Genomic DNA, 144,179 nt, shown 5'->3' with positions numbered 1-144,179 from the left:
AGTCCACCACTTAGAATTGTTCACTAGAGAAGAGGCACTAACTCCACGCGTTAGAAGATCGGCTGGATTGTCCTTGGTTGAACAATAAAACCACGAATCTGGATTAGTCAACTTCTGAATCTCGTCAACGCGATTTTGAACGAAAGACTTCCATCTTCTGCTTGATCCTTTAATCCAATACAGTGTAACTTTAGAATCACTCCAAAAAAAGATATTAGATGAACCTTATGAACCTTTACGATCTAAAACTTTTTTAACTTCCGTTCCCAATCTTGCAACAATCAGTGCACCCAGCAATTCAAGTCGAGGCAAGGAAACCTTTTTGACAGGTGAAACTCTGCTCTTGGAAGCCAGCAAATTCACAGAAATGTTTACTTCATTCTGTACCTTTACGTAAACGGCTGCACCATACATCTTTTGACTTGCGTCAGAAAAAACATGGATCTCTATATTTTCATCACATGAATCCAAAGCAAATCTTAGAACACTAATGTTACTAAGTTCTGAAAGCTCGCTACACTACTGAGACCACTCGTTGTTCAAATCAGAAGGAAGCTCTTCAGCCCATGGTAATTTACGTAACCACAGCTTTTGTACTAAAAGTTTTATTCTAACAGTGAATGGTGTGATGAGTCCAAGAGGATCATATATTTTTCCAGCTGTTTGGAGGATGAAGCGTTTGGTACTTTTTATTCTCCTCGAAATTTCCGTCAAACAAGAAGTCTCTATACTCAAACTATCTTCCTGAATGTTCCATTGAATTCCTAATACCTTCAGTATCCTTTCATTTGAGCTTAGGGGATGAATGTCGAAATTTTCTTCTTCCCATTTTTTAGCTAAACGATAATCATTCGTCACCCATTTGCGTAAATTCATCCCAGCTCCACGCATAATTTCCTTTGCTTCCCTTGAAGTTTTTAAGGCTTCCGATACATCATCTACTCCTGTAACAAGATCATCAACATACATGCATGTATCAAGAATTTGAAAGGTATCGGGATACACATTTCTGTACTTTTGGATATGCAGCTTTATAGTTGCCGCTAACAAAAAAGGACTGGAATTAACACCAAAGAGCACACGCTTAAATCTATACACTTCTAGCTGATCCTCGGTATTCTGCAAAGGTGTATCAATATTCTTAAGAAATAAAAATCTAACTGCATCTCGATCTTTCTCAGCTAACACGATCTGTAAAAATGCCTTTTCGATATCTCCTAAGATTGCAACTCTATTAAGTCTAAAATATATCAGCAAGTGAAATATATTTTGATTCAGATTAATACCTGGCCACAAACAATTATTCAGGGACAGACTACCTATTTCATGTGAGCTCGTATCAAATACAATACGCATTTTTGTCGTAATGCTTTCTTCTATATAAACTGCCTGATGCGGCATATAAAAATCTGGCTTGTTTACTGGTTTCGTAGAATCTAATACTCTTTCTATTATCCCTTGATTTAGGTACTCTTCTAAAGTTTCTCTATATTTTAAGTATAATGCATTATCATGCTGCATTTTCCTCATCAGGATCTTTATTCTTTTTTCTGCGACACCAAAATTGTCGCCTAGATGTTCCCAACTTTTCTTCCAAGGCAGTCTAACAATATACCGACTATCTTTGAAACTAACAGTTTTGTTGAATATTTCTAATGCTTTATCTTCATCGTAAGAATTGGGATCATCTCTAATACCAATTGATTCCAAATCAAAAAACTTCTTCAACTGTGCTTCGACATTGTCATAAATTAACCCACAATGCATTAATTGTTTCTCATGTGGTAAATCTTCAATGCTACCGCTTACCAAATACCCAAATGCTGAGTTTTGTAACACTAAATTTGTATATGGTACATAAATTTGCCCGGATCTTAACAAATCGAAAAATATTTCAGATCCTAAAAGTAACTGAATTTTACCCGGTTTGTGAAAGTCTGGATCAGCTAACGTAACTCCTTGTGGAATCGCAATATTACAGACATCAATTTGTCTAGAAGGCATCAAATGAGTAATTTTCGGAATTACGAAAAAATCTAGTTTACGATTGTATGTGTTTCCTCTATTTAAAATAACCGCACTTATTTTTGATTTCACCATTGTTGAAATCCCAGATAAACATCCTACTGATACGTTTACATTTTCTCTTTGCAAGGCTCAGGTGCTGGGCACTTCAGCAGGCTCCTAGGCTGGGACAGCCACATCCTGTGCAGAATTCATTGTAAATAAGCATATCTTTCCTGGCATAACATGTTGGAGAATATAATTGAGGAAGAATGAATTTTTCCTCAAGAGAATTCAGTGGTCGTTGTATCATGGCATAGGTAAAGATAAGCAATTCCGAACGATAGTCAATTTATGAGCCTTGCGTATATACAAATCGTACCGTCAGAACGTCCATCAAGAGACATAAGCGTAACAGTTACTGCTTCGACATCCGGCGCTCAAATGAATGAGAAACAGGTAGCATGGCAGGTCCATGGCTGGATGGGAGGAGCTACTGGTCATGTCATCCAATCAGTGTCCTGGAAAGAGAGTGCATTTTCTTGCTCGAAAGGCATTGGTGGGAGCAAATTTTATAGTTTAAACTTGGTTGAAATAATGAGTACATTTATTTGCTATAACACAAAGAAAGTTATCAAGTTACAATACAATAATGAGAAGTAAAGGGATCCTGGACTGAAATAAGTTGGCCTAATTGTGATGCGTTCTGAAATAAGTATTAAAATAAGATATATTGTAACATACAAGGTGTTGGTGTAACGAATTAGTGATTCATATTCTGAAAGACAGATGGCGACAAATGAGTGTATGCTTTTAAGGGTTGCATATGAACGGTGAAGATTTGCAAACGTAAAACAAATATAGAAATACAGAAAAGCAGTACTTAAAACAGTTGATAAAATTAAATTAAGTGCCGGAGAACTGCTCCGAGTCTTTTTTTGTTTGCTTCGCTGGTATAATCATAATTTAGTCTTGGAATAGAGCTGTTGTTGATCTTTTCGATGTTGTTGAAGAATTTCCGTGCTATTTTTGCTATGTGTATACTAATGCTTTCAATATTTAACTCGTTCTGAATAGCCTCGTTTCTGAAGAACCAAGGACTATTGGATATAATCCTCAGCATAACATTTTGGCTTTGCTGAATTTTCAGCATGTGAGTTTTACACACATAACCCCAGACTGGGCAGGCATAGGTGATAATAGGTCGCAATGAAGCAAATGAAGCTTCTCAGCTAATTCCGATGAACAAAGATGAATCATACTTCCACTGTCAACCAAAGTTCTGGCTGGAAATATTTCTCCTTCATTTCCCTTAATATAAACAATCGCTGTCGATAGTAGGACTCTATTAACTGCATTAAAATTTTTATTTACATTAGCTGCCATAAAACACTTATTTATAAATGGCTTTGCGTGAGCTTTGAGTTTCGCTACCTCCGTAGACGAACTGGTGTCTGACTTTTGATCCGACAGAGGCGCGATTTCGCAACTGTCTCTATTTTGGGAAATCGAAACTTTTTCTCGCTCATAACACAGTAACGGATTGTGCTTTTTTCTGCATAGCCTACAAGAGTAATTTGAAGGGCAATTTCTCACTCCATGATTTCCAAAACAGCAGAAACATAAGTTGCGCTTTTTAACATACTCGACTCTATTTTTTAAGCTGAATTTTTGAAATTTAGGGCATTTAAATAATTTATGTTCCACATTACACAGTTTACAAATTAAAGCACGTTTCTCAGTCACACATGAAACCATTGAAGAAACCTTTGGTTGACTTACTGGAACTTTTGATTTAAACATTACTGGAATTCTAGAAGCGTTTAATGTCCTCGCGCAATCCTTTAGAAATTCTAATAACTCTGTAATGTTCGGTATTTTTTCTTTCTTTAAATTCCTTTCCCACTATAACTTAGTATTCTGATTAAGTTTCTGGCTAAGAATAAAGGCAAATATAGCGGATGAAACCTCATCTAACTTTTGTTCTAAACATTCTAACGATCTTACAACTTCACTTGTAACATCAATTAAATTTAGAATCGCAGAAGCTGACTCGTTTTGAATAACGGGAATACTCATAAATCTTTTAAGATGAGCATACACTTGTTCTCTAGGATTCGAGTATCTTTCTTCAAGGAGAGACCACGCTAACTTATAATTATTATCCATTATAGCTATCGTTTGGATAATTCTAAAGGCATCTCCTTTAAGCGCTGATTTCAAATATTGCAATTTTACAGCATCTGATAAATTTGGGTTTTGATCAATACTTGCTTTAAAAATATCCTTAAATGCAAGCCAAGAATGCATTTCTCCTGAAAATGTCGGTAACGAAATCTTAGGTAAACGCACAACAGCATTTTCAGAAATTACTACATTTTCTACTTTATTTTCTTTAACAACGTTCGACAAGCTATTATTTATTTCAAATTCTATATCAATAATACTACTATTGATTTCATCTTGCTCACTGAAGATTTTTTCGATATTTTCTTCACTACTTAAATTGATAATAGAATCAAAAACATTATCGAATTCATTTTGCAGATTGTTAAATTTAGTTTTTAACAATTCTAAATCACTAACACTTAAATCTGGCTCACAAAGTTTCTTTTGCAACTTCGATAAGATAGTTTTTTGTTTTCTCTTTTTAGTGAGAACATCTTTCAGTTTTGTAGCCATTTTCGCTACACTTATCAATAACAAATTATCACACAAACTTAATTCAGAATTTACTAAACAGTTAACAATGAATAGAGTTTCAAGGGTTTTTACTTACCTCTTTCTTTCAGCAACTAGTTATAATCCACAAACACAAATTCTATTGAAACTAAATGGCAAACTCACTGTTTTACACTAGATTATTTACTTAGCTGATATCCCTGCGGCTCTACTGGACCACTCAAATGGTCCGGCGATTTCTAAATGGCGATTCTAAATGGACTAACTCTTAATTAAACTAATTAACAAACTACTTTGTAACATATCTTTATCTTTATTATACTAATTTTTGAGAGACGCTCAGGCTCCCACAATCACTCTCTGCTTCGCCATTGAAGCCAACTCTAAAGTAAATCACATTCGTTTTGTAAACAGTAACGACGGCAGCGCCATCTGGCTTCAGAGGGACTTAACAAGGGGATGTGGCGGGTCAATGAAGTTTTTCGTCCCGCAGTGAAGAAATACTTTCACGTAAATATATTGCCACTCAAGGCTTTGCTCATCCTTGATAATGCTCCTGCACATCCTTCAGGGCTTGATGATTTTCTGGACGAATTTCAGTTCATAAAAGTAAAATTTCTTTTTCCCAGCACCACTTCACTTCTCCAGTCTATAGACCAGCAAGTTATTTCCAACTTTAAGAAGCTGTACACGAAGGCCTTGTTTCAAAGGTGCTTTCAAGTGACTGCAAATACAAGTCTGACCCTCAGAGAATTTTGAAAGGATCCCTTCGACATCCTAAATTGTTTAAACCTCATTGATAAGGTTTGGGAAGAAATCTCACTGAGTACCCTGAATTCAGCATGGAAAAAACTGTTGCCTCAGAGTATTCCTGACTTAGGTTTCGATCCTCAACTTGTGGACAACATAGTGCAGCTAGTCGAAGAAATTGTATCTCTGGGGAAAAGTATGAGTCTGAATGTATATGGTGCTGATGAGTTAGTGGAGGAGCTTAGTGAAGAACTTACAACGGATGAACTTAAAGAACTGCAGAAGGAGCAGCAGCAAGAAGTGGTAGAAGAGATTTCGTTAGGGAAAGGAGAGAGCAAGAGATAAGGCCCTCTTTTCCAGTAAGGTTAAAGAAGTTTGGCAAAGTTGGAAGAAGTGTGCAGGGGCGTAGTTAGAGGGGGCATCTGTCCCCGGGCGCAGAAACCAAGGGGCGCCAAACTGATGTTACGACATTTTAGAATTAAACGTTTTCCATCCTTGGCAAGCAGTAGGGGGCGCTAAATCTTCAGTTGTCCCTGGGCGCTGAAAACCCTAGCTACGACTCTGGAAGTGTGAAGTGATTGTTGTGCATAATACATTAAATGTTCTCACTGAATTAATCTAGAACTTTCAGCAGACATATTACCGAGTAAAAATTGATCTTTATTGCAAGATTTCAAATATGCATGCTCCTTCTCGAACAGCTTACTGTTGTTCTCGTCTCTCCTCGGCCTATACCTAGGGTTGTCGTATTTTTTTGGCACACACTCGAGGGCGCAAGGCGCGCTTCTTATCACTACAAGTGAAAACTTTTTGAAGAAAATTATCCTAATAAAGCAGTGTAACTAGTGTAATGACAATGTAGTGTCTGTTAACTTCCTTTTGTAGTTAAATTAATCACTCGTAAAATGGTTGTAAAAGACAAACATTTATTTGAAGATAAATCTTAATAACCTATACGTAACGTATTCGTAAACGTACATAACATAACAAACGTACTTACTGCATCGTACCGTTAAACATTTGAAGCGTACATCATCTGAAAGTATATTTTTAAAATTATAAATAGAACGACATCCAGAAATTAGCTGTTGCCATTTTCTCAATAAATATTTTGTCTAATAACAATTAAATAATTTTCAATCGCTCTTACATTCGACCATCCTGACTTTTCAATTGTCCTCAATTGAACCAAATCTTGTCATACATTAAAGAAACAAATAAACAACAACAAAATATAATAAGTAGGTAGGAAAAAAATAAAATCAAATATAATTTTTAAAAAATTCTATAAGTCCTACACAAAGTCTCTATAGCGCAATGGTTTGCGCACTATTCGCTTGGGCCTTTTAAGTTCGCCGTCAACCTCGTCATTATCATCATCTTCTGTATTTCTGGAAATGATGGCCTCCGAAGATCTGTTTTTAGCACGTGAATCAGCTTGGTGGGGCTTTCGACAACCCATTTTTGATCTGTAAAGTGGACAAGATCTATATCCTAGACCGCGTGGCTGCTGTTCTTCGTCATTTGCTTCAGTATCTTTACTAGTTGCTTCTCCTTCCATTCTACTTTGACTGCATTGAGTGTCATTCCTATGATAGTGGGTTTTGCTATTAAAGCACCTTTGATAAAATCGTCTGGGATTCCAGTGATTGTCTCTTCCACCTCCTGAAACTCTTTGTTCGTTTTTTTTTTCATTTTGTTCATCTTCACTTCCATCACGTTCAACGTTTTGTGGAAGTCCTATGGATATATAACTACAATATTGCCTGAAGTAAGGATGACGTAATTGCCTTCGCAAAGGCCTTTGAGGTTGTAGTTGCTGCTTATCATCTACATTCTTTTGGCTCTGACTACCACCACTTTCGTCATTCTGTCTTTGCCTTGGCATGAAGTGGTGTTTAGAGAACAGTTGGCCACAGTGTCGATTTCGATTTGCAGCATAAGGACTACTTTTCACCGAAGTACGATTCAGTCCAATCAGATTTGCAGCTTCATTCCTCTTCTCTCGAACAACTTCAAATTCACCATATCCTACACTTCGAACGGCACTTTTTGTGTTGTTTTTCTTTACTGGAGTTTGGTGAACGAATGTATCTTCTTTAGTGTCCATTTTTATGAAATCAGTGCACCTGAGTTCTGAAATAGTTAGTGTGAAGCTATCTCTGTATTCATTCGAAAGACGCAATAGCACTTGCTGGTGATCAACTTCGAGATCCGAGCCAATTTTAACTTGGCTTAAATTTATAGGAACTTTTATGTTGTCAATATTTTCCGTTTTTGCTAAGTTCGAGCTCAATTCAGAAATTTCAGTATTTAAACATAGTTCAACTTCTTCTGCTCTCCCAACGCATTGATCTTTTTCGAGCTTAACACTTCTATCGCTAACGTTAATCACTTGTATACAAGTTTCGCCATTTTTAATTTCTAATAAACAACTTATACCTTCGGAAGGATTTTCTATCATAATTAATCCATTATCTACAGAATCTGTTTGAGAACTGACAAGACTGATCGTATTTTTCTCTAATTCATTTTTCTCAAGAGCTTTAAGGAAGACTCGATTTATTTTTTCATCAATTTAGAGGTTACTAAATAGTTCATCTTCCCTATACCCGAAGTGAAATCTTTTTCCTATTCTGACCTAAGCGATGTGAGGTAGATCAAGCCATGTCCGTCCGATGATTAGATCAACTGGCTGTGCATTATCAGGTACAAGGTATATATTTATGCCTTGGCCTTTTACATTATCAACTTCAATATCGGCTTTAATCATTCCTATGGAGGTCACTGCAGGCACCCTTTGATTTCCAAAACCGTACAATTCATTCATAGCAGGTTCTGGTTTCACTTTAAGTTTCTGAGCTACTGAAGTCCTTAAGAGACAACAAGAACTCCCCGTATCAATTAAAGCCTGTACTTCTTCAGAATTATTCAGTTTTCCTTTCTTCAAATATGAATTGCTCTCTTCTATATTTTCGCCAACTTGCTCAACAGAATAATTTTTATCATTAATGATTATTTTCAGCTTTAGTAACACAATTTTTAGCTTTATGACCTGTTTTATTACATTTTCGGCATGTTACTACTGGTTTGGTTAGCGGACAGCCCCTTGAGATGTGTCCAAAATTATCACAGCTGAAGCATTTTGGTTCACCTTTTTTTATTATGTGTGATAGCGTAGAGTTTTTTCTTTTCGTTAATTTTTCGTTCATTAGCAACTGGACCATCTTTAAAAGAGTTTCGTTTGTCGTAAGACACTTCTTTACGCGGTTGTTTATTGCTGAAAGTTGACTTCAAGGTATCATAATCATCTAGTTTTTCAACTAAATCAATTGATGAAATCAGACTATATGTCAATAAAATGTTCTTTTACTTCTGGAGACACTTTACGTTTTATCTGATCCGCTACAATAAGGTCGCTAAGTTTCTCAAAAGTATTTACTTTAATTCCGCTTATCCATTCATTAAAAAAATTTCTTAACTCATACGCAAAATTTTTCTATGTGTTTCCTACACTCTTATTGTGCGTAAAAAATTTTTGGCGAAATTTTTCAGGTGTCATCTTGTACCGTTTTAATAAGATCCTTTTAACTTCTTTATAACCGTTTGCAATCTCATCGGTTTCTCTGGCGATTAACTGAGCAATATCATACGGCAATAAGCCAAACAAATGAGTAACCCATGTATTTTCTGGTATTTCAACTTGTTTAGCCAAACGTTCAAACATGATTAAATATAAACTGATATCATTCTCGTCAGGTTTAAATTTTTGCATCAAACGATGAAGCTCTAACTTTGGATTTATGTACGTACCACTAGCATTTTCATTGGTGTCAGAATTTGTAGATCTACTTTCTGCTTCAATACGTAGTTTTTGCAGTTTAAATTCCATTTCATACTTTCGTTTTCGTTCCTCATATTCTTCTTTTCGTCTACGTTCTTCAATTTCTTCTTGGCGTTTTCGTTCTTCAATTTTTTCTTTTTCTTTTCTTTCATTTATTATAATGTTTAACCATTCTTTGGCGCATTCTTCATCGTACTCTTTGCTAGCCAAAATTATCTTTTTCAAATCGCTCATTTTATGACTCTCATTTACATCTTCTCCCAATTCTTCAGCTAATATTCTTAAATCGCATTTCTTTGCCTTACCGAAAATAGACATTTTCGTACTCATTAAAATTCAAATTATATATATATGCTATTATTATTAACTTCCAATTAGACAACTTAGTAGAACACAATTATTGGTATTTTATAAGTTTGTTTGACGTTCTAAATATATTTAAAAATTTAAAGAAATGAAAATAATAAACTCTCTTTCCAAAATGATAAAAAAATAACAAAATTAAATTCTATAATGATTATGTTACATCAATTAATGCACATACCTTGAAATTCAAATTCTTTTCAATTTATTTACGTAATAGCAAATTCTTGTAGCTTTAGGCTTAGGTTTCAGAATAATCCCGCTTCTGATTTATGCTAACTTCCTTTTGTAGTTAAATTAATCACTCGTAAAATGGTTGTAAAAGACAAACATTTATTTGAAGATAAATCTTAATAACCTATACGTAACGTATTCGTAAACGTACATAACATAACAAACGTACTTACTGCGTCGTACCGTTAAACATTTGAAGCGTACATCATCTGAAAGTATATTTTTAAAATTATAAATAGAACGACATCCAGAAATTAGCTGTTGCCATTTTCTCAATAGATATTTTGTCTAATAACAATTAAATAATTTACAATCGTTCTTACATGTCACATTTTAGAATCATCTTAAAAAGGAGACAGAAGCAAGTGTTATTAGAACAGTTTTTGGTGCAACTAAAAGAAAGTTAAGGGATTCTTAAAAAAGTATTTCTTAAAAATACATAACCTAAAAAGGTATTTCTAAAAATAGAGAAAACAAACAGCAGAGCAAAAATACGATGCTTTTATTGGAATTACAAACTATAGCTTTTCTTTCGAACGACAGTATCCCGAAGCACGATCTCCTGATGACGACAACACTCACTGTTGCCAGAACTTATCTAAACTATATATTATATTATTATTAAGATTTATTAACATACTTTAATAATTCTGACCTAGAACCTACTTACAGTGTGGTAAATTCCTAAGAAGAGAGAGCCTTCCTGAATCAGAGGGGAACTCTCTATCCCCATAGTAACCCGTTTCGTCTTCCCCACATTGCTATCGCCCAGGACTTAAAAGAGAAGGGCTTTTCCCTCTGAAACAGGCAGTGAAAAGTGATGACGTAGCCATGATGACACTGAGCGCGGAGATGCAACTGACAACATAGAAATTAGCGTTTTAAATCTGAAGAACCAGCGTTTAAAATGAGCTGCGTGTGAAAGATAGCTATAATTTAGAAGAGACAACGTTGCTGCAGTATGCATTTTACACTGAACATTAAAAAATTTAATAGTACTTACTCAATTTTAAAATAACAGATAAAATGCGCTACTCTTAGCATAAAATTCCTTTTTTTTTAATTTGCAGGGATTTTTTTTTCTTTAAATGCCTGTTTATTTCTAATCATTTCTTTACCTGCACGTTAAAACTGTACTATTGCTTCTAAGATAACTACAATAACAGCTCTTTAAAATTAATCAAAAAACAAGCCTAAATTGGCATAGTTTTCAAAATTTCTGATAATCTAAGTTTCAGTTTCAGCCTAATTGTTAATTTTACATTGGCATATTTTTCTCCCGATTCAATATAAAAACATATTATTTTTTTAATAATTTTGTAACTTAGGCTTACATCAATATTACATTTAAATAAATGCATTAAGATTGTTATCTTAATTTAGACAAAACAACTTTACTCACAGTACCTAAAAAAATTATTTAATTTTTCAAAAAGTTGGGATTAAGGAGGCGGGTTTTCTTATACCAAGTATTTTAATGTTATACTATTATATTTTATCAGAGTCGTAACTAGGGTTTTCAGCGCCCAGGGACAACTGAAGATTTCGCGCTTCCTACTGCTTGCCAAGGATGGAAAACATTTAATTCTAAAATGTCATAACATCAGTTTCGCGCCCCTTGGATTCTGCGCCCGGGGACAGATGCTCCCCTCTAGCTACGCCCCTGTATTTCATCTAGAATGTTACGCTAGCACAAAATCGAATCAATAATAACACAGGATACAGTAAAAATAACTTAACAAAATTAGTTCTCATTTGAAATATGCTTTAAGCTATTAACTTCTAAAATGTCATCTAGAAATATTTCAAATCAAAACATATTACATATGCTTACTTGTACAGTCACAATGCAACTACAAGTTTTTGAAATATTATTTATTGGCTACCACATTCGAAGCAATCTACTTTTTTGCCTTTTGGGTTGCTTTTCTTTGGGAAAAATATGCATTTCTATTTAAGAAACGTACTCTACAGAGCTCTTATGACAATGCAACGTGAAATATCTTCACTAGTCCACCTGATTTTTCCTTTTTTTCTAGCAATGCGTTAATCTTCGTCTTTGTAAAAATATACTTTAGACGTTTTTCCAAATTCTCCGATCTGCAGTGCTTTTTCCTAAATTTCGTTGTTTGGGATTTTAATTTCCGATACAAATTTTATTCTAGATATCGTCCACCTTCTTTGTCGCTGAGAAAACATTCTAAAATTTTTCTTTTCTTTATTTTTCAATATTTTATTACAATTGTCTAAGGATATTATTCTGTTCTTCAAATTATCAATACATTCTTGTTTATCTTTACACTTAGGGCATTGTCACTTGTGAGTTTTATTTCAAAATCATTCACATTTGATTTATTATTGTCAGCTTCAATTTCGCTCTCGGCCTCAAAATAAATATTCTTTGGGCTTAATTCGTGTAGTATTTCAAAAGCACTCTGCATTAGTTTTCTTTTCAAATGTCACCACCGATTTCTTGGTGTTATTTCGTGTACTGAACACGATAAATTTGCTTTCGGCACAGTATTGCATTTCAACAGTTTCTTTTGCGGCAATTCAAGTAAGTGATTTCTCATGTCATCTTCATAATCACTACACAGAAAATGTTCGCCGCAAAATCTTGCGTTTTTCACATTAATAGAATCCTGTCTTCGACATTTATGTATCCATTCTTTCGACAAAAGCAAATTGTCCTTTGGGAAAGCATGAAATACAATGCCTCTTCCTTTCGTATTTCTATAAGTGTTACGGCACGTTGCACAAGAAGCCATATTACGTAAAGGATACTTTAAATATATAATTTAAAAGGAAAACTGACTAAAACTATATATATATATATACACGAATTATTCAATATTTGCGTTATTAGAAAACAAGTAAGTATGATTAAAATTAATTTGGAATATACGACCTCCAGAAAATCGTCTCGCAACTGAATGAAACTACAGTTTTAAATGCGCGAAATGAGAGCAGGTGCAACACAGACACGTCAGATTACTTCCAGTTAATCCCCTCCATGAGGCTCGCGTCGGCGAGGAGTCGAACAAAGGAATGACCTAGCCCTTCTATTTATCCCTGGCTATCGCCAGTAAGGGCTCTTCATAGAGGTAAACTACGGTTATATTATTTACTAGTGTTATTTATTAGAAAAATTTATTTTTATATTGATTTTGGGAGTGCGGAACGGATTTCCATTATTTCCTGTGGAGAAGTTTGTTTCTAGATACGAGAAATTCGCTATACGAGGTCAATGCTGGAACGAATTAAACTCGTATCTCGAGGTTCCACTGCATAACATAAGATTTATTAGACGTAAGTAAATGTAATAAGGGTATTGGTATAAAATCCTTTATGAAAACATCTGTTTCCTAAAGAAGCAAGCATCCTGTGGATATTTTCTTGTGATAAACTAGAAGCTTAATTTAAAAAAAAAGATATTACGTTTTTGATATAATTTTCTTTTCCAATTGATATCTCTTATAGTACATTATTATTAAACCACAAGCCACCGTTTGGTGTATATTTACAGTTAAAAAACATCACATCCTTCATAATTTCATTTTTCATTAAAATAACTAATGAAAAATTTTTCATTAGAAGTGTCGACTTTTGAAAACAAAAGTACTTATTATTATTAATTTTGTATCTTTTTATTTATTAATTTATGATTTGTTCGCACATGGTGTTTAACATTTCCACTCTAAATATCTGTGCATTACTGTGTCATCTGATTGATTATAATTTCATCAAGGAAGAAAATAAAAATTCTTGAATGTGTTACTATTTTAAATCTCTACCTAGGTTTAAAAATATAACATAGTTTCTAAAAGTTAAAAATTGGTAATAGGAAAAGCCACAATAATACTTGTATCAGAAATCAAAGATACAATCATTTATAATTCGTAAGTATTGTTACGAATTTGGTATTTAAAAAGCTAATGTTAGTTCAATTATAAATTAAATGGTTTTATTTCTCGCGCAGTGCAGCGCGTGACGAATATTAAAAGAAAGCTAAGCAAGAAAATTGAAAATACAAGAGCGCGTGCATTAAATAAATAAATATCTCTTTTTGATTTCGAGAAAGTACTGGAAAATTCTAGCGCGTGATTTTAAAATCTTATAAAAGGAGGAAAACATCTCAGTTTGCGGTAGTTGCTTAGTTTGTTGTTGTTTAGAAAACTGCTCTTGTTGATTGTAGCGAATTCGCGGATTAGCATTCTTTAGCTGTTTTGAATTACGTTCTATTGGACATTTGAGTAGTTAAAAGATAACTACTGTGAGATATTGTAATACTGCATGATAATTTGAGAAAATTTAAGCATTTTTGTTGTGATAATAATAAATTTTTGTTCATTTTTCATCGGACTTGTGCATTCATTTCATAACGAACCCGTACGCACGCAACAATTTTTGGTGTCAGAAATGGGATTTGAATGCCAATAACAAGAGCGATGGAAGAGCAATTAAGGCAGTTGATCTCAGCCTTTGCCTTGTTGAAAGAAGATATGAAATCTAATCAGGAAAGGATTGAAGCGGGACAATAATCCGTTAAAGAAGAGATGAAGGCCATTCAAGCTGGTCAATTCACTTTTAAAGACGAAATAAAAGCCGTACAAGTAAAGATTGAAGAAAGTCAATACGAAATGAAAAGAGAAATTGCCTGCATAATAGAAACCAAATTCGATGCTATGGAAGGCAGAATAGATGTGGTTGAAAATAAAGTTGGGCATATTGAAGAAAAAGTTTCTTCCGTAAAAGTTCAAATTGAAGAAAGAGTTTCTTCGGGGAAAGAAGAAATAGAAGAAAGAGTTTCTTCTGTAAAAGAACATATAGAAGAGCGAGTTTCTGCCGTCGAGCAACAAATTGATGATAGGGTTTCAGCCGTTGCGAAAGAAGTCGATACTTTAAAGAAATTCGTAGCGACGGCAGGGAGCAGGAGTGAAGATTTTAAATTCTTACCGATGCCTGCTCGTCCACCCCTGAAGCTATCCATATATGATGGGAAGACATCCTGGCAAGTGTATAAGACCCAATTTTCTATAGTTGTGGATGCGAATGGATGATATTCCCAAGCTAAGGCCTGTCATCTCGCCGCTTCTCTGCGAGCAGACGCAGCGAATATACTGCAGACGCTTCCCGAAAACCAAAGACTTGACTTCGAAGCTCTATCTTTGGAGCTGCACTTTGGCGAGAAATGTTTAAAAGACTACAGCAGGCTTCAATTAAAATCCCGTCAACAGAAGCCCACCGAATCACTCCAGGAACTCGCCACGGATGTTGAAAGGCTGTCCCACCTCGCCTTTACGGAGTGCCCGAGAGAAACGAGGGAAATTCTGTCGCTGCAATGTTTCATCGATGGCATCCGGGACCCTGAAATACAGAAAGCACTACGAATGGCGGATGTTAAAGATTTGAAAAGCGCTTTAGTGTACGCCATGAAATTCGAGGCAGCCCAGCAAGCCACTCGTCGAGACCGCTACCCAGTTAGAGCTGTGCGAGTCCACGAGCCAGTGGATCAACTGATAGCTCGTTTAGATGATAGCCAGACAATTCGACGCTTTGATAAGGAGTAGGAGCGAGAAAAAAGTGGCTCTAAGGTGTTGGAGATGTGGTAGTGAAGGTCACCTAAGACGGAATTGCAGAACGCCCCAGGGTACGGAATATAAAGCAGATGATTTTACCAGACAAGTCAGTGGCTTGAGACGGAACAGAAGTGAAAAGAAACTAGTTCTAAAGTGCTGGAACTGCGGAGTTGAAGGCCACATACGAAGAAACTGCAAAACACCCCGAGGTACGGAAAATTGAGACCAGTTCCCAGCAACAATACAGGAAAAAAATTAGTGACCATATCAAGGAACTGAGGTTGCCACAGAAAGAAAACCTTGTTTTAAAGCACTTAAAATTTATACAGTGAGTAGCAACAGTAACGGACTGTCCATTAATGGGAATATCGATGGAGTTCCTTGCAATATGATCATTGACACAGGAGCTAATGTTACCATCATTAGGAAAGATTTAGCTGAACAGTTTAAAGATAAACTTGTTTGGACGCCATCCTGTGTTAACCTTCAGACTGCGTCTGGTGATAAGATCGACATAACTGAGAAGTTAAACGTAAGCATCACGTTTGGAAGTGCCGCCTACCATCACACGGCTTATGTGGCGGATATCACAGATCCGCCACATACTCGGATTGGACTTTTTAAGGAAATACAATTTTTCCTTAGACTTGAAAAACAACAAACTGCTTTCAGCATCTGATGGCATGACTATCCATCCTCAAAAGGGATCCTCGCCTGGAAATGTCGACGCCTTGTCCGAAAGATCCAGCTCGGGAAGTTGCCGAAATCATACCAGGGTCGAAAAGAAACGCAAGACTACCAGCTATTCTCCAGCTCAGATGCTCTTCGGTCGAGACCTTCGTCTGCCTTGTGACCGCCTGTTTGATCGCCATACGGATGCGCCTTCATCGCCTGAGGAACACATCCAAGATGTCCAAGCCCGTTTTGAAGTGATGAACCGTTCCGCACGAAAGCGAGTGAACCTGGCGACGGAGAAAGTGAAGACTAGATACAACACGAGAGCTACTGGACATAGATCCAACAAAGGAGACAAGGTGATGTTGTGGAACCCGATTCAACGAAAAGGACTCAACAGTCACCTCCGGATGGTCCATGTAGAGTGCTGAACAGACTGAATGACGTCTCCGTAAGTCTTCGAACTCTAAACCTAAAGCCGGTCATCACGACAGGTTAGCTCATTACTATGGCCATAGTACATAACGTAAATAATTGTAAATAGTATAAGACCATGGTCCTTTTTGTTTTTAAATGTATATTTGATTTGATTTGTATTTAGTATTTGATTTGCATTTAGTATTTGATTTGTATTTGATAGCATTTGATTTGTTTTATTTATTGCATTTATTGTTCATGTTGTTCATTATTGTAATGTAATGCTTATTAATGCATGTATGCCACAGTTGTAAGTTTAGCTTCCTGTCCAGGGATTGTACTGCCCGGGACGTGCAGTCCTTGGGAAGGGGGCAGTGTCACGAATTTGGTATTTAAAAAGCTAATGTTAGTTCAATTATAAATTAAATGGTTTTATTTCTCGTGCAGTGCAGCGCGTGACGAATATTAAAAGAAAGCTAAGCAGGAAAATTGAAAATACAAGAGCGCGTGCATTAAATAAATAAATATCTCTTTTTGATTTCGAGAAAGTACTGGAAAATTCTAGCGCGTGATTTTAAAATCTTATAAAAGGAGGAAAACATCTCAGTTTGCGGTAGTTGCTTAGTTTGTTGTTGTTTAGAAAACTGCTCTTGTTGATTGTAGCGAATTCGCGGATTAGCGTTCTTTAGCTGTTTTGAATTACGTTCTATTGGACATTTGAGTAGTTAAAAGATAACTACTGTGAGATATTGTAATACTGCATGATAATTTGAGAAAATTTAAGCATTTTTGTTGTGATAATAATAAATTTTTGTTCATTTTTCATCGGACTTGTGCATTCATTTCATAACGAACCCGTACGCACGAACCAGTATTATTATAGCAAAATCAGGTCAAGCTTCATAAAAGATTTTAAAAAGCTACTACTGAAATTAAATACATTTATCAATGAATTCTGTGAAATAGTATCTGTACATCAAATTTGTCAAGTTTATTATAAAAATATACTAGTTCTTAAGAAACTTAAAATCTTATTTTCACAACAGTTTTTTATTGTAAAAAACAGAATATAAACCTTCAAATATATCTTAAGTTTATTGCTTAATAGCAGCTTTTTTAAAAAGTGTTTAACAAAGTGCTGCAATGCCTCGCTTAGTTCGGTTAATTGCTTCTACCAGTATTCAAGATTGTTTTTAAACCGGCCTAATCAAGGAAATGAATAATGAAAAAAAAAAAAAAAAAAAAAAAAAAAAAAAAAAAAAGATAATTGATTTTAAAACGAAAATTTTCTCTGTATTTTTTAATGAATTAAATGTGATTAATAAATTCTAATGTCCTTATTAGAGCTATCATTAAAAATGAACATTTCTTATGATTCATTTCTCTTTCTCTAAAAGTTGCAATATTCATGTCTGCACATTTCTTCTTTGTCCTTTTTCTGTTCATATATTTCTTTATAGCAACCAATTACCTTGTTTGTCATTTAACTTAGTACTGTAAGGCTATGTTCAATATTGGAATCAACTTCCATTATATGCTCTGACACCGTTTCAACTATTCCAATACTTTTTTAAAATTGTTCAGTTCTTTAAATCTTGAGTAAGCAATTCATCATTGACTAAGTTTTTTTTTTCATTCTTCATAAGCCCATTATTCATGTGAGGATTCATGCTCGTAAAAGTCATTCATGTGAGTTTCATTATCTAGTAAGTCTTAAGCCAACGAGCTGGTATGGTGGTTAGTGACCCTGACTTGCAGTAGCGATGGGACCGGATTCGAATTCCCGGAGAAGACACGGTTGTAACTGACCGACCCTTCATATAAGGCAGGGGCTCCCAACCTTTTTGTCCCTAAGAGCACATTCTAGACTATCTTGTACGACGGGCACCATTTACTTTTCAAGGTGAATTTATAGCTGAATAGAGTTAATAATACATGCACTTAGAAAGAGATTGGTTGCATTTTGCCTTTGTGCTGGTACCTGTGTTGGACGCAATTTCTGTTTCATTAAAAATGAGAAAACTTTCACATAGAATCTTAATTGAAAACTAAAACATTTTTATTGTGATCTTACAGCGGCGGGCACACGTTAAACCAGCGGTCGCCAACCGGTGGTCCGTGAAAACGTTTTGATGGTCCGCCGAAAAATTGGGGCATTATTTATATTTTTATGAAGATTCAGTTTAAAAATTGACGAGTAATAAAATCTATTATGGAATATGGATATGCTGCTCTTATAATAACGCGAATTGCAAACATATGCTATTGTGGTCGCTAATAACACAATTTTTCTCCGTGTCAATAGGCAACTTGATGGATTTTTATGAGAACCATCTGCATTCTTGTTTATAATCGCATCACTGGAAGTTTCCGTTTTTGTTTCGTCTAACTGTTGACCGATGACGCCATTGCTGAGTAAGCGAAGTTTGTTATGTTTACAATAATTAGAAACTGGCGGCATAACACTTTCACTTTAGCTTTGCGTTTGCCGGTTTGTTGTTGCTGCTTTTGTAAAGTGCCTTTTCAGTGATATGGAACGGTGAAGCTTTCTGTACAAGAAGGTAAGATTTTTGTACTTTTCATATAATTTTTCAATGTGAACGAAATATCTGTATTCAGGGAGATGTCAGTAGTGTTTTGATTGTTACTGATAATCAGGGGCGTAGCCAGAGTTTGCATTAAGGCATGCTGCTGAACACCAAATGTTTCGAAAATTATATTAAGAAACGAAAATTAGAATTACATGTATTAGAAAGTTGAATATTGTTTTTGCTTATTAGTATGTTGTTTTTAGGGTCTGATTTAAGGGTTTTATTTATTATTTTTTTAATTCACATTGGTGGTCCGCCAAATATAAAATTTTATACGTAGTGGTCCGTGAAGTTCTAAAGGTTGACGACCGCTGCGTTAAACGATCGACGGGCGCCATGTTGCCCACAGGCATAATGTTGGGAAACGCTGATATAAGGCAACTTTGGCCACCTATTAGGTGCTTCCATAATAAAATGGCCACCACTGACGGCCCTTTTAGTGGCACAAAGCTGACGACTATTAAATAAAGCTCCCGGCCATTAAAAAGCTTTAGATTTAATGCACTCATTTTGTTGAGAGAATCTAATGCATTGAAACAAAGTTGCTGTCCAATTTCAGTGCATTACAAGTGACTTACAGAAAAAATTTCAAATCCAATAATTAATATTCCCAATATTCTAGAACACATTTCCATTCTTCATTTCCTTTCTGCTTCATATAATTTATTGCTAATTCATACTTTGCCTGTATTTTTCATAGTGTTTCTTATATCACAGCTCTTTCAAAAAGTCATTAAAGTGAATACATTTCTTTTTCATTATCTCTGTTTATGAATCGCAAAAAGGTGCAAATAAGTCAGCTCGATAGCTTGAGCTTAAGTACTTATATACAAAACGAGGAATCCCCCAAAAATTTAATGCATATCATATTGCATAAAAATAAACAGTATGAAAAGAGAGTACAGGTTTAAGGGGAAAATATTTAACATTTACGTTTTAATTTTTTTAATTTATTTCAATGAAATAAATTTAGTTGGCTTTGAAATTTTCAAATTCGACTATGCGAATTATTACTGTCTCAAAGATATATCTCAATTGAGTATCAAACATTCAATCACAGAAAGTATGCATTTCTGCCTAATAAAAAAATCTTGTCTTTTCATCAGCAGCTGACAACAGATTTCATCACGCACGCACTGAATACTGAAAAACCGGGTTATTCATTATTCCCTCCGAAGTTTCAAAACTCTGTAGTAAAAAAATAACACGAATACAGCAAAAAGCGAAGATTGTACTAAATATAGAAATAATTCAAGTATTTTATAATGGCAGTTGACAGTGCAATGTACATGGATATTCTACAAATGTGGTTAAATTTTGTGCGGGATATGGGTCAGTATCTTAACGCACAATCAAAGAACGTCTATGTAAAGAAGGAAAGGTTTCATAGACGTAATGTAAACCAGTTTGTCTTCCATGCCGCTAGGAAGAACAGGGAAAATTCGCCAAGGGATTTGGCGACGGAACCTGTTGGCGAGAATTCTCCCCCCCCCTCTGTGATGCAGAGCTTACATACGGCTTTGCTGTGATGTACCATACCTGGCCCAGATTTTCCTCCTCCGTGACGTGTACAGGAAATTGAATGAATACGGGCAAGATGAATAAGAAAATTAGGTGAAGTTTCACTTTCATAGGCTGTTGAACTTGCATTATCTATATCGTAGTTTATGTCTGATTTTATATCCGGGAAAAATGGAGTCACACAGCTTTAAGCTCTTGATAAACGTGACCGTCGAACCTGCTCGAACTTCAACATCAGCTTCGAGCTTTGGTGCTTTTTGGCGACAGATATTTCACGCATGCGCAGCTGTTTTCCTTTTCGTTCGAAAGGAGCCACTCCTGCTGCTGCTAAGTTTTCCTTCTTAACAATATATATTCTTTGGCACAATTACTTCGTCGCTAGATTTGGCGAGCTTCCAAAGATGACGCACTCTTCTTGCCGTGGCTCCCAAGTTCACCGGATTTAACATCGTGTGCGTTTTTTTATTTTGTGCGTGTGTGTGTAGGGTTATGTTAAAGACATTGTTTTTGTACCTCCTTTGCCTTGTTATTTAGCAGAACTGCGTGAAAGGATCACACGTGCTGTCAATACCGTTGATAGTCCATGTTGCATAGAGTGGCAGGAACTGGGCTATGACATTGATGTGTGTACTGGCTATCGCATGTGACCAAGAGTTCACACATAGAACACCTGTTAGGGCTATAAGTAAAAGTTGGAATCGTTTCTGTATTTAGTGCAATGTTCTTTTTCTATCTTTTTTTTCCCTGATTCGTCTTAGTGTTTTTTACTATAACCTTCTGAAACTCAGTTGGGAATTATTAGTAACCCAGTATATAAGGTTTCTTTTGCCACTAATAAATACTTTGAATATGAAAATAATCAGTAAAGTAAAATAAAGACGAGCTAATAAGCATTACATATCAATATAACATATTAGGAGCTATGCAGAATTTTACCTTCTGGAAGACTATTCAAATATTTTAAACAAGAGCCGGAGGAAATGCGCTTCAATTATATATGAAAATAAAAAGTAATTTAAAAATAATCTAGAAATTAATTTAATTAAGGTATAATAACTGATTTTTTAAGAAACATATTCCGATTGGGTCCCCTAAAAACACCAGTCACCCTTTAAAAGGGTGGGTATATAAGGTATTTTACCCGCCTGCCTAGCGTGCCTTCGTGGTGTAGTGGTTCTGCACGCTGGGCCGGTATTCCAGAGGTCCGTGGTTCGATTCCTGGCCAAGGCGTTTGCTAATTTTTCAATTCTCCTGCTTCCAAAAATAATCCAAAAATAAATTCCAAAAATAATCAGTTACAAATCTTTCGGCTACTCATGAGACTGTTAGTTTTCAGTTTTTTTTTCTGAGTATAGTATTTTTTATTTATCGTTAAATTAATATATTTTAAGGTGCGTACTATGAAAAATTTGAAAACTTACTCTACACGTTTTTTGCTATCACATGAAGGATTTCTTTTAAAATTCATTTTATTTAACAGGATAAAAACCTGCATAAGTCATTTTCAATTAAAACATAATGACCTCAATAAACTTTTCATAAAGCTCGCTATTTTTCTGAAGAATGAATTTTCGAGGAAATATATTTAAAGTTTCCCCAGTTACGGGAACAGTTCCTGGCTACGTAACGGTTAGAATGCTGAACTATAAATTTTTTTTAGGTAATTCATTGAACTTTATCATGAGGCGAGGACGCAATCAAATTAGGATGCCTTCATAACGGTGCCGCAGCCTGAGGTAACGTGCACAAACTGAAGCTGTTTCTCCTTGAAACTGATTATCGGCATCCTTATGCAAGTATGATTTCTTCAGTTACTGATTCATTAAATAAGCAAGGTATTATATAAATTTTCGGAATCTTTATGGAAAACGGAGACTTTGGATAAGTATTTGCGCTTTTAGGTAAATCGTTGAATTGTTATAAAATGATTATGAAAAAGTGTGGATTGGCATCAGAACAATTTTTCAGGTCATGCTTCCAGGACGGTTATTTCTAGGAAGAGTATTTTGGGCTATTTTAATAAATTAAACTTTATTTTTACCGAAATAGGTTTTCAAGGGGAAAATTTTAATAGCAATAATATAGGAAATAAAACAAATAGATAAATAAACTTTAAAATAATTTTTATAGGTTGATGCTAACTAGTAATATCACAAAAATCGTAATTTTCAGTGTCCTTTCCGATACTTCATTTTTTAAGTTTGTTAAATTATTCTATATAAAATATTAGACAAAGAAAATCGGAGATAGCTTATATTACTAAAAGACTATTGTGCATTGGCTATATGCATGATAAAAATTCTTAATTCCTTTTTTTAAAGGTTAATTATATATATATATTTTTTTACGAGTCAAATGGTTGCTCAGATTAATAAAAACTAGCTTTCAAATCGCATTCAAGATTCAACGAAAAAAAATATTAAAGTATATACAGTATTCTCTTGATTATCCGGGGGGCGCATCATCCAATTTGCGGATTATCCATGCGTATCCACGCGCACACACACAAAGCTATGCGCGAGAGTATGTAAAAAAACATGCACAAAGTCGATCATGAAAAAAGATTGTTTCATGTACAGAAATCGGAGATTTATCTAATTCTGGAGAAGTCGATAAATGAAGTTGTTTGCAAAAAAGTTGGAAATCTAAAATTTCTAGACACCTGGGGAAATTTCATGAGAATTTTGCAAACGAGTTTTCTCATTTATACTTCCAAAAAGTATCATATACGAAACAATAGGTCATACTTTTTTAATCCTTTTTTTCCCCCCATCCATAAAACCAGTCCAATTTTGCTAACGTTATCAGCCTCGCTTCAAGAGATCTTGGTTGTATTTTTACACGTTGTAAAAGTATACATCTTTTCTTGGGGAAATCCCATACAGACAGCTTATTCGTCGGGATATGAAATGGAGTTGATCTAGCTGTTTTCAGCAATATTACCGTGGGCCGCTAATGGATCTTAACAATAAATAGTTTTAATACTGGTAAAAATTTGAAGCTAATACATCATTTGAAACACTGCGCCTTACATTCTTTATGGTGCGTAAGTTGATGTATATTGCATATCAATAGATAACTGGTCAGCGAGTTTCTTATCATAGGTATTATAGCACGGGGCTTAGCAACGTTTCCTGTTTTATAAAGAACTGAGTTTTAATTTTCCAATTCGAGTAAAAATTGTAAGACCTATTTCCAAGTGCTAATAAAGAGCTGAAATGCAGAAATCAGAACTTAAATTTACAATGTATTCATATGTCTTAGAATTTATAGACACATCTTTATTCAGATAATTTGTTTCCATTTCCTTTGTAGTTTGCTTATAAAGTTAACTAAGGCTTTTTATTATATACGAAAATTTCATCTTCATTTCTTTAATCCATGTGATGTCAGACACAGTAGCGTAGCTAGGGGAGCTAGTTCGCCACCAACAGAATTTTGAGGCGCCAATTTCATATGAAATAATATTTGATGGAGGTTAGTCCTGTGGATCTTTCAAGCAAATGAAGAACAATACGATTCTGAACTACTTTATGAAATTAATTTAAGAAGAAAAATAAATTTTTCTGTAGATCAGTATCCAAAGGAATCACCGCGAGATTTCAACAGCTACCCACTCTTATACCATTTTTATTCATTCAAAACTTGAAAATTACTAATATCAACTAAATTGTGATCTTGGTGCATTAAACCTACGGGGAGTAGTGAAATTAAGCAATTCTGTCTTTCCAAATAACGAGCGATATCTGTCAGACGTAAATTTTAATACGAGCTGCATTTGTTTGCGCCTACTGTAGTGCGTAACTGGAATATGAGCTGAGCTCAGTTGAGGACTATCAAAAGGTTAATAAGGAAGTAATTCCCTCAGTTAGAGAGAAGTGTTTCAAAGTTTTATTTCCGTTATTATAACTGAAGAAAGAGAAACGGGAATATGGAAAGTGGGTCCTGTTGACGTTTTAATATTTGTTCTGAAACACAGTTCTTCAGATAATGTAATTTTTTTCGCAATTGTGTTTCTAGTTATGATAAGAGTTTTTTAAATAAAACTCATTTTAGAACTACAAATGATTAATTTTGTATTTAAGAAAGTTCTTTACTATCAGCATAATCATATACGAACTCTGTAACAGGTGGCTTTGCAAACAAATATTTGTTTGGTTTTAAATTTTAAAATGATGGAATTAAAATTTTTTTTCAGAAATAAAGGTAGATTTTTCAATTTATTTTTTACTTTGTCGTTTTTACATTCAGTCATTTGCTTATACCAAGAGGAAAGACAAATTCAAAGACCGCCTAGGCGGACACACTTATAGTCCGCCCCGGGTGGCATATATGCGGAATATAATTTAAATTGAAGAAATTTACAGAATAGATTATAGACTTTCTGAGAAAATCTTCAACATGTCTAAAAGATTTGATTTCTATGAAGACGATTGTTTAAAAGCAATGCTTTATGTATATTTTCAGAAAGACTGTACATTTTAAGAGGTGGTCGTCTTAAGTTATGACATAAAAATTTTGGCTATAAAACGATTGAATTATATATTTTTATTTTACAGCTCCTACTACTTTTTAATGCGGTAAAAATTTTATAATGCCCGATGCAGAATAGGCAAATCAAAATTTCTAAATAAGACAAGAATAAAAATATTACCAATGCAACATAACAACAACAACAATTACAACAACAACACAGATCGTATTTTATTCTCGAGTGTCAAGATGTAGAAACATTTTTTTTACTCGACTTCTGATAGCAGGAGGGGGAGAGAGGGAGAAGGGTGAAAGGAGTGTGGGAGGCGGATGAAAGAGAGTGAGGTCCGCACTAGCGGCGGCGAGAAAAGGCGGGTGTCAAGTTCAGTGTCGTTATAAGATGAAGCCGTGGGTGGTAAAACCGCAGAGTCAGTTTTGCGTGAATGAGTCAATTAAGGTTGTGAATCTTATGTGGGGAGGATATCAGAAGGGTAGCGATGTTTTTCTCTGGGACGTGGGGAGTGTCTGAGAGTGCTAATAAGGCTATTACTGTGGGTTTGTACTGAATAAAAGAAGTTGACCGCTAATCGTTTAATATAATCTTGAATAAGTTCCATTCGAAGGTCTCTGTGGATATAGATGTTGGGAATATACCAAGGAGCATTGATAATTTCTCGTAAAATTTTATTTTGTAGAATTTGTAATTGTTTAATATTGGTTTTAGCTGCATGTCCCCAGATCGGTGCTGCATAAAGAAGAGCTGGGCGCAGTATGGAACGATATAGAATTAATTTATTTGTAGTAGATAAGTTGCTTTTTCTGCCAAGAAGAGGTCGCATAGTAGCTGTGGTGATTTTAAATTTTTGTACTACGGACCGGAAATGGGTTCTGAAGGTAAGTTTTTGGTCAAGGGTGACTCCAAGGTATTTGGTTTCATTAATCCAGTCTATTTCTTCGTTAAATATTTCAGGGGGTGGAGGATAGTATTTCATGTTTCCTTTACGGAAAATTATTGCCTTAGTTTTATCAGTGTTAATTTTAATCCTCCAAAGGGTAAGCCATTTTTCCAGTTTTATGAGATAGCTTTGGAGTTGGTTTCTTACGGCGATAACAGTGCAGGCTTTAGTAAGTATGGCGGTGTCATCGGCAAAGAGTGCAAGATGAACAGAAGGGTCTTTAGGGATATCTTGTGTATAAATATTAAAAAGGTACGGCGAAAGTGCCGACCCCTGTGGGACACCAGCATTGATTACTCTGGTGGTAGAGTAAGCAGTACCGATTTTGATTCTGAATGATCTGTTGCTGAGAAAAGAGGCTATTAAGCGAATAAAATGATCTGGAAAATTGAGAGTGATTAGTTTGTAAATAAGTCCTCGATGCCATACCCTGTCAAAAGCTTTCGCGATATCGAGAAATATAGCACCGGTCGGAAGCTTGCAATTGTACCCTTCAGTGATAATGTTGATAACTCTAAGAAGTTGGTGGCAAGTGCTATGATGATTACGAAAACCGAATTGTTCTTCTGGTACAAAATTCATGGAAGGGTGAATTTTTTGGATGTGGAAAAGTAGAATTTTCTCAGTAACTTTAGACAGGTGGCTAAGTAAACTGATAGGGAGATAGTTCTGTGGGAGAGTTGGATTTTGTTGCGGTTTAGCAAAAACAATTATTATAGCTTGCTTCCATGAGTTAGGAAAATGAGCGAATTTGATAATGTTGTTGATTATTTTAGTTAGGCAGGTAAGAGCGTTGATCGGGAGATGCTTCAGTGCTTTGGTCGAGATGCCATCGTGCCCTGGGGCTTTCTTTGTTTGTAAGGCGCTGATGGTGTTGGCAACGATGGTTGGGGTAGTCAGGAAACTGAAGTTGTACGGAGCAGGGGTGTTAAGGAAGTTATTGACCACCTGGTTGACCCGTTCAATATGGTTATTGTTGTACGGAGTGGGATTAAGAGTGAATGTATCTTCCATATAGTCCGCAAAAGATTTAGCTTTATCTTCTTCTGTATATGAAGTTCCACTAGGTCCATGGATAGGTGGAATAGGTTTATAAGGTTTCTTGAATTTGCGGGAAATGTCAAATAGGGAATTGTCCTCTATAGCTAGGTTATTTAGGAAATTGGTCCATTTTTGGTTTTTGAAGTTCTTGATTCTTCTGTTAATTTCTTTTTGCATAGAGTTTAGTTCGTGTTTGAGTTGTGGATCCCTGGTGGTTTGCCATCTTTTACGGATCCGGTTTTTCTCTTTAATCCTATTTCTTATATCGGCAGGCAGGAAAAGGAAAGGCTTGTTCACATAAAAAGTATTGGTGGCTTCCTTTAAAGCAGAATTGATGCTGTTGATAAATTTTGAGACTTCGTGTTCTAAATCTTCTGTATTGTTGATGCATGGGTTACCTTGTATGGAGTTATTCAGAATTTCAGAGTATTTGATCCAATTTGTAATTCCTATACTTCTGTCAAGTGAGGGGAGGTATTTATTAATGGGGATTTCAAATACAATGGGGTTGTGGTCGGAAGACAGGGCTGAAATTACAGAGATATTGCATCTGTTAGTAATGTTATTTGAGCTGAAGAAGTCAATTGTGGTGGCGCTATTGTACCCGTAGTGGGTGGGCTCGTCTGGAGCATGAATATTATAATTATTTGATTGAATGAGCTTAAATATGTCATTTCCTTTTTTGTTAGCAGGTCCTCGGTTCCAACAGGGGTGTTTGGCGTTGAAGTCCCCTCCGACAATGGTAGAAGTATTAGAATTAAGGAGGTGAATCAATTCTTGTGCGCTGGGATTATTATTTGGTGGGATGTATATATTCGAAATTTTGAATTTTTTATGTTCTATTACAATTTCTATTGTGTTACTTTCGAAAGTGGTACTGGAATTAGGAATTTGAGCGTGTTTATGCTCCTTTTAACAAATGTGATGATGCCACCGCCCCTTCCTGTCTCACGATCAGTACGGTAGGTGTTATAATTAGCATAAAGTACTTTGAGTGCTGGTTTAAGGTGAGTCTCTTGTATGAGTATTACGTCAGGTTCAATTCCAATAATGAGGTTCGATAATTCATCTTTTTTATGGTAAAGACCGTTAGCGTTCCAAGAGAGGATTCTTATGTTGCATCTGTTCTTGAATTTATTAGCATTAAAGATGATTTCCTATTTTTTCAATGATTTCGACTACAGCGATTATTTTATCAAGAGGTGATTTCTTGGTTTTAATGTTTTTGAGTCCTTGTATCACTATTGTCCAGATTGTTTTTAGCGTAGAGAAGTCAAAGAGGTCTGATAGGGAGGATTCTGCGGTGCTGGTAGTTTCTTCTGTTAGAATTTCGTTTTCAATGGAGGTTTGAGCGATATTTTCGTTACTGTTTGATGTCAGCGGAGGAAAGTCTTGTTTTCTGTTAGTCCAGGGATTGGTTGCTGGTGGACGACTGGGTTGGAACTGAACTTGTTTGTTTTTTGGTCTGGCTGGGCAATTTGAAAAGTTGGCTGGGTGAGGACCTTTGCAGTGATAACATATGGCTGGCTGGTCGCGACTACGGTTGCATTCTATAGGTTTGTGATTGCCTCCGCAACGGACGCAAACCCAGTCTCTGGTGCAGAGCAGGGAACTGTGAAAAAATCCCTGGCATCTATAGCATTGTGGAGGGCCAGGTTTCTTGCGTAATGATTCTATTGTTACGTTCATATAACCTATGCGTTTGATTTTGAATACTTCCTTATTTTCTTCTGATTTTGGTATATGTACTAAGAAAAGCGGCATCGGTTTGTTTTCTTTTCTGTTTCTTAAAAGTGTAATAAAGTTAACCTTAAATCCTTTGTCAAGAAGTTCTTGAGTGATGGTTTGGGGATCTGTGGTGATGGGTAAGCCTCTTATTATGACTTTTAAAACTTTATCTTCGGGCAGTAAGTAGGTGTGGGCTTTAAGCTTAGTTTCTTCGACTATTTTGCGAATGAATCGATGTGAGTCAGAGTCTGCAGGCTGTATTTCTACGCGGCGTCCTTTTAAGGTGCCAGTTATCTCTTTTCCGGTTTGCTTGTTTAAGTTTTTTAAGAATTCATCTGCTTTTGGTACGTCATATACGACAATAATTGGCACTTTATCAATTCTGCTTGTTTTGGGGCTGGAGTTTGTTTTTCTATTTGCGGGAATGGTGTCACTTTTGTTTGGTTGGTCTTTTGGGGTGGTAGTGAGCTGAGTGGCTGATTCATCTTCGTTGTCCAAATGCATGTCGTCTATTTGGTTCTCTAATTGTTTATATCGATTGCTGGTTTTGAGGGAAGGCTCCTCATCGGAGTCAGAATCCGTTTGTCTATGGCGAAATTTTCTTTTTCTTTGTTCTTTGAAACCACTAGTGGATTGAAGTATGTCGCAGAAGTTTTTAATCTCTTCAAATTGCTTAGCGAGCTTTTCGTTGGAGGTTTGTAATTCGTTTATTTTTGCATTGGTCATCTCGTTTTCCTGCATACGCAGTTGATTAATGGCTTTAACAAGGAGAAAATTTAGTTCTTTTTGATCACTAGCGGACAAAATCACATTTGTGTCATTACGAATATCTTGAATATCTTCCACCAAGGATCTGGTAGTTTCGACATCATTGGATAAAGTAATTTTGTGACTTAATATTTGGAGAACGTTGGGTTCATCATTGAGATGTCTCATGTGAGGATTTTCTGAGTTTGGAGGTGAATTTTCCATGTTTATGTTATTATTAGTTATAGTTATGTTTGTTGTGTCATATTGATTAATTATGCGAGGCAAATAAGTTGGAAAAAGGCCTAACTAGAGGCCGTACCCGAAGGTACCCTTATCAGCACGGTGAATAAAGAAAATCAGAAGAAAGAATAAAATACGACCTGTTTTATCCAGCGAAGAGTGCAGCAGTGGAGTTAAGGCGACGCTTTTGCGAGGCGAAAGCCAAAGAAGAAACAACTCAGAGCCCTTGAGGCGAGGTCGATGAACTCGGTACAGTAGCGGGCGTGGTAGCAACGCAAGGCAACGGAGAGCGAAGCGATAAGACGTCTATCTCGAACGCTGTCCCACCTCGGAATGAACAACAACAAAAAAAAAAAAAAAAAAAAAAAGATAGCTTTGATTCTTAATAATTGTTATCTTAGAGTTTGTAATCTTATCGAAAAGTGAATCAGCGTTTTTAAATATTGGAAATGAAATTTACTAAATCTACAGTAGGCAATGAACGAATAGAAAGTATTAATTCATTACAGATCTTAACATTGCACAAGTGAAAGACGATCACTGAATGTATATTCTTTCTGCTTTGATAAAAGTCTGTAGACCCCCTATAAAGTCTTTTTCCATTTTCCAGTATTCCAGATGGGGCTTAAGGGGTTGTGTTATTTAAATCCTAATGCGTTGTTGCTATGGTTACCCGGGTCATTAGCGTCAACTCTTTTTGGCAAAAAATTTCCTTTTTCACTTCCGCGAGAATCCTATCAAAGGTAGCAGCGCGTTATTCTGAAGTCAGAAAACCAGTGCAACGGTCAGCGCCATCTATTGCCAAAAGGCTACATTCGTGTTTCTCAAAATTCACTCTTAACGACTTCGCTGAACTCTGGTAGTTAGGTCCGGGTTTGAATCCCGTTGAATGAGATGGCTGCATGGGCTTTTTCGTGGGTTTCCCCATGTGTAACGGAAATACGATCAACACTGACTACACCAAGTTTCTTTTAAAAGTTCTTCGTAGGACAACTCTCCCATTAGCAACTCTCCCTCCATTGTGTGTGTCGTCGTAATCAATGGGGAAAATAATAGTGTTTGAAGTATTAAAGAGGAAGGAAAGGATCTCAAGGAAATTCAAATTTTATCTGACACTGATTTCAAATGAAAGCTCTTAATTGAAATTTATTTTGAATTACAAACAAGCATATTCCGTCCTTCAGATGCACTTATTTTGCAGTTGAAAGGGAGAGTAGCGTGGGGGAGGGAGAAAAGGGGAAGTAGAATTCTGTTAATATTTAATCTTACTATTATTAAAATATAGAATTGTTGAAAAATAATAATTATTATTAAAGTTAAGAGATGTTACGCCGAAATACTTTAAGAAAAAAATTATGAACACTACAGTATTTTTAGAAAATGAAAGTTATGGATTTATGAGCCAACAGAAATGTTCTTAACTTTCAATTTCATGTTGTCATTTTATGACGTCATATCGCAGGGCCTTGGCCTTGGAAATTATGAACAATTCCTAAATAAAACGCGTTTAATGACTGTTTTGAATTATTGAATTTTGTGAATATAAATCTACACAATTATAATAAAATTTTCTGTACAAGTACTCAGCAGTTTTCATGTTGTCAAGGTAACGTGTATTGTAGGCTAACATTGTTTACAAATTGTATGTCGTAATGATTTGTAGTTTCATGTATTGTGATAATGTCGCTGTATGCAGTGAAATACGAATTTAGAGTTGTCTATTTATTTGCTTTTCGATTTTTATTTGGTCAATGAACATATTCTGAAGCCTAACTAGTTATGTTTTGCAGTATTACTAGTAATAAAATTATAAATTTGGGTGGGCCTTTGTGTTTTGATGATTTGTATGCGGAAAATAACGTGAATGTAAGTATTTTGATAAAATGCAATTCTCACCAAAGTAATAATTTATGTAATTCAAACTATTATATTTCAAATTTATATTTTTACCTTTATAAGCCTTTTGTACCCTCTGTTAATATTTTACTCAGTTTTCTTGATTAGACAAATTCAAGTAATGGCAGTTGGTGTTTTATTGGTATTTATAAGCATTCGTATTACAAATTTCGGTCATTTAGGTTTTAGTTAGTTATTTTATTATTAAATACAAAGAAATGGTTGCTGCGTTGTAAAGTGAGGTCGTGAAATAATGCCATCATCATGCATTTTGTTAACTCATGAATATACTTGATGTTTCATATGCCACATTTTTCATGATTTATGCCTCATTCATTTGCGTTTCTTCTTCGAGATTGGAGAGCTGAAAAGTAAAATGATGTATTATACGTTAGTTAGTAGTAAATAGTATTAATTGCTTGCAAATTGACAAATATTTGAAATTTTCCTATTATGTACTGGCAAATAAGTTTGCCAAGTATTGCGATTAAGTATTGGGTTGATCTTTACAATATGGTAACTGGTAGTTTGGCGACATTTTGGAGGCGATAAAAGTTACTACCTGGCACATTGGTAATAATGTGAGCAGTACTCAGTTCCGATTACGCATTATTTTGTGTGAGGGAAATAAGAGATCATGGAATATGTCATGTGATATTAATTGATGAATTACAGTTCTTTAATCGGAAAAGGGGGAAATCGGGAAAAAATCTGGAAATTTTGTATTTGGCTTTATTCTGTGTTCTGTGAAACAGTGTTCGTGAATTTTTGGATCCCATGGCCATAACTAAAGTGAATTCGAAATGGGTATTTATGTATGTATTAATTTAATATATGTGCTCATTTATATTTTAAGTAGTGTTTTTGAATTTAATTATATTTTAATTAAATGATAGTTATTTTGTGAATTTTATGTTTGTAGGAATTTGATATACGTTTTAGTTGAAGTAAATGTGCATGGAAATAATTTAAATATCTGACAATAAGTATTTGTAATGGTTGCGATATGAATTCGTTGGTGACGTGTATAATGTAATAGATGATTTAGAGGTAAAAGTTTTTGGATATTTTATTTATTTTATATGTGGAAATGTTCATTACTTTTCGCGATCAGGTAATTTCATATATGTTCTTTTTACCGGGTTTAAAGATTGAAAAATTGTCATGTATTTTCGTGAAATTTTTCTAATTTATGAGAAAAAAGCAGTGTACATGGATATAGTAAAGGGTGTGCGCAATGCCATTTTTGTGCAATTCTGGGATGTTTTTTTAAGTAAAAATAAGTCAGCGTGTACATGGTTTAGTGATATTTTAATTAATGATAGTTATTTTGTGAATTTTATGTTTGTAGGAATTTGTTATACGTTTAAGTTGAAGTAAACGTGCATGGAAATAATTTAAATATTTGATACTAAGTATTTGTAATGCTTGCGGTATGAATTCGTTGGTGACATGTATAATGTAATAGATGATTTAGAGGTAAAAGTTTTTGGATATTTTATTTATTTTATATGTGGAAATGTTCATATTTGTAAAGGGTAAATACTTTTTCGCAATCAGGTAATTTCATATATGTTCTTTTTACCGGGTTTAAAGATTGAGAAAATTGTCATGTATTTTCGTGAAATTTTTCTAATTTATGAGAAAAAAGCAGTGTACATGGATATAGTGAAGAGTGTGCGCAATGCCATTTTTGTGCTATTCTGGGATGTTTTTTTTAAGTAAAAATAAGTCGGCATGTACATGGTTTATGTGTATGTGTTATTTTGAAAAACGCGTAAGGAGTATGGTATTGTGCACTTTTTCCCAATTTTGCAGTGAATATTTGTCATGATTAAGCAGTTTTGTTAGATAAAATTTCTAGCATAAATGTAATTCGGCTAGTAGATTGTTGGAAGAAGTGTTCAGTAGATAAAAAGAAAAGAAACATGTCTTTACTTCGTGAAGACAAAATGGCGGCGGGAAAAAAAAATAGAGGGTTGCTGTAAGAGAGTTGGTCGCCAAATTTTCGCCAAAAAAACGCCAAGTTACGATAATGTAAAGATCAACCGAAGTGTTCAGTAGATAAGAAGAAAAGAAACATGTCTTTACTTCGTGAAGACAAAATGGCGGCGGGGAAAAAAAAAATAGAGGGTTGCTGTAGGAGAGTTGGTTGCCAAAAAATTGCCAAGTTACCATAATGTAAAGATCAACCAACACTTCTTCCAACAATCTACTAGCCGAATTACACTTATGCTAGAAATTGTATCAAACAAAACTGCTTAATCATGACAAATATTCACTACAAAATTGGGAAAATGTGCACAATATCATACACCTTACGCATTTTTCAAAATAACACACACACATAAACCATGTACACGCCGACTTATTTTTACTTAAAAAAAACATCCCAGAATTGCACAAAAATGGCATTGCGCACACTCTTCACTATATCCATGTACACTGCTTTTTTCTCATAAATTAGAAAAATTTCATGAAAATACATGACAATTTTCTCAATCTTTAAACCCGGTAAAAAGAACATATATGAAATTACCTGATTGCGAAAAAGTATTTACCCTTTACAAATATGAACATTTCCACATATAAAATAAATAAAATATCCAAAAACTTTTACTTCTAAATCATCTATTACATTATACACGTCACCAACGAATTCATACCGCAAGCATTACAAATACTTAGTATCAAATATTTAAATTATTTCCATGCACGTTTACTTCAACTTAAACGTATACCAAATTCCTACAAACATAAAATTCACAAAATAACTATCATTTAATTAAAATATCACTAAACCATGTACACGCCGACTTATTTTTACTTAAAAAAACATCCCAGAATTGCACAAAAATGGCATTGCACACACCCTTCACTATATCCATGTACACTGCTTTTTTCTCATAAATTAGAAAAATTTCACGAAAATACATGAAAATTTTTCAATCTTTAAACCCGGTAAAAAGAACATATATAAGAAATTACCTGATCGCGAAAAAGTAATGAACATTTCCACATATAAAATAAATAAAATATCCAAAAACGTTTACCTCTAAATCATCTATTACATTATACACATCACCAACGAATTCATACCGCAAGTATTACAAATACTTATTATCAAATATTTAAATTATTTCCATGCACGTTTATTTCAACTTAAACGTATACCAAATTCCTACAAACATAAAATTCACAAAATAACTATCATTTCATTAAAATATAATTAAATTCAAAAACACTACTTAAAATATAAATGAGCACATACATTAAATTAATAAAAATTACCTTACAATCCTAATTACTTTAAACTAAATCATTGCTAATAACAATTTTCCCAATAATACCAAATTCCTTTCCACCTTACATTTAGAACAATGCATAAAAATAATATCCTCAAATAATTAAAAATACTAACTTACCTAATCCTCTTCAAAATCTTGATTACGTGGCGGATACACTTTTCTAATTCATTCAATAAAATTATTCAAAGATTTTTTCTGCGAATTTTTCCTCCATACTTCCTCCGCTAAATAAAAAGCAAACTTCTCTTTATCACAATGCCTAAATACCCATTTCGAATCACTTTAGTTAGAGCCATGGGATCCAAAAATAACACAACACTGTTTCACACAACACAGAATAAAGCTAAATACAAAATTTCCACATTTTTTCCGGATTTCCCCCCTTTTCCGATTAAAGAACCGTAATTCGTCCATTAATATCACATGACATATCCCATGATCTCTCATTTCCCTCACGCAAAATAATGCGTAATCGGAACTGAGTACTGCTCACATTATTACCAAAGTCCCAGGTAGTAACCTTTATCGCCTCCAAAATGTCGCCAAACTACCAGTTACCATATTGTAAAGATCAACCGAACGATCAATTAACTAAAAATAAAATCACAATTTCCTGTGCTTTTGTTTCAGTGGATATATGGCATTTCACTTTTATTATGAATGAAAAACCTAGTGAGAATTTCATAATTACTTGCTTTTATTTTCAAGTCAGAATGTACAGTTACATTTATTATAAATCAAAGAGTACTTAGATTGGTCTAAATGCTTTGTTTTGTGCTGTTCGTGGATATTTTCTAGCTCTGAAGTGCATTATATGTAAAATTTGGTGTTTTGGTTGAAAAATAAATCCTTTTTGGTTTGACCTTGGAATTTTGTTATGTGTCTTGTTATGGGGTAGGTGAAGATAAGCACTTAATGTGCCTTGTGTATTGCATGGTAACTACTTTTGCATATAACTTCCACTAGTTTTTTAATTATTCATCATAATGTAGCCCAAAAGTTTTATATATTCATCATAAAAGTTTATTGCCTATGTAACAACCCATGTGTTGACTGCTTTTTTGTCTTATTCATCATCTTGAAATTCCTGGCCCTTAAGGAAAGATTTCATATATTTGAGCAGCTCAAAGTTTTTTGATGCAAGTTGTTTGCAGAGATGTTAGTTGAATTATTCCCAGCTGAAAGGGGCAAGAAATTGTAGTCAAAGAATTTGAATTCGGAGAAGTAATCAAGCTTCAATGACATAGCACGCCATAGAGAAAAGCCGAGTCGAAAATGTGTAAAATCTCAACAGACTTTACAGATGTAAAGACAGGCCTTGAAATTCATCTGTGAATGTGATCCAAAACTGCGAGCAACATCTAAGAACCTGTCAAAGTGCTAAATTGAATGATTTAAAAACCTGAATTTTTTACATAGAACTTTTAATTCTTATTTCTTTAATGTTAGAAATATCTTTAATTTCATTAAAAATTTTCATTTTTATTCAATAAAAATTCTCATGTCATTTCATAACATGAGAAGGTAATAAATAAAGAAACCACGTATAATGAACAATTAAAATGGAAACTTACATTGGAACTTTTTATTTTAAAATTATAAACCCAAACTATTAAAAAAAAAAAAATCAGAAACATTTGAAAGTATCTCAGTATAAGTTTTCTTATGTAGTGCAGATTCTCTCTCTTACTTTTAAAAACTGATTGCTGCCCAAAATTTCTAAAAACTGAACTTCATCAAATTTATCTTTTTTTCAGCATAATAATAATGCTAGGCTACAAATTGGACAATCCTGAAAGACCTACTGACAAGAACAAAATAACAACATATAATAGAAGCAATTCCAAATTTACTCCTATCTTAAAACCTAAACTTTATTCCAAAACAGTTAAAAACACTAACTCCAAAATTTTTTTATAGATTTCTTTTGCACAACGACAGAGCTCAAAACTTCTTCGGAAGCATTAAATTATCCTAATTAACATTTCTTAGTAATAACAATTTGTTGCACTTGTACTTATGTCTTAGAGTCCTTTGTCGATGCTTTGACACCTGAGAGGTGACCACATCCTTTGCTGGTCACATAAAACCAAGCAGTCCAAGATGCGGTTAGTATTTGGGAGGGTGATCCCCCCCATGAATGTTTATTACACACTTCACTTCTCGTTACTCTCCACAATGTTTTTTCAATAATAAAAAATGTTACATCTATGAAATTATGTATGAAAATGTATTGCCACAGAGATTTAAAATTAAAGCTTAATTTAATATAGTATAACATTAGAAATATTATAATAGTAACCATTTATCAAATATTTTACAAAAATGGTTATTGTAAAACAAAAATTTGTTCTGTAAAATCAGAAAAATCATATACAAAGCACACTGCAGAATAAAAATTTGGATTTAAATAACAGCAAAAAACTAATTCTCAAATGGCAGATTTATGCTTTGTACTTTGCTAGCATTTCAAGTAGAATGAATTTCGCTAGTACCCTGCACATTTGCTTCATCACATACTGCCTTCGATTCGGAAGTTGCCCGAGATGAAAGAGGCTGGTTTACATTATGCCTATGAGAGTTTGCTTTCTTCTCCCATTCATATTCTTTGGTTGTATTATAGCAGTTATGTCGAACTCTCATTGTAGCTGAGAGTATGAAATAAAATATTGATGAACTATATAATGAAATAATTAGTAATATTGATAAACAATGGCTTTTTGAAGAAGGGAGAATAATTTATACAATGGGAACTGTGTTAAAATGCTTATATGAGAATCAACAGCTAAACAAATCATAGAATAATTGAAATGTTATTAGAGCATAATATATCAGTATTAAACTTATAAACCAGTATTATTATATCCCAATATTAAACTTAGTTTAAGATTTATCATATAATAAACAATGTAATTTGTAATTGCAAATAAATACACTCTATTGAAAAAAAAAAAGAAAAGAAAATGAAGCACCATAAAGGAAGTGGATGTTTTTGATGAAATTGAATATGTGTATAGCTCATACACAGATAATAACATTATTAAAAAATCACGGCCAAAGTACTTGTTCATGGCTCACAATCATTCATTGAGTGTTCAAATAAGTAGTTGGTCTAACTGCCCCTGGCGGCAATGCATGCTTGAATTCGTCAAGGCAAGGGTGTGGTAAAGGTTCCTAATGTCATCTTGCGGCACATTCTGCCAGGCATTCATCAGTTGTCTCTCCAGATCGTCAATATTTTGTGGTACCCGAATCTAGCAGCCTACCACGTTCCAGACATGCTAGCTTGGTCAAAGGTCTGGTAACCTTGCTGGTCAAGGAATAGACCACACAGATACAGTCCAGAGATGCTGGATTGGTCAAAGGTCTGGTAATCGTGCTAGCCAAGGAAGAGTATCAACCACATGGAGACAGTCCAGAGATATGCGAGCGGTATGTCGCCTGGCATTATCTTGTTGGGAAATCCCTCCAGGATGATGTGCCATGAAGGGTAATGCAAACGGCCACAGGATGGTATCAACATATCGTTGAGCTGTTAAAGATGTACAGAGGATAACTAAAGATGATCTGCTGTCAAAAGAAATAGCACCCCACACAACCACACCAGGGGTTATGGGTGTATGCCTTTGTAAAACAAAGGCCAATTGGGACCGCTGGCCCTGTCCTCTCCAGACATGAACATGGTGGTCATCTGCTTCAAGAGTGAAGTGGGAACCTTCGCTGAACACTATACGATGCCAGTCTGATGGCAGCCATGATAATCGGCTGCGACACCACCCCAGATGACTCCGCCGATGTTGTGGGGTCAGAGGCAAACGTCTTAAAGGCCTCTGTGAGCATAACCCCACCTCAGACAAAGCACTGTGAGATGGTGGACGGTACCATGGGAGGTATAGACATGGCTGTAGCGCGTTGAATAGTCGACTATGATACCGTTGGGGCAGTTCGGGCCTGGCGAACGATCATTCTATTTTGCCTCGCATTTGTATGCCTTGGCCTTCGAGAGCCTTCATTTTGCTGGCAATTTCCTTGTAGCAACCAGTGCTGCTAACATCTTTGCACAGCATTGTCTGTACCCTGCAGGTGGTGGCCTATGGCTCGATATAACCACCCACCTTCACACAACTCTACAATGCAACCATGTTCGAGGTTGTTTAGTTGTCTGTAAGGTCTTCGATATCGTCATAATGGCATCTTTAATTAATTCTTTACGGAATTACAATGGCAACAACAAAAAATATAAGTTTTCCGCCTCTGTTACTGGTTTTATACATTGCGAACTGCACGTTATGGTCGCAAATCCTGTTCATTTACCTTGAAACTTTGCTCATTTGCATGTTTGATCAAGATGTTTTTGTGTACCAAATTTCGTCACGAATGCACAAGTCCTCGGTGCTTCGATTTTTTTTGCAAAAGTGTGTATGTATATAAAGAGAAAGTGTTCAGACATGGTAACAGTTCAAAGTCTGAAATCCGGATGGTCAATATTTGGACTTCCTGCTTACCAGCTATTTTTTTTAAAATTTGTTTCTAAAAGGGGGGAAAATTAGTTTCTTGGAGTATCATGTTCGTAATGCTTCACACATATGCAGTATATATTTTTCATAATAAAACGTGGAGGGCCCTGATTATCAATTTCTCTTTGGCACACTTCCATGAGACTTGTAGAAACACAATCATTTATTAGAATAAGTGTATGATCAATAATTTGACTGTGTAGCCGCCTTTTTTTACAACATTCATCTCAAGTCAAAGTTTATCACTGATTCATGCCTATTGAATATCATATAACCTATGCCAACCTGGTGAATTATTTATTAATATTTTTTTTCTTTTATTACCACATGACTGTCAACTCAGTACAGCTTGAGAAGTGGCTCATTAAGTGATATCTAAAACAAAAATTATTTTAAATATCTGTAGTTAAATACCAAACAGCATGGTAACTTTTTCTGTTGGCATAAGTTTAGTTGCAAGGGGAAATTTAATAAAAATTTCTAAAAATATATTTTGTGAATGATATTCATAACCAAAATACATAGGTCATTTAATGCTGTTTGAATTAAGAACAACTGATTTGTTGCTTCGATATCTTTAAAACTGCTTTTCCATTATGCACCTACTATACTTTTTGGTGCATGACAAGTGACGTCACTTGCCATGTGGTGTATGTGTTTTTGCTGTCTATAAACTATTCCTGTTGTAAAATTCGTCAAATTACAGAGACTTAAATGGAGTGGCCATCTGGTTAGAATCAGTAAAGATTGTTGCAAGAACATCTTTCTGGCAAAGCCCATGGGAATTGTTTGTGAATCGATTGGGCCATCGATAGCCCATGGGAATCAATTGATTGTGTCGAAAAAGCTCTTAATATTTTAAGGGTTAAAAACTGGAAAACAGTTGCCAAACGTAGAATACAGTAGACCCCCAATTATCTGTGCATGGAATATCCGCGCCTGCCGCACAAAGTTATTATTTTTTTTCCTTTTTTCTTTTTTTTTTTTAACAAGCGTAAAGCAAAGAAAATAAAAATGTTCACAAAACTGAGCGAAACGTTAAATTTGCTAACATCGTGCTTATTTAGGGCAAAAATATCCCAGGCCTTCTCGGAACCTTCCCCTCTGATATGTAAGTGATTTCTTACTCACCCTTGCAGTGCCCGCTCCACCGCCCTCTCTCGTCTTAATCTTACTGACACGTCGACTTCCTCCCACTCGCCATTGTTAGTTTAAGCCTGATAGTGTTTGCGAACTGGTCGGAGTTAATTTCTTATCTTTTATTGTGTTCAGTGCTTGTGCTTTTTGGTTTTGTGTTTTTCGTTACCGATTTAAAATGTCAGGAAAACAAAAGAAGGTTATGTTGACGATTGCCCAAAAACTAGAATTAATTTCCAAAGTAGCAAATGACGCTACAAGGCAGCAGATCGAATTGAATTACGGATTAGCAGAAATAACAGTGCGTGACAGTCTAAAGCAAAAAGACAAACTGGTGAACTTTGCATCAATGTTGGACAGTGCTTCCTCAATGAAAACGCAAAAAACTATGAAGGGTTCTACTTTTGATGAGCTAAACACGGCATTGACAGAGTGGTTAGCTCAAGTTCGAAAGAGGGTACTCCTGTAAATGGTCCTATTATTGTGGCGAAGGCAAAAACCTTTTTTGAGTTGTTAGGCCTGAAAGGAAATTTTGATGCGTCTTCTGGCTGGTTGATTCGTTTTAAGCAGCGACATGGAATTCGAGAAATTGGACTTCATGGGAAGAAACTTAGTGGTGACCAACAAGCAGCCGACGATTTCCACCATGAATTTGAAGAATTTGTTTAAAAGAAGAGCTATCTTTTGAACAAATTTACAATGTCGACGAATCGGGACTTTTGTGGAAATGTCTTCCCACTCGCACTTTAGCATTTGAAAGTGAAAGTAAAGCAGGGGATCATAAAAGCAGCAAGGAAAGGATCACTATCATGTTTTGCAGTAACGCTACCAGCGGACATAAACTTAGACTTGTTGTCATTGGAAAGTAAAAAAAAGCGAGATCTTTCAAAGGCACAAAGATAGAAAATTTGCGTGTTGATTACTTTAACCAAAAAAAAAAAAAAAAAAAAAAAAAAGGATGGCGGATGGGCCGAAACATTTTTCAAGGATGATTTGAAAACATCTTTGTTCTTCAAGTGTGTAATCATCTTAAATAGAAATATCTGCCTGAAAAGGCTGTGCTATTGATCGACAACGCACCTTCTCACCCAGCAATGGAAATGCAGAAATACCATGATTAATAAAATACGCTTAATGACTGCCATCAAAATTTGATTGTTCTTTTTACACCAAGACTTTGTTTCGAGCTGATGAAGAAAGACTATTCTGAGTGCAACGTTAATTCTGGTGATGCGTATTACCCATGCTTGATTTTCAAATTTATTCGTCTGTCTGGTTGATAAAATTATTTTTATTAATGCTTATTTCAATATCAAAGATGAAGAATAAAATATAATTGATTTGGTAACATACAGTTGTCGTACTTTGGAGTAAGTACTTTAATTTCATATTTCCTTCTAGGGGTAGAATAGACTTTAAGGTACCCCTTGTACTATGGTGAAGTTGTTGTTTCATTTATGGTAGCCTGAGTAGTTGAATGTTATGGAAACCCTATTGTGACGTAATCGGGTGCATGATTCTGCGAAATGTTGAATCATGGGATGTTTTGTAAGCATTTTTGTGGTGTGTGTTGGTTTGATTCTTTAGACGGTAGAATGGACGAATGTAGTAAGACTAATTTGAAGTTTCTGTACGATTGGGAGCGAAAGGGGAAAAGACCTTTAATTGACTGGTGTGTAAATGAAGGTTTACATAGTAGCCATTATAAGTGTCCTGTATGTAGGAAGGATATGCGTCTAGTCGAAGGTAAAAACCGTTTAGATGGATTTGAATGGGTTTAGAGGAAGAAAGGTTCAGATGGTCACTATGTGAAGCGTTCGATCAGAAAGAGAACCTGGTTTGAAAAAAGTCATTTGAGTATGATTGATATTTTGATTTATACGTGGCTCTGAGTGTATGAAGCGAACTCGAAAATCATGGTAAGTGAATATTTGCTTTTGGAAGTGCTTAAATGTATAACATGTTTTTCCTTTTTTATGTTATTTTATTGTTTGGTTTAAAATGTATTTTATTGAAATTATGTATTTTTGTTTGCCTATATTATAGAATTTGGTGCTCCTTTGACTTTTCAAGTGAAAATATATCGTTGTGTGCACACAAAGTAAAGGGAATGCGCAATGCAAGTTTGTGCAATTCTGGGATTTTTTAAGTGAAAATAGGTCGACGTGTACATGGATAAAGTCAAAGACGTGCGCAATGCCATTTTTGTGCAATTCAAAGATTTTTTTTTATGTGAAAATAAGTCGATGGTACCGAGTTTGTGCAATTTTGTCTTGTTATTTTGGTTTTGTGTAGCAGCAATTTTTGCAGAGCAAAAATTGCCGCTTCGTAAGCCAAAATATCGAGTCAAAGAATTGCACAAAATCAGTATCCATGTACCGCCAAAAATCGCCAAGTTTTGCCAAGGTGTACCCTAAACTATACTTTTACCCAATTTTTAAGTGAGAATTTTATTTCAGATGGCTCTTTGGGAGAGATTACAGCAGCTTCATGGGGATGCCCAGCGACAAGTAGGGGCTGTTTATGGTGATACATTTCCAATAGAAGTTCGATGTGCTTTGGCGCAGTGGATTGAAGAACAGCCGTGGTAAGGCAGATTTGTGTGATTTTTTATGATAAAAATATGTAGCAAATGATTTTTAGTTGCCAGAATAAAAGAATACTGATGCAGTAGTTTTTTAATAACTAATTTTTTTTTGGATAAAAGTTATCTCAATTGTTAGCAAGAAAATATAATTTTGTAGAAAAAAGGAAAAGTGAAGGGAATGGTATATATTATGATAATTCTTACTTGCAGAGGTTTGTTTCTTTATTTTCTGTAATTTATCGCTGTATTGAAATACTGTAAGAAGTTTTCGAATTGGCATGGGCATTAATATATTTGCAGTAATCTGTTACTTCTAATGTAAGGATATTGAGAGTTTATGAAAGGGAATAACTAATTTAAGGTAACAGAGCACTGTATGTGCATGTAGTTTTCTCTTTCAGTTGATATTTCATATTTTCTTCATGCATTTGCTGTCTTGAAGTTTAGCCAACAGCTGAATTTGAAGCAAAGTGGAGACTGACCAGCTAGCTGTATATGGGCTTATGATTAAACTTGTGATGAATAATTTGTTTTAATAAATAGTTATCGACATTACTTCATGATCTTGTCTACATCATGATTTTAATATACAAAACAGCACAAAAAACTTATTTTTACATGCGTATGATATACACAGTGCCTTTAGTATACAGTACTTATAAGCATATACATTTGAGATGCCCATACAGCTGCTTGATTTTCTCATAGTTTTTTTTTTGGAATACTCGCTTGAATTTCTGATTACAGTTCTGTGAATTTCTTCAGTGGTGTTAAAATAATGATCTGTGAGATGAGACTTCACTTCAAGGAAGATAAATTTGTAGCAGTGTCAAATGAATAAGGAGGCTGAAGATTGTAACTTTTTTCTTTGCTAGAAACTGTTTGACAACAATGGAATTGTGTGATATTGGATTGCTGCACAATAGAAACCAGATATTTGATTGATCGTTTTCATGCTTAAAGAGCTGAATTCCCTTTAGAAATCAGTTATTACATCTTTTAAAATATGGAATTTAAAGTTCATCCCTCAGGAGGAAACTCATGCTAATTTATTTCTTTACAATCAAAAAGTTGGTTACCATTTTCTTTACTCGATTTCTAAAAACAAAGATTTCTTCTGAAGGTTCTGTGGCCATGGTAAAAAGTGTCTCCATTCCAAGTGGGTGATTCCTTTTTGCCACAAGTAATTCCTTTTTGTCATAAGCAGGCCATCAAGTGTCATTTCTAGTGGTAGTAATAGTTATAATAATAACAATTACATACTTAAATTCTTTTTTACATTTAAATTAATTTCCTCTCTTTGGATCAAATCATGACATACAGAAATTTGATTTAAAAAAAAAAAAAATTTTTATTCTATTGTTAACATGTGAGGAACAAAACGAAAACAAATTTTCCTTTTTTCAAGATCTCTCATGACAGTTTTGTGTGCAGTAATGTTACTGGTGTTAAGCTTATCATCTGTTATTCAGTAAATATGATGAAACTTAAAAAAAAATTGTGTAACTCCAAAGTATAGAAAAACAGATTTCTAAAATGCTATTTAAAAACTTTTACATTGAATAAATTATGTTTTAGATTAATTGAGTATTTAAAATTAATTTCTTAATAAATTCACTTTCAGATTATTTATTAATTTACTTTCATTCTACGCCTAATGCCTGGGGCATATTAACATTCCAGAAGTTGACTAACAACCAAAATTTATTATTACTTCAGTATGGCTGCAAAAACTTAATTTTCGTTAAATTTGCATTTTTATATTTTCACTTATGAACTTGAAAAATATACAAAATTTAATGCAATGACTCATTCTTAAATTCTTTAAAATTATTTTCAAACTTGATTTTGTATTATTTTAAAACTCAAACAAAAAAATTTGGCGTTATATTGGCACTTTGGCAGCTGAAAAAGATGCTTTGGTAGTTAAAGCATTGAAACTAGTCCTTGAAAATTTGCAGATATACCGCTGATTTTTGTTGTTTGACTTCTAAAATAATTGTTGTTTACGTGTTATTTTAACGTAAATTGATTTCATATATTGAGGTTAATTTGTATCTTTTGATTTTTAAAGCATTGGTGGTCTACAGATATTTTATTTTGTGTAAAATGTTTGAACTAATAAAATTTATCACTCTTAATTTTTTTTTCAAAAGTATGGATAAATAACCAGAGGTATGGATTGATCAGAAAGTACCTTTTAAGTACTTAAGAGGTTAAAAATTAGTGAAGAGTTAGTTTTACATTCTTTTTTTTCCCCATTCTAGTCAAGTAAAATGATAATCTAAGTGGACAATATAATTTATTTTAAAGACTGAAAAAAAAATTTTGGTTAATAAAAACGAAAAATCTAAAACAAATTAATAACTTGTCTAAAACAAATTAATGAAAAAAATTAAAAGAGACTGTATGTATGCTTTATTTTGCATTTAAATAATGTTTCTATTTTATTATACACCTTGCCCGATAAACTCCTTACCCGGTCTTTATTTTCACAACTGTTGGTTGTAAATATGTACTCTAAAAATATTTTAAATAATGCAGATATTCATGTTTTAGAACTTTTAAATAATTTTTTTTTTTTTTTTTTTTTTTTTTTGTAAATATTATGAAATCTAACTTTTTATACATTCCTCTGCCCCCTGTTTTTATGTTTAGAAAAGTTTTGCAGTCGTTTTAAAAAATGAAACACAAAAAGGGAGATTTATATGTGACAAAAATTAATCTGATATTTGGAATTAAAGTTGATCATATTATATTATTGTACACAAATTGAAGAGTGAAATGTTTGCATGTGTACAAAATTAAAAATAAAATATGAGTTTAGCAAAACGTTTTTGATACTCAGAGATTGAGTGGTGAGTATTTCTATGCAAATTATTGTGAAAAGTATAGATTATTTCCAAATGGATATCTTATTAACAAAAATATAGAACTCATGTTCTTCTTATAGAACTCATGTTCTAGAAAACACTAGCAAAGTTTCAGCATTGGCACGTACATAACTCTTAATATTATTTGCATAAATTAAAAATAAAAAATATTTGTAGTTTAGTACATTTTCTTATGATTATGATTTTAAAGTAATAAATCTTGAGAATACTAATAATGTATTTTTAGACTTTGAAAAATTAGTTGTGTGAAAGTTTTGGCATATTAAATGAAAAAAAAAAAAAAAATTATAAACTGAAGACACTAGTAAATCATAAAGGTAAATCATTGAATAGTATTTAAGAGGGAGAAAATCAACCTTGAATTATTCTAATTTATTTACTGACTGACCCCTGAATGCAATTTAAAATGACATAATATATTTATTTTGTCAAAATATTATTCTGTCAATTTTTGTCTTGCAAATATCAAACTTTTTTTTTTAATAACGAAAATCACATTTTCTTAAATGTAAGTTGGGAATTGGAAAAGCTAACAAAAAAATAAAATTTTATAGTTTTTGCAATTTTTTTTAAAAAAATTTAAAAAGCCGACATCGTAAATTGCCATTTAAAAGATTTTTGTAACCTGAAGTATATGTCTATGACCAGCGATTGCAGAAAAAAAACACCATGTAGGCACATCTATGGATACAATATATAAAAATGCAAGTGTCATTTATAAGATTTGAAGTGTTGAAATTAACATAATCCCTCATTCATTTTTGCTTATAAAAGATTTGTGAAGCAATTTTTGTGCAGTGAAATTTTGTGTTTGCTTTACATGGTTATTATTGCACTTCTTGTTCAAAGTATTCACCTTTTCTTTTAATGGCAAGATGTTTTTCAATCAAATGGCCGTAGTTGTTCAGTAGCATTTAGAGCTTTCATTTGCATGTTAAGAGCTAGTGAATTCACAGGTCACTCTTGTGTTCATTTTGAAATATGGATTTTCCTTTTTGAAGTTGTTCTTTTTTTATATATGATTTCAAAAACAATGTGGTAACTGCTGTCTAAAAATCTAAGTTTTATTCGGGGGTTTTATTCTAATTTTTTACATTCAATCAGTCTCCTATGACAAAAAAAAAAAAAAAAAAAAAAAAAAAATTACAAATATATTTTGATATTAACACTGTTGTATGATTTTTGATTATTTGGGAAGATTTTCTTAAATATATTTAATAATACTAATATAGTCTTCAGAATTAAGATTGCTAAATGAGGTTTTTTTTTTTTTTTTTTTTTTTTTTTAAATTTAACATTTTTAGCCTAAACCCTTCCTTGACATCATTTAATATCATTTTAGCAAAATTATTTTCACAATTTGAGTACAAAAATAATTTGTAAGATATCTTGTTAGTTTGCTGATTATTTTTTGTCTTTAATCACGTGTGATACGGCATATGAGAGCAGTTTGCCTGAATGAAGAGATATCTGAATAAAGGACTTAACAAGGAAAAATGCCTAGTATTCACAAATACATGTAGGGAATATTAGGGTTTCTGATGTCAAACTTTTTTTTTTTTAGGAAAGTGTGAAATTTTGCGTTCCATTGTGCATTGTAAGTTGACTGACAAGTAACTGTAGAGGATTTTTTGTAATTGATTTTTTAAGAGAATAATTTAATGATTAATAATTTCATTGTTTCCTAAATAATTTTAATGGTTGCTGTGATTTTTTTCCGTTATATTTTTGAAATATGTTTTAGGAATGAACTTGATCCAGATAATCCTCAGCATGATACATATGCAGCTCAGTTGGTAAATAATTTATTTCAACAGTTGGAACTAAAAGTTTCAACAGGAGATGATTTTGTCATGCGTTTAAAGCTACGTGAAGCTGCAAATGCTTTTCGGGTAAATTTGAAAAATACTTTTCTTTGGAATTTTTAAGAGTTATATATATATATTTAAAGTTTTTTAAATCAGTCAAATCTTTTGTCTAGTATTAGAATTAAGTATATCCTGTTATTGTGTTTTACTAAATAATGTTCTCTTTGCAGCTTAAATATTCCACTAATCCTCAACAGTTAGTCAGAGTCATTAAACATTGTCTTCAGACTGAAATGAGGATAGTTCAGCAAGCTGAAGATGTAAGTGAATAAAAAACAAATGTTTAATTGAAATTTACTGAGCTAAAAATTAAAATTGTCACATGGTCAGTATGTTTCTTAATCTTTGAATTTTATTAGTTTTGCAGAGGGCTTTCAAGTCACATGCAGATCACACCTGATCCCGTTCAAGAGATCAACTTAGCATTAGACAAATTAAGACATACTACACAGGTGAGTTCGGGAAATGAAGACAAAATATTTTCTGCAGGTGTGTGGGATTTATTTGTACTGACAGTTGAATAATATCCATTTTACAGATTACGTTCACTGATGGAAAACGTCTCTCTGAATATTTGAATGCATATAGTGAACTGAAAATGTATTCTGAGCAGTATTATATTATGCTGGATGTTTGAACGAGGAGATTATAAGATTTTGTTTCCATTTCCAGTTATTTGCACATTTTATGAAAACTGTCTCAGTGCCCTAGTTGGGTATATTTTGTGAATCTTTTATTCAGGTTATACACAGGGTTCGTAGTGGTCCTTATAAGTGCTTATAAGTCCTTATATTTGAAAATAAAATATAAAGGCCCTTATAGGTGCTTACTTTTTCTTTAAAGCCCTTATTTTGTTTGTTTTTAGTGGCTTTTTTTTTTAATGAACGCGCTATTTTTCCCCGTACCAAAGCCGAAACTAAATAAACAACTTTTCTTCCTAATATGGAATGTCAGATGGTGAATCATACTCCCGGAAATAGCTTTCCCCCCTATCTCTGCATTAACATAACCTTTGGTGTGCATGAAGAGTACAGACAGGTGCCCATCGTTCTATTGGTCAAAGAATTGCGAATGCAGTAGGAAATTCCGGTACATTCAGCATTCTTTTCCTCCCACCCAAATACTACACACGTTTGAATTTCTATCAAGATCTTAATAATTTGCATTCTCATTCCGCTTGGTCAGTTCATATTCGTGTTTATTATGATCATTATGCTTATATTATGAGCATATGTATAAATGTTTATAATAACATAATTGCAGAAACTGCTGAAGTATAGTAAACTTCCAAAAATGGTTGTGTTTTAACACAGATTAGCTTTCTAAGGAATAATATTCGGAATGGCTTAAATAAAGGGAAAGTAATCGAATAGTCAAAATAATTTCATTTTTTTGGGCAATACATTATATAGTACGAAGGTTGGGAGGTTCTCCCCTTTCTCCGCAAAATCTCGAATATTGAAACTGTTACAGGTCGCTGCAAAACGAGCAACGGACTTTTTTTTTTTTTTTGTCACTTTCCAATCTGGATTGAATAGGACTAAAAGTTCTGCAGTCTACCAACCCAAGCAAAGAATGATTCTATTCTGGAAATTTAACACAGTCTGTTGAAAATTAGAATGAAAAACACCCCAGATTGGTAAGTCTCTCTTTTCCTTCATTTAGTTCTTTATTCTCCCAATACCGGCAGCTGTTGAATCCGATTGCGTAATATCATGTAGGGAAAAATTACATTGCACGTATTGCGCAATAATGTTTGCGATATTTTGCAGAGATTTAATTTTGATGTTCGGTCCGAGATTTGTTTATGAACACTTAAAAGAGTTTTACTGTGCTTGCAAAGCAAAATATTTTCTTGTTCCGTTGGTTTGTTTTTATATGATGCACATATCGAAATGTCAAAAGCATTTATTTAGCAGAAAAATTTAAAGAACGGGTACAGTCTATCCCCCTTCCGCTCCTCTTTTTCAAGTTACGCTCGACTGTCCGAATAATCGCCAATTTTCAAGTATGCGGGTAACTAAGCTTTTACTGTTAAAGGATGACTGCATGAAGCAAATTTCTGTCTTCTGATTTCAGAAATGTTCCTCTTTTTTACTTAAATTACTTTGCTTGCAATATCTGTTAAGGAAAACCTGATATACGATGAAAATTTAGAAAATGGTCAGAATTTAGATTTAAATTAGTTAAATATCAATATGAGTGGAAAAATAAATTGTATTTATTATTAAGTTCCAAGCGAATAGAATAAATATGCCTTATTATTATTTATTTCTTCTATTTGAACTGAAATTTCATCATTAAATCTTGTAATATAGTTTATTTCTGCATAATTTTTTTCTCTCATTGTAAACTAGTTCTGTAAATTGAACTGTTATTTAAAATTAAAAAAAAGGTAATTATTTTCCATGGTTGAGGTAATGCGTATTCTCTCTTAATAAATACTGCATTTCTCATATTTTAAATTAAGAGTCTAATTTTTAAGGTTATGCAGTTGTGTATAATGTAATTAGACAAGTGCTTATTTTTTCTTAAAATGTGCTTGAAAAGTGCTTATAGGTGCTTATTTTTTTAACTAAAATGTGCCTATGAACCCTGATACAGTACGGAATTAATAAGATGTTTATTTAGTTTTCATTACGATTAAAAAAGTTCCTTGTGAATTTAATGGTGATTTGCTTAAGATAGAATCACATCACCATAACAGATAGCTTTTGTTCTGTAACTATGTTATTAAAAGTTTTGAATTTAGGTTATTAATCTACCGAAAAAATACCATATTTACTGAATTTGTTTTGGAATATCAAAGAACTTTCCTTTCAATTCTGTTAAAAAAATAATGAGTTGTTCAAGTATGCTTTATGTAGTTAAAATGAGTTATTTTCTAAAATCAAATGTTTACTGTATGGATATTATATAAAAGTTATTAATATAACTTCTGTATAGTTTTTTATATAATAACTACATAATTTCTTTTCTACTATATAATTTCTACTACTAATAATAGTATATAATTACTACTACTTTTTCTAACTACATAATTTCTTTTCAAAGTGTTTCTCAGCCATATTTTTGTGACTGTTTATCCAGTACTTGTTTTTAACAAGTTTTATAATTAGAAATATGGGATCAATAATTCATAGTAATCAAGCATAAAAACACTCACTGTTAATTATCTCGGTATATAGGTTAGTTTAGTTAGATATTCAGAAGATTAAATAGTTATTAATTTAATTGGAAGAGAAACATGCTAATGTAAACTTTAAATAGGCAAAAATGTAATCAAAGACTAACGTAGATTTTCAGTAATTTGGCTTTGCTGTTGCGTATCTGATTGGCATACATCTCAAACCGAAACATTCCACATAGATGATACATCGTTGATCTGACGCAAACCTGGCGAATCATTATTTATTATACTTTTCTTTCATCACCGCATGTTTATCCAATGCATGACAACTTGAGTAATGACTCATGTAGCAATGCCTAAACATTTTTTTTTAATGTTAGTATAATGTGAATAACAAAGGAGTATGGTAACCTTTTATGTTGACATTATGCTTGGCAATGATTACAGATTTAGCTTAAATACGCTAAAAAATGTTGACGAGGAAAAATCTAACAAGAATTTCTTTCCAAATGCAAAAAATAGATTCTGTTGATGATACTCATAGACCCAAAGATTACATTTAAGGATATTAGAATTAAGAATAACTGATTTGTTATTCACATGAACCCAGAAACAGCGCCAGGGCTCATAAGGCGACCCGGGCATGTAGAATTTAAGATCCACAGAGACTGCATCAGGCAGTAAGATATCTAGCGCCGGCCCTTAATAAGGCTTAAGTATATGTGGGGATTTATTTATTCAGAACTCTGATAAGCCTTAAGAATGTGCAAGAAATAGACATAAGTATAATAAATAACTAAACAAACACAATTCAGGCTTAATTATCTTAGTGCACGATAGAAGCAAGATAAAATTGAACGGAACAACTTGTCGTTAGTTACCAAGCTCATGATGCATAGCCAAATATGTATAGTGAAGGATAACTAAATTTGATGGTGATAGCCACTTATTATAAAGGTTTCCGGATATCGCAAAACAAAGGTGAAATTTTCCAATTGATGGATTTTGTGGAGAAGCGATAATAAATGAAGATGATATAAAATAAGTTTTTCATTGTTATGACAATGCTTCTCAATCGTCAATCAATTAATGAATAGAGAAATCTGTAGTATGGTTCTAGATCTAGAAAATACCGCTACCAATAGTGAAGAAAGTGACAGAGAAGTTACTGAAAATCAGAAAATTTCAGTTGACAAGTTAGAATTCTCGAAGGAGCAGTTACAGGACTTCAACAATGTAAACTGAACAAGAGTCTACAGAATTAAAGAGAAATATTATCTGTCTACAGAATTAAAGAGAATTATTATCTGTCTACAGAATTAAAGAGAAAGTTTTAGCACAAAAAACAAATTAACTTAAACAACCTACTTTGAAAGAAATGTTTAATAAGGTAAACAAATAAATATTAAGCATTTTTTTAAAAAAAAATTTGGATACCCTTTAGATCATAAATACTTCATTATTTCATGAATCACGATTTCATATTTTTAATTTTATAATTTCTACATGCCATCTTATTAGATTTAAACTGAAGGTCTAATATCCGGAATCACAAAGTCCCGACGAGTCTGGATTTCGGACTTTGTACTGTACATGATTATTATACTAATATTTTTTCATGGATATTTTAGATTGTCAGAAACCATATGGAAATTCATAAAAACAGGAGGATTACATTTGTTAAATATGGAAATACAAATATACAAAAGTTTCATTCTCAAATTTCAGTTATGCATATACATAATGCTGTTCACTAAGGTTTTCACATATTCTGATTCGCAGGAAATACTTTAATATCTAGTTATACCATTCAGAATCCCCCAAAATACTGTATCTTAACCATAATTTCATATCTATCACATTGTATTTTTTGCAAGTGCATGGTAGTTATTTGCAGTGGATCAAATAGTTATGTAGCAGTCCAATAACTTCTGTTAATTCAAACCAGTTTAATTAATATGTTATCTAACAGTTCGTTTTTATGTACAGTGGATGGACAAAAATATGGAAACACCTTGTGAAATGCATGTTTGAAAAGAAAGATTGATTTTAATGAAATATGTAGGTGGCGCTGGCATTTTTGACTACTGGCACCATCTATACAACTTCGTAAATGTGCTAAACAGTTCAGTTGTTGTCGGAGTACTGTTATGTGAGGTTGTCATTGCATTATGTCAGAGTTAACAGACTTCGAACATGGGCAAATTGTTGGAGCACGTATGGTAGGTGCTTCCGTAAGCAAGGTAGCCGAGGTGTTTAGTGTTTCAAGAGGTACTGTATCGAAGATTTATTCCGCATAATTGAAAAGTGGAAAAACATCATCTGCTAAATCACAGCGCGGACGAAAGTGTGTCCTGAGTGATCGTGACAGACGATCATTAAGAGCAGTTGTGACGAAAAATAAGAAGACCACAGCTGCAAAAGTTACTGCTGAAATGAATGTTGTGTTACCGAACCCTGTGAGTACCAAAACAATTAGAAGGGAGCTTCATAAATAGGGAATTGCTGGCCGTGCTGCAATTGAGAAGCCACTCATCAGTGATGCTAATGCCCGTAACAGGGAAAGGTGGTGTTTAAGTCATAAAGCCTAGACTATAGAGCAGTGGAAGCGAGTAAGATGGTCTGACGAGTCTTCTTTCACATTGTTTCCCACTTCTGGCCGAGTTTACGTCTGGAGAACGCCATCTCAAGCCTATAATACAGACTGCTTGTTGCCAAGAGTGAAAGATGGCGGGGGTTCTGATATGGTTTGGACAGCCATATCGTGGTTCTCTGCTAGCCCCATGATAACTTTGTCAGGGCACATGACTGCCAAGACTTATGTGAACATTTTGGCCGATCAAGTTCATCCCATGGTACAAACTTTGTTCCCCCGATGGTGATGGTGTCTTCCAAGACGACAAAGGCCCTATTCACACAGCTCACATTGTCCAGGACTGGTTTTCTGAGCACGAGAATGAGTTGTCCCATCTCCCCTGGCCACCACAGTCACCAGACCTGAATATTATCGAACCTTGTGGTCTACATTGGAACGGAAAGTGCGGTCTCGTTATCCACCGCCAACATCGTTATCTGAACTTGCCACCGTTTTGCAGGAAGAATGGTATAATATTCCCTTGGCAAACATACAGGAACTGTATTTATCCATTCCGAGAAGACGGCAAGCTGTTTTGGATGCCAACGGGTTTCCTACACCATATTAAGCAAAGAAACATGTTTTTTTAAAGGTGTTTCCATATTTTTGTCCAACCCCTGTATCTTTCAAGTGTAAAAACATAAAAACTCTTTTTGGCTCACTTATAATTGTATTTCATATTTATTTCCAGTACTCACAGTATTAAGGAAATAAAATTAGCAGTTTCTTCTATTCATTCTAAGTACAAGCAGTCCTTTATAATTACAAAATTTTTAAATTAAATGTGATGATTATAAAATGAAAGGAAATTCATTGAAAAAGAAATTGGTTTTATAAAGCGAGAAAAAGTTATTTTTCAAAGGTACATTGTTGAAATATTAACGGATTAGGAGAAGAAGCGGAAACTAGCGGGAACATTGATTTGTTTATTGAAACAAATAAACTTAGAAAAGATGCTAAAGAAAAGAAAACTGATGCAAATTAGCTAAAATACTTGGAAAATTTTCAAGTTAAAAAGATGCATAGTTGTTTGCTGTTGCTGCAAAACATATTTTTTTGTAGCTTTTAATGTATAGTTGTATTAATATCATTTTAGAATCATTATCATAAATTCTAACTGGTCTAAAAGGTTCTTGGTGCTTTTTTAATGGGCAAATTTTATAAATAAAAAAATGTAATTGTAACCATGTAAAACTGTTATGAATGAGTCATAATAGAGTCCTAATAGATTAAATGCTTATTTTTTATGACTCTTAGTCATAATAGATTATCTGACTATTATAACTAAGAGTCATAATTGATTTACATGGTTAAGAGTATCTAACTATGTAATTTAATTATATGTAACTAACTGCTCACTCTTAGAAGTTATGTCTATATGTTAAGATAAGTTATCGCCTCACAAAAATGTAAAAATTAGCATAAACATTTATTCCTTATAGCTAATGGTACATAATATAAAACCTATCATCTTGGTGTTTCAGTGGCTTATTGGAACTTATACTGTATATTAATTGGGTTACAACTTCAGAAAATCTACATGAATCTATGGTACGAACTGGGTCAGTCAAAGTGCAATAACTTTTAACACTTACTAATGTCAGGCATACATGTCTCTTCTAATCGGCAGCTCTCTGTCTCTAAGCAAGCAATTATGGTGCGAACAAGATGGATGGGATGAAACATGCTGATTATTATTTTACTTCACATTTTAACTTGTGCCATTTAACACAAAATTTGCTTATGGACTAAGCGAGTACTTGATGAAATGGGGCATTAAAGAAAGAATCAGTATAAAGCTTAATTGTTAGTAAAATTTAAATGAAAAGCCACTAATATTCTTTAAAATATGTGGGACTATTATAAATGTAAAATATAAATATTTCAAGAAATTTTATAATTTAATGCTAATTACTTGAAAATATTTGTGAAGTTAATTTTATTCTTGAATTTTTTTTATGATTAAGTTAAATATTAGATTATTTTTAATAATAATGTATCCTTACTTACAAATTTATTTTAGTCTTACATATTACAAAAGTGGTATTATGTAAGTGAAGTTTGGGTGTAGGTAATTGCTTTTTTCAGTTCCTATTTGCTTGATAGGTCTTTAATTTTTTTATTGATGGTTTTTAAAAGTACTTAATTTCCGTGTGCAGAATTGTGTACAAACCCTTTAATAGTTTAAATGATATTTACCAAAATTAAACATCTTAGTGTTTCTTTAGAATATATTTTATTGTCTTTATATAATTGAGTAGTGGTTGCCATAGAGAATAATATAAAATTCATCAGTTCTGGTATTTATGTATGTTTACAGGAATATCTGTCACTTTCAGACATAGTTATCTATGAGAAGATTTGCTTAGATCATCTCAACATCATCAGCAAATTCACTTTATTATGAAAAGGATTCTTAAAGTCATAGCTAGTTATTGTTTTGATGTTAAACATATACTTTGAAATGCTTTTGCTTTTTCTCTTAGTATTTTAATAATTTGGAGAATAGATTTATTTTCCAAGCATTGTATCCAGAAGTTACATGAATGGTCTTGATGATAAGATTTTATCATGATAAGATAAAATAATTAAGCAATTTATGAGTTTGTTTTCTATAGAATTATAAGTATTTTATATTTAGAATTTTCATGTTCTGAAATATTAAATGAAATAGAGTCTTTAAGAAGTAAAGGTTCCTCTGTGAACAAATTCAGTTTTGTATATAATTCAGGAGAAATATGGAACTATTTAAAATCTTATGACCCACTTAAGATATTTTTTATTCCTTATATAAGAGTTGATGGCTGTGTTGTATTTCCATTATGAGGTAGATATGATAGAGAAATAAAGTTCTTCTCTGTTTTGTCAAAACCATTTATTTTTGTTGGTTCTAGAAGAAAAGCCCACAGGAAAAAAGCCCACATGGAAATATGCCCACATAGGAAAAAGCTCACGTGAAAAAATGCTCAGAAATATGCTGACATGAAAATTAGCCCACTGATAAAAAGTTCATGTAGAAATTACATTAATCAATCAGTAGTAATCGATTTGAACATTGTACATCTATTTGCATTTTTAAATAAAAATTATTTAAATTTTCAAAAAATCTATGGTATATATTTCAAAAACCGTATAACTTAAGTGTAGATTCTATAGCTATATAAGATTAACAAATGTGCCATTTTGAATTATGAAAATGAGAAGAGGAAGGGAGTAAAAATAAAATAGAATATACAATGAAAAATTATTACAATTTTAATTTAAAAAAAAATAAAATAATATTAAATATAAGTTATTCATTTTATGGTATAAAAATTTAAAAGAATGAGCAAATAGAAATAATTACTTTATTCAAATTACTAAAAATACCGTATTATAATTAAATCGTAAATATACAAGGTCTGTCCCAAAAATTTTAACCCCCTTTTTTTAAGAAATTTATTGAACCAATTTGTACAATTACTCATTATTCTTTGAAATTCATCCCTCCTGCTTTAATGCACTCGTTCCAACGCAATTTCCATGCTTTATATGCATCCTGGAAGTCTTTCATAGGGATGTCCTTTAGTAACCTTGTCGTAGCCACCTTGATGTTTTCTAGGTTACTGAAATGCTGTCCTTTGAGGGATGTTTTAATCTTCGGAAACAAAAAGAAGTCGAGCGGGGACAAATCAGAACTGTAAAATGACTGGGAAGAGCGTTGAGATGCCGGCCTTAGTCATGTAGTCGGTCGTCATAAAGGTGGTGTGGCTGGGAATATTGTCATGGTGTAGCTTCCAGGAATTCTTGATCTCGCGGTTGACCCGTTGCTTTATCCTTTTCAGCACTTCAACATAGAATTTGGGTTTCACTGGCTAGCCAGGTAGAGCAAATTCAAAATGGGCCACTTTCAAATGGGGAGGGAGGAGTTCAAATTCAAAATGGGGGGAAAATGAACAACACTCTGATCTTTGATTTTGCTTATGCTTGCTTTTTTTGGGCATGGGGACGACGTTGTGTGCCACTCTGCGATCTGCCTTTTTATTTCTGTGTCGTATTGGAAGATGCATGATTCATCACCACATTGTTCCAAAGAGTCGGATCGTTCTCACAACACTGCAATAATTCTTGACACACTTCCACTCGATTGTTCTTTTGGCAATCGGTGGGGATTGCCAAAAGAACAATCGAGAGGAAGTATGTCAAGAATCAAGCACTCTCTAGGGACAAGTTTGGCACAGACATTCCGCATTTGTAAGTTTTCCTTCATAGTCTTGTGCACAATGGTCTTCGGAATGTCAAACATATCTGACATTAGGCAGACACTCCTTCGATTAGAGTTCAACAATTTGTGCACTTTTTCAACCGAACTTTCATCTTGCAAAGTTGAGGGGCAGCCTAATCATTTGTTCTTCAGCGACTTCCTCATGACCTACCTTGAACATTTTATGCCACCTTTTGCGCTGTGAATATGACATGCATTCCATACCAAAAGTACACCATGCACTCCAGACCTTCTGAAGCAACACATAAGTTTCCGACGGCATTTTCTCAAATTTGAAACAAAGCTTTATCGCATATCGCTGCTCAAGAGTTTTTTCCATCTGGATTTAGACCGCGCATTCACATAAAGGTTCACTGAAACAGGCACTGTGATTCTCCAGGAGCTCGAAGCTGACTTTCGCTGTGTTCCCAAGACAACTTACTGAATATTAGATAATCAACATAAATATCAAATTTTATCATCTATTTCATCATAGTGACTTGCATGATTTGTGAATACCGAATATAAGTTTTCATATTTTCTTTTTACTTCAGTACACTCTGCATTAACGTTAGCTAATAACAAACATTGACAGGCTAAATATTTTTTCAGTTCGTCAAATTAAAAAAAAAAAAAAAAAAAACTTGGGATGATACATTTTATGCATGCAGTGTTATATTTGTTAAATGTTTTGATAAAATAATGCTATTGAAATTAAATCACTTTCAAAAGGTTTTTTTCACATATCTTATATAAGTATGTTCAGCTGGGTGGTATCATCAAAGTGCCTAAAAACATGAATTTTATTTTCAAAATTTTAAATTTCTGCAAAAATTTTAGAGTTTTTTTGACTCTAAACTTAAATAACTGCATTCAAACACCAGTTTCTGTAGATGCACATCAAAATTGTGTAAAAAATAGAGCTGAAAAAGTTAACTAATCGTAGTTATGAAGAAAAAAATGTACAGGGGCCATGGTATAAAATATATACTAGTCCTCAAAATTAAGGATTTTACTCTAGATTTATTTTAAGCATCAATTTTATGCTACAGCTCATGCAAAATTTTAAGTTACAGATCATGCAAAATTTTACTACCATTTTAATTCTTTTACATACTGTCCCAGATGTTTTTATTTTATTTGGCTTATAATTCCTTACTAAATGTAGTGTTTCCTCTCGATGTACTCCAATATGATTTAAATCAATTTCCTCGTCATTATATAAAGATTATGAATACACATCAAATAATTTTCTGGTTGCAATTTTCTACTTTCGACTATGCGTAATTTATGCTTTATGCGTGTGCGCGTTAAAAGAAATGTTTAATAAAGTAAAAAAATTAATATTAAGCTTTTTTTTTTTTGTAAATTTTGATACCCTTTAGATCATAATTGCTCTTTATTTCATAAATTACAGTTTCATATTTTTAATTTTATAATTTCTGCATACCATCTTACCAGATTTAAACTGATGATCTATAATCCGGAAAAATCAATATTTATTCCGGAATCGACAAAGTCCCGACAAGTCCAGATTAAAGACTTTTGACTACAGTATCTACAATTTGAAATTAAATAAGTGTATACAACTCGAGACTAATAAACGTAGCGCTAACAAAAGTTCCTTGAACTAAAGCGAAAGAGAAAAAGAGAACTAACTGCTCTAGTGATAAACCAAACAGCTAACCGATAAAATTACCCCTGATCTTCAGAAAAATCACTCCAACAATTTCTTAGTTATAATCAAACCTCCCCTCTCCCGAAAAAAAAGAGAGAAAAGAAGAAAGAGAAAAACAGGAAATTAAACACAAGTGTGGACCTACCTTTCTATTGTGAATGAACTGACCGATGAGCTGCAGAGAAACAAAGATACAGTTCCCTCTCAGTGACATAGTCTCTCATCGAGCCCACTCTGAGCACACCTGATGTTCCCCATTCGATTTTAGGCAAGATTTCAAGGTAAAAATTTAAAACTAATATAGAATAAGGAAATTAGCATACAGCCAAGAAAATAACATGGAAATTTCTTTTCAAACAAATCCTTTTATATCTTAAAAAAAATCTGGATTTCTTTGAAAAATAAAGGTCGTTAGAAACTAAACATGGCCAAAATATATGGACTGGTTTGTATTGGGCTGCCATCTACTATAAATAAAAAAGGTTCACAGTAACCTATAAATCCTCTTTCATTCAATTTTTCTGTGCGTACAGAAGGAAATTTTTAGGTGTGCCCAGACCAGGCACACCGTGATGCAAAGGGTTAAAATATATCTTTTCCATATTAGTTTGAGCATTATCCAAATTTGATAAAAATGTTTTTTTACCATATTGAAAAATTCATCAACAAAAATGATGTGCAGTAAAGTAATTTGTATATTTAGTATGTTTATTGTGAAAAATAACCATTATGCACTTTTTGTACATAATTTTTCTTCCTTTTACCAGGAAACAGCAGAAGATCTACGGCAAATGCAGCAAGCTCAGGAAGCATTTGTTATTCAGTATCAGGAAAGCTCAAAGCGACAAGGTAAGCTGTGATTTTTTATTTGTGAGGTAGATTGCTTGTAATGATGATTGTGAGCCAGTAGTAAATATATGTATGCTATTTTTATTTCATAGGTTAAGTAAAAAATATAGTATAGGAATGATGAACTAAAATTGAAGTAATTAAATCTTGATTTTTTTAGTTGCATAGGTTAGGCTTTTCCAGCAGGGTTGATATTGGTGCCCTGGTTGTCTATGAAATTTTAAAGAATGTCAGTGATGGGGGCGATTAGGGATTGGCAACTGAATATGCAGCAGCAGTTGATCAGCATAATCAAGACCCCATTGTTCACAAAAGATTTATTAATAAAATTCATAATTAATTGTCTATAAAGCTATATCATGTACAAGGAAGGAAGAAAGAAAGGATATATGTAAGGAAGAAACCATATAAAAAAATACCATATTTCCTCACGTTTTTATCTTTTCTTAAAAAAATTTTATCATCTGAAAATGGGAGAAGGGATAATTATGCGAGTAATTTAATATTTGAAAAATGTGTTTAGAATAAGAACATAACAAATAAAAAATAGAAACGAGTTACAATAAAAACGAACAAATAAAAACGAGTTACAATATGTGATGGTAATCGAGCTGGACACATCACACAGAGCACAATATAGCTGGGCAAATTAACTTGTAAAGCCCCAGGGGTACACTCAAATGAATGAGTCTTGGCTGGGGACTTAAAAGGAATGAAGAATTGGTGGTGAAAAAAGACACAGATTTTGAAAGATGTTCAATCTTTCTAACGTCAGCAGTACAAACAAACAACATCAGCAGAACAAATAACATCAGCAGTAAATATGGCTACAATGAGCTGGAATGTGTATAATAGAAGTAAGATGAAATCACATATTTGGGAAATTTCTTAAGTGTCAGAACACCTGTCATGTCTGGGTAAAAAAAAAATCTGCTCAAAGAACATTTCAAGTGATAGATGCAAGGGAAAATAAAACGGATGAAATGATAATACAAAAATACGAATACAAAATGAATACACAGAATAAAAATAAAAGTAATCAAAGTAATACAATTTACCAATAAACTAGGCCCCAAAGGAAAAAAATCATGTACAAAAGAGCAAAGGGAAAATATGTTAATAGTTTAAAAAAATTTCAATCTTGGGGTGGGGGGGGAAATACAGTATAAGGGAAAATGAAGAAAAATTGTTAAATACATAAATTTTTTATGCATATATGCAAGACAAAAAAGTGAAATGTAGAAACTGAGAAACACAAGCCAAAAATACTAAGAACATAACATTTTCTCAAAAGATACATTATTATACAAGTCATTTGCAAAATTTAAAAGAAGCATTTAACTACTTAAGGACCAGCGGGCGGAGTACAAAGTGCAGCCACGGTACCGAACCCCCCGAAATGGAACATTGCCACTGGCCAATGAATTTTCACCAGTTAAGCCTACTTTTACAAAATAATTCATATAAAATTGGGATTTTAATATAATGACCTTGATTTTTTGAGTTACGTACTCAATATACTAATTCTTAATATGTATTGATATAAAGAATATCACATTAATAGAAATAAATGAAAATGCGAAACACTAAAATTATAACTATATGCATGAAAACAAATACTATACACATGAAAACAAAATTACAAATATGAAATGTAAAAGAAAATTAAGCAATAATTATCTGTAGGAATTAAATTCCAATTTAATAATTCGTTATGTGTGGAATAATTTAACACGAGGATCGACACATAAGACAATGGCGACCTTTTTTCGCCAAACAAATGCCAAGCAAGTAAGATGCATCACACATTGGGAAAGCTGATGTCTTTCCCCTTCTGTAATAATGCTCTAAAGTTACTTTTTAATTAACCAAGGAAAATCTATGTTAAGTTTTAAAATAAACATAAAAAAGGACAACTGGTCAGAGTTTTTCCATCATGGAAGATCGGTGGCGTTGCACTCTCTAAGGTCAGCTAGATGCGCATTCCCACATTCTCCTAACAAAAAAAAAAAAAAAAAAAAAAAAAAAAAGAAAAAGTAAAAGCTGGATACACTTCCTCACGTTCTAATGATGAAAATGCAAAGAATAAAAATGAAGAGGGAAAGAAAAGGCGCCTGGTGCCGTTTTAACTTAAAGAGCTGTGAATCCCAGTTTGCTTATACCAATAAATCTATCAAAACCAGAAGCATGGAACAGAAACTGATGCTGATACATGAAGGACAAAAAGCCACATGACCTAACCAATGTGAAAATTGTTACCACTTAGCACCATCTACTGGCATTTAAAAATTTAACCTGTAAGTGCGCGCGCTGTGTCCAATGGACCCGCCCGATTAAAGAAAGCTTTTTGAAAATGCCCCTATTTTCCCCAAGTGGTTGTGCTTTAGTGTAGTCTCCTCCAAGGCCATCCCCTTTATGTGTCCGAAGTTTTTCGCCAGAAATTTAATTCAAAGTTTTGTTTTGATCGGATCTTTCAGACCTAATGCGCCTATTCGCATTGCTGTAACATAGTTAATTTGTGGTAGCACAGAAAGCTGCAAACGTGTCGCATAATTTATCCTATAAGGAAGAGATGTAACATTTGCAAAAAAATATTAGATGTATCAACTGTTGAAGACTCCATTGAAGAAACTGATGCTGAAAGTTATAATGACTTTTTTGTTCTCATGATACTGATTCAGAAATCGAGATGCATTTTGAAAACAAAAATGTCATTTATTGCTTTATTAGAAAAGACAAAAAAAAAAAAAAAAAAAAAAAAAAAAAAAAAAAAAACACCAATGGTCAAAAGAAAAGCCTAAAACTGATGTTAGAATTTGTGCTCATAATATTATTACTAAATTGCCTGGAAACATCGGTAAGGCAAAATACATGCAGACTCCAAATGAATCGGGGGGGGGGGGGGGAACTTTTACAAAGCGAACAAATGTTGCTGAAAGTCGTCAGTTATACAAATATTTATATTGTATCTATTTCTGACAGCTTTCAAAGAGAGAGAAAGATGCTCATCACACAACTCTAATTGAAATTTGTGCTTTTATAGGTCTTTTATATTTTTGTGACATAAGTCATCTCATGTAAATGTGCGGGATCTGTTGGCAACAGAAGGAACCGGCTTGGAAATTTTCCACAAAGCTATGTCATACAAACATTTTCTTTTTTTTATCAAGATATTTGCATTTTGATGACATAGGAACTTGCGTTGTCAAGAAAGAATCAGATAAACTTGCACCTGAAGATTTTGTGAATAATATTACACTGTCGATGAGTTCATAACAATTGATGAAAAACTTGAAGGCCTTCCGAAGAAGATATTCTTTCAGGCAGTATATTCCTAATAAACCTGAATAATAATATAATGAGTTCCTAATAAATTCTATATTAGTATAATTGTTTAATAAGAATAAATAGTAAAGTTAAATTAAATTTAAATAGTTCTCTTGTGCCATTGCTGCAAAGAATGAAATTTGAATTTAACTAACATTCTCTATTCATATAAAGTAAATTTAAAGTTAATTAAAATTAAAATTTTAAGTTATGAAATTTTAATTGCATACAAATAAATGATTAATTATTGCTGCGAACTAATTTACAATATCATTTAAATTTGGAGAGCATATGTAAATTAAGTGCAAGTGTTTAAAACCATGAATAAATATTCCAAAAAATTAATCCTAAAAAAAATTTCTTTTTTTAAATTTCTAAGACTAAATTAATTTGCGTTAGTGATTAATTGTTGAGCAGGCAGGAGACAGATCTTATCAAGGGAAAGTTGCCTCCAAACCTAACTCTTCAATTACTCAATTTGTGTTTCGTCATCCATATAGGCATGGATGTAGTAATATTCAAAACCTATAGTAAATTAAATCTAGTGAATTACTAAAAAATTTAAACAAAAGGAATTTTGAGAAATTTAGAAAGCAAATTGACTAAGAATCAAAATAATAATAAAATGAAAATTGTGAATGTAAAAAGAGTAGAAAACCAAAGTAATTTAGAAACCTTTGTCTATTTGAAAACTTCCCCGACACGAATTATGCATGTAAATCAAAAAATAAACTATATACAATCTATAAAAAATACCTAAATAATACAAAAAAGGCAAGTAAATAGTAAGTTTTAATTTAACTTACCTTCTATACATTTGTATTTCCGAGAGTGGAGTAGCATTTGAGTAGCATTAATTAATAATTAATTAATATGTACAAGTTATAATCCATCAACTCTTCAAAATCCTCTATTACCCTCCAGTAAGGGTAATGTTATAATGCCATAAAGAGTCAAAAAATTAAAGTTAATGCCTGCCTTTTTAATATAGAAATTAATAAATTGTGTTGGGACCTGGTTATTAACTTGAATATTAATTAGCTTTATTATTTCTTGCTTTAAATCTTCTATTTCAGTACATATATTTTTTATTCTAATTATTTGGTTGTAAAAAGTGTTACCTATTACTTTTCTAGACATATTGGAGTTCCAATTAATTAGTTTAATAGTATCAAACTGGGAATTTCTCCTTTTATCATATAATTTAATTTTGCTGTGTTTATTTATGAGCAGGTCTAAGTGTTCAGTATTATCTTGATTTGTATTAGTTCTATTAAGTGTTAAACTATTTGAGTAAATTTTGAATTGTTCAAAAGCGGAATTATTATTGAAAGTTATAATATCATCAATGTATCTAAATGTATTTGCAAATAACTTTAATTCATTCTTATTCAAACTTAGTTGAAATTTGCAAAAATAAATAGGTTTCATATTTATGTAGAACTGTTTGATCCCATTGGAATTCCTTTCACCTGCTGAAAGATCTTATTGAATTTAATGTAGTTATTAAATAATTGCCAGTGCAGGTAAGTTTTCCATCTTTCGATTCAAAGGATGTTAAAGCATGTCAGGAAGAATTTGTGGGAGTTGCATTAAACTAGTTAAAATTTCTTCTAATGGTAGAAAAGTGTAAAGGTTTTCAAAGTCATAGCAGTTAATGTTCTTGATTTCTAAACTTTTAAATTTGTTGAGAAGTAGAGCATTATTAAATAATCCAATTATAGTTGTGCTGCTTGTTAACGAGTTGATGATTTAAAATACAGATTTTTTAAATTTTAATTGCAAATATGTAATCTATATTCTTTTTATAATTACTTGTACCATTTGCTATAAATTTAAATTTGAGTGGTGATTTATGGAATTTAGGAAAAGCATAAAGACTTGATAATCTGTTGTAGTTTGGTTGTGTAATTTGTAGTTTCTTATAGCTTTTAGCTTTTTTGCAGTGACATTTTCTTGTATATTGGTAAGTTTGTAAGTAATGGCATTGTTCAGTATTAATTTTTGAGACAAAAAAATTTTCAAATAATGCTGAAATTATTACTGGCTTTGTCAATTTTGGCGAATACGAATTTTTGTTTCAAATCTTGCAATATAGGACAGAAAATTCCATGGTAAATTGCTGTTAAATTCAGTCCTTCGAATTCTTTTCTTCAATTCTTCTAACACTTCGTGTTTCCAAACCATAAAAGCAGAATTTGGAATATTTAATTTGTAACTAGTTTTAACTATGAACTTGTCGAGATTTTTTTCGAAACTTCTAAAACTGTGATTTTTGCCAATTTTCAGTACTGGTCTAAATTTTGTGCCTTTTTTCATTAAATTTCTGATGATTTCTGATTAGCCCATTGATGCCCATGATTGATTCCCATGATTGATTTCTGATTAGCCCATTGATACCCATGATGAATCTGATAGCCCATGATTGATTGAATTCTGATGATTTCTGATTAGCCCATTGATACTGCAAAGAATTGGATATTCTTTGCAGTATCAATGGGCTATAGAATTTAGATCATGGCGGTTAATTAGCAATTTGCTAAGAGGTTTTTGATGCTTGAAAGCTGGTGAGATTTGTACTTTGGTAGCTGGAAAAATGACACTGGGCTGGTAAGAGTGAAATTGTTGCGTCTTCTCTGTGCGAAGTTGGCCTTGCATGGGTTGCTTCCAAGGCATTGGAAAATTCGAAAGACTTGTAGAACCAAGCACCATGACTCCTGCCAGCATTATTCATTGAACTCCTGACCTACAATATACACTCTGTTGCAAAAAAATATATGCACACAGAAATAGTTGAGCCACAACTACAAAACTGCAATAGTATAGTGTTTGAGTAGATAAACAAATAATAAAAAAAATTGGGTGATAAAAGAGTTTTATATATGAGTAGCAATATGAAGAATTGAAAATCAGTAGGTGGTAAAGTCACCCCTGGCAGCTGCACATGCGGATACTCGGTTGGGCATAGAGTCTGCGAAGTTGCCAATGTTCCACTGTGGGAGATTTTGCTACTGATCAGCGAGATCAACTGATGATGACGAATGGAGCAACTGATCAGCGAGTTGGGGTGTTATTTGTATACTGCTGTATGTATCTCTGAGTGTTGTTCTGCTGGGAAACAGTACATAGACTACTTGCTAGCTTAGATAACACAATCAGCTGCAAAATGTCGTCGGCATACCTGTGAGCAGAGTACCTTGCAGCATAAAGGCAAATGGCTACACCAGTTGATTGGTCTGTAGACTGACACACCCTGTGTTCTAGCTGTGTGCTGCTCAGTAACAAATGGTATATTGGACCACTTGCCTTTCCATCTCCAGAGACATTAGTGGCAATCATCAGCATTGAGAGAAAACCATAATTTGTTGCTGAAGATCACATTTCTCTATTCAAACAAAATTGTGAATAGCCTATTGAAATGAACTTTTTCAACGATACATTGCACCGATTCTTTAGTAATCAATGATAGGTATCCACTGCACTCCTCGTTGTGGACATTTTCCCTTCCTTTTTTAAACATCCTAAGTCACTTTCACACCATACCTTCACTGGTCGCGTTCTCTCTATAGGTTTTACTTATCTGACAATAAATTTGACAAGATTGAACTTTTTTCGCTTTCAACAGCTTGACACCGGCTCTTATTTCACAGCTGGCTGGTTGATTGATTATTTTAAACATGATAAACGCTGACCTTAACCATTAACATAAACAAACAAAATGGCTAAGCTAATATGTTGTCGAGTTGAATGATGTTACTATACATGCATGACCTTTGTGCTGTCAGATGTGTGGGAGATATACGCAAGTGGTGCTTACTTTCTGAACCATTTTAGTAATTTTAGAAAAATGCCGAATGCATACATAGTATAATATAGATCTAATACAATAAAGTATAACATAGATCTTTGTTCAAAGAGCAAGTTACTTTGGAATATGTGTAATTCAGAATCTGCTTCAGGAAGTCAAGTATTTTTCTCTTAAAGTGTACTCAAAATATGATTGGGATTTAAATCTCTCGTACCCTCCTTTGTTTCATGCTATTGTTGTATAACGATGGTATTTGTACTGATTATAGAAGATCTAATTAAAAAGGGGGAAGGAAATAAAGCAGCTAAAATTGGTGAATTGTTTTAATTTTTTAGTTTGTTTCTGTTTCCTTGCCAAAGCAGTTTAAAGCATAGAGAAATCATTGCCACTTTTTACTTCCTTGTACGATGTAAAGGAAGTATTGTAATTCAGGGTATCATATTTCAATGAAAATATCCATTTTGACCGCTATCGAATGCACTTTAACAATGTTTTGGTGTGACATCTGTACATAAGTTTTTAGCTGTTTAAGGCTGAGATTAAATTTTCTATTATTTATAGAAATAGCTATTAAAAAGTTTTTCGTTTTGTTGAGGAAGTACCTTGCTTGGATTCCAATTCAATTTTAACGTTAGATGCTTTGATTGACTTCGGTCCTGCAGCTATAGCGCAGAACTGGTTAAAAAAATTTTTGGCCTATTACCATGTTTTCTTTTTGTAAATATATATACCCACCTGTAACTCCATTGAGCTCATATTTTAAAAAAATCGGTACTATTCCGTATTGAGGACTGTAAAAAAAATTGCAGCGAAAATATATGCGCAAAAGCGCCAAATCTAGCAAACGCGCTCATTTAACAGCGCGCCAAATCTAGCGTATGCGCTGATTTCAGATTGCGTAAGTTTATATAGTTCTATATTTCTTAAGACACCATTGAAATACTAGTTTAATTTTTAAATCCTTTTTTAATATCCTATGGATTTAACAGTTTGGAAATTGCCCATGACGAAAAGCCGGCAATAGAATTTTGGGTAAAGTGCAGAATCACCCACTGTTTGACACGTTTTTAAGAATTGCACATTATTGGTATCCATGTGCACATCGACCTATTTTCACTTAAAAAAAAACTCCCAGAATTGCACAAAAATGGCACTGTGCACCCTTGGCTTCATCTATGTACACATTGACCTATTTTCAATTAAAAAGTAAAAGAAAATTGACAAAAATCCAATTGTTTTTACCCTTGTAAAAAGCGGCAAACAAATAAGTGAGCGATTCTGCACTTTACCGAGAATATTTTCAAAGAAAAGTCATCATTCATTATAGAAAATTATGTTTGAACAACCAACGAGATGAAATTATACTTTAGCGATAAGTCGGTAGCGAAATAGCGATGCAGACATTCATTCAGTTATGTTTAGCAATTTTTATATAAATTATAAATAAATTATAATAATGATCTGAAATAGTTATTTACTCTTTTGCTTCCATTCAGTCATGTTTAGTCTTTTTCATATAAATTATAATAATAAAAAAGTATTATATGAAATTAACCTTTCATCTAAATTAAAACATCAATCTTAGATAGTTATTTACTATTATACTTCCTTTCTTGCCGCAATTACTAGGTTACCGCAATTATTTTTGGCAGCATTGGCATCAACAATAGTTTGGCGATTTTTTACGGCCGTCGAAACCGAATAGTACCAAAAAATCTTATATGTTGGTAAATTGCACATTTTTTGCTTTGAAAAAGATTGAATTAATGTTGTTGTTATCTTCCGGTTAAGGTTTTTATGCCTTTAGTTAATCTGCATCCAATAGTTGTAGAATTATCAACAATTTAAAAATTGTTTAAGTGTGGCTAAGCGTAGTTTTTGTTTATCATAGCAGTCATATTTGTTTACATTTGAAACTTAGAAGAAGAGTGAATTTAGTTTCTGCACCTTCAGCGTCTTTTTGCCGAGTGGGACCAAGATTAAACTTTCATTTTTGTGCACCGAAAAACCTGCCTTGTTACCTGCTTGCCGATTGTTTGTTTTTGTGTAGAAACTCTAATTTAATTGTAAAGAAAAGGGGGGAAAGAGTTTTTGAATGAGAAATATATCTCTAATGAAATTCGAGTGTTTTGTATTAGCAGCAAATGTTGTCGCCAGTCTGTCTCGGACAGGAGAATGTTTACAAGTAGCGCGTGTGCATTAGGTAAGCGGCGCTGAGTCGTCTGTGAAAAACTGTTTCTTTTTTATGTTTAATTTCTTTTATACATCATTTTAGATTTATTATTGTATTTGCATAGAACATGTGGCAACAATTAGATAATTCTTCATATGCTATAATTTTTCTGCATTCTAAGTTATAAAATGAATGAAATGTAACGCAGTTAAGTGAACCTAGCGCCAGAGTGTCGCTATGGTAAATAAATATATATAATGAATTTTAAAGAGTGCATTTATTCTGTTGTGGTTTATGCACTATCGAACAATGTAGATTTAATTCAATTCAATGAGTTTAAATGAAATTCAGGAAAAAATGTGTATAATTTAATATTCCATACAAGAAAGTCATGTGGTATGCACATCAGGTTTTTTTTGTATGTAAACAAGTGTGAAAGGCAAACAGCAGATAACTTTATAATTTGTTATCATATAAATTATTAACAACGATAGTTAAACATCATTTGGATTTTATTAATGGGGGCAGATTGGAGATGTATTTAGTAAAATAGCAAACAGTTTTTTAATATCTGCATTTTCTATTTAATGTGTATTGCTTGTCGGAGCCAGATTTGATGATTTAGTAGAAAATTGGATTTCTCTGTTGTATGTGCAAAAATTAAATGTTTAAAAGGATGCTGTCACGTAAAATTCAAATCCAGTAATAAAGTTTGAGTAATTATGTATACATGATGCTTGATTGTCTAATAAATTTTGTTTTAATTTTGCAGCTCATTTACAGCAAATGTCAAATAATGTAGAAGTGTTGGCTAAATTACAAAAAGAGAAAGAATTATTTGACCAAGCCTTAAGACAGAAAGTCCAAGATTTAATACATTTAAGAGTGGTATGTTGAACAGTTTTCACTCATGTGTTAGTTTAGTTGTACAGTATATTTATGATAATTGTTGACTGCTTAACCTATGAGTATCTGTAGTTTGCATTTGTTTTTGGATGTAAACAAATAAAATTCCGATTATCAGAAAATTCAGTGGCAGTTTTAATGGCAATTTTGTCTTACATGTATATGCAAATAAACATAAAAAAAAGCACTCTACTTATTGCATATTTTGATTGAAGAAGTAAATTAGAAAAAATTTTGCACATTTAGTGAATATACATTATTATTGAAGTTATTTAACATTTTCTGCATGCATGTTATTGTCATCTACCTAAGTAAGCATAGATCGTGAATCTAGCAAAATTTTTTATTTTAGATGAATTCCTGCTTTTCTTCCTTTTTGTTCTGTTTCTTTACAAAATTAATTTTGAGTTTCTATAAAGTTCTGTATGCCATTTTGAAAAAAAAAAAAAAAAAAAAATATATATATATATATATATATATCAATGTAATTTGTATAGAATACAGTATAGAATGCAGTAATACAGTAATCTGCATAGAATTGCTCATTGCATAATAATCTCTTAACAGTAGAAACCTTTCTGTGTATGATACTTTATTTTTAGTTACATATAAATACAAATATATAGTTACATTCTATAAAATTCTGTGAATACCTCCATTTTTGGGGGGGGGGATAGTGTTGTTCACAATAATTTGTGTAGAATTGCTTATTGCATAATCTTGAACATCAGAAACCTTTCCCTGAATGATGTTTTATGTTTAGTTATGCATAAATACAAACATTTCGGTGCTCAATTTTTCTACGGACCTTGAGTGTGATCAGTTTTAATATTATATACCTCTGTTCATTTTTGTCATATGGGAATCACATAATTTTGTATTTTATATTTTTATAACAAGCACACAATTTTCCTAAATATAAGTATAGGGATCAGAGAAATGTGTAAAAAGCTAGATTTGTAATTTTTACAAAATTGACTTCTTTAAACTTGAAAATGCCAAAACATTTCTATAACAGGAATATTTCTGTGACTAGTGGTTACAAAAATAAAGTTTGGGTAAGGACTTTTGTGGACATGTTGTATACACATTGAATGTTTTAAAAGAGTAATTTGATGCTCATAAGCAAGTTTTTGTTGAACCTGAAATGTAGAATCTAGTAAAATCTATCTGAATATTCAAGAATCTGTAAATATCAAATTGTCTCCTCTTTTTCATAATATTTCTTAAATATGTCCTGCAATTTTTTAACAAACTAATGTGCTAAGGGGAAAAAAGTGTGTTTTTAGATTTCAATCACACATTTTTGAACTTTTTTAGAAATTAGTTGAACAACATCAGAAAACTGTCCTAGAGCTGAATGATCTACAAAAAAGAATTTTAGACACAGAATTAATTCGATGGAAGAGAGGACAGCAGTTAGCTGGAAATGGTGTTCCATTTGAGAATAACTTGGATCAAATTCAAGAATGGTAAGATTTTAATAATGTTAGAATGATAATTTAATTTATAGTTGCAGTTCAAAACATTTTCTAGAAAGAATTGGATTTAAATTTCTTGAGAAAGGTTCAGAAGTAAAAACAGTACATGTAAAAAGTTCTAGATATTAATATTTGAACAGAGAGATAAAAGTGTTTTTGATAAGGAATAAATGTATATGAAAATGAACAATGACAATAACTTAGCTGCTAAATACCTTAGGTAGACAGTTTAAAAGTATGAAAAAATAAAATTTAAAACTGTCATTTTGTAGTTGAGTGGATAATGGCATTAGAACAAGGTTGCCATGATACCTGGAAAACTGGAAAAAGTCAGGGAATTTAAATATTTTAGTCAAAATCTGAAAAGTCAAGGAATTTCATATGGGGATTTCCAAAAAAGTGACTTTTGCACCAATGTTGGAAGCGATTACTTTCCTGGTGAATTATGTATCTGTCACATTAGCGTCATTCGGGCAGCTAGAACAATTGTTTCAGTTCCAATCAGATTGTCTTTTAGAAAGGCAAAGCAAGTTCCCAGTAAACTCGAGAATTAAGAGACTTGCATGCACATGTGCAGTGCATGTTGAATGACAAAAAATACCTACCTGTTCTCATATAAAACAAAATCACTCTAATCCGAGTAAACTATATACATGGGATTTGGCGACGTGATGATGAGCAGTAAATCAGACATTTATGATGAGCAGTAAACGGGTCCTTTGATGTTGGTGACAATTTTCAAAATCGTGCAAAGGCTGTACCATATATTAGGATTTTACCACAAAAAATCTTTTAAACTTTTTGTTTCTTTTTAATAAAGATCTTATTTGTCAATTTGCAGTAAAATGAAAAATAATAATCGGTTATCAACCTAAACATTTAATATGCGGTCTACTGGAAAGTTCTGTTCGTTTTTGGAATAAAACAAAATACAAATTTTTCTTACTGTCAATAAACTTTATTAAAATAATATAATTGTTATTATTATTAATGACTTCTTGCCAATGTGAGGGCAGTTTGTATATCTCATTTTTCAAAAATGATGTAACTTTTTATGCAAAAAATTGAGCTGGTGCTTGTTTGTTATCTACTTCATTTTTGAATATTTTACTCTTCATAAAGTTTGTAAGGACAAAAACAAGTGATAGTCAGAGAGTGCTAAGTCTGGAAAATATGGTGTATGCGACAGAATTTCCCAGCCTTATTCCCAAAGCAGCATGTGGTCTGGCATGATCATGATGCAGTACGATGTCATTCCTGTTGAAAATCGCCAGCCTCTTTTCTTGGACTGTTGTCTTTAAATTGTCTAGTTGCTGACAGTACTTCTCTGAATAGAGCTTTTTGTTTGGTTTTAAAAGCTCATAATCTACTGGTCCTCAAATGCCCCTACCATATACACAACATTCTCCTTATTCAGGCTCAAATTTGGTTTAGAGTTGGGAGGGCTAGGTTTTCTGGGTTCACAATATGCCCTTTTCCTTACGATGTTTCTGTGGGTGATCCACTTTTCCCAGTTATCATCCGGTTTAAGAAGGGCTTCATTTTGTTCAGAGCAAGCAGAGATGTGCATATGATGACTCAATTATCCAAATTCTTCTGACTTAATTCATGTGGTACTCATCTTGATTCCACACCAATCCTATCTTCCGAATATGGTTCGAAATGGTTTGCTGAGCTGAATTAAGTCTTTCTGCGATCTCCGATGCTGTCACAAAAAGATCTTGCTCCAACATGGTCATAACAACACCGTTGCCGATCAAAGTTGATCAACCAGAATGTTTCTTATCAGAAAGTTTGAAATCACCCGTTTCAAATTTTTCGAACCATCTTCTGCATGCCTTATCAGAAACCTTCACCAAACACTTTCAATAAATTTCTACATGCTTCTGTAGCATTTCTTCCTTGTTGAAATTCGTATAAAATACAGTGGTGTAAATGAACTTTATCAGTGGCCATGGGTATACTATTGCTTCACACTTAAGACTAACGTGAATCAACTTTTAGTTAACTTGCTACTTCAGTATATATAGATTAAGCGATAAAGTATAGAGAGACGAATATACGGCAAATAAACATGTGCTTATGTGTTGAAAATTGTTGTTATAAAACAGACATAACTTTCCGGTAGACCGAATATTATATTAGCCAACATATCATTGATTTTTGAAATTTAATTTTTAATTAACTTTATTTTAATGCCATTTGTATCATTTAATGTGGCTTCATCCTTCTAAATTTATTTATTATTAATTAATAATACTTTAAAATTTCAGATAATTTTCTCTGTCATACTCCTGAAACTCAAGTCTAGCAGTACGATGACATACCATCACAAAATTTAATGCACATATTTTTTCTTATGTTTGCTTCTAAATAAATTTAAAATACCTGAATTTATTCAAAAATGTCATTAAATAGATTTTTTTTTTGTTTAGCTGCAAAATGTCTGCAAAAAAGACATTTTTTAATCCAGATTGGGCAGATTCTAATCTCAATCTTCAATGGAGAAAACAACTTCTGTTATAGTTATAATAGTGATGCTTTGGGGATTATGTATTATAAGTCACATATATTTGTAAAGTAATGTGTAATTGGCAAATTTTTGTGTTTTCAAGTGGTACCATAATTAATTTACCTCTCGTCACAGTGAACACTCGCTACACAGATAGACTGCAATTTTCTTAAAAAACACCTGGAGAACTTGGAACAGTCAGAGAATTTCATTCTCCTGTATGAGTGGCAACCCTGTTAGAAGTATTTCAAAAAACTAAAAGTTTGTAAAATTTGTAGTTCATAAAAAAAAGTTATAAGTTTAGAAAATGGTAAAGGTCAAATGTTGTTTTTGATAAAAGGTAAAAAAGTAGTTTTTATTGATTGAATATACATATCTATGTTAAACTATTGCATTCATATTTGCATTCTGGTGAGGAATATGGAAAAGAGAAGTTATAGTAAAGGCTGAAATCCTAATAACTGGTTAACTAACATAAGATTCCCTATACCACCAATAAAATTTAATTATGTAGATTTGAATGACATTTAATAGCTTTATAAAATAGTAAACTGCTGTCGAAATTGTTATGATTTATTTTTTCATCTGTAGAATTTAACCTCTGACAAAACTAAAGTTTCTTGTAGTCATTGTTAAGATTAATTTTTACCCCTTCTTCTAATTCGTTAGTTAATAAAATTTTATCAAATTTTCATTTTTGCACTGCCATTTCAAATGTAAAAATCAGCACAGAAATGTGCAATGAGAAAAACCTGCATGAAAAACAGTATTCTTCTAAATTATATAGAAATTTATATAATACCTGTAATGTCACGTATGTCATGAAATTATATTAATTTGGTGACTTAATTCTTGTTTGTTACTTGAAGAACATTAGATTATTTCCAGGGGAAATAGCCAGCTCATCTGTGTGCATTGTGGCAGAGATCTATTTTGCTAGTAGTTTCTTTATATCCTGTATATCCATTCTGACAAACTATAAGCACATTATAATATGTACGTTGAATCCAAACTGGGCTGATTCATCACTGCCTAAAACCATCTACATAAAACTACTGATTAAACTAGAACTCTCCCTCCAATTTTTTTTAACATCATTGTTATTTAGTATCAAGATATCAATTCTTAATATGAAAGGTGTTACATTAAATTTTTTTTTGTATGTGTCAAAAATCAAAATTTCTGTGTGTCAGTTTCAGTTGAAGAAATTAATTTGTATCATGTAATTTTTTTTATAGTTTATTGATTTTTTGAATTGAATGTACTTTATTTTCTGTAAAGATTTTTTTTTGGCCATTTGTATTTGTGACCAATATTTATTAAATTTTAGGTGTGAAGCTCTGGCTGACATCATATGGCAAAACAGACAGCAAATCAGACAGGTTGAAAGTCTTTGTGCTTATATTTCACTCAGTATGCCTCCGAATACCTTAGAAAAGCTGCCAGTCTTAAACTCACAAATAACTGGTCTACTTTCTTCACTTGTTACAAGGTAAAAATTTTTCAGTTTTAATTAGGAAATTGCTTGTTATTTTTTCTAGTATTTTAGAAGTTAAAAAGAACTGTAGTTAAGTTCCTTATATATTATTTGGAGGAAAAAAAAAAAAAAAAAAAACCCTGCAATTTTTAACATTATGTTTCTTTAAATAATAAAATATGGCTTTAGAGCCAGTAGTTAAATATTTCCCCTTGTTTCATTTCTTGGTATATTTGAAAGATGTAAAATAAGAGGAATTTTTATTGACAGGAATAGTTGAGCATTTGTCAGTCTAATAAATCATAATTATGTAACTGAATATGCATTTTTTGTGCTTATTTTCAGTAATAAAATGGTATTTTTAAAAAATATGCAACAAGCATGAAAATAAACATTAGATTTAGAATAGCAGGTCCAGTTACAAACAAGTAGGTCATGTATGATGCAATATGAATATATCTCACTCAATTCTTATTGAAAGAATTTAAACGAAATAAAATTTGGCAATATTGGCCACTATAAGCCAGTTACTTTGTTTTATAAAAGTAAATGCTTGTGAAGATAAATTATTAAGCTATATATTACAAAGGATTGTATAGCATTTATCAAGCTACAAAATATAAAGTTGAGTAAATGTTTTACAGAAGATAATAAGAAAGATACTTATCAAAGTAGGGACTTGGGATCTTGCATGCTTCTACTAACATATTGTCTATTAAAAAAACTTCGCAAATTCTTCTTTGGAATTACCATCATTTCATCATAGCATTGTCCTAGATTTGATTCAAAGTTAAAAATCCTTTTTGTTTAAGAGGTTGTTTTAATTTTGTGAAAAGCCAAAAGACTTAGGTTACCAAATCTAAGCTGTAAGGAGTCCTGTATATCACAGGGGCAGGGTTCGTAGCGGTCCTTATAAGTGCTTATAAGTCCTTATATTTGAAAATAAAGTATAAAGTCCCTTATAGGTGCTTACTTTTTCTTTAAAGCCCTTATTTTTTGTTTTTAGTGCTTATTTTTTGCTTTTAGTTCTTTTTTTAAAATGAACGCGCAATTTTTCCCGGTACCAAAGCCGAAACTAAATAAAGAACTTTTCTTCCTAATATGGAATGTCAGATGGTGAATCATATTCCCAGAAATAGCTTTTTCCCCTTTCTCTGCATTAACATAACCTTGAGTGTGCCCAGAAATACAGACAGGTGCCCATCGTTCTGTTGGTCAAAGAATTGCGAAAGCAGTAGAAAATTCCGGTACATTCGGTATTCTTTTCCTCCCACCCAAATACTACCAATGTTTGAATTTCTATCAAGATCTTAATAATTTGCATTCTCGTTCCGCTTGGTTAGTTCATATTCGTGTTTATTATGATTGTTATGCTTATGAGTATATGTATGAATGTTTATAATAACATAGTTGCAGAAACTGCTGAAGCATAGTAAACTTCTAAAAATGGCTGTGTTTTAACACAGATTAGCTTTCTAAGGAATAATATTCGGAATGGCTTAAATAAAGGAAAAGTAATCGAATAGTCAAAATAATTTCATTTTTTTGGGCAATACATTATATAGTACGAAGGTTGGGAGGTTCTCCCCTTTCTCCGCAAAATCTCGAATATTGAAACTGTTACAGGTCGCTGCAAAACGAGCAACGGACTTTTTTTTTTTTTTTTGTCACTTTCCAATCTGGATTGAATAGGACTAAAAGTTCTGCGGTCTACCAACCAAGCAAAGAATGATTCTATTCTGGAAATTTAATACAGTCTGTTGAAAATTAGAATGAAAAACACCCCAGATTGGTAAGTCTCTCTTTTCCTTCATTTAGTTCTTTATTCTCCCAATACCGGCAGCTGTTGAATCCGATTGCATAATATCATGTAGGGAAAAATTACAGTGCACGTATTGCGCAATAACGTTTAGGATATTTTGCAGAGATTTAATTTTGATGTTCGGTCCAAGATTTGTTTATGAACACTTAAAAGAGTTTTACTGTGCTTGCAAAGCAAAATATTTTCTTGTTCCGTTGGTTTGTTTTTATATGATGCACATATCGAAATGTCAAAAGCATTTATTTAGCAGAAAAATTTAAAGAACGGGTACAGTCTATCCCCCTTCCGCTCCTCTTTTTCAAGTTACGCTCGACTGTCCGAATAATCGCCAATTTTCAAGTATGCGGGTCAGTTAAGCTTTTACTGTTAAAGGATGAGTGCATGAAGCAAATTTCTGTCTTCTGATTTCAGAAATGTTCCTCTTTTTTACTTAAATTACTTTGCTTGCAATATCTGTTAAGGAAAACCTGATATACGATGAAAATTTGAAAATGGTCAGAATTTAGATTTAAATTAGTTAAATATCAATATGAGTGGAAAAATAAATTGTATTTATTATTAAGTTCCAAGCGAATAGAATAAATATGCCTTATTATTATTTATTTCTTCTATTTGAACTGAGATTTCATCATTAAATCTTGTAATATAGTTTATTTCTGCATAATTTTTTTCTCTCATTGTAAACTAGTTCTGCAAATTGAACTGTTATTTAAAATTAAAAAAAAAGGTAATTATTTTCCATGGTTGAGGTAATGCTTATTCTCTCTTAATAAATACTGCATTTCTCATATTTTAAATTAAGAGTCTAATTTTTAAGGTTATGCAGTTGTGTATAATGTAATTAGACAGGTGCTTATTTTTTTTCTTAAAATGTGCTTGAAAAGTGCCTATAGGTGCTTATTTTTTTAACTAAAATGTGGCTATGAACCCTGAGGGGGTTTAAAATGTCATAAAAAACTTTGCACATGAGGTATCGGTAAATGTATTGGGCAATCACCCATCAGAGCTGCAGCCATTTCCATCATATTCCATCACTTACCTAGTGAAGAATGTTGTTTAGTATTTCTTACTAATTATATAACCCGAAGTAGCATGTTTGCATTATACTCTGGATAGACGGGGTAGAGAAAAAAAAAATTGACAGCTTTATATTTCCTGCTCTACTGGGAGAATTAACGAAATTCAAATTGTGTTTTTCATGTCTCGAAAGTGCAATGTAATATTTGGTGCAAAATTTACAGAGAAATCAAAAATTTATGTGGCCACATTTTTTTTTTCAGTTTGCGCCAAGAATAATTCACATGGCAAACTTCTTAATTTATAGCAATCTATTTTCCTTTCTTTTTTATCATTGTTCACGAGCGGGAAAAAAGTCATCGTTCATACTTTCAAATTTTAACAATGTGCATAAACCACATTTGGCATTATTATTGCTTATAACAAATATGCCAAATTTCAAAACGCTCTGATATGTAAATTCATGTGTATCGTAGGAAATTTTGAATAAAAAATTAATATTTTTGCAGGTTTGTCTAGAAATGCATCTGCTTTATGATAATGTTAACATTTTTATATTATACAAAAACTTTTTGAAAAACTTATAAAAATAATTAAAAATACAAATTTAAAAAATAAATAAAAAAATGTGCAAATTATATTTGGTATGTATAAATGTAAGCTTAATATATTTTATATATATATATAATATATATATAATAATTTATTTCCTAAACAGTATTGATTAATTGATTATATTATCTCCTAAGTTTAATTAAAGTAGAATTATTTTAAAAGTGTGCATCCATACTGGTAAGTTATATTTTGAAAGATGTTTTGAAGTAATTTGAAAGCAAAATGTTAATAATGTTTTAACGGGGACTGGAGTTAAATCATCACGAGGAATAATATTACAATTGTAAAAGTAAAAAATAAAACATGTAATTATTGTCATTGATCGGAAATTAGTTGACTTTTCAAGGGGAACAAACCAACTCCCGTTCAATGATCAATAATTGATAAAAATACGTAAATATGAAAGTGTTTCGTCTTTACTCGAGTTATAAGTTAAAGCCAAACCGGCAATTCTAGTCAGGCCAAATATTTCCGCGAATAGTTGTTACTCAAAGAACTGATTCTCATGAAGCATTTTAGTCAATTCAATTTGGAGTAAAAATCAATTACTGTAGAGAAATCTTGTAAAACTCGAGTAATCGTCCCCGACACTATCATCTTTATGTATTTGAGTACTATATTATTTGTAGAAATTAAACATTGGAAATTGTCATTATGAAATCGAAATCAAAGTAAAGTTGAAATAAACATAGAAGATTATAAAAAAGATAAATAATGCAAACTTTGCAAAAACAAATCACAGAGAACATAAAAGTAATATAAAAATAATATAAAAATAAAATAGAAAATAATATAAATAAGATCAGTGAATGTACATGAAGATATAAAGGCCAGAAAGGTATTAAGTAACTTACATTCTTTCTAGTGGGGGAGTTGGCAGTGTGTTCTCTTCGTGTCTGACTCAGAAGTGTAGGGTGTCCGAAAATTCTTAGCGGCAGTAGGGGCTTTGAATTATATCAGTCGGTAAGACTTGGTTGAAGAAATTTATGGTAGTGGGTGGGACTTTGAATTCTTGAGGGATGTATTTTGTGGAGTTCTTATCTGAGAGAGACCGTCTGTTAAGATTTTTTTAAAAATACTAGTGAATGGAAATTAATTAATTTCTGGCTAATTGTCGTGTCGCAATGATTAAGAATTTAAGAAAGGAAAAAGGCATTTTCGCTATCCAAGAGCTAGTAGACAGTCTAAAGGCAGGAAATTGGCCCATTTTTTTAGTAACAGTATAGTAACAGTATATGTCTGAAGACAATTAGCTTTTTACAATATATACATTTGAGTAATTACACTATATACAAATCTTTCAACTGACAGTCATCCAACTTATACCGCCTTCTCAGGTTTAGGAATAAATTATCATATCCCTATCAGTTAAATGATTTAGAGTGAGTATTTAACGCCTGCTCTTTTAAGGCAATGGTTGATAAATTGAAAGGGAATTAGATTATTTTTGAGAATTTTGATAAGGATCAAAATTTAATATATTAAGCTTACATTTCGAATTCTGGAAGAAGGAATCCAGTAAGTTTAATAAAAAAAAGAGGTATTAATAAATATATATAAAATTCAATTAGCATTGAGAAGCTGAAATTTTGAGAGCTAATTTTTTTAAAAACTACTCGTGTGATTTTTTACAAAACATGGCCAGTTTGGCATAATTTGAGTCGCAGAATTGAAATATGGAAAAAAATTGGCATGTCATTTCAGAAAACGTCCTATTTTGTGTCAAAATACCTATATCAGAACAATGCTATATATATATAATACATATCCTAAGTTGCACTTTCGAGGCGTGAAAAACGCAAGTTGAATTTCGTCAATCGGTTCAGTAGAACGGGAGCTATAGAACTGACCCCCCTTTTTTGTGCAGTGTACATCTTTTCAATAAAAGACACAGTTAACTTGTTAATAATAATAATAATAATTAAAAAAAAAAAAAAAAAAAAAAAAAAAGGAAAAAACTTCCAGCTAATACGATTCTGATTTTGTTGCAACTTTGCTAGGGATTTTAAATATTATCCAGTAGGCAAATCTATATAGCTAATAATTTTTCTCAGATTATGACTTTTTTTTGAAAAGTCTGGTTCAGTGGTAACAGTGTGAAGTTTGTCAGTAGAAACTTCAAAACAGTGTTCGTTTTGCTCTGATAATAAATGTTGCGTGATAAAATTTGTGCAATATGTTACCATCCAAGATCCTGTGTCAAAATTTTGAATGCAATAGTTTTTGAAATCCCCTGATCATCTTGTTGTTATTTTGACAGTTGACAAAATTTATTGATGTAGTTTTTAACATACTGAATATTTTCAAATGGCTTTTGAAAAGGAGGACCACCTTAACTCTTTCAGCTATCTTTGAACGCTCTGTACCACACTTTCATAAGTGTTGCACTTATTGTTTCTTCCTTCAAAACCTTCTGAAGCATCTGGAAAGTTAACCTTTTAATTGTCAAATTATTTTGATGATTTGGGTGCATAAATTGGCAATTTTTTATCCCAGAAATGAAATATTTGCCTCGCAATTCCCCCCCCCCGCACACTTTGAACTTTAACCTCTATCCTTTGAAACCTTCAGTAAAGTGCTGCCATTTGTTGAATTGAAGCCAAAATAAACTTCTCACGATATATGTTCGGGTATAACAATACGATGCACTAAAAAAAATTAGCCTGAGTAATATTCAGGTGTGACATTTTGGAATACCAGTTATTTCGGGCTTGACAGTTAAAAGGTTAATGGAAATCAATTTCTAGTTTAACGTAAAATTTGTTTCAGCACTATTGGTAAAACAACATTGCACTTACAATGCATATGTCCTGCCCAAATGACTCATCTAATGATTATGTATGTATTATGATGTATGCATGTATAATAATGTTAACTTTTATTACCTATGAGTTTATATAGGGACCGCACAGACCATTCATATATAAAAATGGGTGGATATTTTTCATTTAGGTTTTCATTTTGTTGTGAAATATAAATTTCTCTGTTTATTCACTTTATTGTGCTATCAATTTAAAAGTCATATTTTTATTTAGTGAATCAAGAAACTGTTACACATTATTTTTAATGTATGTAGAACAAAAAAATTAAAAATCTGTTAAATGCTAGATTACGATTATAAGGCATTGATTTCAGATACTGTGCTATGAAATTCCAGCCTGTATAAAATACCTTACAGACATGTTGTGTCAATAAATGTGTATTTCTTGTCCTAAATTATACTTTGTAGCCAAAATTTTGGTATATGATTTTTATTGATATTACATTGTATATTTAAAGATATGTTAGCATTTTTAAATGTTAAAATATGCTGCATAAATATTTATGCAGTATTTCTTTAAGCAAAATATACCTTCTTCTAAAAGATAATGGAACAAGTTCCATTTGTATAATGCTGAATATTGAACCTTGTTTTTCTCCTTATATTAGATAACTTTTTCTTAGTTTTTCCAATTATTGTTCCTCATTCCAAGTTTATGTTATAATGTAAATAATTTAAAATTAAATAAAATAACTTATATTTATTAAAAAAATCTTTTTTCTCTAGCACATTTATCATTGAGAAACAACCACCTCAAGTCATGAAGACAAATACTAGATTTACAGCGACTGTAAGACTTTTAGTTGGTTCAAAATTAAGTGTTTACATGACTCCACCTCAAGTGAAAGTTGCCATTATTAGGTACGTTCTATGTACATAATTTTGTTATTGGACTTTTTTAGATATATTTTAAGTATTGAAACATTTTCTTTAATATCTAGTTTTTTCTTGTTGTTATTAAATTAGAAAACAAATATTAATTTATTTAACATTTAAGGTATTTTTGTGTTGGTTTAAACAGAATCCCATCCATCCTGCCAGTTTGTGTTGGTGATGTCATTCCAAGGTTTTATGCTGGAATGTATTCATCCATCCACTTGGTGAAACATGAATTATTATTCGTCTAAGAAAGCAGCCTTTTGCCATTTTGTGGTCATTGCATTTCCATACTACTATGCCTATTGTTGGCATTTTCATTGGGAAATCTTTGTGAAAGTTGATGGTTCTACTAAACTGTGGAATCTTATATGAAGCGAAGCTTGCTGAGCTATAGATATACTTCTAGAAGCTTCTTCTTCCTCCTCTTTCTTCTTCTTCTTTTTTTTTTTTTTTTAAACGTGATTTGCAGTTGGTCAGTGATAAGACCCTGCTAATTTTTTGATATGTCATTTAGTGCTATCACGACTTGCTTTTATATAATTTAATATCCAGTCTATTGAAAATATGCCATTGGTTTGTTTAGAGTGACATACATATGAATAGGAACAAATCTTGAAATGTTACTATACTTTTTTATTATTTCATTATTTTTTAATACCTTTTTACATTAAAAAAGTGCAGAAGTAGTTGCTGAAACTTTTAGAATTGAAATCTTTTTTCAAGTCATTTTTGTAGTAAGCTGAAGTGTAGTATTGTAATCTGTTTTCAAACTGCAGTTTTTTTTTAGTATTTTTTTTAGATTATTGATGTATCTTTTATTTTGTAGTGAAGCACAAGCCATTGCTTTGCTGAAGAATGACAAAGTTGGACCAGGGTATGACAAGTTCGTATTTTGGATTTAATTTTTTTTTTTAATGCGTCTTGCATGAGGAAAAAATGTGATGATTTTTCACATGGAAATCTGCATGAAATGTATTTTTCTATTGATTTTCTCATAAGTCAACACACTCTGTTGTAATATTGTTGTTGTTTTCCTAATAAAGCCATACAGCAATTGTTTGAGTGCAAAAAAGATGTGTGAAATCGTCAATCAAAAGATTTCAAATTTTTATAAACATTAAAGAAATAAAATGCTATGAAAATAATTCTTATGATGATAATTTCACAGATCTCTCTTTAATTTAAAACCTTAATTGTTAGAATTTTATCTTGAAAACTACATATATGTAAAGAAACCTGCCCTTTTTTTTTTTTTAAATGTTACATTGCTATTTTATTTTAGTATAATTTTTTAAAAAATTCACCTTTTATTTTATATATAATCCTTTGTCTTATATATATCCTCCTTTGTCTTTCAATACTAATAAACAATTTTGAGGTGAATGATACTTTGTTTAAATGTGTTGTTTAATGTAAAAAATCTGTAAATATCATTGATTTAAATCATTATGTTAATTAAAAAAAATAAAGCATTGGTAAATAGGTTTTCAGCATTTGATTTATTTATAAATGTGATGATTAAAAATTGAGTTGTTGTAATGCTTATTTACATTATTTATTTTTTGTATTGCTGTCTCGGCATGCAAATTTTGTAAATTTTCCTACTTATTCCTACCACTCCATGAATTTTGCTTTTGTCCTCCCACATAAAATTAGCGTTTTAATTATTGAAAATGAATATAGACAATTTTTGCCAAGTGTTCGGATAGTAAAAATCACAGCTGCCAGTTCTAAAATTTCAATAAATTCTATAGATAAATGATTTTAGATTGCTTTTAGTATAACTAACTTACTGTTATATGTGTGTGATTATTTAGTTCAAACATTAAAATTGCTTTCAAATAATATCTGTGGAACAGTGTTTTTCTAAATCTGCCTGATACTTTATGTTCTGAAGAAAAATCAAAATTATAATAATTGAAGAGCAACTCTAAAGTTTTGAATACTCTTACAGGGAAGCTAGTGGTGATATTTTAAACAACATTGGGACAATGGAGTATCATCAAGCCACACGGCAATTAAGTGTTAGTTTTAGGAATATGGTAAGTATGTTAATACAGTCTACTTCCAAAATATAGTGTTAATATGGTATGGGGAAAATTAAGTTGTTGTTTTTGTGTATGTAAATTATTTCTAATTGTTGTATTTTCTTTAAGCAATTGCGAAAAATTAAAAGAGCAGAGAAGAAGGGTACGGAGGTAAATAAATTTTTGCTTTTAAAAGTTTTACATAAAATTTTATTTGAAGTTTACTATAGTTTTCAGATGGTTTTATTGTCATTTATAACAATTAGAGAATGCAACTAATGAATTAGTGAAAAACATAAATGTTTATATACTAAACAATGAGTGAGATATTTTCTTTTTTAATCAGTGAATGGTGCATTGTTAATTATGGACTAATTATGAAACAGAGCAATTTGTCATTCTGAAAATTCTTAGATATTTTCGAAGTATAACGTTTTGGATATAATTTGAAAGCTATGGCATTGTGGTTATTCTCTGCTGTCTTATTAATTTAACATCCACTAACATAGTATTGATCTTCTTATTTATAATTTGAAGAAGAAAATATTGTTGTGTTCTTGTCATCAGTCTAATTACTAATTTTATTCATGCAGCAAACATTTATTTACTTTTTTGGCCTTTTTTTTTTCTTCTTTTCAATTTTTCTAGCTATACTGTGTCTGAAATAAGTATTCTTTTTGGAAGCTGTAGTAATATTATTTCTGTAGTGCCCACCACTTATTAAATTATCTGATTAATAAACTCAACCACTTAAGTTTACAGGAAACAAAACAAATACCTACAATAAAAACACTAATGTTTATTAAACTCATCTCTGCAAATAACTGGCGAATGATTTATCAGTGCCAAAGTATCCTACTTATACCCATCAAAGCTTTTTATAATTCATCTACTTATCATATTATAGATATTGGCTTTTCAGTAAAATAAGTGTGGCTGCAATTTTTCTATTCCCCTGCCCTTGTACTTATGATACACTGTTTTCAGAATTTTTTTATTCACACTGAGCTTGACTTCAAAGGGTCCAGAATTTGCTTTATCTTAAGGTTGATAAAACAGTCCTCTTCTTCGGTGAACCATCGTTCAGTTTTCTTCGGCCAACTGGGCATAGTCCTATCCCAGTAGAAAACACTTTTTGCATTTTTTGAATGTTAGCTAGCATGATAAAAATGTAGGAAAAAGGAAATGAAAAATCCTAAGATAACCTACAAAATGGCAAGTCGAATGATATGATGGCAGAAATTCGTAAGGTTGGAAATGTTCATTAGTGATGACGATGAAGACCCGTACCAAAATACACTTTCGTAAGAGTAGCAAGAGCTGAGTCCCATGCTGGCGGTATGAATGAAGTCTCGATGCTGAATGAGAGGGAGGTGAAGCATCGTAAGGCAGGAGCTAATGAGGCAGGATTGCTATTGGCTGCTGAGGAGAACGTAATTGGGTAAGGTGTGATCGACAGTGTGCTTGGGGGGGGGGGCTCTTTCATTGCCATACTAATTTTGAGGAACAGCCAATTGAAAGGGAAGGGGGAGGGATAAAATTATTTTGCCTGCTGTAATCTAATAAAGTGAAATGAATAATAAGAAAAGGATATTTTTAAAATAATAGGTGAGAAATTAGATAATTATCAGTAGATGGTTAAATGAAGTTAATTATTATTAGTATTGTTCAGCCCTTCAAATATTAAGAATATTATGTACATTTTTTCGATTACTGTTTCTGCTGCTCTAATTTGATTGAGGTTTTTATTAATTAAGTGTGTCAGCTTCGAAAGTTGAATACCGAAGATAGATTCAAGTTCTTTTATGGCTTTAAAAAATTCTAGGAATCCTATTGAGTGAATATTTGTGGAAGGTTTAGTAGTTTTTATGTGTGAGGCAGTATTTGTTTGGGATATTGGATTTGTGGAATTTTTCACAAATCCGGTATTACGCTGGATGTGAATTTTTACAGTGTACACAGAGTGGGTTTTCGATAAATCCTTTTTTTGGGCAGAGTGAAAATCTTCCTCCTTTTTCTTGTCCAGGGTTTTCAGTCTTTTGCAGATTCGAATAAATTACTACAAGCATTGTAATGTTATTCAAGCAGAAGACAACTTCTGTCCCTTTTCCCAAACTGGGATTGTTGTCCTGTTATGGTTGATAAGGTTGGTTTTCATTTTTGTCAGAACAGTTTTGATTGTCGCTTTTCTTTAGTATGGTAGTTTATAATGAATTACAAATGGTTCTCAATTTAGGATGAATGCGATGCCATTTCAATACCTTTCTATTAGAATTTTTTTAAAAGCTTAAATTTAAAGTATTTTATACACAGTTTCTTAAAATTTACTTTAAATAAGCCCCAGACACTGGGACATGATGGCACTGTGTGCAGGTTAATCAAAATATAAAATACAATTGTAAATTTCAAGGAATATGAAACAATAACAACAACAAAAATACGCTGATATTTAATTGAACATTTTAATATTTTGTAACTTTACATTAATTTTCATTGCAATTACCAAGTTGTGAAAATGTTATTAATTAATATATACTTAATGTGATACTTTAAATGCTCAGTGTTCATTTGCAGTAATTTTTTCCAAATGAGGTTCTAACTCACTCATAACAAATCCATAATAGAATGTAAATTTTATCACTAATATGTGATAAGTATTTATTTTTCATGTACTTAATTAACAAAAAGGTTCTTTCATAAAAAATACGTTGATCCAAATAAAACTAAATACTTTTTGAAAATTTTTTCATATTTGTCATTTGATAATGGACTTAAATATTGTTTCATTTTTAAATAACAATTTAGGGGTGAAATATTCTTTCCTTAAGCTCTTTTTTCTGATCAGTATTTTTATCTCAACAATATTAATATTTCATTTCTTAAATTTTCAAGTTACCAAAATGATAAACCTATATTCTTATATTGGATTTGCACATGCCTTCAACTATATCTACTATTCTCGGCTTAGGTTGACCACTGCTCTGTCATGCATATATATGCACATATACTCTGTAACAATAGATAGACACTTTGGTAGTTTGCATATAAAATAGGATATGGAAGAGCTGAAAGTGTCGTTTAAAGGGTTTCATAAATGGGCCAGATTAAGCTGCTAAAAGGGCCACATTCTGCATGTGAGCCAGCTTTCACCCACCCTTGCTTTAAACCATCAGTTATGTATTTCATGTTGATATATTTTATATTCAAGAAAATGATAATTTTTTTGTATTGTAAATAATTGATCTGAGTATTTTTCAATGTTTAAAAAAATTATTTAATATTTTTTAAATATTTTTTTCTGTATGAAGAGTAGTATTGATATATCATGTTCTTACAGTCTGTGATGGATGAAAAATTTTCGTTGTTGTTTAAATCGGAATTCAAAGTTGGAGGTGGTGAATTAGTTTTTCAAGTATGGGTAAGTAAAATGTTCGAAGAATCATTTTATGCACTTTCCAAATTGTTTGATTCCATAAATTATATTGAAAATATGCATTCTAATCATAACTAAATGCTTTTTTGTATTATATGGAAATTTTATTTTGCAGACATTATCTTTGCCTGTAGTTGTAATAGTTCATGGAAACCAAGAGCCTCATGCATGGGCTACTGTGACATGGGATAATGCCTTTGCCGAGCCAGTAAGTAGTACTTTAACTGTGTTTATATGTTTCACTAATTATAAACAGTGCAACTACTTTCTTTCTTTCTACCGACAATGAGGCAGCCGGTCCACTGGGTAGTTAGCATATCGGCCAGGTAGAGCCCCGCTGACGGAAATAACTTGAACAAAAAAAAAGCCACTTATAAATACATATTGTGCTCAAGACGACTGCTGGGGGGCAGTGCAAACAAATGCTGGACGAAGACGATAGTGCATGATGGAAGAAGGGTGCATTGCGGGTGTGAAGAACAATTTCAGTTACATATTTACAGAGTTATGGATAGGTGGTTACAAATACTAAAAGTAATAAGAAGTAAAATACTAGAAAGTAAAACAATAAAATAATAAAAAAAGGCAAAACAGTGGAAACAATATATAAAATAAAGCAAAATACATATTTCAAGGTTCATAATTCAAGGTTTACAGTTCAAGGAGATAAATATATACAGGGAATAAGAAAAGCCGAATAAGCTAACTTAAGATAAAATTAGTTCACTACAGGTACAGAGCATACAGGGGCTGTGATGGTGACGAGGATGGCGGCTGAGAATTACTCCAGCCTGTCTGAGATTTGGCGTGCAATGTCTATGCAATCGCATATGCGTTTCAATGCATTGTGATTTTTTTGAAGTAGCTTCGGCCCATGCATGGATGTGGTTTGCTACTGGTTGCCTAAGATGATATTTGGCGGTCTCTCTGCACGCGAACAGATAGTGGTCCGGATCTCCTACCATCCCGCATGAGCAATGCTTGTTTTCGCGTCATCTGAAGCGATGCAGGTAAGTCATGAAAGGACCATGTCCTGTTAGATACTGAGTGAAGTGAGACGAGCCAGATTTTAGAAGCCGGCAGACTTTTGGAAAAAATCTGTAAACTCTTCTGCCTGTGGTTTCTGTCTCCCACAGATGTTGCCAACGTTTGAGTAATTCTCTCTCGAGCTCAGCTTTTAAGAACGAACCCGGGAGAGGCACGTCAAGTGTGCGAACGTGGGGGGTCAGTTGCTGCTCTTTTGGCTATTGCATCTGCAATTTCATTACCCAGTGTTCCAGTGTGGGCAGGTACCCACTGGTATTTAGGTGTTCTTAGTAAGAGTTTTTGTATGGCCCTGACGAGTGGATTATTACTACATGTTCCTTGGATTGCCTGGAGGCTAGAGGCTGAGTCTGAATATATACTGGAATAGTTATTTTCCGGTGCATAGACAAGTGCAGCTTTTAATGCAATCAGTTCAGCCTGAAAAACTGAGTTGTGGTGCTTAAGCTTTCTTTCCCAGGTCTTTAAGATCTGGTTCCCAAGTAGAACACAGTATCCGCTACCGGTGCCACATTCTCCTTTGGAACCATCAGTGTAGATTGCAGTGGCGTTGAACCACGTTGATGACTTGCAGTTAATCGAGATGTTGAAGTCCTGTCCCATAAACTTATTGTCTCTTTGAGTCGGAGCACTCACACTATTGCGCTGAGCTAAGAGATGCAGAGGCGGTAGTCCTGAAATCACGTTTAAAGCATTAGTGGGCAAGGTTTTATATCCTCGGGTAATGCTCAGGAGGAATGGTCTTTGTGCTGAGCGTAGCAGATTCTCCATTTTAGTAGTGATCGTTATGCCCCACATGGAGGCCCCATACAGTGCAATACATTCAGCAACTACAGAGTACCACGTCTTAAGCATCCTCAAAGAAACTCCCCATGTTGGTGCTGATGTTCTGAGCATGGAATGAAATATCCTGTGAAGTCGTGCCTTGACCTCCTTTAAATGTGGCATCCAAGTCAATGTGTCGTCAATTATAACTCCAAGGTACCTCAGGTTTTTGACTATTTTAATATTTTTCCCATGAAGGTTGATGCACGGGGTTCTTCGATGGCGCTTTACCTGGGCAAATAAGCATACCTTGGGTTTTTGAGTTGGCAATAATTAACTTATGGTCATTGGCCCATTTGGCCATCTTGTCCATTGCTTGTTGCGCCCTAGTCTCATATGCGTTGCGGCTGTGCCAGGGTACGTGCGGTCCTTAAAAGTCCTTAATTTTTTCAAAAATGATTTTTGTTCCTTAATTTTGACCAAAATGAATAAACGGACCTTAATTTTGCTCATTTGACATTTCTTAGCATTTCTAATGATTGCCATTCTAAGTGTGAATTACGATTTCTCATGAATATGGAATTAAAATTACACGGCTCTTAACCAATCTGTTGGCGGATTTGCGTTGCAAACGATAAAAAAAAAAAAAACAATTAGCTACCCGAACGAAAGTATCGGTGTCTGATTGGCTATTCACCCAATCTTTCAAAACAGGTTATATCCATAAATTTAGGCAGATTGTGATGAAAGCATGAAGCCGGAAGCTCTGGCGAAAGTGATGATGAAGAGGCGAAAGTGATGATGAAGGTGCTCGAGAAAAAAAAGAAAGGGGGGTAATTCTGAAAATATTTGCCAAAATTAGAGCAATCCCAACCTGGAAGGCCACAACCCTTCTGACGACAATAGGAACGAGGTGCCTGGAAAGTGCATTTTCAATAAACTTTGGCTTCATCAAGCTGACTACAAAGACTGGATATTGATGGATGGCAATCCTTAAATGTGGTCTTTGTCTGAAACAAATTGAAATTTCTAGAATGGGAGAGTCAGCGCTGAAAATTCCCATGAAAATTAAGTTTCATTTTATCATTTCAATTTGTTTTTACACGGTTTTGCTTAGCTTAATTTCTGTGTTTGTTTCAATTAAGCCATAAATTAATTTTTTATCACCTTCTATGGAGTTTATTCTCTTTTGCACATACTATATGTATGGGATATCGGGATTATGAGTTTATTTCTGCAGAGGGTCTGTTATCGATTTCACGGGAAATCTCTTGGCTCCATTTCGATTTTAGGTCGCCAAGGGCAAATTCGGTAACACTAGCCAAGAAAAAGTGAAGTTCGGAAATACGTTTTGAAGCTTCAATAGACAATTAAGTATTTGGTTTAAACCTATGTTGTTGATAGTAATGCATAATTTTTGCTAATGGCGATACAATTATTAGTTGAAAATAACTAATTACAAATTTTTAAATATTTTTAAAGCTGAAAACAACCAATTGAAACTAATTTTCCTGAATTAACTAGACGCAAAATTAACTTTCATGAATTACTAAAGTTATTGGGTAGAAGTTTAACTGAAAATATATATTCCGTATTTTATATATATGTAATGATATTTTTAAATCAATTGATTGAATTAAATTCTATTAATATTGCTTAATAATGTGTTGGCGATTCTCTACCTAAATTGCATCCCTGTTCCTAAATTTTGGCGAAATCCTTTCTTTAGTATGAAATATATTAACCTGTTGGCGCCCGCCAAATCGCCAAACTCATAAATCTGTCATATTACATAAAGTACTTAAGAACACTCCTGATGAGAAGATAGCGTCACCTCGTGATTTCAATTAATATCGCTGATTGGAGGAGCCTCGTGACGTACACATATGTATAAATTGGGCTTCTGCTCAAGGTACGAGGAGAACGCTTGTGAGATGGATGCTAAAATAAACCTACCACTTTATATTCCAAAATTTGTCTCATTCCTGTTGCCCCGGCTGCACAAAACAAATAATGTATGAGAAATTACATTTCATATATATATATATATATATATATACAGTACAAAGTCCGAGGTCTGACTCGTCGGGACTTCGGCGATCCCAGATTTGAGATTTTTCCGGATATTAGATCATTTTAAATCTACTAAGATGGCACGTAGAAATTATAAAATTGAAAATATGAAATCATGATTTATGAAATAATGAAGCATTTATGATTTAAAGGGTATCAACATTTACAAAAGAAAAGAGCTTAATATTTATATGTTTATTAAACATTTCTTTCAATGTGAGTTGTTTCATATGTTTTCTCTACTAATACTTTAGACTAATACTATAGACATATAATTTTTTGTTCAGTTATTAAGTTCCATTGTTCAAGTCCTGTAATTGCTGTGTCAAGAATTCCGAATAACTTGTCAATCAAAATTTTTTCTCGTTCAGTAACCTCTCTGTTACTTTCTTCACTATCGGTAGCTGTATTTTCTGGATTTAGAACCATATTACATATTTCACCCTCCGTTAATTGATTGATGATTGGGCATTGTCATCGCAATGAAAAACTTCTGTTTAACTTTGCTAAATTCTGCCGCCTGGTGCGGCCATGCAAGATCTGGCGCTGGTTCTGGCTTTATGTGAATAACAAATCAGTTATTCTTAATTCAAATAGCACTAAATATAATCGTTTGTCCTATGAGTATCATTAACAAAATCTATTTTTAGCATAAGGAAAGAAATTTCTGCTAAACCTTCCCTTGTCAACATTTTAGCGCATTAAACTTAAATCTGTAATCGGATAATACTCTGTTATTTGGCGTCACTGCATGATTCATCACTCAAGTTGTCATCCGTTGATAAACATGCGGTGATGAAAGCAAAATACGATAAATAATGATTCGCGATTTCGGCATCAAGGATATAAAATATTAGTTGGTGTAAAATTAACAAATGTTTCGGTTTGAGATTATGCCAAGCAGATACGCAGCTATGGAGTCAAGTTACTAATCACACAAATTTATGCTAAAATAATTATTTCTTCAATAATGAGATATTTTATTTAGCGCCAAACTGAGATTAAGAATCGGGATTTCTGGCAAGTTTTTTATGATGAGGAAAAAAATCTAATGCGCGTGCGTAAAGCATACCCCTTCCCTTCAAAAAAGCCCTAAAAAATTAGTTGGTGGATGCTTTGAGATCCAGATTTTAGATCATTCCAGATATTGGATGTCCGGATCTCGGACTTTGTACTGTATATATATATATACATGTTTCAAAATATAACTTACCAGTATGGATTCACTCTTTTAAAATAATTCTACTTTAATTAAACTTAGGAGATAATATAATCAATTAATCAATATTGTTTAGGAAATAAATTAATATATATATATATATATATATATATATATATAGGTCTTACGTCTAATTGCCAGTTAGCTTTATATTTTCTTTTTCAATTATATATATATATATATATAGTAAAAAATGTATATTTTCACTATTCAAATATTCACTGTGACAAGTATTCTTATCTTGTCACATGAACAGGCCTCTGTGGAAAGGGGCTCCTTTGTAAATAAAGCAATTGAAATTGAAAATTTAAGTGACTCATCATACATTTTTCAACGCACAGTATTTGATTACATAAAATTTTCTGGAGGTGTTGTTAATATCGAAATTAATAAAGAAATGAGATCAGCAGCAGCTTCTGCAAGAAGTGGAGTTCGTTATTTAGAAGATCAGTATTTAGAAGAACAAAAATCTTTAACTAAATCTGAAAATTCAAAGAGGAAAAGAAATATTATTGAGGAAGAAATTGATTATATGGAGCGGAAGAAAAAATTTCTTCAAAGGGAAATTAAAGATATTAATGAAGAAGTAGATGCTTTAGCAGATGAAGCTGAGACCAGCAGGAACATTGATTTGTTTATCAAAGCAAATGAACTTAGAAGAATAGTTAAAGAAAAGGAAATAGACATAAATAAATTAGATGTTAAAATAACTGAAAAGATTTCAGATTTAAAAAAAGCACAAATGTTTTGTATCTTTTATTGTACAGTTTATTATTCTAGTATCTTTCAAAAAACCAAGGAAATAAATTGTATGCTTACAAATCAGTTATTTTAATCTGCAAAATATTCTTACATTGTGATTATAATAGTAGTTGACTGTGTTTAAATAAATATCAAATAAGTTAAATAATAATCATGTAAATCTCTAAAATAGTGACTGTTATTAGTGTAAAATACACTTATACATGTTTTTCAAGAAATTATGTTCCTAATTTAATGTTATCTACTTCATAACTTGTAGGGAGTTAGTTTAATTTTCAAAATTGTTTTATGGTAAGTATTAAATTGAATTTAATAATAGTGCATAATACACAATTCTGTTAGTTTCTTAAAGTGAAATTACAAGCATGAAGTCGGTTGTATGGATAATTGCTTTATTCTATTCATTTTTTTGTTTGCTGATAGGTCCTTAATTTTTTCTTTGATGGTCCTTAAAAGTCCTTAATTTTCATGTAAGGAAATGTGTACGAACCCTGTGTACCCTTTGGTTACCAGCAAAAAGTCATCGGCATAAGCCAGTATTTCCGTGTAAGGATCTGTGTTAAAGAGAGTCAGCGCTGTGTCCGCTACAAGATTCCAGAGCAGTGGACCCAGACAGGATCCTTGAGGACAGCCTCTATTGATGGAACGTGAGTGCACTCCTGCGTCCGTAGTGGCTTGTAAGCGGCAATCACTTAGGTAGCTGTAAATAAGGTCAAAGAGAATCTTAGGGCTACCCATGTCCTGTAATCTCTTCAGTACATCGGGCCACCACAACGAGTCGAAAGCGCCCTGTATGTCCACAGAGATAATGAGACTGTGTTGGCTATTTCTTCTGTTATTTGCTATTAATTTTCGTAGGTGCTACAGCGCATGATCCACCGATCTGCCAGGAATGAAGCCGTATTGTTTGTCATTTATGCTTTGTCCAGACAGGATATAGTGTTTAAGTCTTTGAAGGATGACTCTTTCTAGTACTTTACCCAAGGCAGGAAGAAGGCAAATAGGCCGGTAAGACGTTGGTACATTAGGGTCTTTTTTTTGCTTTGAGGAAGAGCACCACCTCACCAAGTTTCGTGCCGGCTGGGAAATATCTGTTGCACCAATACGCAGTAATGTAGGCATACAGTAACACCGGATGCGTACTGTTAATGGCTTGCAGAATGCCGTTATCTATCCCATCAGGACCTGGTGCTTTGTTGGTGTTTGACGCTTTAACAATGTCGCTCATTTCTTTGGCGTTTGGCAGCGGTTCAAAATCTGTTTTCTTGGTATTGTAATATTGCTCAACACTGGCTCTGATATTTCTTTGTGCGGGATTATCTGTGTCTGCGTTATCAGGTCTAAAGATATTGTCCAGAATCTGTGCAACTACTTCTGTGCTAGTTGCTGCTCCGTGGCTTATTGTGTCAGTAAGATTAGTAGGTGTAAACATCTTATCATGTGCAATACGGAAGACAGTTCCGAACTTATTCGCAGTGTTGGTAAAGTACTCTTTCCAGGATGAAAACTTCGCTTTTGAAATCTGTCTTTTGTAAGCAGCTCTGTGCTTTCAAAAAATTAGCGAGTGTATCTCTCTTTCTAAGGGATCCTTGCATGCTTGCATTCTGCGCCTTAGGGCACGGACTTTGCTGCGTTCAGCAGTCACCGTGGTGCTCCACCAAGGAGTGCATTTCAGGGCTGTGTAATGTTTCCTTTTCAAGACTTTTTCGCACACTGAGAGCAGTGTTTGCATAAGATCTTCATGCATGGTGTCGATGTCTTTACAATTGTTGCAATTGCTACATTGTGCCACGAGACTTTCAATATGGGTTGAGAGTGCATCTTTAAATTTGTTGAGGTTTATATACTTCGTTTTCCATCTGTTCTTTGTTATAAATTGGTGCTCCAAATCAATTCTGAACTCAATGTAGCGATAGTCACTGAACGAGGGGGTTTCGCTAACCTTCCAATTGTGAATATTATTAAGTATACCAGTGGTGGCTAAAGTGATATCAGGCCACCCCTGAGCCCTGGTAGTCCAGTATGTAGGAGGGCTGTCGGTGGGGTTGACGACTGCAAGGTTATGAGAAGTGATGAAGTCAAGGACAGGGCAAGCACGCCTGTTTTCCTCTGGCACACCCCATAGAGGGCGTTAAAGTCCCCAGCGATTATCTTATTCCTAGTCGGAATGATCATGACTTGTTCCAGCTCCTGGAGTGCAGTGACAATGTCGTGCGAAGGAGGAAAATACACGCTGGTGATGGCAATCTGATCATAAGGCCCTTCCAGTTGTACAGTAACTGTGTAATCTCCTTTATGCATTAGCAGGGGCATGAGTGGACCATTGTAGGCGATGGCTGCTTGATTGCCTACTGAATGGTAAGTTTTGAAGTTGCTGAATCCTGTGATCCTGTTGTTAATGGAATGAAACTCTTGTAGTGCGGCTAGATCTACATTGTTTTCTAGAATAACCTGGGCTGCATGGACAGTTGCGGCTTGGCTGCGTTGCAAGTTGCCTTGAAGAACTGCAAAACCATGTATTGTTCTTGGATATGCAATAGCCTGCTGTTCATCTACCACTGCGCCGTTGTTTTCATTCTGAACAGTTCTGCCTTGTAGGCTTGACATTGTCTTGCACTAGACGGGTGTGTGGTGTCGAAGCTAGTGCCTTTGGATTTATTGTGAGTTGCGCAATTGACGCAGTGTGGAGTCTGCTTTGCAGTTATCCTGGCTATGAGCTTGTCCACAGTTTACGCAGGCCAACACTGCTTTACAAAAATGACTCAAGTGTTCCAGCCGCTGACAATTAAAACACCTTGCAACTTGAAAGTATTTTCTGAAAGCACAAGAGCTGAATCCTATAAGAATTCTTCTAAGGTCCTTAATATCCTCGTACAGATTCTGCTGTAGGTCGACGATCCAGGTGAGGCCAATAGTTGTGCGAATAGGATTTCTTGGATGTATTTGTTCTTCACTTGCTGAGGGCACCAGGCTCGCAAAAGCTTCACGTATGTCGTCTGCTGTTGCGGATGTGGGGGTACCAAAGACGATTATTGTGGACTTCTTGAAAAAGGGCTCTCTGAGCGTGACTGCTGCTGAGAGTGAGGGCTTTTCCTCAATCGCTTTCCTGAATGTTTCTATATTTTGTCTGTGGCTGCACCTAATTGAAAGTTTGTTAGAGCGTGTGTTACTTCTTCAACAGTAATGCCCAGTTCCCTGGCACTAAGTTCAGTAGTTGTGATCTGACTTGTTCTGGAGTTCTATCTGTTTCTTTTGCTTTTAATAGGAGGACGTGGTCTGATAACTGTTTGTTAAGTTGCGCAGTTCTTGCTTTTTTCTTTCTCTTTTTGACTTCGGTAAATGGGGTTTCTTCTGTTTCCGTCTGTTCTGGAAGGTCTTTTGGTGTGGCCGGAGCTGTTGAAGAACGATTATCATTCATGCTGAGTTGCTGTTGCAGCAGCTGAATTTTTCCTTGCAGACTTGCACAGTACACTTCTTGTTCTGCAAAAGTATTGCAGATAGAGGTAATTAATGAACCAAGTAGTTTTTTCTCGCTCACGCTGAATTTAGGCGTGCCAGAGCATTGTTGCGTTTACTACCGACTGCCACGTATTTGTGCCAGTACCTTGGAACGTTTTTCAAACTATAATTTCTACCACAAGATGGCACTGTATGTCCATATGGTTTCAGATACATGTACATTAGACCTTCTACTTGAAATGAGAGAAGCATGACTCACATACATGTGTTTTTGATTATATAAACAAACGGGGAACTAAATGTTTCCGAATGGCGTGATTTATGACGTCTCTTTAAATCGCACTTTATTCGCACGTGGTAGTTGTTTATTGTAAGTTTTATATGCGCTAAAGCGTTGAGTATTTTGGTTTACAGTTCAGTTTTTAGAAAATAATTAGATCTTGTTAGATGTGAATTCTTTCTGTTTTTACCAAGACGTGAATTACTTTCTGTTTTTTCTGTTTTTACCGTTTCAGTGTCGAAGCGTCAAAAATGTTTAACAGAGCATGAAATAGCAGAAATGATGCAAAATATTTCAGATATTGATTCTGAAATTCTGATATTCATTCTGAAAGACATTTTCCAAAACTTTGTTCAGAAGAGACTGATAAGAAAATGAGACGACGATGCTTCGTTTGTTCACATTCCCGGAAAAATCCTCCAAAACGGCAAATGAGTTATTACGAGTTCAAGGAATGTAACGTAGGACTGTGTGTAGATCCCTGTTTTCAAATTTTTCATACGAAAAGAGAATTTTAAGTAATATATTTAGTTTTCAGATGTATAATGTTAAAAGTCATAAAATGGTGAGTAATTAAAATAAAATGTGAAAATATGCATTTAAACAAGAAATAAGGTAATTAAAGTATATATATATAAAATATCTATAAAGCATAAGCCATTTAAATACTCTATAGAGCATTATTAAACAATGCGTTGATACTTCGGAAATTTTATGGATTTAGGCTTAGTAGCAAAAAAGCCTCCGGCCCTGGAGAGACGCTCGCGAAAGACACTGCCGGCCTCCGCAATAAGCGCGCGTTTTCGCTACCCGGCTCGAAGGGGTTAAAAATGAATGTAGCTGGTCACTAAGATGATGATTGATGGTCTCGATTCTGGAAGCTGGTGAATTGATAGTAGTGGTACGCGTCTCAGCTGGAGGGGAAGCGTTCACATTAATCATAGCACCATCTGAGTTTGCTTCTGTCAACTACTGTCAGATTCCGACATAGTGTCTGGCGGGTGGCAGTCGAGATAGCAACAGGGCTAGTATATTTCAAATAGGGGTGAACCAAGGGTTACCAATTAATCTTTAAATGCGCAAAGATGACAAACTGAAAAGTAAATTTCCAAGACATCCTTAAGGAAAGTGGGTCAAGACTCGTTTCTACGGCAACAGACAGCTGCCGACTAACTGGCGAGAGCTTTTCTTATGATAGACAGACTATAAATTTATAAAGATTCAGATGGGTTTCTCGAAATTGTTTAAAATGCAACTTGGAAATCATTCATGAAAAAGCTGGATATTCCATTTATCTTAATTCTTAATACTTTTCCTTGCATTAGTTCTATATTGATATTTTTGATTAAAATATAAAACATTAAATCTTAGAGTCAGTTTATATGTTGTGCTCACTGCACTGAAGTAAGCTTTCATTCTCTTCACCCCCCAACTTCTTGGTTATAGCACGTAATTTACTTGAAAAATCGAACTATTTTCGTAAACAAATGAAAAATATGTAATTAATGCATAATTGTCAATGTACACATTTGCGAACTTTTTATGCATTATATGTGAAATGTATGCATTTTAAGCCGTTCACGGCGGGCACCTCTGTTACCGAAGTGTTTTCTTGGGACAGTACGTTAACCAGATACGTCGTCTTGTGGGGACGGGCAATTTGCGCTGCAAAGCCTAACTTTGGAAAAAACTTCGTATGAATTAAATTTGACATCCAATTATTCCAATTTTTAGAATTAATTTTAAACCTTTATTGTTGTATTTTCCTTAAAAATTTTATAAAATGCTCATTCTAGAATAATATAATTTTTCCTTTATCCCAAAATTAAATATATATGGAAAAATATCCAAACAATCACAGATTTTATTTAACACAACACATAATTAAAATTAAAAAATATTAAAACTGTCTTTCATAAAAATTCAATGTGCAAACAACAAAAAGGAAGCAATATTTCAAAAAAGAGACAGTGTACGATATTCCTTGAAACATGGGTGTACGCAAAGTCCAACGTTGCAAATATCACAGTAATAGAATATCAGCAAATTTGACTCATTTAGCATTTGTATATCTTCAACAGTCAGGTAGTGCTTTTGTTTTGCCATTAAAAAAATAGAACACTAGAATATATATATATATATATATAAAACTTTTGCTAAACCATACAAAATATTCATCTCAATGCCGGAAAAGTCTAAGAGTAATAAAAAAGTCTAGAATAGAATGATAAAACATCATCTTCACTATACGGGGATAAAAAAATAAAAAGAAATAAAGTAAATAAATTAAATTAACAAGTATTTCAGAGCATCGAGAACATGTTCATTTGTTTATATGAAATGATACAGTAAGAGCCATCACATTATTCAATACTAACGAATTAGCATTTGTGTATATTCTTCTACGTTCAGATACCTATATTGCAAAAATAAAAATAAAAAGTACCTCAAAGCACTGAGAACACACCTGCATTTGTTTAAATAAACTAGAAAGCCCAACGAAATGACCGTTGTTCTTGATATTATAAATTATAATTAAAATGATTTGTGCAAAGGTGTCTGCTAATTCAAACTGAATTACCCGGGGCAGGTGGCGAGGACGCCCCTTTGCTTACTGCCCTACAGGGTTTCCCCCTTCTACTTGCTTAATTGTTTAATTAAACAGACACTTAAGCCGCATATATATATATTTGGGGTGAAGTAACATCATCTCCTCCGAAACAGCTGGCTCCCGGGCTTAGCAAAGCACACCGTTGGATTCCGCAGGTCCATGGCACGTTATTTTGACCCTTTGCGTTTTCGTGGGACTTTGATTAGACGAGATATTAATTAAAAACTAATTTCCCCCTATGTTTTCCCTATATTTTCCACTTTCTTTCTTGGGTTTTCCCTATTAAAGGGATTTGGCTACGTGCCAAATTCTTTTTTCTCAATTATCCACAGAACGGTGCCAAATTGAAATTCACGTCGTGTATTCTCGGTTTCTCAAAAATTCTCCAAATCCATTGATACCGTTCTCATCTTCGTACGACTTTAATCGGCTGAGATATTAATTAAAAACTGCGAAAACTTTAATTTCCATGCTCATTTTTCCGAGTGGCAACAATAAACTATCGGCGACACACACGTTAGCCGCCTATATATATAAAGGTGACGCAGTTAAAGAGACATTACATTGCTCAACACTCACTTATGAATCTCCCTCTCATTCCGAAACAAAATACCAAAAAATAAAAAAAAATTGTATAGGAATGAAGGTACACATACTTAATTTTCGATATATTTCCCCATAACAAACATACAGCTACATCTAGTGGCAAGAAAAAATACTAATTAAATGTTCTATCTAAAAAGTCAAATGTGGTATGCGTGGCCATAGAGTGAATTAAATGGCTATTCAAATATGACACACCTAGCTGTGAGGTAATGTTCGCTGCTGATGCACGTATGACACGCCCGTACTGAAGGATTAAAATTTGTTTTAAATGTTTCAGATGAATTACAGGTAAAAGTACTATATACTGCCTTTTAATATAAAGATACATAATTTTAAAACCAATCAATGATTTGAATTCATATTTCTTCTTCATATTCATTAAATTGAATTATCAAGTGTTAAAATTTAAAAAAAATATGAACAATTTTATAATTACTTTGCTGATAAAGGACAAAATAGAAACTGCCCGCTTTTAGCGATATAGTTGTATTTCTTTTTGACTTTCTGTATTACACAGCTGAAAATAAATATGGTTCTTTTTCTATTAATATGAATATGTTTAAATTCTTCACTTTCAAATTTTTAGGGACGTGTACCTTTCCAAGTTCCGGAAAAAGTTAGCTGGAGTGAAGTTGCCGAAGTTCTCAGCACAAAATTCAAAGCTGCCACTGGTAGGGAACTAGTAGAAGAAAACTTGCAGTTTCTGCAAGGCAAAGTTTTTAGAAGTAAATAAATTTCATTGGTTTTTTTAATTTATAAAGTTCTGATGTTACTGTTCATATTTATTATGTTTAATATGAGTAACTTGTATATTGCTGTGACAAAGTACTAATTTTTAAAAAATTAATTAAAAATCTTTTTATGTTGATAAATGTGCTTAATACATTTTAAATAGATGCACAATATCAAGATGGCTCAATGATGTTAACATGGTCACAGTTCTGTAAAGAGCCTTTACCTGAAAGGAGTTTCACTTTCTGGGAGTGGTTTTATGCGATAATGAAAATAACACGAGAACATCTTCGAAATCTTTGGAATGATGGGTAAGTGGATTATTGGAAACGATCTAAATTTTGGATTTCTTATGATTTTGTTGCATTTTTCTGATATTGGAAAGTTTCTTCCATGGTGGGAGAAAATGGGGGGGGGGATTTTTTTTTTTACTTTTATTGCAAAAAATTGATTTTTGTATTTATTTGAATATAATTATTTTCTAATTAAGTTTTTTTTTTTATATAAGACTGCATGTAATGTGTATAGACAGCAGCTGACTCATAAACAAATTTCAATAATACCCTCGATCACAGTAAAGAGATCACTTTAAAATTTTACGATTTTGCTTCTGAACTAAACGTAGTGTTTTACTTTATTTCTCTGAAGGTTATTTTTACATTTTGTAGCATATTTGATGTATACTGAGAAAGGCAGCAATCTAGTGGACCATTCTCAGTGGAAAAAGCTGTGATTGTGCAAAAAAAAATTTATGATAATCTAGAAATTTAAAACTTTTAGACATATTGCTATCTTCTGTATCCAAACAATAGCTGTAGAAAACTTAATTCAAGTTTTTTGTTTTCTTTCTTGATTAAAACTTATATAGTCTTTAATTGCGTATTAAGAATAATTTTTTGATCTATTGAATGAATGAGTGAATGCAAAGGCATATTTATAAAACTTGTGATGTTTTTATTCGAACAAATAGTTATGTAGAATTGCATTGTTGTGAAAGCTGTAAATGTCAATGAATGTATGGGATCAGTCAGTATAGTGTTGCTGAGGAAGCAGAACTGCAAAAACAAAGCAGGTGCATTTAAAATTCTTATTTTTTGCATTTGCATTCAAATTTTTCTTAGTACCTAATAGTTATCAGTTTTTTCCTTTTTAATTCCTTAGAATTGTTTGTTTAGAGTATGGAAAAACACACAAGGACTGTTTGCTTATTAAATCGTAGGTTTTTATGAACTTTCTAAGGGATATTGTTGCATATTTACTTTATTCATGGGGAAAATTTAGAAGGCATCTATGCTGCTAAGCCCATTACTAGCTCTTGAACCTTGAAAATACCATTTTTTCAGCAGTCTTTAACACTCAGCCATTTAAAAAAAAAAAAAAAAAAAAAAAAAAAAAAAAACTATAATTAGATGCAAAATAATTTTTAAAACGTTTATTTCACATTTTGTGTTTTATGCTGTTAAATGCTATTTCTTTGGCAAGTGTTCCACATTAACCTTTATCTGTGATTTACATAAAATTGTAATGCAAATTCTAAATGTAAAGAGTGCATATTATTAAATTTATGGGATTTTCTTATAGTGTTGCTTTTGTGGAGTTCTTCAGTTTTGGGAATTAATTCCCATTGCTAAAGAGTCAATTGGGAAGATGGGTGCCCCTCTTAACCTTTAGATTGACTTTATTCTTTAGGGAGACCTTTATTGTATTTTTTAGGTGTCAGATGGTACTCATGCCATTTTCGCTATGTTCATAATGCACAAGAGCTTTTGTCTAATGTATATGCAAGTTTTGACTTTTATAAGCATTGATTGAAAAACAAAACTTCTGTTTGTTATCTTCTGTTAAACCTCTGTTCAATCTGCAGTTACAGGGCCAGAAAGTGCACATGGTTTGCACATGCCTGCTCTTTTTATTTTTTCTATTAACCTCATCTGTGATAAACTGCCAACAGTAATTTTTAGTTATATTTCTTAAATTTTAATACATTTTCATCTTTTGTAGCCATTCTTATTCTGAGATTAATCACTTATGTACAAAATCAGAGACATTCATGATAGAATTGTCAACTTTAAAATAAAAATGACAGGCTGCAATTAGCTCAAAAGCATAAATTAATTAATTTTGGCGTCATTTGAGAGAGTTTGACAAAATATGTTAAAAATACAGGGGGGATCAAAATTATGTGACCACTATTTGAGAGAAAGCATTTATTCAAAGTTTTCGTTGTACAGAATCTCAACCTGACCACCAGCACGATTAATGTACTAAAACCAATGTTCAGTAGTAGAATTTAGTACCCGAACACACATTTCTGTTGAAATGTTGGATATCACACCTTTTATTCTACCCTGAGTTTTTCGAGGTTTCTCACTTCTGCACTGTATACATGCTCCTTTATCACACCCCATAATCATAAGGTGGGAGATCAGAGATTGAGGAGGCCATAACTACAGTCCGTCATGACCAATCCAACGGTTTGTGTTTCATCAAGATAAACACGAATGGTACAACCAAGATGGTGCACGTTCATGTTGAAAATATTCTTCTTGCCTAAGTTGTAGGGCCATGTTATTAATGGCAAACCCTTTCAGTATATACAAGTACTCATATGCATTCACCTTTGGGATTGTAAAGAAAAATGGGCCAAGTACACCAGTAGCGGTCACGGCACACCATTCGTTTACCATCGGGGATGCATGTTCATGGTCACGAATGATAGGTGGGTTTGCAGCTACCAGAAAATTGTGTTATGACCATTAATGTGACCACTGGTGTGAAAGGTAGCTTCATCACTGAAAATCATTTGACTAACAATACCCGGCTGGTTTCTGTCAGAATCTGATAGCGCTATACTCGTTCTTGTTTCTGCTGAGTAGTCAAACGTTGAATAATTTTGTAGGTGATATAGTTGCATGTGAAGGCCCTTGGATAGAATTTTGTTCACTGTCCTCTGTGGATTCCTGTTTCCAGACTGCAAAATCTTGTCGATTTTCATAGACTCTCTAGTATGGCCTCCTGCACTGTAGCAGTTTACTTCACTTCTGCCAGTTCTAGGTCACCCCACATTTCCATGATAATTGTCTGCTACTGATCCAGTTGCTACAGACTTCTGGTAAATGCAATAAACTATTAAATGACTTGGTGGCTCTCTTCTGGAAATGGTTCTGCGAGCTTTTGTTGCACTACTGTTACTGATTGCACAATTTCCATTAAGCTTGCAACCACGCTTCTCTGCTCCAATGAGATTTTGTCAGCCATGGGTACTAACAACCTGGAATAGAAAACAAAACAAAATTAAGATTGTTCACATAATTTTGACTTGCCCTGTGTATAATCCTACTTAATAAGAAGGACTTTAAAGGCCTTTCTGTAAAGTATCATATTTGTGTTTTTTTAGCTATTAAGCTAAATGCAAATTTTGTATATCCTTAGATAACAGCTGAATGATGATTTAATAGCTGTATAATTTTTGGGGAAAGACAATGTTTTGATTGCTGCAGTATAATTTGTTTATGAAATCTAAATTTATTACATATTGTTTCAAAATTTTTGCTGATATATATTTTTTATATATAATTTAATATATATATAATTTTTATATATGCAATTGAATATTTTATATGAATATTTCAATATATATATATATTATTATTATTTTTTCCAAGTTTGATCCTAGGATTTGTTGGTCGACATCAGGCTGAAGAAATGCTCCTCAAGAACTGCAATGGGACGTTTTTATTACGTTTCAGTGATTCAGAACTTGGAGGTGTTACTATTGCATGGGTAACAGATGCTCAGAATAGAGGTATTATTATTATTGCCACTATTGCTAACTTCTGTTTCCTTATCTGTAAAAGAAGTTTATTTTGGGAGGTATGATTTTTAGGTATAATGAAACTTGAATAAAACATTTCTGAATCGGAAGTTTTTCATCTGTAAGAGTGTAAAAGGTTGAATTTTAAATTTCCAAAATAAAAGTCTAAAAGATTCATAAAACTGTCCGCATACATGATATTACCATTTATTAAGTTTTCCTCCTTAAAAACTCTTCTATGACACTAAGAGTTCAGAAAGAATCACCTGATTTCAAATTTTTATAAAAGTGTTGATCTAGCTAATTCCAATGTGTTGATGATAATTGCTTTTAAAGATGAAAATTCTTGTAGCCTTTTGCAACTGAGAAAGAAGTTCTCAATGCTCCAGTGCTCTAATGCTTAATGTTCTTAATGCTTTTTAATGCATGGCAGCCATCTCTGTCTATGGCATATTGCCAATTTGTCGCCAAATGGCAGATTTTGCTCCAAATCTGGCAACCCTGCCTTTCCTTGCTACTTTCTGACAATCCTTAACCCGTTTTGCGGGAAAGCTATCTTACTGCAGCTGTGAATTTCGTAACACTATATATCATTCGCCATTTTCGACAAACAAGAGCTATTGTCAAACGGTGATTTAGAACCAAACCAATAATGGACAAGTGTGATTGCACCATGCAGTCATAAGCCCTTTTCCATGGTTTATTATAAATTCGATTATTTCCTGATAATCCGGTTTGAATTTTTTAAGAAAATGATGCAAGTTATTTATGTGATTTTTCCGTAAACAAAAAAAAAAAGTTTTTTTTTTTTTGGGGGGGGGGAGCTTAAACTTGGTACTTGTATTCGACGAAGCAGCCATGCAGTTAATTATTTTCAAGATACTCCGCCCCTTTTTACTACTATTTAATGGGCATGATATACAACTTTTTTTGAAAACGGATGAGTGACGATGCAGAAAGGAAAATTGGGACACTTAATTTCAGTTTTTTATAAGTTATATCCGAACTGGTGTTGTTTGATTATCTAACTAAATAAAGAACAATTTGTTCCTTTAAACTTTTGTCAGTGTTATTGATAAATTTGGCACGATTTCTGCTAATTTTCACAGTCGATGGAATTTTATAATCAAATAAGATGTTTTACTTTCATGTCTAAAACCTGTGAAAATACGTTGGCTTTTGTGTCTGAAATGAATCCCCTATCCTCGAAATCTTATGTAATTTTAAATATAGGCTTTTATCCAAGTTGATATTAAAAAGGATGACTGTTTTTATAAATTTTAGATCAGAAATTTCTTGTTCTATTCATTTGGCTTTTCTACCATAAATCACAGTTTGGACATGTCTAACTATCAGAAAATATTTGCATTTGGCATTTTCCAAGCTTTCCAGAAAAATTGAACTTTTACTTTGTTTCTGTATTTTTGTGAGTTTATCTGATTCATATTCCGAATTTGTAATTTTTTGTATATCAAAATTTATATTTTATATCAAAGTATTTTTATTAGTCCAAAGGGGCTCTGTCCTCGAGGGACCATTGCTTTCAATTTCGCATTTTGCGTTGAAATCTTTAAAAAGTTGCATCACTTTTCAAATTGTTGCCACCAAATATTATTGCCCCATATTATGTTTGAAGAAATTAAATAATGAAGAATCTGTATAAAAGTATGTATGTTTCTCGCATTATGATAAAACAACGGTACCTAGAGCCATCCAATTTTGAATGTGGGCATCTGGAAGCCCAAATTTGAAATTTGTAATTTGTTTTATTATTAATTTCATATTTTGTAAAACTTTAATTCATTTTTGATTAACAAATTCAACGATTTAAATGTGAGCAGTGCAACACTCTATGGGGGGGGACTATGCTCAATTTAAAATTATTCCGTGATATTGCTCTTGAAGACTCAGGTGCTAAAATACACTTGGTAACAGGCGCCTGGGTGAAAACCACATCCTGTTTGTAACACGTATGAAACAGCATATCTTTTTTGGCATAACGTGAAAAATTCTTAAATGAGAATAAATCTCATGCGTTGCATAGGAAGAGTCTTCGCATATACATCAGTCACTCCATCTAACTATGTCTGATGGCGATAGCTACTGTTTCCATAAAAAGTAATTATAGGCATAAGTTTGCAATGCTGCATGCTAGTGTCAGGATGGCGAGAGCTTGAATGATTGAAGAGGCATTGAGATTGGATATCTGGGTAGTGGACATGGAGCTAAACTGGTTCGTTCTTCAGCTATCCAATGAAATTGCTCTTGAACTGAATTTTATGGTTTAAGTGTGAAGAACATGATATTTAATAAATAAAGGTAACACACAAAATGTTAAAAAATGCCCCTTTGGGCATAATTTAAAATCTGAAACCTTTCAGTTTTTCTTTTATTATATATACTATGTACAAAGTCCGTAATCCAGACATCCATTATCCGGAATGATCTATAATCCTCAAAGCTACAAACTTATGTATGCCCGTAATGCATTTACACATGTGCGTTTAATGCACGCTAGCGAGCGTTTACCAGTGTCGCAATATGAATGCCTCCTCTGTTCCTCTTAATCATTACTTCATTCTGAAAACCAACAAAATAGAACTGAGACCCTATTCTGTTATTTTATGCACCATATAGGAATAAGATATTTTGTCTTAATGGGCTTGAAATTTAAAAAAAAAGTTGGGGGCTATTTCTTAAATTTTTCTACGATTTACTTCGATTTTAATTAAACAATTTTTCTCTCTTAGTGCTGCTATATTTGTCTTACTTGGACTTTTTATAATGATTTGATGCATTCCAGGAATTCAGATATTTTGTCCATTGTACAAATATAAAATTTCATTTTGTCATTATAGAAGGCCAAGAAGTTTTCATGGTTCAGCCTTTTACAAGTAGGGATTTTGGTATAAGAAGTTTAGCTGACCGTATTAGTGACCTTAAGAATCTCCTATATCTGTATCCTGAAACACCTAAAGACCAAGCATTTGGCAAATATTATACACCCTATACAGGTAAAATTTTATTCATAAATTTTGTATTTGAATTAGATAAGCTTTTGCTTGTATTTGGAAATGAATTTATCATACTGAATTTTTATTATTTGGTGATTTAATTAGATTCATTAATTAGTTTAAATTGCATTTTTCAAAAATAATTCCTTTGCTGTTAATAGATCACAGCTTTTCTGGTTTCAATGATTTAATTTTTTTTCTAATAATTGTATGTTGTAATTAATTACAAAACTTATCATAGGTGTTAAGTATTTCAAACTTAATTCATGGCAAGATTGAAACACTAAATATATGGTCTAAAACTTCTGTGTATTCTCCATTGAACTGTGTAATTTAAATTGTTCTTTGTTGAACAATCTTCAGAAAAATATATACGTTAAAAAATTGTAAAAAGTTAAAATTTTGCATTTTTAAAGAAATTTTAATGCTGAAAATGTTGTAATCCTTTCAGTTCTCTAGATTCTTACAGATCAGTCTTTTTTTTTTTTTTTTTTTTTTGTGTGTGTGTGTGTGTGTGTGTGTGTGGCTTTTGATTAAAATTTTGATGTCAGCTGCTTTAACCCTTTGACGCACACAATATTATTTTTATAATTTTTTAAAGTAAAAACTCTAGAAATTGGATATTATGATCCTAGAGACAAATAATATATGAATTTAAAAAAAATGTACTCTTGCTCATTGTTCTATGGGTGGTGTCGCACTGTGAACCCACCGCGCGCATGTCTAGCACTTTCAAACTTATTGAGGTAGTAGGGGAAAAAAAAACTTACCTTTTTCCGTGTATGTTTCCAATAAATGACGAAATTTACAAATTTAAAAAAAATGTATATAAGAATTGCATTATATATAATTTTTTTGCAATATAATTTCGTTGGCTTTGTACGGATTGTTTGTTTCCCATTCATACTTATTTTATTCGTATTTCATCCCAAAATATTCAGAAAATATTTTTAATTTAAATAAAACTGTTATGCGATTTCTATTTTTAATTGTAGCAAATTATATTTACTTTAAATTTAAACCACAGGAAATAATTTATAAAATCACAATACTAGCTTGGGGAGCAATTGTGTTGAGATCAGAGAAAAATCTCTGGAAAAGAAAGGCCCTTTTACTGGGCAGGTGCATGTATTGTTTAGTAATAAAATAACTCTGTGGTTTCAAAGCCCCTTATCTATATCTGGGTAAAAATAAACGTTCCTATTTGAAAAGCAAGAAAATGCCATTGAGAAGAGCAGTGGTTTCAAGGCACGACTACTGAGCCTCTGTAGGATTGTGAGCATTGTGACACAATGCTCTAGTGGCGCAGTGGTCGCACCCTGAAACCACATAGCAAATGCCATACATATAGAGTTTTTTTTATATATATATGCATTTTAATTAATGCAATTTTTTATTGTTTATGATGAAAATCATGATGTGCGGTGAATAACTTTTGAAATTTAAGGTTGTTTATATTAATAAAAGAAAGTTATTTTGTCTCATTGAAAACAAATTTTAAATGGCATCCAATTTGAAGTACTAAGACATAAAACATGTATGATTCTGCAGTCATTTTGCGTTATTTGGAGGTAAAAGATCAGTAATCAATTGATTTTCGGTCAAAAATTTCGGAAAAAAGCAGAGAAAAAAAAATCAGTTTTTTTTTTTTTTTTTTTTTCATGGCTTCTAGTTAAAATTCTAAAGTCAGTGTCTTTTAGGACATAGTTCAAAGCAAAGCATAATAAACCTGTTTAAACTAGAAAAGTAATACAAGTAAATAACTTGTACTGCATTCTGAGTTTATATGTTTCTAGTATTTAATATTTATTGTATTCATTTTCAATTTTTATCCTTAGAAAATCAACCACCATCAGCAAATGGTTATGTTAGACCAGTTTTGGTGACTCAAATACCTGGGTAAGTCTAGTATTTTATTTTATAATAAAGACTTCAAATTTTTTGTTGAAGGAGTGTATTAAACGTATTGATTATTTAAAAGTATATGCTTGATATTTTTTAAGTGTAATGTCACTATAAAATTTCCAGTTTTATACTCAGAGCTGCAGTCCCCCCCTTTTTTTTGTATGTGTGTGTGTGTGTGTGCGTGCGTGTTTAAAAAGATCCTCTTTGAATTTGCATAATTTGAGTAATACAACTGTCAAAATCCAAAATCATTTAAAATGTTTAGTTTGAATTGAATTTTAGAAATAAAAAAAAAAAATTGAAATTTTCTGTAACATAAGCAATTTAATAAAAATAACCCCCTCTTTTTTTTTGGTGGGAAGGGAAACATATTCATATGCTGATGAGAATTAGTAGAAGAATACTGTTAAGTTTAAAAGCTCTGAATACAGTTTGAGCATTATTGCCAATACATCTGTATACTTTTAATATTTTCCCTTAATGAAATGTCTGGGATAAAAAAAAATATATACATATGGAACAAAGAAAAGTATTACATCAAAAGCATAAGAAAAAAGGGTTACATAAGTTAAGGGGGGAAAGCATTTGACAGACAAGTTATTTTAAAAAAAGAGAGAGAGCCCTATTTTGAGATTAATCAGGTTGTAACGTTGCTACATAGAAATTCACACCTCGAAATATATATGAATCTTTATTGTTCAAACAGAAATATTTAAAATGAAATTGAACTGAGTATTTGTTGTGTAATTAATATAAAATAAACATTCTGATGTTGCAAAAATAAAATAAGGATTGGGGCTTCCATAAATGCTCCCATTCTCATATGATATTTCTATATTTTAATTGCACTTTCTTTCAGATGTGTTATATTTTTTTATTTTGATCTTAAATCTTTCCATTGCAGCTGCAATGAATTCTGGTTTTATTTCTATAATTTAACTTCTTATCCACCCATAGAATATTGTTTCTGGGAGAATGTTATTCTAGGGTTTTGAGAAAAGGGTGACATAATTTGGGATAAGAATGCACTCTGATCCGAATGAATTCATGGGATTAGGTGTCACATGTTTTCTCTTTCTGTAGTCCATTGAAGCCATGATTTTGAAGTGAACATGGAAGGAACATGGAAGAACATGTAAATCACATTTGCTTCAGTTGACATAAGCTGATCTAGTTTTCCATTTAATAGTAAATATGGCTCTTGCCAAACAAAATAAACACAGTGCTGGTTTCAAATGCAAAGTCATTCAATTTATTACAGGTATTGAAAATCGTGCGGCAGCAAAGATTTTTGATGTTAGTGAAAGCTGCATACGTGAGTGGAATGAAATTACAGTAATTAATATGCCAAAGAATAGAATAAAGGGAAGGGCCTAGAATAAAGGAAAAAAATGGCCTATCCTAGAATAAAGTGTTATGAACTGAGATCTAGAAAATTGCCAGAGGGGATTAAATGTAAGAAGAAACAGCATACATTTATTTACGTTAAATTAGACAAAAAAGAATGCAAATGAAAGTGACTTTCGCATCGGTGTAGTCAATTAATGGTATGGAATAATTTAGTTCTATGATAAAAAGCAAAAGGTTGACAAAAGCTTCTGAAAGATTTGGACAACAAATTGATAACTTTCCAGATGTATGTTATTGACCTACAAAAAAAATTATTAACTTTCACATATTGAAAAATTTGGATGAAACTCCAGTAATCTTTGATATGATAGGAAATAAAACATTCAATGTGAAAGGAACAAAAATAGTTCACATACATAAAAACAACAGGTCACAAAAAATCTCACCTTACAGTAGTGCTTTCTTGCTTAGCGGACAGAACGAAATCAAATCCCATGGTTATTTTCAAAAGCAAAATGATGCCGAAATGTAATTTCCCAAATAGTGTCATTCATAAATTATAGATAAGAAATGTTTGACAAAAGCATCATATTACCTTAAAGAATCCAGAAAGTCTTTTAATTTGGGACATGTTCAGATCCCATCTAATGGTTAATGCAAAGAAATTGATGAAAAATTTTAATACAATTACTCCAAGTGGATTAATGCAATTAGTTCGGCTCTTAGATCTATGTAGAAATTATTATAATTTTGAACTAAGATATATGTATCAATAGACTACTCAAAGAAAATTTAAAATGATAGTCGAATACATGGTTGTTAGAAGGTTCAAGGGTGGAGTGGGGGAAAAAAATTACGGAAGGAGGTTCAATCGTCTTGCCAGCCTAGAAATAGTATGTCAGTGAATAATAAAAGTATGGAATGAAATTAAATCCGACGTAATTTAAGTCATTTAAAAATTGCAGTATATATAACAATCTAGAGTACAGAATAATTATTGATTTACATATCAGGATAACAGTAATGGTGAAGATGAAACAGAATTCATTGATGAGTCTGAAGATGTAACGGAAGACGAATATGACAAACTTTTCATGTTATCCAATAGTGAAAATTTTTAAGTTCATAATCCACATCATTTCTTTTAAATAAACAGAGTCCACAGAGTGAATTAAAATGGTGATTCGTATATGATAAACCTGGCCATGAGATAAGGTTTGCTGCCAATGCACATTGGGAACTTGTTAAGGGTAATTTAAACATTTTGATTGATTTTTATGAAAGTTAAAGGCTGTATATTTTTAAGTCCTTGCCATATTTCTTAGTTCAAAATTATTATAAGTCAGAAGAAAAAAAAATGCAGTAAAATATATTCTCTACTTCATGGTTTTTCTCTTATAGCTGGGTAGGGTCTTGCGGTTTTGACAGCTACCCTGGCACACCTCAGTCCGTCCTGCAGTCTCCTGATCCTGGTTATCATGATCAGCACAGTTCTTCAGACATGCAGTAAGTGCATTTGTTGGTTCTGCCTTAATGACATCTTAAGAAAGCATGACCGAAGACTTAAGTGCCTTCTGTTCCCCAATGAGGTGTCTTTTATAAATATAATGTTGTTATTATCATCTCAGAGACCTTTTAAAGACATGTTGTGTACTGTATGTGTGTCAGTGAGATAAGATTTAAACTCCAGTTTTCTAAAATTTGAAAGGATATTTATATTATGCTGTGAAATACAACATTAAATCAGAAAATGTAACTAATACTATGTTTCAGGCTGAGATGTTGTGTTTCAGTGCATAAACTTTCAATATATTTCATAATTAAAACATTTTAATTATGGATAAGGACTTTATAAATTTTTGTCATGCATTCTATGTTCTGGGGGGACTTTATTCTCAGAAATTCCATCCAGTTTCAGTGATGAGTGTCTGAAATTTGGTGTTCTTTGAAGTGTTTAGTAATATAGTCCAGTCTGTTGTTAATGAATTTTGTGTGAGTATCTGAAATTTTACTGTAATGAACTATGTTCTGCTGTTTAAAGGAGCATAAATGAATAATATAGTAAAATGAGTATTTTTTATTGATGCATGCTTATTGACATCTGTGAATTATAACATCAGTGAAATATTAATTTTTTTTTCTTAATGATAGGATATTTTATGTAACTACTAGCATTTACGTGCATATTATATGTGAATATGCATAGTTAATAAAGGCAAATTAGAAAGAGCAATTTAAAGTTTATTATATTTTTATACATACGCATTTTGTTTTCACGTTTTGCATGTCCCAGAGTAATTAATAGATAGGTAAAATTAAGTATTATGTAATAAAAAATAATTTAGTTTAAAAATAATTTAAATTTTATAATTATGCTTATACACATTTACATCGTAATATAAATGTACATCTAAATAATTTAGAGTAAATTTTAATGAATTGCCAAAAGTACCGTAGTTTCTATTTATTAAACTATTTAAAGAAAATGCAGCCGTGTTGACAGTAATTTATTTTGCTATAATTTGTTACACTCTGTTTTGACTCAAAAGTTACTCTTTCTAATTAATGGTTAACAGATAATTTAATTGTTATAATTTGTTATACTCAGTTTTGACCGAAAAGTTACTTGTACTAATTAATGATTAACGGATAATTTATCTATGAGTATTTTTAAGAAATGAGAGTGAATACTTTTTAACTGTTTATATTACATTGTTCATTAAAATTTCAGAATATAAAAATAAAATGTTTTCATGTAATTCTGATGGTAAGTTCAAAATGATTTAATACTTAGTATATGAAAACTTAGAAGTCAGTATTTGAATTTGATTTTCAGATTTTGGATATATTTATAAACAGCAGAATAAATGCTAAAAATGCGAAAATTGCTTATTTTTTGAAGAATATTATTATTTTTTAATTTGCACATTTGCATGAAATATTTGGAAAATGATTGACCAAGTAATATTTGGAAAATGACTTTATCAAGTAATAAACATGCATAATTTAAAAAAAGTTTGCATTTTTTAGAACATCTTGCATGTTCTGCATAAATATAGAAAAATTAATTTTGAAAGTAGTTTTGTACTTTTAGTAATTTTTGATTAACATAAATTTAGAGAAATAACTATTCAGAAATCTATTTCTATAAGTAAATAGAATAAAAGTTTTAGTATATAGGCTGGAATTTCAGGAATTTATTTTAGTGGAATTTTAATCAATGGTTTTTTAAGGAAGCCTTCATAATATTTATTAGGGCATATTACAAACAGTAGTAATTGTGTACATTTATGTAATCTTAATTTGATCTATTTTATCATTAAGATTATATCTTGAAGAAAATAGATTAAAGTTCCTCTAAGCTTTATTTGAAATCTGCTACAAAAAAGTCCAAAAATTTATATTCATAAAACATTTCAGAATAATTATTAGTTTTGATTGTAGGTTATGCATTTCTATATGCATTTTAAAGTGAAGTTTATTTTTATAAAAACTTTATTAGGCATATTTGGCAATTTATACAGATCTGATTTATGTTCCATAGTTTAAGCAGTCGTATTTTTTTACATACATTTTTCATTTTAATATATACTTTAATTGTTTTGAAGCATGTGTTTTTAACTGTTGTATAGGCATCATTCCTAGCCAGGATATGAATTATTATTATTATTTTGGGGGGCTATGTTTTTCCCCTTCATAATCAAGACTCATATTTGTGAGAACATTTTTTTAATCTGTGAATTTATGTGCGTGTTTGTGTCACCTATCTTTCGTGAATGTTTTGCAAATAAAAATACTGAATATCATTACTTCATATGGAAAACTTGTTGCATGAATCTGTTATGCTTGGTTCTGGTGTTTATTATCATTTTTATATGTATATTATATGTATATAATTATTGCTTTAAAAATACCAAAGAAATGTAAAATTACATAGTTATTTCTGTTATATTTTATCTGCAAATCTTTTACAGAAAATTAAAGCTTAAAACTGTGTTTGAATTTGTTTTTAAAATTGAATTTTTTATGCATGTTAAGTAAAGCATTGCTGTTATTAGAAATTAAGTTTTCAATGACTAATTCTTACCCCGTACCTCCTATTCTTCCCATTACTACTAGCTCTGTTAGTGGGTAAATTAACTTGCCTGTTTGGCCTGTAAAATAAACCATCCTATATTAAATTTCCAGTCTTGTTTATATAAAGTATATTTTTCAGTGCATTCATTTTTCATAAGATTTGCACTGGAAATATTTTAGTGATCTTTTATTTTATGATGCATTGACATGAATTTGAACTAAATTCTGCAAAATCTTGTAGTGAAAAATTTTCTGTGATATTTTATTAAGTGCATTATTGTGAATACTGGTAACATTAAATGATTCAGAAGAATGAATTTTTATAATATATTGAACTTTAAATTAGCCTTTATATTCAGCACTAAACATACTAATATATCTTAATGGATTTCATATCATTAGTGATTGCAAAAGGAAAAAATATATACTGGGGGGGGAAGAGAAAAAGTTTATGGGATGTAAAATGTTTGGTTAATCATGGAAGTTTTTTGGGAGACGAGCTTAATAAGGAAAAGAGTATATTAATAAGTTTTTACACATATTAGTCCAGTTATGAAAAGTAATAAAATTCAAACAAGGATTCAGATATTATATAATGGTTAGCTTTGCAAATCTTTGAATAGTAACAAATTTTTCATAAATGCTTAACTTTTCAGCTTAAAATCTATTTTATAATTATTGTGGAATTTATGTAGGGATTCAGAGTAACATAAAAAGAGTTTCAAATTATAGTGTTTCAAATGTTAACTCAGTTTCTCTAAAAAAAAAAAAATACTGTGTCATAAAATAATTTTTGTATTTAAGTGTGCATTGCTAGAATTTTATTTTTGTTCTTTGGCAGGATGTGTTTAAAATTTATTTATTATTATTAAAATTTTATTACTTGTCAAAATAAATTTGTCGTGCTTGTGCTTTGTTAAACAAGTGCATTCTTTCTGAGAACTTGGATACATTTCATATATATTTGTGGTTTTTTTCCTTTGGCAATTCTTGTTCTAAATGTGTAGTATTGCTTCTTCATTATCAGCTAATGCATGCAAATTTTTGCTCAGTCCCTATTGTAAATGTTTTGGGTGTTCTGATATTTTGTGGTTATTTGAAATTAAGTTTGTGGCATCATATTTTATTTAAAATGAATTTCTGCACAAAATAAAGTACATGAAGAGTAAATTTACACTAGTTGGGTATTTTTTATTTTAAAAATCAATTTTAGCCATTCTTCCATGGATGGAATGTTTAGTTGACTTTTCTTAAATTCGAAATTTTCATCCTTTTTTGAAAGAGATGAGTAGGAAAATATTCAAAAAAAAAAAAAAAAAAAAAAAAAAAAAAAAAGAAAACAAGCTGGCAAGGAATTATATATATAAGCTAATAAGAAGTTCTGAACACTTGTGAATAAATCAGTAATTCATTTTTAAACTTTGAATGTTGTTTGCCTGTAGAAAGAAATGTCTATTCAGGTTAGGAAAGCAGCACATAAGAGCACTTTTTTTAAAAAAATATATTTTAATGAAAAACTATTTATAAGATAACTCCGTAACACATACTAAAAGAAATATTTCATTTTCTGCTATGGACTGCAAAGTGTTAATGGTACTTCGCTTTCTGGAAAACACTGTTAAAAATATTCTTCTCTTAAGAAATATTTTCTTCAAATTTTTTCAAAATATTATGTATTGTTTGTGAAAAAATTTTACAATGTGTAATTAATAGCTACTTTTGGATAATTTCCCAATCTCTCACTGTTTATTTACTTAAAATAATATATTAATAGACTCAAAATTTGGGGTTTTGTTCTTTCTTATCTGTTACACAAATATTAGCTCAGAATATTTTATTACAGTTTTTTCCCTTTACACAGGCATCTGACTTCTTTTAGTGTACAGATTTTGCAATGGTTGTGTGATTTTAAGGTCAGAAATCAGTTTCTGGTGTAAATTAATTTTGTTGACATCATCAGTTTATTGATTTTATGTATTTGGAATTTTTAAAGGAAAAAAACTGTTTGCAGACTTTTGGATGGCTGTGCTAAAATCCAAGTGCATGACACCTTTTGTTCTGATAAATAAAATCATTTTATTAAAGATGTTTGAAATCAGTTTTACTTTACATTTGCTAAAATTGCGGCACATATAATAGTTCATGTCGATTTAAAATTAAATTTTCTTCTGGTGTTTTTTTTATAAGCAGTTGGATGGTAATAAATCTGCACATAGCATCAGCATTTGATTAAAAAATATAATTATTTTACTCAGCCAGAATGCACTTTTAAATGCAGAGCACAAGTCACGGAGGTTAAAAAAAGGAATGTTATGTGATTAATCTCTGTGGTTTGTGTCTTTGACAGGGCTGGGGCTCGGTTTGCCGAGATGGACTACGACCTTCTCAATATGGATTTTGTTCCAGAAGATGACCCAGTTGATTTCTCCTGTATTAATGTGTCTGACCTTGTAGCTTATACTCAGTCCTCATGAAATGCCAAATCTTTCTTTCATCATCTAGAAGTTTTGTGATTGAATCCACTACTATTAAATCAGTCAAGCTTGTTACATCACAAGAGTCATATTTTATGAGGTGCATTCTGGCTGTGACTCTTATCTGCTTTTTTTCATGAGTGTGTAAAAAATACATTGCTTATAACTTTTCCCTGCTATTACATTAGTGATTCTACTTTTGCAAAAGATGTTGAAAAATCTATTACATCAAACAAAATTCTGTTTTTTGATGTAGTAGTCTTTAGATGTTTTGTTAATTAGCAATTTAAAATGTTGCATATTTTAAATAATATTTTTGTAGGCTGCAGCATGTGATTTTAGAGTTAACTATAAATTGTTTATTCTGTGCTTTTTGATATTAGAAGTACAGTCATGCCCCTCCACATTGGAGGGGGAAGGATGAATTATTAATAAGTTACAAGAAACTCATGCTTGTAATTACAAAACTCACTCAAAACAAGATGTTGAATTGCTGGGGGAAAAAAAAAAAAATCAGTATTGTCTTGGATAATTTTTATTTGTGTTTATGAGCACAAATATACAGACCTAGGTTTCATTATTATGTGTATTTTTTAAAAAAAAAAAGTTGTCAACTTTCAGTTAAGCAGAAGCGACATTTTCGGTTGACTTAAAATCAAGGTTAATCTGAAAGCTTTTTAAAACTTAAAAAAAGGGGAATAACCTACATTCTAATTAAGAGAAAAGTCCTATAAACAATTTACCTGTATTTTCAAGCAATTCGGTTGGGAGAATAAATTTATTTGATTAAGCAAATTAAATTAGTATTCAGAGTTCTCTCCCTCCTTCTTTGGGCCCTCTTGTGGCTGAGTGGTAAAGTTACTGAACACTGATAATTCAAACTGGGTTTGATTCTAGATGAATGGATTTGCTGCAGGGCCATTTTCGTGGTTTCCCCATGTGTTTCATGGATATTTGCCAGTTTTCCTTAGCAAATCATCCAGAGTCCTGGAGGAAAGTCTTTTAGAAAAGTCATGGAAAGTCCCTTAGAAAATCATCCATACCTATATTGTGCTTTGCCATAATTAAATGAACCAAATCAAACCTCTTTCTGCTTCCTCACTTAATGATGCACATTTCTTTTGTTTTTTTTGTTTACGTTACTATTTTAATTTGGTAGGCATCATTGTCAAGAAGAAAATTAATGGATATGAATTTAGTTTGTTTTTTTTTAAAGTTAATAATTTACTTTTAATATTTTCTCAGATATTGTTATAACATTATCTGCTATCATTGTTATATTAGCTGATGTACATTTTTCATAGAATTTTTTATGCTGTGCTGGTGTTTTGTGTTAATTAAAAATGCTCGGAGAGTGTGTAATGGTCCAGAGGGCCAGTCAAATGCTTGTGCCAGGAAATAGTTTTAAATATCTGAGGCAATCGTATAAGTGCATGATGGCAGTGAAATACTTGTCTGCTATGGAAAAAGTCTACATTTGACCCTCAAGGTCATTTATCACCTTCAAGTACATTGGGGCCTCATAGCATGGTACTTCTTGACTGTATTGATAGGTGGTGCATCTATATAGATAGATTGTGTAATAGGTGGGAATATGAGTAACCAGCAAAATACCAAGGAATCTGCAAGTTAATGCACAGGGCTGCCACAGCTGTATCTGTATCATGTTTTTTGAATTAAAGTGATTAAGTGAGTGACTTATTTTGTATTTGAATGATTTTGCATCAAGCTTCAGAAGTGGAAAAAATATTCATTTTGTTAGTTGAGAGTAGTATTCATTTTTGGTAGTTGAGAGTAGTATTCATTTTGATAGTTGACAGTAATAGTTTATAACATTTCTCATTGTATCTGCCAGTCATGTGATTGTTGTATATATCCAACTCTTCATTTCTAATTGTCCATTTATTCATCAATTATATGTTGCTTTGATTGGTGCAAAGTAAATCTTAGACAAGGGGAAGTATGAAGTAAATAGGTGAAAACATGCCTTTCTAGTCCTATCATATTAACATATGAAAGATGTTTATGTAATAAACTGAAGTTATCCTGTATTTGTGATATTACATCAGTTAGTGTGATCTTTTATTTCGAGCAACAGATCCCTATTTTTTTCTTTTTTATTTCTTCTTTCTTTCTTTTTTAAACAAACACTTTATTCTCTTTCATGCTTTCACTGTCCCTTTTTTTTTTGTTCTCTTGTTTTTTAAAAAAATATTTTGGTCTATTAAAAAATGGTAGGGTAATTGTATATTACGGAATCTGCAATTTTTTTTTTAAAGTTAATGTAGTGACTAACTGTGTTGAATGTTTGGATGAAGAATTTTCTTTTTTCGCTTCTCTAGATAGTAAAATAATAATTAAAAAAAATGAGTTGTTTTGAGGTACTTAATATACAATGTTTAAAATAGCTTTCATTATTTACAGTAATGGACAAATGATTATAAATGTTAATTGTGTTATAACTTTTATAAATTAGATGTGTCAATTAAAAAATAAAATGATCTTAATTTACTCAGTATTTTAAACAACTGCATTAATAATTTGAATGAAGTAAAAGAGTTAGTTTTCAGTTAATAATAAATCGTGTGTTTGAATATGAAACAAAGATATTTGCTATTCAAAATTCACAAGTAGCTGTTTATAATACTGTAATTTATTTTTGGATGATCATTTCCAATTAGTATTTTTTAAAGTGGCTTAATTTTTTTTTTTTACATTTTTCTTGCCATAGAATGATTTTGTATGTTAGATTATGCCATAGAATGATTTTGTATGTTAGATTATCTTAAAACATGTGTTTTTGTACAGAGTAAACGAGCAACAAAAACTAAAATTTTGAAGTATTTAAATTTTCTGCAATGTATTGTCTTTCTTCTTGTAAAAAAGTTGTGCAAAATAAAACTTAAAATATGTTTTACCTCAAAATTTGAGAAAGGATGATGATTATGTTTGCAATTTTTTAATATATTTTGTGATAAAGTATGCTTTATTTTTTTTAAGAATATTAATTGGAATAGAAGAGGATTCATTATGGATTTAATTTTTAATAACATTTATTTGTGTAGTATGCTTGTTTCATATATATTGTATGTCTTAAAAGAATGTGATTTAACTGTAAGATTATTTTAATAATGAAAATGTGAGTATTGTTTTTAAAATGTGCATTAAAAATGGAAATAATTGTAAAAATATTAATTTTTGTTGAGCTCTAAATGTAGATTAGTGCTTGTTAACATTTTAAGAAGTTTTCATAAAATGTATTGCCTCATAACTTTGTAAATAGACAGTTTCATATTTTCCACTATTTAAAGGAAAATCTGTGGTTGCAATCATTGAAATTTTATGTGTGTTGCATTTGTGCACAGGAACGTTAGACTGCACAAATCTCTACTGACTTGTGATAAAATTTATTTCATTTTTATGACTCATTAAGTTTACATGTGTGTGGGTTGTATGTGAAGTAACGCAGCGTTTTTTGCACCATTTTAAAATTTTATCATATGACTTAATGGAATCATCATCTGTGTGACCTCACTATCTGTGGACATGCTATTGTTGGAAAAAATATATTTTGAAGATAGTGTGCAATAGTGTATTTGAAGGTTCTTAAGAATGATAATGCACTTTGAATTGTCATGTGCCACAGCATGTCTAACTTTTATAGAAAATAAAGAGTTATTTGATCTTTGTTTCTTTTTGAAGGTTGGATAAGCATATCTTTTACACACTCCATATTTAGACACTTAGTAGAAGTATGGTGCTTTTAAAAAAAATATCAATTTAATATTTAATTTATTTTTATAGTGTATGTTAAGATGCAAATAATTTTAAAATTATTTATTTCTGAAGAGGGTGTACTGATGCTTCTGTCTGAACTTGCAGTGGGTGTTCTTAGTTGATACCAGTATTAAGCAACATTAAATTTTGCCAGTTGATTTATTTTCAGATTAGTGTATTCCTCATCAGTTAATTAAAAGAAAATATTTATTTTAATTGACTGCTGTTCATTGTATATTATAACCAAGGTGCGATAAATCTAAACTATTTTAGCCTCTTTAATGCTCTATTCTTCTCCTTTAAAACTAACATTATGCTGAAGGTATGTGTGTTGGTATTATAACAGAAAACTTTATTGCTAAAAAGTATTCATCACATAAAAAGAAAAAATTACGTTTTTCGTATACATTTTTGTCAGTTACTATTATTTAAAAATCTTTATCTTACTGTTGCCATGCACCATTTTCTCAACTCTGTCTTGCTGCGACCATTTGCTTGAAAGCTGTTGGGTTACAGACTTCCCCTCTTGCATGTACGCCATTTCAGAAAAGAGGCAGCAGTATATTTCTTCGGTCTGCCTCATCTCCGGAGAAGTGTTACAGTCCTGTCTCTTGAAATGAGCAGTTCCTAAGCACATAAGGCTGAGCTATATTAAGTCCAAGGACTTCATCTGGCTTAGCTTAATGAGGAATGCCATATGTAGTAGGTGGACAATTGGTGATCACTAAATAAGGCCCTTCTCACTTGGGTATGGATTTTCAACATTTATTATTTTGTGATCGCTAGTAGGATGCAGCTTCACCCGTACTTTGTCACCTGGTTTATAGGAAGCCTTTTGTCATTGACAATTATAATATGTTTTTCTCTTGTCTTGCTTCTGTTTGATGTCGTATGTAATCTCTGTTGTGGGGTTATCTCGGCCACAAAGTTATCTTGTCAATTAGGGCTCTTATAGAATCAGGGTGATTCTATTCAAACTTCACTGAATCGGGATGATTCATTAAAACTTCACTGAATCTGGTTGATTCAATAAAAATTGCATATAATCAGAGTGATTCTATTCAAATTTTACTGAATTGGGATGATTCATTTAACTTTGTAGAATCGAGATGATTCTATTTCTTCTAAGCATCACTTCTTCATTTGATTAGTGAGCCATGGACTTCGTTTCTGTGATAAGGTTGTCCATGCATGGTAAAGAGTACATATCTACAATAGTAATGGCATTATTTTGTGACAGTCAACACAAAGTCTTATGCTATTGTTTTTTTTTTAAGAAAAATACAAAAGGACTGGCATATTGAGATTCACATTCTTGAATTATACAACTAGCCAAGAGACATATATTACAACAGAGTGATATTTTCAGCAGTTCTCTTTTTGTAGGACTCATTCTGTGAAGGAGGTTCTGCAATAGGTCCATTGTTTTCAGTATTAATACGATGTTCAGTACATGGGATTGGGCCTTTCCCTGGTCAGAAGGAATTCTTGAACTCTCACAGTAAGCGATTTAGTTGAATAAATTTATCTGTATTTAGATGATTATTTTCATCACTACGAAGATTCACTAAAGAAGAAATTTCAAAAATTTTAACTGAATTGCAGATTTCTGCAATTCTTTTCTGAGAGGAAGTTTATGGAAGTAGAATTTTCAGTTTTGGAGTCTTAAACACTGCTCGTTCTCTGTCGGATAAATCATTTGGGTCCCACTTTGTGCTGTCAATTTATAACCAAAATGCATATATCTAAGCTTTGTTAGCTTCTTAAGTATTTTATTCCTCTCCTTTAAAACTAACATTACACTGAAAGTATGTATGCTGATATTATAAGAGAAAACTTTATTGCTAAAAAGGATTCGCATTACAGAAAGAAAGAATTACCAGTCATGTAAAAGCCAAAAACCAGAAGACAAAATACCCACAGAACTCCTCTCCCATCGTTAACACTTTTCCTTCAATGTGTATCCACTTCAACGACATTAAAATCTTGTTTTTCCTTATAAATTTTTGTCAGTTACTGTTATTCTAAAAATCTTTTTAAAACTTTTTTTATTGTTGCCATTTACCATTTTCTGAACTCTGTCTTTCTGTGACAACCATTTACCATTTTCTCAACTCTGTTTTTCTGCACTTGAAAGCTGTTGGTTTACAATGCTAATTTATGGAAAACATAAGAAAGACCTTTATGTGTAAAAGAATATTATAAAGTTTTAGTTAATGTGTCTTTGGCTATTAGAACTTAAAGGAAGTGTCTAGTGACTATTCGCTTGTCTTCTTAAAACTATAAAATATAAGTCCACAGAAAGGTTAAAATACCTTTTATTCACTCAGAGAAATACTAACAGACTTGAGCTTAACAGAAAGCCTCCACTTGGACTTTAACTTAACCTTTAAACACCGCACCAATATTTTAGAACTGCGAAACTGTTTCTATAGTTATTCTTCTCCTTTTCAGTACTTTCAAGTTGATTTAAAATATAACTATTCCTAAATTTTTATTAAACTCTCTTGATTAGTTTTTTTAAAAATGATTTTTAAAATTGGGCTCCGGTCATATAGACCTCACCCTGCTTTTACGTTACTTTTTTCTCGCATGAGGGGGAGATGGCTTTATTAATACTTGAGTGTCGAACTTGTACAAGAACTTAACTCTAGAGGTTTGACATATGTCGGTACTATGGGGGAAAAAAAATAAGAGACAAATACCAGGTGAATTTTCCCCAAATAAAATGAAAAGTGAAGTATCTTCCCTTTATGCATTCACAGATAGAATGACTCTCATTTCATACCTGCCTCAAAAATTAAAAAGTGTTATTTTCATTTCTTCAATGCATCATTTGAAATCAGAAGACCTTGAAACTGGGAAACCAGAAATAATAACATTTTACAATTTGACTAAAGGAGGTGTAAATTCATTGGATTAAAAATATTCTAAAATTCTACAAGCTGAAGAACAAGGCAGTGGCTAATGGCCATGTTCTTTAGGTTAGTTGACGTAAGTGAAATTACGGCACATCAATCGTTAAGAAATAGTGCGAAATTGGGAAAAACTGATTTTTTGATGGAGTTATTATGAGAATTAATGAAACCATGTTTGGAACAGAGGCTTCAAAAGCCAGCTGTGAATGGAGAAATAAAAAATGTGCATTCAGAGAGTGCTAGGAGTTTCCAGGGAATCTATTCTAGCCCAGGTGTAACTGATACTCTTAAAAAGCGTAAAAGGTTTTTCCCGCTAGACTGATAAGAAAAACTGCCTATCTATTTCAGCTGCAAGGATCCGATATGTAATGAATGTGCCAAGAGAATTTCCAAAAATTGTGTCGAAAATGCTTAAACTAATGTGCTGCAGTTTTTTAATATACATTATATATTATATTTTTTTTTGCCATATTTTATGTAATCCAGATTCTGCAGATGAAAAATTTATTAAATAGTTAAGTTTTTTTTTTTTTTTTTTTTTTTTTTTGCCATATTTTATGTAATCCAGATTCTGCAGATGAAAAATTTATTAAATAGTTAAGTTTGCAAGTACGTAGTGTTTATTTTATTTTTTGATTAAGTGTTTCGTAGTTTTTCGTATGTCATTTAAAAATTAATTTTTAATGCATTAATTTTAGAGTTTTAAAAATAATTAATTACAATTGTAATATTCAATATAACAAGCAAAGTGTATTAATGCTTATATAATAACAATAGTACATTATTTAAAAATTTTTTATTCCTAAAATGTATAAAATAGAGCACAATCTGAGAGATGCCTCCACTGTGTTTACGTACCAGAAAATGAACATTTGTACTTAAAGGTTAAGATAGAAAATAAGAAACTAAACTAGTTTTAACTAGCTAAACTTTAGCCGAAGCTGTACATAGATAACTAACTGAGTTGGCCTGTAATTAAACCTCGCCGTCGAATGCTAACAGGCACATAAGACTACAGGCTTAAAACAATGAGGTGACCTGAGGCAGACCACACTCTTCTCCTGAAGTAACAAGTTCCCATTTAATAATGCTTCTACTTCATTTACATAAAACATGATACTGAAATCTCATTCTAGCAGGGACTTGTAGGTGGAAAACAAGAATTTAAAGGAAAGATTTTCAAAATTAAAAGTAACTATTAGGAAATTAAAATAATCCCTACAGTGTTTTAATGATTGAAAGTGAGTATACATTCCCTTATGACTAAAAATGAAAATAAAACATCTATCAAATATTTTCTGTCGTCAAATTGTTGGGTTGTTCGGAAAGTAATTTTTTTTTTTTTTCAGCGGATGGCTTAAGTGTATTTTTTCACAGAAACTTGTTTTAAGACACATAATCATTATATACTTTAACAGCTGATATAGCAAAGCTTGCTTGTGAAAAAGTTCGATTGATTCAACGCAGTAGTTTTTGGTTCGTACTCTTTTCAAGTATGGAAAGTGAAAAGTAAAATTTTCGGCGTATTTTACTTTTTTACTATCGAAAAGGTAAAAATGCTGTTCAAGCTAGGAAAAAATCCGATGTATGTGTAGAAAATGTCTTGACAGAACGCCATTATCAAAACTGGTTTGCAAAATTTTGATCCTGAAGATGCACCACGTGGAAGGCCAGTCAAAGCTGATGAAGACACATAAAAGCATTAATTGATGGATACCGGCGAATAACAAGTCGTGAGATCGCTGAGAGATTAAATTCGACCGGGTTCCTCATGTTCTCAAAGGAAGAAATTTGTGCTATCGCATAGATGTTAGTAATTTGTTTCTCAAACATCAAGAAAATGATTCATTTTTTTGAACTGGGGACGAGCAGTGGGTTATCTACAACAATGATCATGGAGACAAAGCGAGGAATCGGCTCAAAGCACTTTAAAAGCCAATATTTATTAAAAAAAAAAAAAAAAAAAAAAACCACTGATGCAATCCGTTTGGTAAGATTTAAAAGGTTTTTTTTTTTTTTTTTTTTTTTTTTTTTTGCCGGACAACACAACGATCGATTCTGAAGTCTACTGTCTGACAAATTGAATTTATCACTTAAACAGAAAAGGTCAGAATTGATCAATAGAAAAGGTTTAGTGTTCCACCAAAGATAATGCTAGACTTTATACAAGTTTGGTAACTCCCCAGAAGCTTTGATGGGATATACTGCTGCACCCACCATATTCTCCAGATATGGCACTTTCTGATTATTATTTGTTCCGGTTTCTACAAAGTGCTTTAGATGGCAAAACCTTTAATTGAAATGAGGTCAAAAATCACCTGGATCAGGTTAATATATATATATATATATATGAGCGTGAAATCATGCTCTTGCTAGAAAGATGTCAAAAGGAATGGAAATTATATAATTCAATCAAATATTTATTCACTATAAGAGAATCTTCTTTCATTTTCCTGGAGGAAAAAAACCAAATTACTTTCCAAACAACCCAATATATTGTTCAATACTTCTAAAATTCTTTATTTTTGGAAAAAAAAAAAAAAAAAAAAAAAGGATGGAAGTAATTTATTCTCTTTGTTTTTTCATCTGTGTGAAGTCTTTAAGTACCACTTGCATAGCTACCAACTTTCCCGATTTTTCATCACATCTGTTGTTTTTTAATTTTTAGCCATTATTTAGGAAAATGTTTCAAGGCAGTGAAGGAATTATTTTGAATTAAGTAAAACTCAAATTGCACGAATTCTATATTCCCATTCTTAATGATTTTTTAGCATAATTTATTTAATTTGAAGCATCTTAATCTATTGTAGACGTTTGCAGAACTTTCTATGAAGATTCATCTAATGCTTAATCAGTTAATACACTCTTTTGCAAAAAAATTGAAGCACCAAGAACTTTTGCAATCGTGATGAAATTTGGTATGCAAAAATATCTTCATCGAACATGCAAATGATCAAAGTTTTAAGGCAAATGAACAGGATTTGCGATCATAGCGCACATTTCGCAAAGTATAAAACCAGTAACAGAGGCGGAAAATTAATCTACTTATTTGAAGGAAATGAAAGACTTATTCATTCTGCTAAAATTAGCAAAAATTTCTCCGATCGCTGGATTCAAGCAGCAGCTATCGGGGCCAGTTCTTGGGTGGGTGACAGCCCAGGTGACTGGCCTCGACGATTCATAATTTCCAAAGGCGGAGCTGAATGTTTCATCAGATTCTTTGGTTTCATCTGACAGAGGAGAATGCAGAACACGATCTCATGGCTTTGCCGCCAAAATTTTGTTTGTTTCGTCCCCAGGACGCGGTGCTCACGACAGAGCACCTTTTAATTCATTTAAAAATACGCCATCGCCTAAGGGCGCACTAATGACTGGCTAATACTCTTAGAAGTAGTCATCAGGATCAAAACTTGGATTCCAGAAAGCACTTATCTTTTTTTGTTGCTGCCATAGTAATTGCATAAAGAAACAACTAAAGATGCGATTGACGATATCGAAGACCTTACAGACACTGCTGTGCAGATATGTTGGCAGCAATGGATGCTACAAGGAAATTGCCGACGAAATGAAGGCCAAGGAACACAAATGCGAAGCAAGATAGGATGATTGTTTGCCAGGCCCGAACCGCCCCAACAGTATCATTGTAGACTATTCAATACACTAAGTGCATAACCTCCCGTGGTACTGTCCACCTCGTTTGTCTGAGGCGGGGTTACGCTCACAGAGGCGTTTAAGACGCTTGCCTTTGACCCCACAACATCGACGGGGTCGTCTGGAGTGGTGTCGTAGCCGATCAGCATGGCTGCCATCAGACTGGCATAAGTGTTCAGCGATGAATCCCGCTTCACTCTTGAAGCAGATATCCACCGTGTTCGTGTCTGGAGAGGACGGAGCCAGCGGTCTCAATCAGCCTTTATTTTATAATTAACGTTGAAGAGCTAAAATTTTGAGAGCTAATTTCTTAAAAACTACACAGTTCCGCGCGCTGGAGATAAAAAGCTTTTTTCCCTCCCGTAGAGTGTCGCCATTGCTTTCTTTTAAATCCTTGAGTTTGTTACTCAAAAATTCATTAAAGTTTTGCCAAATAGGATATCGATAATAAAACGAATTCCAAATTTCAAATTTGATCTTCCACATGCCCATATTCGTAGGAGGATAACGTCATTCAAAATTCGATGGCTCTAGGTACCCTTGTTTTATCACAATACGAGAAATAGATATACATTTATGCAGATTTTTCATTATTTAATTTCTTTAAATATAATGCAGGACTCTAATTGGTGGCAACAATTTGAAAAGTGAAACGGACATTTATAGTTATTCAACGCAAAATCGCAAAACCAAAATAATAGTCCTTCAGGGAGAAAGCCTCTTTCGACTAAAAAAATAATAAAAACCTTTACCTAATGTTAAACATTATTTCAACTTTATTTTATAAAATGCTGCTTTTAAAAACATACCTGCATTTTTTAAAAAAAGATACGAACGAAATTTAGAAAATCTATATTATTAATTAATGGAGAATCTGTATGCGCATATTTATGTCTGCATGTAAATATATGTATCTATTTTTGCTTGTTTCACGCACTATGGAAAAACAGATATCAAATTTTGCGCACACACAGTCTCTTCTACCCAAATAGGAACACCTTAGAAGCTCAATTTTTCTTCCGCTCGTCAGTGTGCTATTCGGCAAAGTGTAAGGTTTTTAATTTTCAAATTTAACTTGTCTGCTATTGATTAGCAAGCGATATAAAAGCAATAAACAAAATTCTTAATAATATATATATATATATATATATATATATATATATATATTAATTTTTTTAATCTGATTGATTTAAATAAAAATGCATTTATTTCGTGATATATGTAATAGATGAATTTTGTGGAGCTTTTGCTTGTACGAAGTAAAGGAAGTATTGCAATCGCAAAAAATCACGAGCATTATATTTCAATAAAAATATATATTTTGACCGCTCTTAAATCTGTTTGAACGATTTTGTTTCGTACGGAGTTTTTGTTACGTACGTGTTTGTACGGAGACAATGAAGGACTCTTTTTTTCCAAAACGGATTATAAAATATATTTAAAACGGATTCAGAAGAGATTTCTTTCTTGACGTCTGTACTTATGGGCGAGTGTATCTATCCCGCATAACCGAAACACGAGTAGCCGTAGAATGTTGAAATTTTTATGTAGATTTTGTATGTGTAACACGTAGTTATGCACATCCCTTTCCCGTTGCAATCGGCCTCACCAAACGTATATATTCCACCCGGCTCGGTGAGCTTAGTTCTTTGGTTAAATTGTGCATTTTTTTGCTTTAAAAGTGATTGAATTATGTTGTTCATATTTTCCGGTTAAGATTTTTTTATTCCTTTAGTTAACATCTGCATGCAATAGTTATAGAATTATCCATAATTCAAAAGTTTTAAGTGGTGCTAGACCTAACGAGGCGGCCATTTCTTTACACTTGAAACTCTTAGTAGAACAGTGAATTACGTCAGTTGGTGCAACAACTTCAGTGTCTCCTTGCACCGTGGGACCCAAACTTAACTTTCACATTTGTGCACCGAAAATTTGGTCTTCTGGCCCGTTGGTCGATTCTTAACTGTTTTTAATTGTATTTGGTGTTTTAGGTTTTCTGTGTTTTGCAGTTTTTAATGAAGATGTTTTGAGTTTTTATATAATTTTGTCTTGCTTCGAAGTGAGAACTGAATTGATTGGATGAGAAATATATCTCTTATGAAATTTGAGAAAATAAGTATAAATGAGGTGCAGCAAAAACTGTCTATAATTTAATAAGTCGTATAAAGAAGTCATAATGTATCAGATACTTTTTTGGTAATATATAAACGATTTTTCTAATGCCATCTGGTAGGTAGCATAAAATCATTATTTATTTATTTATTTATTTATTTTTTTGTATTGCCTTTTACATTTTCTAATGACAAATCCTTCTTTGACGTATTTATTATTTTCCAATCCAAGCATATTAGTATATTAGTGCGCCCATTCTATCCTATATCTTATACTATCGTTAAGCTTCTTTCTTGATCTTTTTCGATGTTGCTGGAGTAAGATTCTTCAGACTTTTTTGTATATGTAGAGGTTAATATGACGAATGTTTCAGAACGAATTTTGCGTCCCTTATCATCGAACTACTAACAAAAGGACAATAAAACAACAAATAAAAACAAAAGGACAGTAAAAATTTTTTTACAATAAGTTGTTTACAATAAAAACAAGAAAATAGAGCAATCGTTATTCAGCTAACATCACAGTTAATTGCAATGTCAAATGCATAAGGCATTATCTTTCTTAAATTTATCATGGGTGTCCCTCAGTTTTATTAATCGTGTTATAAAATTGTAGATGAATTCTGTAAATATAATTATTTAATCTGTTATTACCATTAAACTATATAAAAGTTATTTTGATCATTTTAGTGCATTAATTATCATATCCACTTTAAATAAAAGCTTATTGTTATAAAAACCTTTTTCTTAATTGTATTTTATTCATTTTTAGGATTTTCCGTAATTAATATAAAAATCACAATAGCTAAAAATTTGTGTGACGTACATTTACAGATTATTTTTAAAATGAGTTGAAGATACGATTGCAATGTGATTATTATTAATTTTTGACAGTATTCTCGAAAATTGGCGCAGGTGAGCAGTAGAATTTACACTATTCTGAAGTTTCAGCTCCACCTATGAGTAATTTTGCGCAATTTCTCAGTTGTTTTATTTTAACTTAATGTAAGATCTTTCATTATTTCACTTGAATGAAATTTATTTCTATTCGGCCGGAATGTCTGCACCATTTCTGTGGAATTACTTTGAGAGATTTAATGGAACTCGAGTCGTAGTTACATACCTAACTAGAGCTTAATCGACTCCATTAATCGATTAATTGGCTGGCCTGCCATCATGCCTTCTGATATATGTCTAATATCAACTGCAGCTGAGTTCAATTTAAGAGGTGCCTAAAAGATGTTATTTTCTTTCATTTTTATTGTGAAAGTAGTCTATATCGCTGAAAGTGCAACTATTTTTAACCCTTTACGCTCGTATTTAACTTAATGAAACATATGTATTAAACATTACGTTCTAAAATTTTGCTTCGTATTATATTTTACAAAACAATCTCCAATATGCATCCTTGGCTTGTCGGGGCATGTGTCACAGTCATATACAGTTTGTCGCCTTCGGGAGCAAACCTTGCAATCTTTTTTTTTTGCCCCATCAAAATAATATGCAGCTTCCCATTTAGTCGGATCGCTTCAGAAATACTGTGTGAAGTAGAAGCTGTGCTGGGTTGCTTTTGTCGAAAGTCTCCTCTCAGTTGATCTACTAAAGTTTTCAAATAAATTGTAGGTGACTAAGCGGCCGTTTGTTTCTCTGCTTCTTTACTGATTTATAAAGAATGTATGAATTGATGGAGTAGATCTCCAAACCCCCCAAAAATAGTTTTCGCCACCATTTTACGGATTTTCTTAAAAAAGAATATGTCGAAGCTAGTTGGTCAGCTCGATCAACACCGCTCATAAATTTGATGTAATTTACAATAACATTGGGCTTTTTTATAACGACTTCAATACCGCCTCGTAGAGTTCTTCTTACAGGAGTTATTTCCGCATTATTCCAAGCAGTCAAAGCCGTCACAATCCTCTTGTTCTTCCACGCAAGAACCAAAATATTACCTTTGCGATATGCACATGTGGTTCGATTCTCAAATTTTGGCTTTCGTATTTCACATGGCAGGTGCTTTCTATTTGTCATGATCGTCCCAGTTAAGTGGCACTTTTGTTTGCGTAAGTCTTCCGCCAATATGTAACTCGTATAATAACGGTCCGTGAACATGTGGTGTCCCTGAACACCGGGAATTTTATCCTGTATCATTTTGTATAGATGTAGCGGTATTCTGGTTGATACCGGTAGATCGGGTCTTATCAAAGTCTCTGTTGTTAAAGATCCATAATACGGCAGAATAGCACAAATGAAGCCGGTATTTGAATCTGCGAGCGTATAAACCCGAATATCCCATTTTGTAGGCTTCATTGGATTGTACGTAATGAATGATATGCGGCCTTTGAATTTGACAATCGACTTATCCACACAATTCTGCTCTCCGGGTGCAAAATAATTCAAGAACTTTTCATTCATATACTCGAGGAAACCAGAAACTAACTGCAAACGGGTTCTAGGGTTTGTGTTTTCTGAGGGTATTTATTGTCTTGAGGTGAAGTCTCCAAAATATTTGACAAAATCGGTCTCTCGTAAACGTGTCTGAGTAAAACGGAATATAACTAGTATCATTTTTCGACCAGTTTTCTTGTATGTTTGCCAGTGGCATTGTTCCCATATTTATGATTGCCCCAATAAACGCCCAAAATTCGGTAACTGTTACATCTCATCATGATCGCCATATAGAACGGGATGATAAGGTCTTCCCTTCCACTTTCCTTGCAGCGTTATTGTTAGTTTCCTGCACTATGTCAGTAACTAATTCCTCGGTAAAAAATAATTTGAAAAAATTTATTGGTTCTTTTATGTGAAATACGTGCGGTCCTACTTGTCTTTCACCGTATGGAAACGGTATTCTTCTGGGGATTTCTTTCGATTCTGTGCACACTGTCCATTCTGAAGGTTCAGTCTCTTCTGTACAATCACTTTGGCTTCCAGATTCACTATCGATTATTCGGATTTTTCGTCTTCTTGCTCCTCTAACGTCGTCGCTATCTTTATCACTTCCGTCTTCGTTCTCATGGGCAAGCTGTCTATGTAGTGATGTAATTTCGTTCGTTATTGCCGAAAAATTAAAGAAGAAGAACTATAAATAACTTCTTCGTCGTGTTCCGTACTTATTGGGTTCAGAAACTTTGAAAGAAATACTGCGATCGGCAAGAAGTTTGAGTTCGAACTGATGTCGAAGACAGAGTCCTACCCGCGGTCGCAAGTATTTTTGAGATAAGACATTTAATCGCATAAGTATTGCAAAGACAACCCTTATTTGAGATAAGACATCCTTATAGCTATTCAGACACCTCGTAATATGATCTACAAAAGGCCAAGTAGATCTCTTAAGCGATATTCCTTAGGTCAAACACAAATAAACACATCGATTCGAATGGTGCCTCTCAGGCACCGCTCGAGTTATCGCATCACATGCAGTGGTGCCTGAGAGGCACCGCTCGAGTGCAAAGGATTAATTCTTATGTAGTAGAGAGAAGAATACTCTTAAATATCAGAAACGGACGTATAATCACCAGATTACTTAAAGCTCGTCTTTAAATGCCAAATTAAACCGCCTTATGTTTTGTGAAAGATAGAAAGAAAACTGTATTTAGTGAAAAAAGCAAAATGATATTCTGGTGTTTGAGGTTGATTATGGCAAATCACTCGAGGGCTATCTGCCTAAGCGAAGGGATGCTTTCGTGGAAGACTTTCTAAAGGAAACTGGCTGACTCGTATACACGTTACACCATGGGGAGGAAAAAGGAAAGCGCTCATGCAGCTAGCCCGTTCGCAGGACTCGAACCTCGGACCAAATGACTAGTGTTCAGCGACTTTACCGCTCGGCCGCTAGTGGACCGATCTTCCGTTGATAAAATTAAAATTATATTCCAGGTAATTTATTTATGGAAGCTGGTGTAACATTTTACTTTGCGAGTTTGGATATAATATGTGTGTATAAAATATAGTCATATATATGTGCTAATTTAAACGGATGTTTCATTGCGTCGCTTTTGCATATTTCAGATACTTCCTGTCTTCTATTTTTCATTTTAAATCATGAAATTGGGAATATAGAGTTAGTTTGAAGATTTAAATAATTTCATACAGGATAAATTGTTACAGATGTGAGCATAACTTAAAATACTGTTAAATAATATCTAGAAAGGTTCAGTGAACAATTTTGTGTTATATATTAAGACACATACAAATACATGACATTTACATTGAATTGTTGTTGTAGTCTAATGAAAGCAATATATAAAAACACGACAAACAACATCTTTAATCGACATTTTAACATTATTACCAGCCATTTAACGTCCGACAGTTTTTACTACCCATTTTATTGTTCTTAATAGCCTTTTATTATCGAATGTTATCAGAATTTTCACAGTCATTAAAATTTTAATACCCGTATAAAAATGCGAAATGCTTACTGCACCATTTCATGAAGAAACAGAAATTTCTAAATTTATATTTGTATAATAGAGATTTATAAATTTTTACTTATTATAGGAAAGAGGTTTATCCTACTATTTTCGGAAAAAAATTTTTGCAATTTATATATATCTATATACTATGTATAAATCAATTATAGACAAAATAGTAAGAAATCCAGAACTAAATCCATAAGGAAATGTAATCCGAAACCAGTTAAATCCCCGAATTCCTCAATCCATTAATTAAGTGTTTCCGAACCAGGAGAAATTTCGGCAAGAACAGAAATATAAAAAAATACCTAAAACAAGGAAGAGGAATACAATTAAAATCTGATTCAGCGTTATCAAGAGAAGGTAAATTAGATTCAGTTGAATTCCTTTTCCCAGGAAAAACACTGCGTTTCTCTTCATGCAAAATTAGCTGAATGAACATTCTTAAATTATTTAACTATAATAATTCATCCAAAAATTCTGAATGCTTCCTCGACGCAGTAGCCCTCCCTTCATATGAAATAAAAATATGTAAAAACAAATTTAAATGAAATGCATTCAATGCGTAACTAAACAAAAGTAAAATATACACCATTAAATAATTGGTATATCCTACGATAAAGATTATATTTCAACTGGAGCAACTGAAATTTATACAGATAAGATCAGGATTTGTAAAGAGTGTCCGCTGTGCCTTCGTTGTATTTTCCCACAGTACTGAAATTGATTGTAAAACGTTTACTCTAAGACCAAGCAATTCTTATCTTGGATCAAGAAATTAACCGTGAGGCTGGCCTGGGAGTTGGGACCAAAAAGGTTTCAATCAAGATTTGAAAAGGAAAACATGTAATATAATAGAAGACAAGCTTATTAAAGACTGGAAAACTCTATGGGATCTCTCCGAAAGAAACAAAAATTATTCAAGTTGCTTAAAAATCAGAAAGGTAATGCGAATTTTAGGAGATGTAGATGTGAATCAAATTCTCACTGCTCATAGAAGGTTCCCTGCTTACTTAAAAAAAAGTTCCACCTCCAGGGAAATGATATATGAAAAGTTTGTAATAAATTCAGTGATTCAAAGCACTTCGTCCAGGACTGTTGCCTGACTAGAAGTTTGAGAGGAAAATATACATTTACAGAATTTGAAGATTTATTTAGTAACTATAAATTGTTCATGTAATTTGCAAGAGATGTTATGCAACCTGTAAATGGGAATAAGAAGAATATTGGTATCGAGATTTAACAAAATAGAAAATCATATTAAAAAACAGATATGATTGACGTGAACTTATAAATTTAAGATGAATTTTGATAATATAAAAGAAATTTGGATAACAATAATTGAAAGCAAAATTTATAAAGGTTCAAAATTTAGGAAAGTACATATAAATGAAAAAGATACCTCTATGTACCATTTTCCATGAAGAGTGTTTGGCATGTATGTATTTGTTTTAGGTGTTGTGATTTTATTTCTTTTATAACGCGTTTTTTGAGTTTCTTATATTCGCTGTATATGACTGAATAATCTGGTGTTTATATTAGCTTTGCAACCTATCACCAGATGTTTATTAAGTTTGTTATGTTCTTTTATTTAACCATTTATTTTGTTAGTTTTCGTTATTTAACTTTCTTTTGTTGCTTCGGATTGGCCTGTCCCTTTCTAGCCACATGGCAAACTTCGCCTGTTAGGTGGGCAGGGGGCCAGTGCTTAGAACTAACTAACCATTAACTAATGTTAAAATTCAAATTAAAATATAATAATTTACGAAACATGTATTAAAAATTAACAGAGAACAACATTTTTTATCTTAGTATTGGAAGTACAAAATAGCTAAGGACAGCAGTTCACAAGGAAAAAAATAGACCTACTGGTTGCCTGTTTTGCCCTATTGGCGATACCAATTGGCGATTTAAAGTATGAAATCTCTCAAAAGATAAATGTATTGTAAGTAATTTATATTTTTAGATTTGGAAAGCATTACAATAATGCAAATAAGAAAAGAGAAATAGAAACAAATGTTAGAAAATAATAAAATTTTCACGCCACGGGCCTATCATCACGACTTAGAATAGAGTAGGCCCTCTGTTAATAAAAATATACGAGTAGTCAAGAAAAAAAAATTGCAATACTGTTATAAATGTAATCTGTAAAATCTTGACAGTTAGGTGAGAGGTATAATGGACTGGAGATAAGATGGTGGCACAATTAAAATTTTAGAAGATCCTTTCTGCGTAGGTATAAAGATGCCATTTAAAGATAGGTGTGGCCGAAGCCAAGAAATTTAATTTCTTGATAAAGCAAGCCTTGAGAAGAATAATCATGTTCACACATTAACATGGGCGCAACATGCAACATTCTTTAAAATTGCGTTTTAGACAATGGCCGAAGCAGGAAGGCGAGCGGCACGGCTTGGCACAGCTAGTCAAAGCGGGGAAGGTAAGTACGCAGTCAACAGCAGCCAGAAATATAGAGTCTGTTCTTTGTTTAAATTTCGATCTGTGATTGGATAAAAGATATCCACAAGGCTACGCGTTACGTAAGATGGGATTATAGATGACGCACTCCATATATTATAAAGAGTTATCAGTTTTAAGACAGGAAGGAGAGATAGCCAAATTAAAATAAGGAATAAAAAGGACTGTTGCCAAATTAAAATTAGAAGCTTGTATATATATATATATATATATACGGTATAAAATATGAAATATACCGTATATACAATATTATATATAATGCTTCACTTCGTTTTTTATATTATCTTTTCCCTTTTGATTTAAATATAATTTACGGTACTTTTACAAAGTATTAATTCTTTAAGCTCGCAGGTCCGCCCATAAGATGTTGTATATTTTGACTAATAGCATATCGCTATTATTTTTTCTGTACATCGGAATTGCCTTTCCATTATTCATTTTTTACCTTTTTTACACCTTAATGTGTCAAAATAAGCGGACGCGTCGGGAAATTGGAACAGAGACTAAAGTTTTTGACATAGTTTATTTAATTCATTGAAAAATTTGTCGCGCACAGTTTCAATTATCTGTTTCGGCGAAACGCGTGACGGAGTTAGCTTAGTTCGAAATTCATTTTAAAAAATCTCCCTTGACGAGCCAAAATGAACTTCGAATTGGACTAATTAACCATTTACAGCTTCTTAATTTTAATTTTAATTTTTTATTTTTACCTCGATCAATTGATTAGTATTTTACTGTGTTTTAAATTTACTTAATTCGTTTAGCATATAGCTTACTATTTTTATTTTTATTTTTACTTCGATCAATTGATTAGTTTTTTTACTGTGTTTTAAATCTACTTAAATTGGTTTAGTATATAGCTTACTATTTTTATTAATTTTACTTGTAAATATTCATATGTTGTATATTTCTCTTTTTTCCTTTTTCACACATTGCATAGCAACTAAATATGCTTATGTTGAAGTTTTCACGGAGCCACAGTTTTTTTGGTAACTTTTTAGTGTGCGTACTAAAATTTATCTTCTAATTTCCTTAATTTTGCAGCACAATGCGCAAAATTTTTACCACATAGGTCTTTTTTCGTTTGTTCTTACTACTTAACTTCAAATTATATATATATATATATACGGTATATACAATATTATATATATATATATACACGGTATAAAATTATTCAGACGATAAGTTTAAAAAAAAAAAAAACGAGGATCCATTTATTATTATTCAGGATAAATAGCAGTTACAAAATCAGATATCCGGAGTAAATAAAAAGAATTACTAATAACTTTTTGTATGAAGTTTACTGCATCGTGACATTAAGAAAAAGCTCACGATATTCTTTTGCGAGTCCTTTTATAGCCTCCGGAAAGGCGGAGCTTCCAAGAAATGACGTCAGCCTCGTCAGTCAATCCAGTTCGCTTTAAATATTTCTAGAACATTCTATAACTCTACGTGTAGAAAAGGCGGGAAAAACAACTTGACTACGGGGCTGGGGATTTAATTCCACGTACTTTCAAATAAGAGACCGTCGCCATTAAAAATGAAAATAACATACAGTTAGAATTTTAAGTGTAATTTTGACTATGGAATTTTATTATTACAAATATTCCCCCCATCTGAAAAGGCTTGAAGCCGGGCGCCTCGACCACAAGACATTCCACATAAATCTTAAATAGACACTCTCACTAACACAGTCAACATAACACAGTCAATAATAATATCAATATATAAAATTGTAAATAATATACCTTAATATATTGACATTTATAGAAAATAAAGAAAAATAACATTATGCATGCAGTATTGGGAATACATTTCTCGAGAACAGTTTCAGTTCTGGATCCAGGTCTTTAGAGATTGCTGCAAAACATTAGAGCAGTTCGTATTTTACTAATCTTTCATTTCCAGTTCGCCGTGGCTTTAATATTAAAAAATTTTTATTTGAGGTGAGGTATTCCTCTATTATTTTCTTCATATCATTGACAATTGCAATACTTGACTAATTTCTTAACATTTCCTTTTGACTTTTAGCTTGTTTACAATATTTTATTTTGACTACTTATTCCTATAAGTAATAATAAAATTCCATAGTCAAAATTACACTTAACATTCTAACTGTATGTTATTTTCATTTTTAATGGCGACGGTCTCTTATTTAAAAGTACGTGGAATTAAATCCCCAGCCCCGTAGTCAAGTTGTTTTCCCCGCCTTTTCTACACGTACAGTTATAGAATGTTCTGGAAATATTTAAAGCGAACTGAATTGGCTGACGAGGCTGACGTCATTTCTTGGAAGCTCCGCCTTTCCGGAGGCTATAAAAGGACTCGCAAAAGAATATCGTGGGCTTTTTCTTAATGTCACGATGCAGTAAACTTCATACAAAAAGTTATTAGTAATTCTTTTTATTTACTCTGGATATCTGATTTTGTAACTGCTATTTCTCAATAATAATAAATGGATCCTGTTTTTTTAAAACTTATCGTCTGATAATTTAAGCTACGACTAAAGCTGGTACATTTTGGTAAAGCTGGTGATTTGTATGACTATGAGACACGCTCAAAATTCGAAGACAAAGCAGTATCACAATTCACAATTCTTCAGTTGTAAAAAACAGACACAACTTGCACTTAAAAAGTTCTTTCTCTTCCATTGGATCTTTGGGTACACCCATCCTGCCGACTCCTTATACAAAGTACATGCAGAAAGTAAGCTAAGATTGATTAATTTGAGGTTGTTATATAATCATGGAAGATTCTAGAATTTGGGAGAACAGGTGAATTTACGGGGAAAGCACCAAATTTAGAATGCTAATTTTGAGGTCGCCAATTATTTTTTAAAGCAGGCATCGTATTTTGTTATACAAGTATCTTACATATATACATTTAAAATTTTGAAAACTTTAAAATTTGACAATACATTCATTTTTGGGCCGCTTAAAACGTACTCATACCATAATTACGAGAGCCAAACGGTGTCACCAATTGCGTTTCTTTACACTACTTGTCAAAATTAACGAATAATTTCGAAAAATAGGCTTACTGTTTAAAGTTTCCACTCAATGCCCAGTGGCGTAAGTATTTGTGTAATTTATCTTAAATGACGAAAATCTATGCACTTTATCTTAAATGATGTTCTGGCAATGTCAAATTAAAAAACAAATTTCTACAAATAGCGAATCGTAACTTTAGATGCAGTCTCCCGGTTCCTACACTTATATCTGGGAAAATTTTATATAAATTTTATATAATTATATATATATATTTCGTTGTGAAAAATAAAAATATAAGAAGTTTGACTCTCGTACGACAAAAGGTCGTACAAGGAAGTCATATGTAGTACCCACATCATAAATAAATAAATAAATAAATAAAAATAATAAAATAAAAAAAAATACGCGCCGAGTGTGTTACCGTTACACCACGAAGGCATGCAGAAAGGAGAGAAAAAATACCTTATAAAACCATCGTTATCGCTTTACTTGAGAGGTTGGTTTAAAAATAAATTTAGATGATTCGAGGTTGCTTTTTTCCATTTGATGTTGTTCAGTAACATATGTGAACCAACAGTTAACAGCCCCTCGCACTGTGTGTTCACATTACAAGGGTCGGTACTGTATGTTTAGTAACAGCATGTGACTTACTAATATGCAACTTTATTTATTTAAAATTCTGTTACGTTTGGTAAGTATAGAAAACATTTTAACACAAATAGTTTAGAAGCTTTCGAATGTTAAAAATACGTTAATAATATTAGCATGCCATTTTATTACTTTAAAATCATAGTCTGATAACATATTGAAAAAGTTTATTGAAATAGAAATATTTTTCATTTCAATTAATCAAGTAATATGACGAGTTGTCTACGTGCCAGTACTTGAACATGAATTTGGGAAGATGTTCTCTTTTTCGAAAAAAATTACATTCATCTCGACAGTCTGCTGTCTTGACATTACTTAATCTATTAGTATCAGAATTTTTTTTCGAAATGAGTATTTCATTTTTAGATACACATTTACATACATCTACATATTTCGCCCTTTAATTTAGGGACGAACCATGAATTTTCAAAAAACATGACCTCAAAGTTTAAAAATACATGTTTCGGTCTCTTTTTTTTCATGCAGATGCCAGTTATTTAATATGAGTATAAATTTTATTAAATATAACTATAAGAACTAAGGCCTGTATTAAAAAAGTTAGTTTTCTTTACTTTTATGAACTGTTGACTTAAAAAATGCTAAAACATGAATACTTGCTTTATATAAAACATTTTTATAATTTGTAATAAGTATATGTTTCTGACCAACTATTGCAAAAATTTAGACCGTGTAAGGTCATGGTGTACACAAACGAATGCAATCCTTATTTTTCTACAGAATTTCATCGTTTGATTAAATTTTACCCTTGATGCAGTCGGAAATGTAGACGGGACGTAAGAATTAGCAAATTTCCCTTCGACATACGATATGATGTTAGAAACGTTTTCACTATTTAAGTTTGAATAAAACAACATTTGTTGCAAAATATTATTAAAAAGAAAAGATGAATAACACTGCTATTTAAATGGTTCACTTTACATCGTTAAAGAGTAATTTACTTTTAGTGTAAGAAAGATAAATGAAAGGCCTTATGCCTCGCTGATTAGGAACAACTTTGTCTCAGGCATTTGAATGCAACTCGCGCCAACGAAAATTTATCTTTATTTGGATTTGGCGAAAAGTTTGATACCATTTGCATAAATTGTTTTCCACGTACAGCGTTTGGGGAGAAATATGTAAGGGTATCGCATTCTCTCGAAAGAGGTTTGAAATCGTAGTCTGAATTTTTAGTTTCAACTAACAGTAGTCACACCTCGGTAGGTCTTCGTTGGCTTTGCTCAAAGTTGCACTGAATTCTCAATATGCGTTCTTGGGACCATTCGTAGAATTTCGATACATTGTTTTTCTATAGGTTCTTGTAAGCTAGTGTGACAAAGGTTCTCCCGCGGCATCTTACTTTTCTTATAATTCAACCAGTGTGAACTCAAAGCCGAACATGAAAATTTATTTAAATTCTTTTTCTTAAGCGTTTTATGGTCACCTTTCATGGTATGCTTAGAATTTCACTTTGGGGAAGCTGAAGATATTCAGTAACTTTTAAAAAGAGAGTTTTAAAACGACGAGAAGTTATTGTGAAGTTGTAATTTATTGTATTAACTGACAATTAAATCTTTACATCTTTTTTTTTGTACCTAAAAATTTCTTCATGGAGTTTTTATTGGGGGGTAGTACAGAGATCGCACATAGGAAGATTTACATTGAAATCAATCATTTGATTATAAATTTTTCATTTTTTTTATATTTATCGGGGGAAGAGAAAAATTGTACATAAAAAGATTTTCTTTGGAATCTTTTTTTTTGGGCGGTATCTTTTATAAAGCGGTAAAATCTTGTTAAGAACTGAAGTTATAAGGTATTTCTCCCGCCTTCTTGGCATGCTTTCGTAGTGTAGTGGTCAGTGCACTGGACGTGTATTCCAGGGGTCCGTGGTTTGATTCCCGGCGAAAGCGTTGCTCATCTTTAACTTCTTCCTCTTTCAAAAATAACCTAATGACTATACAAACTGAGTTAATTTTTATAGATTAAACACTAAGACTGTTTGCCTAAATGTTTCCCTAGAAGTAAAAAAAAAGAGTTTTGGTAATTTAAAAATTTTATTCGCTGACTATAGTTAAACATGTGCTACTCATCCCTTTTTTTCCACCATTGCAGGCCCGCTAG

General features: G+C 32.5%; 1 protein-coding gene across 3 annotated transcripts; it reads left to right on the top strand.

Annotated features, from left to right (window-relative positions):
- Positions 1-31,294: 31,294 nt before the first annotated feature.
- Stat92E (Signal transducer and transcription activator Stat92E) lies at positions 31,295-122,764 on the top strand. Of its 3 annotated transcripts, none has more exons than XM_085825873.1 (22): positions 31,295-31,454; positions 43,166-43,293; positions 47,932-48,079; positions 48,226-48,315; positions 48,415-48,507; positions 60,509-60,590; positions 70,671-70,786; positions 72,125-72,276; positions 76,128-76,289; positions 83,276-83,410; positions 84,255-84,311; positions 85,383-85,470; positions 85,585-85,626; positions 88,793-88,873; positions 89,004-89,096; positions 102,294-102,432; positions 102,603-102,750; positions 106,105-106,244; positions 109,112-109,267; positions 111,106-111,166; positions 113,924-114,028; positions 118,947-122,764. In XM_085825873.1, the coding sequence occupies exons 2-22, from the start codon at positions 43,166-43,168 to the stop codon at positions 119,071-119,073; spliced, it is 2,343 nt and encodes a 780-aa protein (XP_085681999.1). In that variant the 5' UTR covers positions 31,295-31,454; the 3' UTR covers positions 119,074-122,764. The 3 variants fall into 3 exon arrangements, with proteins under 3 accessions (XP_085681999.1, XP_085681997.1, XP_085681998.1); XM_085825871.1 differs by lacking the exon at positions 31,295-31,454 and adding an exon at positions 31,523-31,714; XM_085825872.1 differs by lacking the exon at positions 31,295-31,454 and adding an exon at positions 31,524-31,714 and having other exon boundaries at positions 84,255-84,302.
- The last annotated feature ends 21,415 nt before the right edge of the window (positions 122,765-144,179 follow it).

Source organism: Stegodyphus dumicola, chromosome 10 (genome assembly GCF_044657685.1).
Source record: "Stegodyphus dumicola isolate Sdum_Otavi_A_Nest chromosome 10, ASM4465768v1".
Classification (NCBI taxonomy): Eukaryota; Metazoa; Arthropoda; class Arachnida; order Araneae; family Eresidae; genus Stegodyphus; species Stegodyphus dumicola.
This window is presented reverse-complemented; position numbering and strand designations above follow the sequence as displayed.

Excerpts from the sequence above, each read along its gene's own strand:
- Stat92E (XM_085825871.1), top strand. The coding sequence starts at position 31,628 with ATGTTTTGCAGTATTACTAGTAATAAAATTATAAATTTGGGTGGGCCT. Across the intron at positions 31,715-43,165 it reads ATGCGGAAAATAACGTGAAT|ATGGCTCTTTGGGAGAGATT; the intron begins GTAAGTATTTTG and ends ATTTTATTTCAG. Across the intron at positions 48,080-48,225 it reads AAGCTGCAAATGCTTTTCGG|CTTAAATATTCCACTAATCC; the intron begins GTAAATTTGAAA and ends TTCTCTTTGCAG.